We start from the raw sequence: 144,179 nt of genomic DNA, 5'->3' as shown, positions 1-144,179 counted from the left end.
ATTAAGAAACTGCCCTTTAGTACTCTCAGGATCTTTGGGGATAGTTCAGAAATCACTAACCGTTACTAGAAATTTGATTGGGTTTTTTGGGGATAATCCAAAAATCATCAAGTATTGATGGAACTTTATCATTCTAAACTTCTTAGAGACTTAAAATTATTTCTTGGAAACTTAAAATTCACGCTAATGCTGGAATGCCACTAGCATCCATGAACATATCATTTTAAGTAAGAGGTGGTATATTCTACTCTCCACTGTGATATCACAGTTCAGGCCACTGTGATAATGTGCTTATAGATGTGGTAATGCCTCCTCTTGGTACCAAAGCCACATTCATTAGCTTTGTCAAAATAAATGATACCAGTGATACTGATTTCTTGCACTCTCAGTGACATAACAGGATTTCAATGAAACAGTCCTTTTAGTTTTTACTCTTTTATCACAGCCCCCTTAAATTACAACCCGCTTAAATTAGAACTCTGGTGTGAATCTGTATGAGCTATTATGGGTGAGAGGTTACCAGGACAGACCCTCAGAATTATCCTTTCGCTCAGACACTGGTTTAGTCAGAGATCATTCTTCATGGGTTTTGCATTTCTGCACGTCTGGCGAGTGAAGCACTGACTGCCCTTCATTCAGGACGCTCTCTTCAGGGATGTTTGTAGAGCAGACAGTCTTAGAGGCTAGGAATAAGGTTTTCCAGAGCGAAGGGCAAGCAAGTTTATTGCCATTATAAGAGATTCCGGCTCCTGCAGCTGAAGGTTCCTCTTCTATAATGCAGCCCACTGCAAGGGCAGATGCCATCTGGCCTTTTTGCCTCTCCCTGTGGAAATGGGGACTTTGCAAACTAATGCCAAAAACAAACCACAAAACGGATACTCTGGCTATTAGTATCGCTATTGCTGTAAGAAAGTCTTCATTCTGGCTCGGGACTATGATGTCTTCTGCCAGCATCCATGTGCCAGGCGAACTTTTTAGCTTGTAAGTTGGGTGAAATCTGAGATTGTTTACAGTTTTTCACATTGCCTCAAACCAAATGCACAAGCTCTGACTCCCAAAAGGCTATCTTGTCCCTTATGTGAATATATTCTCAGATGGACTAACTCCACCAGTGTTCCAGATGGACGCCCCCATGGCTGAGTCCTAGAGGGAACAGAGCTTAGACTCAAATCAGGACCCCTGCTATACACAACTCTGCCAGTGTAAATTACTGTCATCATCCAAAGGCAGACTTCTCACTGTGCTCATTATGATGCCTATGTCATAAGTAAGGAGGCCCTCCCCCTTGAAATATACTCGGCCTCTATCCTGCAGCTTTATATCCCATGAAGTCTTCTTCAGTTATTCCGCCTGTGTTAGAGCTTTTTCAGTTGCATGGAACAGAAACTCAGCTTATAATTAAAGATTAAACACTGGCTAATGACCAAAAACTAAAGTGATGAACACATTCATTACTTGGTTTGCTTATCCTTTTATTCTCACAGCTAATTTCCTTGATATATATATATACACACACACACACACACACACACACACACACACACACACTGACTGGCTGGGCATGGTGGCTCACACCTGTAATCCAGCACTTTGGGAGGCCGAGGCTGGTGGATCACTTGAGATCAGGAGTTCAAGACCAGCCTGGCCAACTTGGTGAAACCCTGTCTTTACTAGAAATACCAAAAAATGGCTGGGCACGATGTCTCACGCCTGTAATCCCAGCACTTTGGGAGGCCAAGGTGGGCGGATCACAAGGTCAGGAGATCAAGACCATCCTGGCCAACATGGTGAAACCCTGTCTCTACTAAAAATACAAAAATTAACTGGGCATGGTGGCACATGCCTGTAATCCCAGCATTCGGGAGGCTGAGGAAGGAGAATTGCTTGAACCAGGGAGTTGGAGGTTGCAGTGAGCCGAGATCATGCCACTGCACTCCAGCCTGGCGACAGAGCGAGACTGTCTCAAAAAATAAAAATAAAAAAAAGAAATACGGCCTGGTGAGGTGGCTCATACCTGTAATCCCAGCACTTTGGGAGGCCGAGGCGAGCAGATCACCTGAGGTCGGGAGTTCAAGAGCAGCCTGACCGACATGGAGAAACCCCATCTCTACTAAAAGCACAAAATTAGCCAGGCGTGGTGGTGCATACCTGTAATCGCAACTAGTTGGGAGGCTGAGGCAGGAGAATCACTTGAACCTGGGAGGAGGTTGCAGTGAGTTGAAATCACACCACTGCACTCCAGCCTGGGCAACAGAGTGAGATTCTGTCTCAAAAAATAAAAATAAAATAAATAAATAAAAGTGCTGACTGAGTTTATTTCCTGGTTTAAAATGGAAACTTATAAAGTTCAGGCATAAATGTAAAATGAAAATATCTTTTTACTAATAACCCTAATGGCATTCTTGTCATTAGGATTAAGAACGTGAGCCTGTAACAGAAGGAGCCTAAGAGCCTATTTACATTTCTGGAGCTAAAGGCAGTGTACCCCAGAGACCCATTTTATCCCCTTCATTTTCTTCTTACCAGAAGAGCAACTCAGGATTCTTGCTTCTACACATTCCTGGGCATTTTCTTCTCCATATCTTTTTTCCAAAAGATGTCCTTTCCTGCTTACACAGAAAGGTGGAGAAAAAAAAGTCAAAGGATACAATTTCCACTTTCTTTAACCCATGCTATGTGCCCAATTATGTCTCCCCAAAAATTCACATATTGAAATCCGTAAATACCTCAGAATGGGAGTGTATTTGGACATAGGATCTTTAGGGAGGTAATTAGAGTAAAATGAGGTCATTAGAGTGGGCCTCCTTTTTCTTTTTAATAATAGATTCCCTGGCTGGGCACAGGGAATCGCTTGAACCAAGGAGGCAAAGGTTGCAGTGCGCCAAGATCCTGCCATTGCACTCCAGCCTGGGCGACAAGAACAAAACTCCATCTCAAAAATAAAAATAAAAATAAATAATAGATCCCCTCTCCACTCAAAATGATGGGTGGGCACATGGCTTCCTAGCTGGAGACATTTCCCAGCTTCCCTTGCAAATCAGTGTGGCCACTTGAACTAGGTTTTGGTTAATGAAATGTGAGTGGAAGTAATCAGGATTCTTCTGCTTTAATGGCCTCAAGAATGAACTCGCCTACTCTCCACACATTGCCTTACTCAGGGCTGGAATGTGGACAAGGTACTGATGAGCTACTTCAACCCCATGTGGTTGAAGACAACTGCTTGTTACTCAGATACGGAATCTACACACAGAGGCAAGTAGAGACATGGCCAGCTGGGTCCCTGGATGAACTCTTGTCTATCTTCACAACCGTTACAGGGGAGAAATAAACATTTCTTATTTAAAACAATGTTATTACAGCAAGTTAGCCTAAACATTAACTAATACAGCCAGCAGTAAATTAGTACTTTTGTGTCAGGCAGTGTATTCAGCTTCTATGTAGATTATCTGTTTTAACCCTCACAACAGCCCTGTGATCTCGATTCTGCTATTAACCCTGTTCTATCAATGAAGAAATTGAGGCACAAAGTGGCTCAAGTAATTTGACCAAGATCATGCAGCTAGCAGATGGTAGAGCTAGGAAGTATACTTAGGCAGTAGACTTCAAAAACTACTTTTTAGGAAACACTTATACACTGTCGGTGGAAATGTAAATTACCAAAACCTCTATGGGAAACAGTTTGGAGATTTCTCAAAGAACTAAAAATAGAACTTCCATTTGATTGAGCAATCCCATTAGTGGGTATCTACCCAAAGGAAAAGCAATCACTGTATAAAAAAGAAAAAAATGATACCTGCACTCATATGTTTATCACAGCACTATGCACAATAGCAAAGATATGGAATCAACCTGAGTGGTGTCCATCAACAAATGATGGGATACAGAAAATGTGATGTGTGTGTGTACATACATACATACATATACATATATACACACACACACACACACACATATATATATATATATTTTGAGACAAGTTCTGGCTCTATCACCCAGGGTAGAGTGCAGTGGCACGATCTCGGCTCGCTGGAACCTCTGCCTCCTGGACTCAAGCCATCCTCCCACCTCAGTCTTCCGAGTGGCTGAAACTACATGCACAGGCCACCACACCCGGCTAATTTTTGTCTTTTTTGTAGAAACAAGGTTTCAGGCCAAGTGCAGTGGCTCACCACATGTAATCCCAGTGCTTTGGGAGGCCAAGGCAAGCGGATCACCTGAGGTCGGAGTTGGAGACCACCCTGGCCAACATAGTGAAACCCCGTCTCTACTAAAAATACAAAAATTAGCTGGGTGTGCACCTGTAGTCCCAGCTACTTGGGAGGCTGAAGCAGGAGATTCGCTTGAACCCAGGAGGCGGAGGTTGCAGTGAGCCGAGATTGTGCCACTGCATTCCAGCCTGGAGTGACAGTGAGACTTCATGTCAAAAAAAAAAAAAAAATTAGAAAAGAGGTTTTGCCATGTTGTCCAGGCTGTTCTCAAAATCATGAGCTGCAGCAATCTGCCTGCCTCAGCCTCCTAAAGTGATCAGAGTCCTGAGTCACCAAACCTAGCCTGGTGTGTGTGTGTGTGTGTGTGTGTGTGTGTGTGTGTGTATACACGTGTATATATATGTGTATATGTATATATATGTGTACATGTATATGTAGATATGTGTGTGTATATATACACATATATATACGTGTGTGTGTGTGTGTGTGTATATCCTGCCTCAGCCTCCCGAGTACCTGGAATTACAGGCACACGCCATCACTCTCTGCTAATTTTGTATTTTTAGTAGAAACGGGGTTTCTCCATGTTGGCCAGGCTTCTCTCGAACTCCCAACCTCAGGTGATCCACCCACCTCGGCCTCCCAAAGTGTTGGGATTACAGGCATGAGCCACCACACCTGGCCCATACATACATATACATATTACAATGGAATACTATTTAGCCATAAAAAAATGAAATCGTATCTTTTGTAGCAACATGGGTGGAACTGGAGGCCACTGTCTTAAATGAAACAACTCAGAAACAGAAAGTCAAATACCACATGTTCTCACTTATACATGGGAGCTAAATAATGTGTACACATGGACATAGAGTGTGGACCAATAGACACTGGAGACTAGGAAGGGTGGGTGGGTGGGAGGGGTAGAAGAGTGAAAAATTATTTAATGGGTACAATATACATTATTTTGGTGACGGTTACACTAAAAGCCCAGACCTCACCACTACAATATATTCACATCACAAAACTGCACTTGTATCCCTTACATTTATACCAAAAAGCAATCTTTTACTGGTTAGCTTTAGTACATCCCCTGAGAGAATTTGAGATGCTTTGCAGGGGCTAAAAATAGAGGCATTCCTGTTCTACCAACCAATTTTGTTCAGTTTCCTGTCTAGTACCTGCATAAGAAAAATGAATTTTTAAAATTCTTGGAGATTTTAATGTATTTATCTTTTGCATTATAAAACCCTACTCTGGAAGATACTCTTTAGACATTCCAGATATTGGAATTTTATGTACAGTAAAATTTCCAAAATAATTTTGGAGACTAACATGGACTTACTTTCTTCTTTCTTCCCCTTCCTTCCTTCCTTCCTTCCTTCCTTCCTTCCTTCCTTCCTTCCTTCCTTCCTTCCTTCCTTCCTTTCTTTTTTCTTTCCTTCTTTCTTTCTTTCTCTCTCCTTCCTGTCTCTCTCCCTCCTTCCTCTCTCTCTCCTTTTTTCCTCTCTCCTTCCTTCCTCTCTCTCCTTCCTTCCCCTTCCTTCCTTTTCTTTCTTTTCTTTCTTGACAGAGTCTTACTCTGTCATCTAGGTGGAAGTACAGTGGTGAAATCTCGGCTCGCTTCCCAGGCTCAAGTGATTCTCATGCCTCAGCCGCCCGACTACCTGGGACTACAGGCATGCATCACCATGCCTGGATAATTTTTGTATTTTTCAGTAGAGACAGGGTTTCACCATGTTGGTCAGGCTGGTCTCAAACTGCTGATCTCAGGTGCTAGGATTATAGGCATGAGCCACTGTGCCTGGCCTAACATGGAGTTTTTTTTAACTTTTTTTGGTCAAGGTGAGTCCCTTGAAATGTTAAAAACCTATTCATTGGCCGGGCGCGGTGGCTCACGCCTGTAATCCCAGCACTTTGGGAGGCCGAGACGGGCGGATCACGAGGTCAGGAGATCGAGACCATCCTGGCTAACACGGTGAAACCCCGTCTCTACTAAAAAATACAAAAAAAACTAGCCGGGCGAGGTGGCGGGCGCCTATAGTCCCAGCTACTCGGGAAGCTGAGGCAGGAGAATGGCGTGAACCTGGGGGGCGGAGCTTGCAGTGAGCTGAGATCCGGCCACTGCACTCCAGCCTGGGCGACAGAGCGAGACTCCGTCTCAAAAAAACAAAACAAAACAAAACAAAAACCAAAAAACCTATTCATTCCCATCATTCACAAAAAGGACATTTTAACTCCAAGATAGATAGGAGAGTCAAAGACTGGACCAAAAAAGGAATATATTATAATTAAACGGGATAAATTTTTCTTCCACTGTTTGGGGCTTGAAATCTATCACCTTCCATCCAGTGGGAGTGAGCCTCTGATGATGAAAAGGGTATTTTCTCTAAGTTTACTTTAACAACAGTCATCATTGGGCCATTTAAAATTCTTGGCAGGAGTTGGGCACGGTGCCTCATTCCTGTAAATCACGCATTTTGGGAGGCTGAGATGGGTGGATCACGAGGTCAGGAGTTCAAGACCAGCCTGGCCAACATGGTGAAACTCCATCTCTACAAAGACAAAAATTAGCTGGGTGCAGTAGCTGTGCCTGTAGTCCCAGCTACTCAGGAGGCTGAGGCAGGAGAACTACTTGAACCCGGGAAGCAGAGGTTGCAGTGGGCTGAGATCACACCCATTGCACTCCAGCCTGGGTGACAGAGTGAGAATCCGTCTTAAAAAAAAAATTCTTGGCAGGGCCTGGTGTCTACAAATCATACATTTCTTTAGTGTGAAGGCAGCACTACCTGTAGCAGGATATTGCTTCACACATCTAACCTCTTGTAGTTTATTTCACTAAACTGAATTTTACAACATGGAAATAGTATGTACCTTATTTCCTCACATACTTCCATCTCATAAAATTTCTCCTAGAACCTCTTTTGAGTATCAAATAAAAGGTGACTTTTATGGTTTTAAAGTCTCTCTGTTCTCCCTCTCCCTAGCTCCCCACCTAGATAGGCTGCCATTATGATCGCTAACAGGAAAATTGACAGATTTAAAATTACTGTTTATGTTATTGTCTGTGCAGGAACATTCAAAAAATAATTTGTGTCTCATTCTGCTGTAGAGACAAAAATACTTTTTTTTTGTTTTTTGAGATGGAGTTTTGCTTGTTGCCCAGACTGGAGTGCAGTGTTGAGATCTCGGCTCACTGCAACCTCCACCTTGCGGGTTCAAGCGATTCTCCTGCCTCTGCCTCTCGAGTAGCTGGGATTACAGGTGCCCACCACTAAGCCCAGATAATTTTCTTGTAATTTTTAGTAGAGACGGGGTTTCAACATGTTGACCAGGCTAGTCTCAAACTCCTGACCTTGAATGATCTGCCCTCCTCTCGTTCCCAAAGTGCTGTGATTACAGGCATGAGCCACCACACCTGGCTGACAAAAATATTTTTTAAAATTCTCCTAATGGCTGTTTTGTTTTGTTTGTTTTTTGTTTTAGGATCTTGCTCTGTCACCCAGGCTGGAGTACAGCTGCACCATCACTGCTCACGGTAGCCTCAACCTGGTGGGCTCAAGTGATCCTCCCACTTCAGCCTCCTGAGTAACAGGGGACTACAGACATGCACCACCATGACCGGGTAATTTTTAAATTTTTTGTAGAGACTGGGGTTTTATTTATTTATTTATTTTTGAGAAGTCATCCAGGCTGGACTGCAGTGGCGTGATCTCAGCTCACAGAACCTCTGCCTCCCAGATTCAAGAGATTCTACTTCCTCAGTCTCCCAAGTAGCAGGGACTATAGGCGCCCATCACCGGCTAATTTTTCTTTTTTGGTTGTTGTTGTTTTTTGAGACAGAGTTTTGCTCTGTCTCCCAGGCTGGAGTGCAATGGCGCGATCTCCGCTCACTGCAACCCCGGCCTCCCGGGTTCAAGCAATTCTTGTGCCTCAGCCTTCTGAGTAGCTGGGATCACAGGTGCGTGCCACCACGTCCAGCTAAGTTTTGTATTTTTAGTAGAGACAGAGTTTCACCATGTTGGCCAGGCTGGTCTCGAACTCCTGACCTCACATGATCTGTCTACTTTGGCCTCCCAAAGTGCTGGGATCATAGATGTGAGCCACTGCACTCTGTCTTTTTTTTCCCCCCCAGAGTCTCACTCTGTCACCCAGGCTGGAGTGCACTGGTGCAATCTCAGCTCACTGCAACCTCTGCCTCCTGGATTCAAGTGATTCTCCTGCCTCAGCCTCCCAAGTAGCTGGGATTACAGGTGCATGCCACCACACCCAGCTAATTTTTGTATTTTTAGTAGAGACAGGGTTTCACCATGTTGGCCAGGCTGGTCTCAAAGTCCTGACCTCAGGTAATCCACCTGCCTCAGCCTCCCAAAGTGCTGGGATTACAGATGTTAGCACAGCCCCTGATTGCTGTTTGAGATATATGTTAGTTTGGTTAATTTGTGCTGGATATGGAGATGCTCTTCTAGGCCAGAGAAGTATTAAAGAAAATGATCACCTTAAAAAGCTAATACAAAGGCTGGGTGCAGTGGCTCATGCCTATGATCCCAGTATTTGGGAGGCTGTGGTGGGAGGATTACAGGAGCCTAGGAGTTTGAGACCTTCCTGGGCAACAAAGCAAGACCCCATTTCTACAAAAAATAAAAAAATAGTAGCTGGGCACAGTGGTGTGCACCTATAGTCCCAGCTACTTGAGAACCCGAGGTGGGAGGATCACTTGATCCCAGGAGTTGGAGGCTGTAGTGAGTCATGATGTCCCACTGCACTCTGATCTGAATGACAGAGCTAGACCCTGTCTCAAAAAAAGGTCCAGTGCGGTGGCTCACGCCTATAATCCCAGCATTTTGGGAGGCTGAGGTGGGCGGATCACCTGAGGTCAGGAGTTTGAGACCAGCCTGGCCAATATGGTAAAACCCCATTTCTACTAAAAATACAAAAAATTAGCTGGGTGTGGTGGGGTGCGCCTATAATCCCAGATACTCGGGAGACTGAGGCAGGAGAACTGTTTGAACCCAGGAGGCGGAGGTTGCAGTGAGCTGAGATAGTGCCACTGCCCTCCAGCCTAGGAGACAGAGCAAGACTCTATCTCAAAAAAAAAAAAAAAAAGAAAAGTTAATTAAAAAATTGCATTGTACTTGAATTTCCTCAGGTATCACCAGTCTGTGGGTAAAAAAGGAGAGTAACATTAACGATTCAAGGCCGGGTGCGGTGGCTCACGCCTGTAATCCCAACACTTTGGGAGGATGAGGCGGGCGAATCACGAGGTCAGGAGATCGAGACCATACTGGCTAACACGGTGAAACCCCGTCTCCGCTAAAAAATACAAAAAATTAACCAGGCGTGGTGGCGGGCGCCTGTAGTCCCAGCTACTCGGGAGGCTGAGGCAGGAGGATGGTGTGAACTCGGGAGGCGGAGCTTGCAGTGAGACGAGATTGCGCCACTGTACTCCAGCCTGGGCGACCCAGCAAGACGCTGTCTCAAAAAAAAAAATAAATAAATAAACAACGATTCAGATTCCACTGGCTCTTGTTCCCATGGATTCACAGAAGAAGTTCTGCCCAATTTCAAAACTTCACATTTGCTTCTGGGAAGCCCATTCGGGAAAGTTTCCTGTGGCCCCCGCCAGAAGGCAGCGCTACTTCGCCCAGCAACACAAGTCTCTGCAGCACCTGCCCCGGCAGCGCCAGTTGAGCCCCCGAAGCTGGGAAGGCTTAAGCTGACTCCTCTGCTGCACATAGCAAAAAATGGTCATTTCTGTAGTTGCAGCTACAGATCTACGATAATCAATCTATATCCATATTTTATGGGGGTTTTTTGAGGCAAAGTCTGGCTCTGTTGCCCAGGCTGGAGTGCAGTGGCATGATCATCATTCACTTGTAGCCTTGACCTCCCTGGCTCAGGTGATCCTGCCACCTCAGCCTTCCAAGTAGCTGAGACCATAGGCATGTACCACTAAGCATGGCTAATTTTTCAATTTTTATTTTTTGTAGAGACAAGGTCTCCCTGGGTTGCCCAAACTGGTCTTGAATTCCTGGGCTCAAGCAATCCTCCTGTCCTGACATCCTGAAGTGTTGGGACTACATACGTGAGCCACTGCGCCCAGCCCTTTTTGTTTTTGTTTTTATTTTGTAAAGGTAACTTCCCAGTGGAATCCTCAAGATTTCTTCATGTTTTTGGAAAAATGAGCTACATTTGAGATTGTTTTCCTTTTTGGAATTTAATGGTATTCATTACATTACATAGCTATGCTGAGCTCTATTACACTAAAAAGTAGGCTAATTGTCTTAACTTTGACAGTAATGACATTAAATGTGTGAAGATTATATTTGGAATAAAGCACTTGGATTCATTCATTTCTTCAGTAAATATTTATTGAGCACTAGTATGTTCCAGGGAGTGTCTGTCTACATTCTGGGGACAAGTGATAACAAAATCCCTGTCCTCGTGGTGAGTTAACAATCAACAAACTAACAAACATTTAATTTATGTCATCAACTCATTTCCACAAAGATAATAACATCTTGACTTCAAGTTTTCTGAGTTTCTGGTCTAAAGAATTGTGACCTTCAAGAGCTCAAATCATTTGTTGGGGAGAGAGGCCAGTGACACATTTTTTCCTTTACAATGAAAGTACCTGTAAAAAGAGGAAGAGAAACTCGGAGGGTAAAGATAAAAAACGCTGAAATCTTCTTTCTGGATTTCAGATAGAGTCTCTCGCCCTAATTGATGCAATTTACACACCATGCGTCTCCTTCCCTAGGACCTTCTCCAGTTCTTGGGGACTACAGATGAACTTACTTTTAATACATTTTATGGCATTTGGAGGCCCTCCAGTGGACAAATACTATACCTGAAAAAAATCCTTTTGCTATGCTAAAGTGTTCACGTGTGAAGTGTACTCATGTTTGCAACTTACTTTGAAATACATATTTTAAAAGATGGAGTAATGGATGAATAGTGATGCATAGATCATTAGACATGTGATAAAAATAACAATGTTAGTTGTAGAATCTAGATGATGAGTATATTATATGACTCACTGTATAATTCTTTCAACTTTTCTGTTTGAACATTTGATAATAAAATATTGAATAAAAATCTCTTTGCTAAAGATTAATGCCTTTAGTTCACATTATTGAAAATTTTGCTGAGATAACATGTAAATTACCTTCAAAAATCATCTTAAAAATTGTCTTAATAAACATGGATTTTTTTTTTTATTTTTGAGACAAGGGTCTTACTCTGTCACCCAGGCTGGAATGCAGTGGTATGATCATGGCTCACTGCAGCCTTGACCTTCCAAGCTCAAGAGATCCTCCCATCTCAGCCCTCCGAGTAGCTAGGACTACAGACGAATTAAAAAATTAACCCGGCTAATTAAAAAAAAATTTTTTTTTTTTGAGTTGGAGTCTTGCTCTGTTGCCCAGGCTGGAGTGGAGTGCAGTGGTGTGATCTTGGCTCACTGCAACCTCTACCTCCTGGGTTCAAGCAATTCTCCTGCCTCAGCCTCCCTAGTAGCTGGAATTAGAGATGTGTGCCACCACACCTGGCTAACTTTATTTTCTGTAAAGATGGGGTTTTGCCATGTTGGCCAAGCTGCCCTCGAACTCCTGACCTCAAGTGATCCACCTGCGTCAGCCTCCCAGAGTGCTGGGATTCCAGGCATGAGCCACTGCACCAAGCCTTAAAAATGTTTTCGTAGGCCGGGCGCGGTGGCTCAAGCCTGTAATCCCAGCACTTTGGGAGGCCGAGACGGGCGGATCACGAGGTCAGGAGATCGAGACCATACTGGCTAACACGGTGAAACCCCGTCTCTACTAAAAAATACAAAAAACTAGCCGGGCGAGGTGGCGGGCGCCTGTAGTCCCAGCTACTCGGGAGGCTGAGGCAGGAGAATGGCATAAACCCGGGAGGCGGAGCTTGCAGTGAGCTGAGATCGGCCACTGCACTCCAGCCCGGGTGACAGAGCCAGACTCCGTCTCAAAAAAAAAAAAAAAAAAAATGTTTTCGTAGAGACAAGGTATCACTATCTTGCCCAGGCTGGTCTTGAACTCCTGGGCTCAAGCAATCCTCTTGCCCCAGACTCCCAAAGTGCTGGGATTACAGGTATGAGTCACTGCACCCTGCCTGGATTAATTTTTAAATGCCTAAAAAACACTTATTTTTAGAAAGTTTAGACAATGTAAATGTGAAATAGCTCTATGAATTCTTTGTTTGAAAAAAGGCTTATCTTCCTGGAATACCTGTTTTATGAACTCAGGCAATTGTTAACAAGTTAACTGAATTTACTTTGCTTTTTACATTAGAGAGGCAATCGTTTGAGAATTATTGACAATAATTTTTCTTAGGGAGATGCATTGGTCTGGGTTCAATGCAGAGGCAAAATCTACCCTTAGCTGGTGTAAGCCAAAAGGGACTTACTACATGGTATATTATAAAATTTGTCAGGTTAAAGAAACAGCATATAAGGACTTTGGGAGGCCGAGGTGGGCAGATCACAAGGTCAGGAGTTTCAGACCAGCCTGGCCAATATGGTGAAACCCTGTCTCTACTAAAATTACAAAAATTAGGCGGGAGTGGTGGCAGGCACCTGTAGTCCCAGCTACCCAGGAGGCTGAGGCAGGAGAATCACTTGAACACGGGAGGCAGAGGTTGCAGTGAGCCAAGATTGAGACACTGCACTCCTGCCTGGGTGGCAAAGTGAGACTCCATCTCAAAAAAAAAAGGAATAGTGTATAGGCTGAGCTTCAGGAGTGACTCACAAATCTACTCTATAGACCTGGGCTGTCAAAACATGCTGTTGATGCCAGGATCCAGAAGCCAGCCCTACAGCTGCTAGTTCCAGAGCCACATTGCCTTTCCTATAAAACACTCCATCAAGAAGGATGCCTCATAATCTGTCTCTCTGCCACTCAATTATGAATTCTTCACTATATGCAAGTGCTTCTAGCAGAGGTTAGTTGGTTTGAGATAGGGTCTCATTCTGTTGCTCAGGCTGGACTGCATGGCACAATCGTGACTCCCTGCAGCCTTGACCTTCTGGGCTCAAGTGATTATCTTGCCTCAGCCTCCTGATTGGCTGGGGCTACAGGTGCATGCCACCACGTCTCACTAGTGTTTTTTTTTTTTTTTTTCAGAGATGGAATCTCGCTATGTTGCCCAGGCTGGTCTCGAACTCCTGGGTTCAAGTGATTCTCCCACCTCAGCTGCCCAAAGTGTTGCAATTTAAAATTTATGTAACAGCCCGAAAAAGGGTACCTTCTTCACTCTGACTGCCACCTCCATTCAGACAATTTCTTTGTAAGTTATGTGCATCTGGGTCTACCTGTAAGCAGAAAATCGGGTTAGGCCCTCAAGGAGCTTGCAAGCGAATGTGGAAGACATATTTTATAAACAGCCAATTTTAAATGATGTGGAAAAACTGAATAGAATACAAGAGCCAAGGAAGCTTGATGGAGAAAGTAGATAATTCTGCCAGAGATCAAGGGAGTGATACATGGAGAAGTAGAAAGACTTTATAAACAAAGTAAACTTGGTGGACTTTGAAAGGTATGTCACTCTACTTTTGCTTTTGGAGAAAGTGGTCAGGGTGGGGCCAAGGAGCAAAGCATAGAGTTGGAAAATTCCAAGGTTTATTTGGGGGCTAAATTTCTGGTTGAAGGTTAGGGTGGAGGAGGAGTGGGAGTGGCAGATAAGGCTAGAAAGCTTGGAGTCACATAATAGATGTCAAATGCTAAGGCCTCTCTGCTCTCATGGTTACTTTCCCGGGAAGAATTACTTAAATAGGGCTGTGACTTGAATATATAATATCACCTAACTCCAGTCCCGCCTCCTCTCCCACATCTTTCATCTAGTATAGAGGGAACAAACCTTCCCTTCATTGTAACCTAGGACAAGTTACTTAACTTCTCTCCGTAACTTGATATCCAAATATATAAATGGAGACTGAAGATAGTGCCTATATCGTTAGTTAAATAATTTACTTAAAACAGTATGTGGACACAGTGAGCACCATATGAACGCTTGTAAGTTGGAGGCAGTAGATATAGCATTGCCTATCAGAAATTCTCAAATAATTGTTTAGAGACATTTAAATAAAAAGGAGGCTGGGCACAGTGGCTCACGCCTGTAATCCCAGCACTTTGGGATACCGAGGTGGGCAGATTATTTGAGGTCAGGAGTTTGAGACCAGCCTGGCGAACATGGTGAAATCCCATCTCTACTAAAAACAACAACAAAAAAATACAAAATATGACCCGCGCATGGAGGCACGTGCCTGTAATCCCAGCTACTCGGGAGACTGAGACAGGAGAATAGCTTGAACCCAGGAGGCGGAGGTTGCAGTGAGCCGAGATTGGGCCACTGCATGCCAGCCTGGGCGACAGAGTGAGACCCTGTCTCAAAAAAATGAAAAAGAAAAAAAAAGGATTTTTAGACTTGTGCTAACTCCCAGTCATGGGCTTAAGACTTTCACAATAAAAATCACTACGTGTATATATCATTCTAGCCTTAAAAAACATAATTGCTAAAAGGACTATTAGAATGCCTTTCTATTTTACAGTCTGGGTAAATGCTTTCCCAGATTTAGGAGCTTCTTAGAGAGTTTTATCAAACATGCAGGCACATTTCTGATTATTTAAGGCTTAAGACTTAGGAAATTCTTTGGCTTTTAGCTACAGCCTTTTGACGTTTTCACTGTTCATTACCAGTATCGTGCTGTGGAAAGGAAAAGAGAAGGGACACAAGGTGATTTTATACACACAAACAGTGGAAAAGTGATAGTGGATAGGAAAAAAGTAGAATCTACATGAAATATTTGTAGATTTAATTTATATTCTGTTCTCCATTATTGTAATTGTTTGTGTCATACATTGCTGCATAATAAACTACCGTAGACTGGGTGCAGTGGCTCATGCCTGTAATCCTAGCACATTGGGAGGGTGACATGGGAACATTGCTTGAGGCCAGGAGTTCAAGACCGACCTGGGCAACATAGCAAGACCCCATCTCTACATGTGAAAAAATAAAAAATAAATTAGAAAACTACTATAAAACATAACTTTAAAAGAACACTTAATGATTTCTCACCGTTCTGCATGAGGGCACTGCTATATGACTTTCTTCCATGTGATGTGGGCTGGGACTTGTTGGGAATCTCTCCACATGGTCTCTCATCAGTTCATGGCTTAGCCTGAGCTTCTTTACATGCCAGCAGTACCCCAAGAGACTGAAGCAGGAGGTCTCTTAAGGTCTAGACCCAGAATCAGCCCAGAAACACATCTGCTCATTTTATTGGTTAAAGCAAGGCACAAGGCCAGCCCAAATACTAGGGCTGGGAAAACAAACACTACCTTGACGAGAGGAGCTGCAAAATATTGTGGCTACGATTTCCAACATACCTCAGTAGCTGACCAAGTTGACTGTAAAATTAAATTGGACAAAATTGGTAAAAATTCCAGATTCTGACTTCTGCCAGACATTTACCCCATTTTGCATTTACCCCTTTTGCAGATCTGCAGATTAGGAAGTAGACAGAAACAGTAAGAAAAAACACGTGGATAACCTTAATCAGTTTTCGTTTGTGTATGTGTGTGTGTGTGTGTGTGTGCATGTGCGTGTGTAGAAACAGGTTCTTGCTAGGATGTCCAGGTTGGAGTGCGGTGGCTATTCACAGGTGATATCACAGCACACTGTGGCCTCAAATTTCTGGGCTCAAACAATCCTCCCACTTAAGGCCTCCTCAGTAGTGGGGACGATAGGCACATGCCACTGCGCCCAGCTTCAAGACTTTTTTTTTTTTGAGATGGAGTCTCGCTCCGTCACCCAGGCTGAAGTGCAATGGCACGATCTCGTGCAACCTCTGCCTCCTGCAACCTCTGCCTCCTGGGTTCAAGCAATTCTCTTGCCTCAGCCTCCCAAGTAGCTGGGATTACAGGGGCCTGCCACCACACCCAGATAATATTTGTATATTTAGTAGAGACAGAATTTCACCATGTAGGCCAGGCTGATCTTCAGCTTCAACTTCTGATTTCAGGTGATCCACCCACCTCAGCCTGCCAAAGTGCTGGGATTACAGGTGTTAGCCATAATGCCTGGCGAACTCATAGGCTTTAAAACATATGTCTTGGGAGCTGGGTGCGGTGGCTCACGCCTGTAATCCCAGCACTTTGGGAGGCCGAGGCGGGCGGATCACGAGGTTAAGAGATCGAGACCATCCAGGCTAACATGGTGAAACCCCGTCTCTACTAAAAATACAAAAAAAAAAAAAAAAAAAAAAAAAGATTAGCTGGGCCCACTGGTGGTGCGTGCCTGTAGTCCCAGCTACTCAGGAGGCTGAGGCAGGAGAATTGCTTGAACCCGGGAGGCAGAGGTTGCAGTGAGCTGAGATTGCACCACTGCACTCCAGCCTGGCCACAGAGTCTCGTCTTTAAAAAAAAAAAAAAAAATATATATATATATATATATATATAAATATGTGTGTGTGTGTGTGTGTGTGTGTGTGTGTCTTGGGCTCATGCCTGTAATCCTGGCACTTTGGGAGGCTGAGGCAGGTATATCACTGGAGGTGAGGAGTTGGAGACCAGCCTGGCCAACATGATGAAACCCTGTCTCTACTAAAAATACAAAAATTAGCCGGGTGTCGTGTCAGGCGCCTGTACTCCCAGCTACTTGGAGGCTGAGACAGGAAAATCGCTTGAACCTGGGAGGCGGAGGTTGCAGAGACCCCAGATCATGCCACTGCACTCCAGTATGGGCGCCAGAGCAAGACTCTGCCTCAATAAATAAATAAATTAATTAAATTAAATAAATAAAGCCTATCAGTGACCTTTGACTTAACTAGCCCCTTTTTCAACTGAGTTAACTAGTACATACATTTCTTATCCATTAAAGCCTGTATTCCTATCTTCTCTGAAATCTAGAGGCATATAATAGGGTCAGTAGTTAAGAGTGAGGATTTTAGAATAGGAGCTAGATTTAAATTGTGGCTTTGTACTACTTTGTGTGAGTTTATATACATTATCTAAAGTCTGTATTTTTCAGATTTATTCATAAGACAGTCTACCTCACAAGGTTTTTGTGAAGACTGAATAAATATGTGTACAGAGATTAGCAGAGTGTCTGGCACACGGAAAGCATCCAACAAGGTCAATGATTTTTATTTGCTAGGCCTCAGTCTGCAGGAACATATACTGAAGCTTTAAGATTTGCTCAAGCCTCTTGCAAAATGGTCTATGGGGCATCTGGCAGTAGGGCCTTCATATACACTCCCAAACACTGAAGCCACCCAAACAAACTTTTGTACTTAGCTCTCTGAATTTGGAGTGACTTTTCTAAATTTTTAACCCATAAATTTCCTCTTGGTTTGCTTTGCTGCCCCCTTCTGGTGGAATGGCAGAAGAGTTAGATGACATTCCAATCCCTACTGTCACTCAAACTGCTAAAAGCTATCGATATTTTGAATCCTTAGTCAAAGAATCCAACTCGCAAAAATCTCTGGCCTTACATTCAAGTGAATTCAAATGAAAATAAAGTTTAAATGTAAAACTTCTACCCATGAATTTAAATTTATTTCTATTACATGGAAAGTGATACTGGTAGGTAAAATAATTATTAGTTATTAAAATGGATTACTCATTTTAGATTGAAAAGATTTAAGAATATTTTGCTATTCTGAATGGCCACAGAAAATTCCCTATAAACTGCATTTCAATTTTCTGAAACAGTGAAATGTGTACATATAGAGTCTTAATTTTAAAAAACTTTTTTCCTAGGCTGGGCACAGTGGCTCATGGCTGTAATCCCAGCACTCTGGGAGGCCAAGGCGGATGGATCACGAGGTCAGGAGTTTGAGACCAGCCTGTCCAACACAGTGAAATCCCATCTCTACTAAAAATACAAAAATTAGTTGGGTGTGGTGGCATACACTTGTAGTCTCAACTACTCAGGAGGCTGAGGCAGGAGAATCGCTTGAACCCGGGAGGCAGAGGTTGCAGTGAGCCGAGATCATACCACTGCACTCCAGCCTTGGACCAACAGAACAAGACTGCATCTCAAAAAAACAAACAAACAAAAAACCAACCAACCAAACACAAAAAACCCCTTTTTTCCTAACATTAATATCAGCTAATCTCTATATCTTCCAAACTGTAAGACCTATGTATTGTCCTGGTATTCAAAAATTTTAGCATAGAAACTCCATGCAAAATGTTACTGTGTACTTCCTTCAAATACAATGAGAAAGGTAAATACTTAGCCTAATACAGAAAATTATTGAAATCACTTAAACAATTTTCACATTGTTTTAGAAGATATTGTAAATATTCTAGGCCAGGCATGGTGGCACATGCCTGTAATCCCAGCAATTTGGGAAGCCGAGGCAGGAGGATCGCTTCAGCCCAGTAGTTCAGTCTGGGTAACATGGTGAAACCCCATCTCTACTGAAAAATACAAAAATTAGCTGGGTGTGGTGGCATGTGCCTGTGGTCCCAGCTACTTGGGAAGCTGAGGTGGGAGGACTGCTTGAGCTGGAAGGTCAAGGCTGCAGTGAGCCATGACTGCACCACTGCACACACCAGCCTGGGTGACAGAGTGAAACTCTGTCTCGAAAAGAAAAAGAAAAAGAAATATTCTAGGTTTTATATAGACTAAGCTAAAATTTACAAGCAAATGTGCAGAAAATTTGTACATCTGAATTTTCATTAAACTGTTAATCCTACTGTAGAATTTTGTGACCAGAAAAACATTTCCTTGGTCCTTGATTTTCAGAAAAACATATTTTAAGGAGAAATGTACACTGTTTTCTTGTTTACTTCATATTGGCTGTTTGGGTACAAATCTGCAGAAGCTAAAAAATATGTTCTTTTTGAAGTATTGGCAAGAGTTCTAAAGTTACAAATACTATTACATTAAGTCATGATAACAGCACTTATGCCACGTTATCTCTACAAAATGTAAAATGACTGGAATCTCTGGAATTCCCTTCCCCCACTAATTCAACAAAGCTGAGATTTGTACTTTAGAACAGAGAGACCCATCTCCTGCAGCTACCCAACCATTGCTGCTTTTACTGGCCAAATTATTTACAATCTAAATATTGGTCATTTGCATATTTTATAGGAATTATGCACCTTGGAGACAAGGGAACAGGTTGCAGCAAATCTGTTAAAAATACAGTTTATATTCAAAACTAGATCTACTTTCCATGTTTAGCACAATATGTAAGGGCTGCTTATTGAGTGGAAATATGCCAAAATCTGGGTTAAAGCCTTTGCAGTTCTCTACTTGCCAGAATGAAAACATGAATTTCTGGCCTTTAAGGCTGTGTAACGAAGAACCAGAATTGGAGAATAAAGTACTAAAAAATTGAAACTAATTATACAGGTTATTATTTAGAAAGTTATTCATATAATCTGAATTTTTGATACCTAGAATAGCCATTAAAAGTAGGCATTTAGGAGATACCTCTGTAAAAGGCCAAAAGCAACAAGAACTTTACTAAAACCAGCATAAAAATGAGCTAATTCAATTTAGTCTTGTATTTAATATTAAACCAGAATGATTCCATAGATTGCAATAGAGTACCAAATATAGGCTGGGTACAGTGGTTCATGCCTGTAATCCCAGCACTTTGGGAGGTCGAGGCCACCAGATGGCTTGAGTCCAGGAGTTTGAAACCAGCCTGGGCAATATAGTGGAACCCCATCTCTACAAAAAGTACAAAAATTGGCTGGGCATGCTAGTGCGTGCCTGTAGTGCCAGCTACCTGGGAGGCTGAGGTGGGAGGATCGCTTGACCCCGAGGGGTGGAGGTTGCAGAGAACTGAGATGGTGCTACTCCACTCCAGCCTGGGTAACAGAGTGGGATCCTGTCTCAAAAAAATACCAAATGTATATCAACAAAAATATTACAATCAAAAAACGTTTTAAGGCTAAATATAATGAAGATGTCATTCTTCACTGGAATTTCTCTCAAAAGCTTCAGATTGCATTAATTCATTTTATTGCTCCCCTTTAAATTAAGCATAGAATTGTCTCTTTTTAGTTTAACTCTGAAAATTTTTTTCTTTCCCCTTCCTTCCTTCCTTTCCTTTCCTCCCTCCTTCCTTCCCTTTCTACCTTCCCTCCTTTCTTCCTTTTTCTTTCTCTCTTTCCTTTCTGTCTCTCATTTCTTCCTTTCCCTTTCCTTTCCCCTTCCTTCCTTCCTTCCCTCCCTCCCTCCCTTCTTTCTTTCTTTTTCCTTCACTTCTCTTTTCTTTCTTCTTTTCGATCTCACTCTGGCATCTAGGCTGGAGTGCAGTGGTGGGATCACAGCTGACTATAACCTTGAACTCCCAGGCTCACGCAATCTTCCTGCCTTGGCCTCCCAAGTAGCTGGGATTACAGGCATGTATCACCTCACCCAGTTAATTTTTGTATTTTTAGTAAAGACAAGGTTTCACCATGTTGGCCAGGCTGGTCTTGAACTCCTGACCTCAAGTGATCTACCCGCCTAGGCCTCCCAAAGTGCTGGGATTACAGGTGTAAGCCAACGCACCTGGCCTACTTTTCTTATTTTTGGTAGAGATGAGGTCTCTTAACTTCTGGGCTCAAGCAATCCTCCTGCCTTAGCATCCCAAAATGCTGGCATTACAGGCCTGAGCCACCACACTGGCCAAAAAACATAATATGTAATTTTCAGAAAACATGTATAGATGTTTACAGAGAGGAGTCAAATATAAAGTTTGGAGACTATGGGTATATTCTCGGCAAATAACTCACATTAGTAGGCGGTTTTTTTTTTTTTTTTTTTTTTTTGAGACAGAGTTTTGTTCTGTCACCCAGGCTGGAGTGCAGTGGGGTGATCTCGGCTCACTGCAACTTCCGCCTCCTGGGTTCACGCCATTCTCCTGCCTCAGCCTCCTGAGTAGCTGGGACTACAGGCGCCCGCCACCACACCTGGCTAATTTTTTGTATTTTTAGTAGAGACGGGGTTTCACCGTGTTAGCCAGGATGGTCTGGATCTCCTGACCTCGTGATCCGCCCGCCTTGGCCTCCCAAAGTGCTGGGATTACAGGCTTAAGACACCGCACCTGGCCAGTAGATGATCCTTTTAGCCACTCTGCTTATAAACTGGCTCCAGGAGCGGGACAAGAGTGCAAACAACCTACATTAAGCTTTATTCCATGGGTATATTTATGTGTTTTAAATAGGTAAAGAGGCATTAAGTTTGAAAATACAGACTTATTAATAGGAGTCTATTAATAGACTTCTTTTGGGAATATAAATCGAAACCAGATATGGACTAGCTACCTCAACATGTACTATGGTCTTGGATTTAAGTCATCGATTCAGTAGACATTTATTTGTTTGTTTGTCTGTCTGCCAGGCTGGACTGCAGTGGTGCAATCTTGGCTCACTGTAACCTCCGACTCCTGGGTTCAACTGATTCTTGTGCCTCAGCCTCCAGAGTAGCTGGGATTACAGCCACATGCCATCACACCCAGCTAATTTTTGGATTTTTAGTAGACGTGGGGTTTCACCATGTTGGCCAGGATGGTTTTGATCTCCTGACCTCATGATCCGCCCGCCTCGGCCTCCCAAAGTGTTGGGATTATAGGCATGAGCCACCATGAGTGGCCAATACTTTTTCTTTTACAGATGGAGTCTCACTTTGGGAAGTCGGGGCAGGAGGATCACCTGCATCCAGGAGACCAGCCTGGGTGACATAGCAAGACCCCATCTCTATAAAAAATCAAAAATTAGTCATGCACGGCGGCATGCACCTGTAGTCCTAGCTACTCAGAGTCTGAGGTGGGAGGATCGCTTGAGCCTGGGAGGTCAAGGAGGCAGTGAGCTGTGATTGTGCCACTGTACTCTAGCCTGGGTGAAAGAGTAAGACTGCGTCTCACGGAAAAAAAAAAAAAAAAAAAAAAGGCAGGGCACAGTGGCTCACGCCTGTAATCCCAGTACTTTGGGAGGCCAAGGGGGATGGATCACAAGGTCAGGAGTTCAAGACCAGCCTGGTCAAGATGGTGAAACCCCGTCTCTACTAAAAATACAAAAAAATTAGCCAGGCATGATGGCAGATGCCTGTAATCCCAGCGACTTGGGAGGCTGAGGCAGCGAACTGCTTGAACCCAGGAGGCAGAGGTTGCAGTGAGCTGAGATTGTGCCACTGCACTCCAGCCTGGGTGACAGAGCGAGACTCCATCTTAAAAAAAAAAAAAAAAAAAAAAAAAAGGGGATGGAGTCTCATTTTGCCCAGGCTGGAGTGCAGGGATGTGATCATAGCTCACTGCAACCTTTAACTCCTGTCCTCAAGTGATCCTGCCTCAGCCTCCTGAAGCGTTGGGGTTATAGGTATGAGCCACCACACCTGGGATCAGGACCATATTTAAGAAAATACTTATATTCAGGCTATACCTGTAATCCCAGCACTTTGGGAAGCCGAGGTGGGCAGATCGCTTGAGGCCAGGAGTTCAACACAAGCCTGGCCAACATGGCAAAATCCCGTCTCTACTAAAAAATTACAAAAAGTAGCCAGGTGTGGTGTGCATACCTGTAATTCCAGCTACTTGGGAGGCTGAGACACACGAACTGCTTAAATCTGGGAGCCAAAGGTTGCAGTGAGGCAAGATTGCGCCATGGCACTCCAGCCATGTTGGCCAGGATGGTTTTGATCTCCTGACCTCATGGTCTGGGCGACAGAGTGAAACTCTGTCTCAAAAAACAAAAACAAAACAAAACAAAAAAAACGCTGGGCGCAGTGGCTGATGCCTGTAATCCCAACATTTTGGGAGACCGAGGTGGGCAGATCACCTGAGATGGGAGTTCCAGACCAGCCTGGCCAACATGGCGAAACCCAGTGTCTACTAAAAAAAAAAAAAAAATTAGCCAGGTGTGGTGGTGTGTGCCTGTAGTCCCAGCTACTCAGCAGGCTAAGGCAGGAGAATCGCTTGAACCCGGGAGGTGGAGGTTGCAGTGAGCTGAGATCGCACCACTGTACTCCAGCCTGGGTGACAGAGTGAGACTCCGTCTCAAAATAATAATAATAAAAAACGACCCGGCACAGTGGCTCACGCCTGTAATCCCAGCACTTTGGGAGGCAGAGGTGGGCGAATCACAAGGTCAGGACATGGAGACCATCCTGGCCAACATGGTGAAACCCCGTCTCTACTGAAAGAAATAAAAAGAGAAAATTAGCCGGGAGTGGTGGTGGTTACCTGTAGTCCCAGCTACTCAGGAGGCTGAGGCAGGAGAATCGCTTGAACCCAGGAGGCGGAAGTTGCAGTAAGCCGAGATCGCGCCACTGCACTCCAGCCTGGCGACACAGCGAGACTCCGTCTCAAACAACAACAAATAACAAGAAAGAAAATACTTATATTCAAAATTAGTCCTACTTTTCACACTTAGCTACCTGAGTCTACATATGCCAATATTTCCACTAAATTTCACGGTCATTTCTCAAAGAGGCTAGGTTAGTAGAGCAGGAAGTTTAAGTAAATGTACTTAAACAGTACAGAAACAAAGAGGAAATGGTTGATTTGACTTGTTGGGAGACAGGACAAGGTCAGTTTAATACAGGAAATGATACTTGAACTAATTTTGTTAGATGAGTAGGGCTCACCAGAACAGGACAAAGAACGATGTTAAGAGGTAAGGTATAGGATGACTAAGGGGATTGGGCGGCTCTGGAAACTGTAAGTAGTTCGTGGTTGGAGCACAGATGTGACCAGAGAAAAAGCCAGGGAGGACAGCAGCAGTAAGATCAACAGGTCTTGCATGATCTGCTCAGGAGTCTGGACTTGATCCTGTAGGTCGTGTTCTCCAATTTTATTATGCAACAGAATCATCTATGCTGCTTGTCTAAAATATACATTCTTTGGCTCCTCTCTAATTCAGGTCCAGAGTAGGATCATGGAACCTCAATTCTAGTGCAGGAGAACCTGGGCCAGGTTTTGATTTTTTTTTTTTTTTTTTGAGATTAAGTCTTGCTTTGTCTCCCAGGCTGGATTGCAGTGGCGCAATTTTGGCTCACTGCAACCTCTGCCACCTGGGTTCAAGGGATTCTCCTGCCGCAGCCTCCCAGGTAGCTGGGATTACAGGCGCCTGCCACCACGACTGGCTAAGTTTTGTATTTTTAGTAGGCACGGGGTTTCACCATGTTGGCCAGGCTGGTCTCGAACTCCTGACCTTAGGCGATCCACCTACCTCAGCCTCCCAAAGTGTAGGGATTACAGGCATGAGCCACTGCTCCTGGTCGGGTTTTGAATGTTTTGATGAAGCATTACTACAGGCAATAAAGAACCATTAAATATTTTTTAGGGAGAAGTAACAATTACAAAGTCAAGAGCAGATCCAGGTTGGCCTTCTAGCAACATTAGCCTGATGGTAGTGAGGAAGGTAGACTGATTGAAGAGATGAGAACTTAGAGTACAAAATGATTCAGATGACTGGCATGGGGATGTTGACCATGTTGACAAATAGAAATGTAAAGATTTACACCATGTAACTGCAAAAATTCAATTAAATATCAAATAGTTCATTTATTCTCTCTGGGGTTTTGTGCACTCATGGTTTCATTCATGTCTGTATTAATGCCCTAATCTTTTTTTTTTTTTTTTTTTGAGACGGAGTCTCGCTCTGTCACCCAGGCTGGAGTGCAGTGGCCGGATCTCAGCTCACTGCAAGCTCCGCCTCCCGGGTTCACACCATTCTCCTGCCTCAGCCTCCCGAGTAGCTGGGACTACAGGCGCCCACCACCGCGCCCTGCTAGTTTTTTGTATTTTTTAGTAGAGACGGGGTTTCACCGTGTTAGCCAGGCTGGTCTCAAACTCCTGACCTGGTGATCCGCCCGTCTCGGCCTCCCAAAGTGCTGGGATTACAGGCTTGAGCCACCGCGCCCGGCCTAATGCCCTAATCTTGATCTTCAAAGTAGACCTTTCTTCTGAACTTCAAATATATTTCTACCTGTGGACTGGACATCACTTCTTTGATGCTGAAGCTATTGGCTACCTAAAACTCAACATATCCAAAGTTGACAATTTTTCCTTTCCAAGCCAGAATCTTGGGAACTAAGAGACCTGCCCATTCCCTCATATCCATTTAATTATCTAAATAGAAGTAGGAATTCTGAATGTTCTATCTACAGTAAATTAAATTTCAGAATATAAAAAAGCAAACTGATACACAGTAAACTCTTTACATTCAAGAATTTAACATTCATAGTTCCTACTATTTTAAGTGGCCCCAAGGGTTTAGAACATAGAGTCACATAATTTTGCTCTTGCAAAAATCTGAACCACATATTCTATGAGGCTGTTACATGTGAGCAAGTCAGTTACCTAGTGACTGAGTCTAGCTCAGCACTTACATATAATTATGGCTTTATTGCTTTATCAATATATGTAGAAAATGTTCATAAAGTAAAAAATACTCTTTGTGAAAAATGGCTCCCAAAAGAAAGTTAACCGATAGTACTTACGGTGGAGGGATTTTTTTCCTTTTTTTTGTTCTTTTTGAGATGGAGTTTCGCTCTTGTTGCCCAGGCTGGAGTGCAACGGCGAGATCTCAGCTCACTGCAACCTCCGCCTCCCGGGTTCAAGTGATTCTCCCGCCTCAGCCTCCTGAGTAACTGGGATTACAGGCATGCGCCAACATGCCTGGATAATTTTGTATTTTTAGTAGAGACAGGGTTTCTCCATGTTGGTCAGGCTGGTCTTGAACTACAGACCTCAGGTGATCCATTCGCCTCAGCCTCCCAAAGTGCTGGGATTACAGGCGTGTAAGAAAAAAAATAGGTACAAAATTGCTAAACTTAGGATATGCATTATATTTAGTTTTAGTTGATACTACCAAATAGTATCTGCTTCAGACTTGAACAGGTAGTTCACAGAAGAGGATATCCACATGGTCATATGCATGTGAAAAGCTGCTCAACCTCACTAATCATCAAAGAAATAGACATTCAGGTAAGACAAATACCACTATATACCCATTAGAATGGCTAGAATGAAAAGTACTGACCATATCAAGTGTTAGCAAGGATTTGCAACAATTAGAAAAATCAATTTAGAAAACTAGCAGTATGTCCTAAAGCTGAAATAAACATGCAAACTCTGTGATCTCAAAATTCCACTCCTTAATATATATCCAACAGATATATGTACCTGTGTTTGCCAAAAGATACATGCATGGCTGCCACACAGTGGCTCCGATCTGGAATCCTAGCACTTTGGGAGGCCCAGGCTGGAGAATCACTCAAGGCCAGGAGTTTAAGACCAATCTGGGTAACACAGTGAGACTTTTTTTTTTTTTTTTTTGAGACGGAGTCTTGCTCTGTTGCCCAGGCTGGAGTGCAGTGACGCGATCTCAGTTCACTGCAAGCTCCGCCTCCCAGGTTCAAGCAATTCTCCAGCCTCAGCCTCCCGAGTAGCTGGGACTAAAGGTGTCCGCCACCAAGCCCAGCTAATTTTTTGGTATTTTTAGTAGAGACGGAGTTTCACCGTTTTAGCCAGGATGGACTCGGATCTCCTGACCTCATGACCCACCCGCCTTGGCCTCCCAAAGTGATGGGATTACAGGCGTGAGCCACCGTGCCCAGCCCATAGTAAGGCTTTTATTTTCTACAGAAAATAAACAAAATTAGCCAGATGTAGTGGTGTGTGCTTGTAGTCCCGGCTACTTGGGACGCTGACGTGGGAGGATCATTTGAGTCTGGGTGGTCAAGGCTGCAGTAAGCTCACACCACTGAACTGCGGCCTGGGTGACAGAATGAGATCCTGTCTCAAAAAACAAAGAACAAATAACTGCTACACATATGAAAATGAACAAATTTCAGAAGCCTAAGGAGGTGGCTTCTCAGTTGCAGATACTGTTCTATTGCTTGACCTAGGCAGTGGTCACACTCACATAGGTGATATTCTTTACAATGATTAATAGGATTTTTTTTTTTTTTGAGATGGAGTTTCATTCTTGTTGCCTAGGCTGGAGTGCGATGGCACGATCTCGGCTCACTGCAACCTCCGCCTCCCAGGTTCAAGCAATTCTCCTGCCTCAGCCTCCCAAGTAGCTGGGATTACAGGCATGCACCACTACACCCAGATAATTTTGTATTTTTAGTAGAGACGGGGTTTCTCCATGTTGAGGCTGGTCTCGAACTCCTGACCTCAGGTGATCTGCCCACCTTGGCCTCCCAAAGTGCTGGGATTACAGGCATGAGCCACCGCGCCTGGCAATTAATATGATTTTTGCTTACTTCTGAATACATGTATACTTCAGTGAAGGTATTCCAAGAAACTCCATCCCAACCACAAAAATCCTTATGATTTTAGTACTCTACAATAACTCATCAAGTGTGTGAAGGGGCTAAAATTTTTTTCAGTTATGCTTTTATTTCAGTTTACATTGTATTAGGAAAAGATCTATTACAGGAGTGCCTGTGTCTTGAGAATGTCAAGCATCCACTGTATTACCACTTCCTTATTACCAAAGCATACAGAATATTTTCAAATTCTCACGGATTGGCCAGGCGTGGTGGCTCACACCTGTAATCCCAGCACTTTTGGAGGCTGAGGAGGGTACACCTGAGGTCAGGAGTTCAAAATCAGCCTGGCCAACATAGCAAAACACCATCTCTACTAAAAATACAAAAATAATTAGCTGGGCGTGGTGGTGGGCACCTGGAAGCCCGGCTACTAAGGAGGCTGAGGCAGGAGAATTGCTTGAACCCAGGAGGCAGAGGTTGTAGTGAGCCAAGATCACACCATCGTACTCCAGCGTAGGCAACAAGAGCAAAGTTCCGTCTCAAAAAAAAAAAAAATCTAAGGGATCAACATGAAGATGAGTTAGCTTTAAAACAAATTTAACAAGAAATTGTAGTATTACTTTCTCCTCCACAATAATCCCCCTTCTACTCATATAAGGTTTTCCATGTACTTTAGTTTCATAATTTCTTCATTCTTTCATATGCAGAGGGAAAATACAGACATCCAACAACTCCAATCTACAGTTGTCAAAATTCAGACTTAGTACTGAGGAATGGAATCTGTGCTCCAGTCATGGGATAAGAAACCAGTTTTCGTTCCCAACATCCCCTTGGTTTGGTTTTCTTTTTTTTTTTTTTTTTTTTTGAGATGTAGTCTTGCTCTGTTGCCCAGACCAGAGTGCCGTGGTGCAATCTTGGCTCACTGCAACCTCTATCTCCTAGGTTCAAGCAATTCTCCTGCCTCAGCCTCTTTAGTAGCTGGGATTCCAGATATGTGCCACCACACCCAGCTAATTTTTTTGTAATTTTAGTAGAGAAGGGGTTTCACCATGTTGGCCAAGCTGGTCTTGAACTCCTGACCTCAAGTGATCTGCCCTCCTTGGCCTCCCAAAGAGCTGGAATAACAGGCGTGAGCCACCCCATCTGGCCCCCTCTGTTGGGCTTTCTACTAGGACTTTGGTAGGCTAGTAATGATAAGGATGAGGAATGCCTAGGGGCAATAAGTATTTAGAATTGGCACAGCCATGTTTTTGGCAGAAGGTACTCGCTATTCCCTAATTAAGAGATTAGGCCTGGCATGGTGACTCATGCCTGTAATCCCAGCACTTTGGGAGGCCAAGGTGGGCGGATCACCTGAGTTCAGGAGTTTGAGACCAGCCTGGCCAACACAGTGAAACCATCTCTACTGAAAATATAAAAATTAGCTGGGCGTGGTGGCGGGTGCCTGTAATCCCAGCTACTTGGGAGGCTGAGGCAGGAGAATCACTTGAACCTGGGAAGTGGAGGTTGCAGTGAGCCGAGATGGCACCACTGTACTCCAGCCTGGGTGACAGAGTGATACTGTCTAAAAAAAGAAAAAAAAAAGAGATTAAACTCCATTCACATTCATTTCCTACCAAGACTGAGCCAGCAAGAAGGCTGATAGTTAAGTCCAATTTCCTAGGAATGAAAAATGAAAAGCCAAGGCAACAAGTAGGCGCTGTAAAATTGTTTTTTTAATGGCAGGTCAAATATCCTGAAACATACATGTATTTTGATAGTCTTCTAATCCCAGTTGAGTTCAAATATTAAAGAAACACACACAAGCTAAGAGAATTCAATATTGTTCCAAGGCACTTACTGAATCTCTGACTAGATGAAAACAAGAACAATTAGGATGAACAATTAGACCGTATATAATATAAAAATAACTTTGCTTACAATTTACAAAATGTATTATTATTACAATCTTTGATCTCTGATAACCTGCAAAGCTGGCTGCATGAATCCAGCAAGTTTAAAATTCAGAAACTATTTTCTAAAACTCCAGGGCAAATAATTTACAAATAAAGTACACAAAGATTTAGACCATGCAGAAATTTCTTACATCTTCTGTTAATAATATTTCGATTGCAACTTTATCAAATTATATACCTACTTGCCCTGTACATATACAAAATAATGCATACATGATAAAACAGAAAAAGAGTAGTCCTTAAACTCAATATATCATAAAAGTATTACTATATTAACATGTCTACAAGCAGCGTGTAACAGGGTTAAGAGACATTAAGGCAATAATACTTGAAGTTTCAAAATAAACCATATGTAATACTTTTTCCTAAGTATAGTATAAGGCAGGTAGATGGTCCCAGCAAAAAATATTAAGGTAACAATCTACACTGCTGTTAGTCCCACATATTAAAGATGGAATACTATAAATCTGGCTTTCAGTGGCACCTGAATTTTCCAGTATAACTTAAAAGTGTCTTTTAGCTCCCTGAATCATGTCCATTCTGAAGGTGGATCTCTTGGTCCTTTGGGTTTTCCACATCGATTACCAAAACCTACAGTGAAAATACCACAATAACTAGTCAGTGTTCAGAAATACTTTTAAACTACTAAAAACCATGTCCACAGACATTCTGATTTTCTGGAACAAATAAATTTCCACAAGGGAATTTAGAATTTAAGCCAAACAAAACTCTGTAAATGCAAAACGATTGTAAATTTATCTGGGGTAACTGAAAATGATTGCTTCTTTTAAAAATCTTATGCTGAAAATAAACCAATTTTATCACAATGTAAGAAAAACATCCAAGATAATTTAGTCTGTCCAACACAAAAGATTTTTTTAATATACTGCAGTTTTCTATTTTAGTTTTTAATCTCAATGTGAAATAGAATTAAGTGCTTCATTTATTTCATGACTAGTCCAAGCAACTTTGGAAAATCATATACTTTATTCTTGGCAAGTGTCACTTCACAATGGCAAATGAGCTTTTCTCATTCTTGCCAGTGTTAACTACTTACTAAAAATTATTTATTAAAGAAATTACCAATATCTGTGGCTTCTGTTGGACTTTCTGATGTTTGTTCTCTCTTGTCACTGAAAGTAGGTGGACATTCTGTACACATCTCGTAGTGAATACCTCCCGCTGGATGATCTAAATAGCAACACAAAACCTTTGTTAATCACCATGCTTTGTAGCATCATATATATACAACTCTTTAATTTTTTAAATGTTGGCAAGCATGAAAAGAGAAAATTTTCTCTCCTGGGCACCATAATTTTATAGGTCAAGATCAATATAAATACAAACGTAGTGAGCACAGAAAATCATGTCAGGTATTATTGTGGTCACACAGAAATCTGCAGTGAGTACTTCTGCAACGTGAGGATTCTCATTATTTTTATTTCCTAAATCTAGGTCTTGACATATTACATTCCCTTAAGGTAGCTATACTATATGCCTATGTTCTAAGGGAATAATTGCAACTGAAATGCCTTTGTATAGAAATCAACAAGGTCAGTCCAGGAGCGGTGGCTCACACCTGTAATCCCAGCACTTTGGGAGGTTGAGGCGGGTGGATCACGAGGTCAGGAGATTGAGACCATCCTGACTAACACGGTGAAACCCCATCCCTACTAAAAAAATACAAAAAAGTTAGCTGGGCATGGTGGCGAGCGATTGTAGTCCCAGCTATTCGGGAGGCCGAGGCAGGAGAATGGCGTGAACCCAGGAGGCAGAGCTTGCAGTGACCCAAGATCGTGCCATTGCATTCCAGCCGAGGCGACAGAGCGAGACTCCATCTCAAAAAAAAAAAAAAAAAAAAAAGAAATCAACAAGGTCAAGGTTAATTAATGAAATATTTCCACCTGAAATAACAACGCAACTTTTTTTTTAGACAGAGTTTCCCTCTTGTTGCCCAGGTTGGAGTGCAATGGCGCAATCTCAGCTCACTGCAACCTCCGCCTCCTGGGTTCAAGGGATTCTCCTGCCTCAATCTCCCTAGTAACTGGGATTACAGGCGGCAGCCATGATGCCCAGCTACTTTTTTATTTTAAGTTGAGATGGGGTTTAACCATGTTGCTCAAGGCTGGTTTCAAACTCCTGACCTCAGGTCATCGCCCGCCTTGGCCTCCCAAAGTGCTGGGATTATAGGTGTGAGCCACGACGCCAGATCTAACTACTTTTAAAGTTTTATGTTGTTTAGATTGTAGTTCACTCTTTAATTACCAATGTTCAACATTAGTAACAAAAGAAATTAACTACTATAATTCATTCATTCTTTCACAGTCTTGAACATACCCCATACCTCCATGAGGAACCTTTCTGGAAACTTGGAATACAAGTAAAATAACAGACAATCCCCATCCTCAAGATGCTTACAGTCTGGAAGGGAGCCCACAGACTTTTTTTTTTTTTTTTTTTTGAGATGGAGTCTTGCTCTTGTCACCCAGGCTAGAGTGCAATGGCACAATCTCGGCTCAGTGCAACCTCCACCTCCCGGTTCAAGTGATTTTCCTGCCTCAGCCTCCCAAGCAGCTGGGATTACAGGTGCTCGCCACATTTTTGTATTTTTAGTAGAGTTGCGGTTTTGTCATGTTGGCTAGGCTGGTCTTGAACTCCTGATCTTGTGACTGCCTGCCTCGGCCTCCCAAAGTGTTGGGATTACAGGCATGAGTCACCACACCAGGCCCCACAAACTTCTTAAAGAAAATAAAGCTAGAGAACAATAAAATAGAAAATAAGTAGTTTAGGTCTTGCAAATCACTTAAGATCACTGCCACAAACTCTTCTTTGGTTTTGTTAGCTTCATTGTTCTTCTTTTTGAACAACTTTAAAAACATAAAAGCCATTGGTTTAGCTCAAGGGCATAACAAACATTAGGGCTATAGGCCGTGCAATGCCAAACCCTGGTCTAGTAGGAGACACAGAGAGATATATTAATTATTATAGCAGTGTGATAAGCTTTTAAATAAAATTATGCATAATGTGCAATAGAGACAAAGAGGAGAGGCATTTATATGAGACTAGTGGTGGTGAGATATTCAGAGCCATATTCTAGGAGGAAATGATGATCCTAGACTAAACAGCCTCCATTTTCTCTGTGAAGTAAAGGTCATGTAAGAGTTAGATGGATTCCAGTCCAGGCTGGCCTGGCTCTATAGCTTCCGCTATTTTCTTTTTGAGGTGGAGTTTCACTCTGCCACTCAGGCTGGAGTGCAGGGGTACAATCTTGGCTCACTGTAGCCTCCACCTCCCAGGTTCAAGCGATTCTCCTGCCTCAGCCTCCGGAGCAGATGGGATTACAGGCGCACACCACCATGCCCGGCTAATTTTTGTATTTTTAGTAGAAATAGGGTTTCACTCATGTTGGCCGGGCTGGTCTTGAACTCCTAATCTCAAGTGATCCACTTGCCCTGGCCTCCCCAAAGTGCCAGGATTACAGGTGTGAGCCACTGTGTCCAGCCCTGCTATTTTCTTTATAAAAAGGTATAGAAAGTAATATCATTTATAAGATGGAACAGACCCATTAGGCCAAGATCCAGAATATAATCTTGAGAGAAGAGCTGAAGCGAAATGGAGGGTAGGGGCAAAGGCAAGAGGTGAACTGAAGACATTATACAGGCTAGGATGTTTGATGAGTTACTTACATGGTCACTGACTTTAATAATAACTTGATCTATTTTAGTACGATATGACAGTAATAGGAATATGGTAGAAAAAAATTCAAACTGGGCATTGTAACACTGGTTTGAGCTATATAATTTTATTGGTCTTCGCAAATAAACGAAAAAGTACTAAAAGAAAGATTTCTAAAACAATAGGTTTCTACAAAGCCAATTCCATCATGTAGGTAAATTTGGGGCATTTATGTAAGTTGGGATCTAACTTCCAGGTGTTTTTAAAAACAGAAAATAAAAAACAGAAAAATATTTTTAAAAATCTCTTTCCCATGAGCCTGTAGCTATTGATAGTAAATGCTCCCATGATTTTCCAGATCAATACTACTATCTGGTGGTAATAATTAATTTGGAAGAATTATAGTACAATATTAAGCTTCTAGAAGAGCTGTCCTAGACATTTTCACATACAGAAATAACTAAATAGCATGAACTATGAAGCACGATATTTTGTAGAAATTAATCTATAAAATTATAGTAAAAAGGAAAAAAAAATCTAACGACTTACCACATTTCTCATTTTCAGAGGTTATCAAGCCCTAGGAGGAAGACATTTAATATCTATTACAATACATTCATTTTATATACAAATAATAGAAAGCTCGGTCTGTTATGGATATATATCCCAAGAAATCAAGGCCTATCATTTTCAGCATCAGAGGAAAAGCAAACAATTGTGCTTTTAATTAGGCTTAAAATTTTTAAATGTTACACTGTTTCTACTTGGAGTAAATGTTTCTGGATGAGCGCTGAAAAGCACGGGCTACTGCATGAAGGAACATACAGCTAAGTTTTGCCAGCCACTATTACTGATTATATCATTATTGTATTTTATGTGTCAATTAAAATACATCATGTTTTAGAATCAAATATAAGATGTAGCTCAATTCCAGAGATATTAAATATGGGAGAAAATATTAAAAAGTATTAATGTTAATAAAAAATGCTGTCTCCTATGGACAAATTTGTTGTTGTTGAGACAGGGTTTCACTCTGTTACTCAGGCTGCAGTGCAGTGGTGCGATCATGGCTCACTGCAGCCTTGACCTCTGGGGCCCAAGCAATCCTCCCATCTCAGCCTCCCAAAATGCTGGGACCACAGACATGTGCCACCACCTCTGGCTAATTTTTAAAATTTTTGTAGAGATAAGGTCTCCCCATGTTGCCCAGGATGGTCTTGAACTCCTGGGCTCAAGTGATCCTTCTGCTTGGCCTCCCAAGGTGCTGTGATTACAGGCGTGAGCCATCATGGCACGCCCTCAAGATATTTAATTGCCAAAACATTTCTTGAATGTCAAAGAAATGCCAGGTAGCCAGAAAAAAACAAAAGAAGTGACTATGTGCCTAGTGTTATAATGGGAAGCATCTAGAAATGTAAGAAAGAATTAGGACCCTGAAAATAGTAACTCCTATTTCATTCATACCGTCAAAATTATTTGAAACATGACATAATTTACATATTTCAAAAACAGCTTGAGAAAATAATACTTTAAAGTGATAGTTGTACGTAGATCAGGTTACTCTTTTAAAAAATTTCAGATCCTACCTTTTATATGTGCTTTTCATCTGAAATCTTAGCATAAGAAATGCTGATTAAAAATTACAAACTATATTTAACGATCTTAAGATGACAGCTATTTCAACAAGTGCGAGATTAGTTAACAAAAGAGTAAAAATGTTAAGCTATAACCGTTCCAATTCCAAAAGGACTCACTTCAGACTTTTTTTGTTCAGATCGTTCCTGACTTTGAAGTTCACTCCATTCCGATCTTATAGGTGTATCTGAGAAAAATGAAATCTTATCGTTATTAACACCTTGAATTTTTGATATTTCTTTGCATTAAAATAAAAAACAGATCCTAAAGATTTTAGAAACTATCACTTCCACAAAAATTCTGTAGTTTCTGGGTAAGCATATTTCTGAAGTTTCTAAAAAAAAAAATTGTAGTTTCTATTAATTTGAGAACATTCTTTTATGTTTCCTTCCTTCAAAACCTAAGTAAATGAATTCAGTCATCAGTTTATTATAGTCTGTAGATAATGTGACAGACAAGTGAAGTATATTGCTTAATCTAGAGATAATGTGACAGACTTAAACAAGTGAAGTATACTGCTTCATTGTTTTCAACATTCTTTTTAGTTGTTGTTGTTGAGACAGGGTCTCACTCTGTTGACCAGGTGCGATCTTGGCTCAGTGCAGCCTCAACCTCCCAGGCTCAGGCAATCTTCCCATCTCAGCCTCTTGAGTAGCTGGGACTATAGGTGCATACCACCTCACCTGGCTAATTTTTGATTTTATACAGACAGGGTTTTGCCATGTTGCCCAGGCTGGTCTCAAACTCCTAGGGCAACATGGAACAGAGATCCACCTGCCTTGGCTTCCCAGAGTGCTGGGATCACAGGCATAAGCCACTGCCCAGTTCTTCAACATTTATCTTAAAATCAGTCAAAATTCACTTTGGGAGGCTGAGGCAGGCAGATCACTTGAGGTCAGGAGTTCGAGACCAGCCTGGCCAACATGGTGAGACCCTATCTCTACTAAAAAATACAAAAAAACATTAGTTGGGAGTGATGGTACATGCCTCTAATCGCAGCTACTCAGGAGTCTGAGGCAGGAGAACAGCCTGAGCCCAGATCGTGCCACTGCACTCCAGCCTCAGTGACAGAGTGGAACTCCATCTCAAAATAAAACAAAACGAGGCCAGGCGTGGTGGTTCACGCTTGTAATCCCAGCACTTTGGGAGGCCGAAACAGGCGGATCACGAGGTCAGGAGATTGAGGCCATCCTGGCTAACACAGTGAAACTTTGTCTCTACTAAAAAAAATACAAAAAAATTAGCTGGGTGTGGTGGCGGGCGCCTGTAGTCCCAGCTACTCAGGAGGCTGAGGCAGGAGAATGGCGCAAACCTGGGAGGCGGAGCTTGCAGTGAGCCGAGACTGCGCCACTGCACTCCAGCCTGGGCAACAGAGACTCCGTCTAAAAAAATAAAAATAAATAAATAAATAAAATAAAATGAAACAAAACAAAAATCAGTCAAAATTAATATATTGGTAAAATGTACTTAGACTAGTGAGCACCTCCACTGAGCATGAGACACTGTTAAATATAATCAAGCTGTTTCTGCACTTTTTTTTAGAGGATTAATAGGGAGAAGTACATTATCAATGTTTTAAAGTATGATCACTTTCTCCCAGTTCTGATACTCCAGTGGTCTTTCTTTTTTCCTTCCCCAGACGGGGTCTCACTCTGTTACCCAACTAGAGTACAGTGGCACGATCATGGCTTACTGCAGCCTCCAATTCCAGGGATCAAGCAATCCTTCTTCTTCAGTCTCCTGAGTAGCAAGGACTACAGGCACATGTCACCACGCCTGGCTACTCTTTTATTTATTTTATTTTATTTTTTGAGACGGAGTCTTTTGTTCTTGTTGCCCAGGCTGGAATGCAATGGCATGGTCTCAGCTCACTGCAACCTCTGCCTCCTGGGTTCAAGCAATTCTCCTGCCTCAGCCTCCCAAGCAGCTGGGATTACAGGCGCCCACCACAACTGGATAGTTTTTTCATTTTTAGTAGAGAGGAGGTATCACTATGTTGCCCAGGCTGGTCTCAAACTCTTAGGCTCAAGCAATCCTCACGCCTTGAACTCCCAAAGTGCTGCGATTACAGGTGTGAGCCAATGTGCCCAGTCTACTCCAGGGGTCTTATGTGTATTTCAGTTAACATCAATCCAGTGACGCCCACCCAACAGAAATGTTTACTGACCTAAACCTAAGGAAAGCAATTAATGTCTTCATAAATAAGTGCTACTTTTTTTTTTGAGACGGAGTCTTGCTGTCGCCCAGGCTGGGTGCAATGCCATGATCTTGGCTCACTGCAACCTCCGCCTCCCGGGTTCAAGCGATTCTCCTGCCTCAGCCTCCCGAGTAGCTGGAACTACAGGCGTGTGCCACCATGCACAGCTAATTTTATGTATTTTTAGTAGAGACAGAGTTTCACTGTGTTAGCCAGGATGGTCTTGATTTCCTGACCTCGTGATCTGCCCACCTTGGTCTCCCAAAGTGGCAGGATAACAGGCATGAGCCAATAAGTGTTACTTTTACTGAATGAAAATACACCAGACTGCAAATACACTTATAATTGCCTTTTTTTTTTTTTTTTTTTTTTGATACGGAGTTTCGCTTTTGTTGCCCAGGCTGGAGTGCAATGGCACGATCTCGGCTCACTGCAATATCTGCCTCCCAGGTTCAAGTGATTCTCCTGCCTCAGCCTCCCAAGTACCTGGGATTACAGGCATGCGCCACCACGCCTGGCTAATTTTGTATTTTTAGTAGAGACAGGGCTTCTCCATGTTAGTCAGGCTCGTCTCAAACTCCTGATCTCAGGTGATCCGTGCATCTCAGCCTCCCAAAGTGCTGAGATTACAGGTATGTGTCACTGCATCTGGCTTTATAATTGTATTTATTTATTTATTTAATTTTTGAGACGGAGTCTTGCTCTTCGCCCAGGCTGGAATGCAATGGCGCAATCTTGGCTCACTGCAATCTCTGTCTACTGGGTTCAAGTCATTCTCTCCTGCCTCAGTCTCTCAAGTAGCTGAGATTACAGGCGTCGGCCACCATGCCCAGCTAATTTTTATAGTTTTAGTAGAGACGGGTTTCACCATGTTGGCCAGGCTGGTCTCGAACTTCTGACCTCAGGTGATCCACCCACCTAGGCCTTCCAAAGTGCTAGGATTACAGGCTTGAGCCACCACGCCCGGCCTATAATTTCAGTTAAGTGAATTCTGATATCTAACATAAATGCAGTAATTTCTATCAATCTTAACAAGTAAAAAAATCATTTAAAAGCATTTCTCAAAGAATTAAAAGCATGTCAATATCAATTTACTTGTTTTTGAATTTAATTATGCAGCACAATAGCTCATAGATTAAAATCAGGCATGTTTTTCAGAGTTTATTATTAGAATATAAAATAAATGTAAAAGCAAAAGAGACACTCACTATGTTCACTTGCTAACACAAAAGATTCAGGAGTTCTTTCAGGTAGGGGAGGAGGTGAATCTTCACTAACATCAACATCTAAATTAAACACATAAAAATTTAGGCAAATTATTAAAAATTAACATGTCAGCTAAACAAAATCAGAGAGCTTTCTTGACATTCTAAAATTTCCTGTCACAAGTATCTAGATCAGTTTTTAAAAATGCAAAACAAAAATACGCAAGAAACCATTTCCACTCAACTCATTATCAGGAAGAATTATGATGCTTATTGAGCAAAGATACTGCATACAGAAAATGACTCTCTCCCATGACTTTCCTGCCACTCTACAGACATCATTCAGTTCTCCAAGCCTGAAGGGAATCTTCAGTCAGCTGGCAAGTGACTTCTCTACTGATCTTACTGATGATGCTTTGTGTACAAAAAGGAAAGCTTTGGTCATTTGTGTTATGAAACGCCTAAGCCAGTGTTTACCAAACAGGATTCAATTGCTTAACACCTTTCATGATTTTTGCCATATTATGTAACATGTGTCCTATTCACTTTTAAAGTTGGACTCATTTTAAACTTAACTGTGTACCTCAGTCATGTTTTAAACAGCAATAGCTGAAATAACATCAGAAATACTAGTTATTTTTCCAAAACAGGTAAAGATATGGCTATTAAAGTTTTTAAAAAATCTTCATTTATTTATTGCTGAAGATTTTGTGTACAGTGGCACATTGAGAATGCTGACTGAAGCTATATACAGGTTTTTCACTAGTAGAAACAAAATTAGCTCTTGGGAAAAATAGTGCATTAAGTAAGCCTCATTGGTTAGCTTTACTATGGCTTAAGGTAAATGAGTGCATTTGATCTTTGAGTTTTCACTGGAAGCACAGAAAGAAAACATGAGGATACAATTCTGTGTGTGAACTCTCAGGTTGGGGAGGGTGGGATAAAGAAAAAGAAACGTGATGGTCCTATTATTATTTTGTCTTGAGCCTTGCCCATTGTTCTTAAATGAACACACAGTTTTGCCATGATACTCTACTTTTTACCACACCTGATAGGCTATGCATAGGTCTTTTCAATTTTCAACACACATGAGGTGAGTATGATTGCTTTTGCCCCTCCTGCATTTATTTAGCTGGAGACACAAGAAAATACAGCCTCTGGGTCCTGCTGAAAGAAGAGTTCCAGTCCAATACTTGATACACCTACAAAGAGTACCAGAACTCTCCCTTGCCACTAAAGAACTATCTACCTTATCCAGTAGTGGTAGTTTGAGTCATCACCATATGTCTCCTCGCCCTCTTGTTACTAACAGCACACAGTGAAGAGATGGCTGTCGGAAGGAAGGGACACATAATCTTGGCATTCTGGTACCATTTCATAAATTAAATGAACAAAACAAAAGGGCAGTTCAGCCCTTTTTTTTAATCAGTTATCTTTCAGAAACTCTGTTTTTCTCTCATGACAGTTCTCACCCTTAAAAACTTTTATTTTCTAAGTGTGGCCCTTGCTTTGTAAATGCATGTTTCTCCCTGGAACTCTGGATTGCTTTTCCTGTTAAAAACTTTTGTTTTAGAGGTTATCTAACCAGATATTGCATATTTTACATAGGCTTTTGCCAATCATATACTGTATGGGGTCTTCTGTAATTGAATCTGAGAAATCTTTCAGGAGGCCTAAGTCAAGACTGAAATTGGAATTGATAGCCAGGAATTTTTGTCAGGCAGTAACTTATGCAAAAGCTTTTTAGGTATCAATACAAAATTATTCCATTACAGTCATGTACTACATAATGACGTTTTCATCAACAAGATGGCGTAAACAACAGTGGTCCTGTAAGATTATGATACCACATTTTTACTGTACCTTTTCTATGTTTAGATACACAAATACTTACCATTGTGTTACAATTGTTCAGTACAGTAATATGTTATACAGGTTTATAGCCTAGGAGCAAGAGGCTACACTGTATGGCCCAGATGTATAGTATACCATACCATCTAGGTTTGTGTAAATACATTCTATGACATTCACACAATGGCAAAATTGCCTAATGACATATTTTTCTTAGAACATATCCCTGCCATTAAGAAATGTATGACTGTAATTCACTAACAAGTTCTAGGACCAAAAACCCCCCCCAAAACTCTAATTCTGGTGCCAATGGTTCTATAAGATAATGATCTACAAAGGAAATAATAATCTATAAGGTAAATAAACAATCTATAAAGTAAATAATCTATATGGTAAAAATTTGGCAACACATTAAAAGTAAGACTACTTGTAGTTACGCTGCAACAAAGAACATTTACACACAGGAAAATCTTCAGTTAATATCAAACCAGTAACAGTTAACGTTGAGAAAAAAGAAACCAGAAATCACATTTATAGTGATTTTTGCTTTGAAATACAAAACCAAACAAACAGAAATGAGCTGGCACATAGTAGGCTGCTTTTAGCTGTATCTTACTCTTTTTTTTTTTTTTTTGAGACAGGGTCTCCCTCTGTTGCCCAGGCAGAGTACAGTGATACAATTATGGCTCACTGCAGCCTTGAGCTCCTAGGCTCAAGTGATATTCCTACCTCAGCCTCCAGAATAGCTGGGACCACAAGTGTGCACCACCATGCCCAGCTAGTTTTTTATCTTTTGTAGAGATTGGGTGTCACTATGTCACCCACACTGGTTATGAACTCCTAGGCTCAAATGAATTTCCCGCCTCAGCCTCCCAAAGTGCTGGGATTTACAGGCATGAGCCATCAATAGACTTGTCATGTAGTAGTAACTTTTAATGAGCATATCATATCATGTATCTTTTGGCCCTCACCAAATTCTATTTCCAGTAATTTTTTTTTTTTTTAAAAACACAACAACAACAAAAAAACTTCCTAAGTACAATATACCACATGCTTGATATACTAAAAAAGCCCAAAATGAAAATTTCTTATGTACATATTTTCTTACATAGTTATAGCTGAGCAGTTATATTTCAAATTCTGAAGTTGAGGAACAAAAGACATTAGCAATTTAAAATTATGGTAAACTGGTAAAGTAATATCTATTATGCTAATTATGATCTTCTAAAGATCCTTCAAATAAAACAAAGACGAATCAAGAAAAGAGAATTCTGTAATTTAAGCAACTAGTTTAAGACTGTTACCTGGCTGGGCACGGTGGCTCATGCCTGTAATCCCAGCAATTTGGGAGGCTAAGGCGGGTGGATTTTATGAGGTCAAGAGATGGAGACCATGCTGGCTAACATGGTGAAACCCCGTCTCTACTAAAAATACAAAAAATTAGCCAGGCGTGGTGGCGCATGCCTGTAATCCCAGCTACTCGGGAGGCTGGGGCAGGAGAATCGCTTGAACTCGGGAGACAGAGGTTGCAGTGAGCCAAGCTCGTGCCATTGCACTTCAGCCTGGGCAATAAGAGCAAAACTCTGTCTCAAAAAGACTGTCATCTATTCTACCAAATACACTCTCAAGTTAAAAAATACAGTATATGTGAGTTAGAGAAAACAAAAGCACTACAGTATGGGTGGCATATAATGGGTCAGAAATAGAAAATAATCTTTCAAGGCCATGGGTGTTAGCTCACGTCTGTAATCCCAGCACTTTGGGAGGCCTAGGTGGGCAGATCACTTGAGGCCAGGAGTTTGAGATCAGCCTGGCAAACATAACGAAACCCCGTTTCTACTAAAAACACAAAAATTAGCCAAGTGTGGTGGTGCACACCTGTAATCCCAGTTACTGAGGAGGCTGAGGTGGTAGATTGCTTGAGCCCAGGAGGCGGAGGTTTTATGCAGTGAGCCAAGATCATGGCACTGCACTCCAGCCTGGGTGACAGTGAGACTCTGTCTCAAACAAAATAAAAACAACAAGGCAGGGTGCCAGTAACTCACACCTGTAATTCCAGCACTTTGGGAGGCCAATGTGGGCGGATCATGAGGCCAAGATATCAAGACCATCCTGACCAATATTTTGAAATCCTGACTCTACAAAAAAATACAAAAATTTGCTGGGCATGGTGGCAGGCACGTGTAATCTCAGCTGCTTGGGAGGCTGAGGCAGGAGAATTGCTTGAACCCGGGAAGCGGAGGTTGCAGTGAGCTGAGATCACACCACTGCACTCCAGCCTAAGCAACAGTGCAAGACTGTCTCAAAAAAAATATATATATATATGTATATACATATATATATTTCAAGGTCACAGTACTTATTTTGCCTGCACATTTATAAATAGCAGTCTGTATGTGTCACTACCAAAGTTCACTGATAGGTAAGTGACCACTGATAATCAATATATCAATAAATAGCTTTAAAATTTATATGTTTACTCTCCACTTTAGGGTCTGTTTAAGATGGCAGCCATCATTACTTTTAGCAGATCAAAGAGGAGTTTCAAGAAGCAATAATACACTTTGGGAATTGAGTGCATGCATTATCTTGAAATGCTAAGAGTGCTAAAAAAATAGTAATTCTTTAAATAATAGCTTTGATGACTAGGTATGCACATAGCCCACTCACTACTGAATGAATTAAACTGCCCATATTCTACTGAGCAGTTTGCAGTATTGTTCCTGGGTTAAACTCAGGGTTGGAAACAGCCCTATTTGGAAGCATTTGTGAAGATAGTAAAAACAAACAAAAAAAGGTAATCTGTAGTTAAAGGAACAGTAAAAAGATGACTAGATATTTAGGAGAAACATGGGTGACATTATATGGCCAACCAAGACATTCTACAGTATTTTTGCCACTGTTATTTTAAGTGATTCTTCCCTAAATTATTTCTAATTATTCAGTCAGATAAATTTTTTACCAATACAAAAACAGTAAGATCTATAATAAAGAAAAAGAAAATAAATTATCCAGTTATAACTACTAAAATATTTTAGAAACACCCAGTAATATAATGTGATCAAATTGTTAACAATAAATTAAAAGCTTATATTAAAAAATTAGTATCTAAGACAGATTTTGCTATAGGTTCTATGGTATAATATGGAATAAAACATAATAAATCAATAAAGCTAAAGTGCTTAAAACAGTGACTGGCACATAGTAGACATTTAAGTATTTGACACTATATTATTACCTTTTTCAGCACCTGAATGTATTGTTCCTGCTATATTATGTCTAGCAATGGACATTGGCAATACTTTCCTAGTAGAAATGCTTTCAGTACTAGTGGCAGCAGAAACTGTGGCACTTGCTGTTGAAATATTGGTTTTATTCTGGGTCACAGCACCATCAGAGTTTCTTTCATCTGAGTCCGAGTCATCAGAGTGAAGTGGATTAGTAAAACTGAGGGGTGTTCTGAAGAGTGGTGAAGTGTTATCATGATCCACAACATCAGGGGTTTCAACTTGTGTTGAAGGACTTGGTGTTAAACTCACAGTTTTCATAGTTTGACAGTGGATATCTGAGGAATTGCCTTCAGATAAATCAGGTATGGGTATGGCATTTTCAGGTCCATGAAATGACCATGTTACATGTCCTTTCTCATCAAGAGGCAAGCAGTCTGGCCTTGGAGGTGTGTCTGAATTCTGGGATTCTTCTGGTGGAGTAACTGAAACTTTGTTTGATTGTGTTACACTGCAGTCCACACAAGAATTCTGAGAAGTATCACTGACATTTAGATCTGAACTTAATTCCTGTGGCTTAGAGATTTTATCAGTTGTACAAGGTGAAGCAGATTTAATTTTAATTGCATGTCCCCTATTTAAAAGTGTGTTCCCATCAAAACTTTTTGGTCCCTCTTGGAGAGGGACCTTCTTAATTTCGAAACTTAAATTTCGTTCCAATTTTTTATCTATCTGTTCAATTGTTGATTCATTTTTCCCTGGAAGTTCTGTTGGTTTACTATAGTTTCTGTTGAGGTCTGCTGAATGTTGTTCTGATGAAACCATATGTAACACTGGCTTTGGGTGGTATCTATCATTGTCCTGCCACACAGTAGTGACTGTTGGAAAAGCTGAAGGGGGCGAAGGTGTCAAGATGGGTGGCACTGGATGAGGTTCCGGTGGCTGCAGTATTTCTTCTTTAGCATCCCCTTCAACAAGGCAACTGAAAAACAAATATTTAAAAAGGGCATTTTAAGACTGTTAAACAAGTTGATACAGGAGAATTATGTAGCTAAGACTAGTATATTAAGAGCCATTAGAATCTGGTTGTGAAAACTGTAATTTTTCAGACTAAGAAAATTTAATGTTCATCAAGGTAATACATATACTGCTTAAAAAGACTTTTAATGAAAAACATAGTCTCTGCCCTGTAGCCCTCCTGTTAGCCAGAGGCATCCACTTTCAACCTTTTTTTTTTTTTTACAGCTGCTTCTAAAATTTACCTCTGTATTTCAGACTATTTCAAAAGTTATTTCTTGATCTCTATTTCACATATTTTCTACTGACTTCCTACTGTGGAAGTGTCCTTCTCTATCTTTCCAATACTGTTATATTGTAATTTTTCGTTACCTCAGTTATATGACTGCAGATATTATTCACATCTATGACACCATTATTTCATATCTTTTCTTCTACAATGTCTTGTTTTCCCCTAACGACTGCCTTGGGTTTCTGATTGCTTAGCTCTCTATGCACCATCAGTTACTCAGCTTTTCTTCTAACTTTCTTGCAGATTGGTATACCTCCTCTCAATAATGACAAACACACATAGTAACTATCAATACCACAGACATCCTTCTTAGTAACTTTTGGCCTTCTGCTCCAGTGTGAACTACTGGTTCCCTAAGCCACCACAGAGCTAATGTTCTCTCTGGTTTCAGATTCTCCTGTTTCCCAGGTCCCATCTTCCTCTTTCTGGGTATACTCCTTTGTTTGGGTGGGTTACACCCTCTAGTTGCTTTTATTTTTTTCCTTAAAGAAATGGGGGCCAGGCACCGTGGCTCACGCCTGTAATCCCAGCACTTTGGGAGGCCAAGGTGAGTGGATCACTTGAGCTCAGGAGTTTGAGACCAGCCTCAGCAATGTGGTAAAACCCCATCTCTACTAATAATACAAAAATTCACCAGGTGTGGTGGCACACACCTGTAGTCCCAGCTACTTGGGAGGCTGAGGCAGGAGAATTGCTTGAGCCCGGGACGTGGAGATGGCAGTGAATTGAGATCGTGTCACTGCACTACAGTCTGGGCGACGCAGCAAGACTGTCTCAAAAAAAAAAAAAAAAAAAAAAAAGAGAGAGAGAGAGAAAGGCTGCGCACCGTGACTTATTTGGAGTTCACAATCAGCCTGGGCAATATGGCAAAACCCTGTGTCTTCAAGAAATACAAAAAATTAACTGGGTGTGGCAGTGTGTGCTTACAGTCCCAGTTACTAGGAAGGCTGAGGTAGGAGGATCACCTGAGCTTAGGGAGGTCAAGGCTGCAGTGAGCTGTGATGATGCCACTGCACTCTAGCCTGGGTGAAAGAATGAGATCCTGTCTCAAAAAAAAAAAAAGATAGGGTTTACTATGTTGCCCAGGCTTTGTTGCTTTTTAAGAACTTTATATGATGCAAATTTCTTGAGGGCTTGTATATTCAAGTTTTTGTTTTTCTTTCGAGATAGAGTCTCGTTCTGTTACCCAGGCTGGAGTGCAGTGGCACCATCTTGGCTCATTGGAACCTCTACCTCCTGGGTTCAAGCAATTCTTGTGCTTCAATCTCTTGAGCAGCTGTGACTACAGGCACATGCCACCATACCTGGCTAATTTGTGTATTTTTAGTAGAGACGGGGTTTTGCCATGTTGGCCAGGCTGGTCTCGAACTCCTGGCCTCAAGTGATTTGCCTGCCTTGGCCCCCGCAAAGTGCTGGGATTACAGGGGTGAGCCACGGGATCCCACCTCAGAGTTTTTGCTTTTTTTTTTTTCCCCGCAGGTGATCAACCTTTTAATTATCCAACCAGATAATTGGCAGTAATCACATGGTACACCAGGTTTCCCCTTAAAAGAGACTCTGTGGGCTGGACATGGTGGCTCATGCCTGTAATCCCAACACTTTGGGAGGCCAAGCGGGCGGATCACAAGGTCAGGAGTTCGAGACCAGCCTAACCAACATGGTGAAACCCCGTCTCTACTAAAAATACAAAAATTAGCCAGGCATGGTAGCGTGCGCCTGTAATCCCAGCTACTCAGGAAGCTGAGTCAGGAGAATCACTTGAATCCGGGAGGTGGAGGTTGCAGTGAGCTGAGATCATGCCACTGCATTCCAGCCTGGGTGACAGAGCGAGAGTCTGTCTCAAAATAAATAAATTAATTAAATAAATAATTTTATCTGTGAAGTTCAGATTCTCTAGACACATTCCAACATTCCTAGAATAGGACATGACAAGATAAATGAATACCTCCAGAATATTGATCATATTACAACGACAGCAATACTCTCATAAGATATTCCTATATCTGTTGAAGTTTTACAAGTAGATTCTTCTTCTTTATTTTGTTTTGAGACAGAGTCCCACTCTGCCACCTGGGCTGGAGTACAGTTGCACAATCTTGGCTCATTACAACCTCTGCCTCCAGGGCTCAAGCCATCCTCCCAGTTTAGCCTCCCAAGTAGCAGCGACTACAGGTGTGCACTATCACCCTGGCTAAGTTTTGTATGTTTTGTAGAGATGTGATTTTGCCATGTTCTTGTTGCCCAGACTGATCTCAAACTCCTAAACTCAAGCAATTCACCTGCCATGTCCTCCCAAAGAGCTGGGATTACAGGTGTGAGGCACTGCACCTGGCCTGCAAGTAGGTTCTTAATCTGAAAGAGTAGCTATCAAATTTTTGCAATCTAAAATAAAAAATAATTGTAGGCACCTCCTACAATTTATAAAGCATATACAAAGACCAATAGGTTATCCTAAGAACGTATCATAATACAAATAGAAAATACGAGTTTTAAAAGGATGAAATAAAATTTTGATATAAATTGAGGTGTATTATTTTCCCGACATGTACATCAGACCACTTTTCCATAATCAGTATTTTATTTACTTATTTTTTATTGAGACAGAGTCTCATTCTGTCTCCCAGGCTGAAGTGCAGTGGTGCGATCTCGGCTTACTGCAACCTCCGCCTCCCAGGTTCAAGCGAATCTCCTGCCTCAGCCTCAGGCATGCACCATGATGCCCAGCTAATTTTTGTATTTTTGGCAGAGACAGGGTTTCGCCACATTGGCCAGGCTGATCTTCTAACCTCAAGTGATCCGCCCTCCTCGGGCTCCCAAAATGCTGGGATTATAGGTGTGAAACACAATGCCCAGACTCATGACCAGTATTTTAGAGATTTACTTGATTAACAAACCCCATATATCCTCAACAGTGCCTTTTTCACAGGGTAGTTCGGAGAATTAAATGAGTTAACATCTGAACAACAATTAGAACAGAGCTTGACAGATATCGAATATGATATATGGGTTTGTTAATCGAGTATTTTCAAAGTTTTTAATTAAAAAAATCTTACTCCAGATTTCAGCATTATTTTTATCTTACTCTAAAATACATACTTAATTTAAAATATTTATTTTTTAACAATTTTATTTTTATCCTTTATATTTGAAACTTGGGTATATACCCTCTATAAAAAAATTTATGCCCTTTAATTCTAATACATTTTTTTTTTTTTTTGGCTAATTTCTTCTTCCCAACTCTCCTTTTAGACTACTATTAGTTCAGTGACAGATCTTCTAGTTTTGCTTTCTAATTTCCTCATCTTTTCTCTCCTACTTTCTCTTTATCTATTCATTTTCTTGAAATAGTTCCTTGACTATTTCCCAAACTTCTGCTTAATTTTTAAATTTATAGTATTATATTTTTAATTTCTTTCTTTCTTTCTTTCTTTTTTTTTTTTTTTTGAGACAAGAGTCTCATTCTGTTGCCCAGGCTGGAGAGTGGTGGCGTGATCTCGACTCACTATAACCTCCACCTTCCGGGTTCAAGTGATTCTCCTGCCTCAGCCTCCCGAGTAGCTGGAACTACAGGCACACACCACCACACCCAGCTAACTTTTTTTTTTTTTAGTAGAGACAGGGGTTTCACCCTATTGACCAGGCGGGTCTCGAACTCCTGACCTTGTGATCTGCCCGCCTCAGCCTCCCAAAGAGCTGGGATTACAGGCGTGAGCCACCGCGCCTGGCCTATATTCTTAATTTCTAAGAGCTTCTTACTTATTACCCACAGGTCTTATTTCATGGTTTCATTTCCCAATGACTGAGAGAAGTGGACTGTTAAGTTTCTTTTTTCCCCCCATCTTTTTCATTTTACTCTGTATTGTCTCCATTTCCTCTGTTTTTCATATTAGAGGCTTCTGTCAAATGCCCAATCATTCCTAGTTCTGTTCAGTTTTAAGAACTGGAAGAATTGGAATACTGGCAGGGCATGGTGGCTCACACCTGCAATCCCAGCACTTTGGGAGGCCAAAAAAAAAAAAAAAATACAGAAATTAGCCAGGCATGGTGGTGCGTGTCTGTATTTCCAGCTAGTTGGGAGTCCAGGGTGGGAGGTTCAACTGAGGTCGAGGCTGCAGTGAGCCATAATCACACCACTGCCCTCCAGTCTGGGCAACAGAGCAAGGCTCTGTCTGAAAACAAAATGAAAGAAAACGAATTGGAATATTAAAAATGACTGGAAGACACGTACAGTCACGTGATGTTTCAGTCAATGATGGGCCACACATACCATGGTGACCCCACAAAGTTATAATGAAGCTAAAAAATTCCCATGAATTTGTAGCAAAATGCATTATTCACATGTCTGTTGTGATGCTGGTATAAACAAACCTACTGTGCTGTCAGTCATATAAAAGTATAGCACATACAATTACGTACAGGACATAATTCTTGATAATAATAATAAAGAAAACAGTTACCGGCTTATGTACTTTTTTTTGAGATGGAGTCTGGTTCTGTCACACCCAGGCTGGAGTCCAGTGGCGTAATCTTGGCTCACTGCAACCTCCACCTCCCAGGTTCAAGCAATTCTCTTGCCTCAGCCTCCCAGGTAGCTGAGACTACAAGTGCCTGCCAAGAGGCTCGGCTAATTTTTGTATTTTTAGTAGAGACAGGGTTTCGCCATGTTGGCCAGGCTGATCTCGAACTCCCAGCCTCAGGTGATCCACCTGCCTTGGCCTCCCAAAATGCTGGGATTACAGGCGTGAGCCACCGCACCTGGCTTGTACTTACTTTTTGTTGTTAATTTTGAGTGTATTCCTTCTAATTGTTAAAAAATTAGTTAACTGTTAAACAGCTTCAGGCAGGTTCTTCAGGAGGTATTCTAGAAGAGGGCATTGTTATCATAGGGGATGACAGCTCCATGTGTGTTTCTGCCCCTGATAACCTTCCAGAAGGACAAGATGTGGAGGTAGAAGGCAGTGATATTGATGATCCTGACCTTGTGTATGCTTAGGCTAATGTGTGTGTCTTATTTTTAACAAAAATGTTTAAAAAGTAAATAAAAATAAATAAAAATAAAATATACACAAAACACATATATTTTATATATACGTAAATAGGGACTTGAGCAATCTGCCCGCCTTAGCCTCCCAAAATGTTGGGATTACAGGCGTAAGCCACTATGCCCAGCCAACATGTACTTTATTTTTATTTTTTTATTTTTGAGACAGAGTCTCACTTTTTCACCCAGGCTGGAGTGCAGTCGTGCAAACTTGGCTCACTGGTACCTTTGCCTCCTGGGTTCAAGCGATTCTCCTGCCTCAGCCTCCCAAGTAGCTGGGACTACAGGCGCACGCGACCACGCCTGGCTAATTTTTCTATTTTTAGTAGAGACAGGGTTTCACCATATTGGTCAGGCTGGTCTTAAACTTCTGACCTCGTGATCCCCCTGCCTTGGCCTCTCAAAGTGCTGGGATTACAGGTATGAGCCACCATGCCTGACCCCATCGTGTACTTTAAACAATTAATGTGTTTACTGTAGCCATACTGAAAAACAAAATACACTATTTTACTTATCAATCTTATGATTTTGTGATTTTATTTTCAGTTATGTTGGATCAATTTACAATAGTTCTAAAACTCATCCCAACTTAGAAGTCACAAGGTTCTCTTTGTCAAACACGATGACCTTCTGGCATTTGACTCCATTACATGAAGAAGAAAAAAGGTGACCTATGCATGTAATATAAAATCACACACAAAGAATTTCTGGAATGTATGCCTAATAAAAATCTGTCTTGAGTTGAATATTTTTTCTTAATACTCATTTGCTTTTTTCTTCATTATCTTTTTGTTTATTAGAGAGTAACAGAAGTCAAACTTTTGAACAGGTATAGGAAAAAGGCTTTAAATTCAAGTATTCTACTCTTTTTTTTTTTCCTATAAAATTAAGAAGAGATTGCTGCTACATGTAGTTAGAGGTAGAAGAACATACAAATCATAAATATCAGTGTAGACTTTGAAAACCTCTACATTGGCTCAATCTCAAAAACCAAATTCAGAGGGCAGCAAAAATGTTCCATTTTTTAGGGCCAGTAGTTTCTTTTAAGATCCTAGGGCTCCTATGTGGAACAGAGAAGTTAGAGAACTAATATTTTATAGGTTTCAAACTGGCTACCTTCCACAGATGGCTAAAATGCCAACCAATTTTGGTAGATAAAGTGGAAATCAAACAGGAAAGAACTACTAAAAGTTTTGTTAGCACATAGCTAACATCTTGAACATTGAAATGTTAAGACCTGACCTCATCTATACACAGGCTTCCTGAGGTTCCTCAGAGAAGTATGCAAAGGTATTCCAGAGGCTATAACTACCACAACACTTAACTACATGCTTTATATACATTATCACTAATTCTTAACAACGGAGAATACTAGTACTATATCTCACTACAGTGAAGTAAAGAATTTTCAGAGAAGTGGCTTGTTGAAGTTCATTCAGAAGCAAATGTGAAAGTTAAAATTTGGAATGGGACCTATTTATGTAAAAAGCCTCTTTATACCAGAGTATACTTCCTCTTTCTGTACTCAGCAGGTTCCTTCCCAGGCAGTTAGAATCCTGCATGGTCAAAATGAGAGTAAATTGCTCCTGTGGTGTGGAGGGATTCTAACCAAACCTTTAGTTACTGAGGGAAACCGTAGGTTTTTTCTTTTGTTAAGAGGGATTATTTCATTAGAATGATCTCTTGGAATTAGCAACTCAGTGCTAAGACATGACCCTGGCCATTTGACCCAACTTTCACCAAAGTTTTAAGATGGAAACAAGTGGTGTATCCTGTATAAAAGACTTTATTTTGATGGGAAGTCAATAAGTTTTGGCAGATCTATGTGCAAGAAAGACATTATAAAATATTCTAATAGTTTTTTATTTAATCCTTAGGACAATACTTAACTCCTTCTCCCCAGGATTAAATAAATTAATCCTAGATCCCAGAGCTAAATGGCTAAAAAGGAGTTGAAACTATCTTCTTCTAACTCTGTATTCTTTCCATACTACCATGTTACTGACTTAGCAGCTACCCTGAACAAGAAGGAAAGGAAAAGAAAGATAGGAATATATATGATTTTAACTATTATAAATGAGCTTGGTAGAAAAGCAAGAAAAATTAAAGAAATAAACTCATCTTTGCTAGTAACGTTATTAAATATCTTCACACTTCTTCAACATGCATGCAATTTTTGGCAAGCATATTTAGTCATCAGGAGAAAAATGGAAATCTTTAGACATAACTAAAATTTTAGTTATATCACATATCAAAACATAAACTATAGTCAATTCATGGTAGTATCCACATTCTACTACAGTATATTATTGAAATTTTATCCAAAATGAAACCAAATTTTTAATAAACCAGTAACAAATCAGTTGTCATATGTATGCCACATTCTAACAAAACAATGACAATAAAAGTTATAAAAGTAATGTAGAAATATTCAGAATTTGTCATTTTAATTAACAGTGAGTAAAAACAAGTATGCTTTTAAAGAAAATGTTCAAAGACATACAATACCTGCGGGTCCTTGGTGGTTTCGGAGGAGGAGAATCTTGTTTTTCAGGATCTATGGAGCTGACCATGTTTTCAGTATTAATTTCATTCTGCCAAGGGAAAAAATACTTCACTAAGGTTAAAAGAAAAATAATTTTTCCTCCTCATGTTTCAACTAAATTGTTTCTGTGCTTTTCAATCCTTAACACAATGCCAATTGTGCCAAGTTCAAAAAAAAAAGTCTTATATTCTGGCTCTATATTTTAGCCTGAAGGACCAGACTTCAATGAAGAGACTGTATCAAAAAAACAATGCATCACAGTTACTGGAAAGATCAAGGTGTACAGCAGCATTTCAACACATCTCAAATGCTACTGTAAAAAAACAGATTCCCCAAGATAATGTGGATCAAAGAACGTAGTATCTCCCTGCCCCACCATCACTACCACTAGAAACTTAATACATGCAGAGAGAAAAAAGAGCCAACAAATAAGGCTTATACCATTTATGGAGTAATGGAGTATCATTTTATGACTCCCCATTACTACCTAGTACTTTTAAACTGGTGGTCCTAGGATTCATTTTAACCATTTCTTGCCTTACTCTCACTGTCACTATATGGAGTGCGCTAATCCATTAGGGAAAATAGCTCCTATATCACTGGCTACCCAAATGGACCTCAAAAAGGCAGACAGAGCCCATCCCAGGAATATCCTTGGTTCTTGCTGGTCATGAGGACCAATAACATCATTAACATTGATGTTTCACAGTCAATACAGGTATAAGAACCTTAGGTTTAGGACTGTGAATAGGGGAGCGGTAAAATGAAAATACTGCCTTGAATTAGTTTCACTATCAACATATCTCATATTTATCTAGCTAGGGTATTTTAATTCTAGGATATGTTATGTCCAGGAGACATCTCAGATAATTTGCCAACATCTCAGATAAAACAGCCATCTTTACATATACTATCAACTAAGGAACTCTGAAACTGTAGTTGCATTTTGTTTTGTTATCAGTTTTTAATTAAAAGGCACTTCTGCTATGTCCATCATGACAGCTTTGTAACTGTTACTTCAATTATTTCCAATTAAAAAACTAGAGATCTCAACTTCCTAGCAATTTTAAGTGCACCCTATCTCCTTATATGTAATCTGATGAATTAGAAGTTTTATACATCTCACTTCCTGACCAGAACAACAGAGTTACGTCAGAAGACTTAAAGCATTCATCCTTAATTAAAGCCACCCACCAAAATCAGGCATTTGGTGCAGAAATATCTGGCTATAGGTAGGGTGACCATATAATTTATTGTCCAAATCAGGGCTCTTTTGAGAATGAAAAAGGAGCATTATTATTATACCTAGACAACTAGTGTGAACTGGTGTGCCTTAGGCAAATCAGGACTTTTGGCCGCCAAAGTTTCAGATCCTCAGGTACCACCAGAATTTAAAGACTCTGCATCAAAAAGGTACCCTCTAGGCTGGGCGTGGTGGCTCACTTGAGGTCTAGAGTTCAAGACCAGCCTTGGCCAACATGGTGAAAACCTGTCTCTACTACAATACAAAAATTAGCCAGGCGTGGTGGTGCACGTCTGTAATTCCAGCTACTTGGGGGACTGAGGCGGGAGAAACACTTGAACCTGGGAGGCAGAGGTTGCAGTAAGCCGAGATCGTGTCACTGTACTCCAGCATGGGTGATAGAGCAAGACTCTGACTCAAAAAACAAAAAAACAAACAAACAAAAAAACCCCAACATATTATTGATCATCTGCTTATTATTTCCATTAATGATATAACCATAATTCTGAAACACTTGATATTTTGTACCAAAATGTGCATTAAGTAGGTTAAATAAAAATTAAAGGCAAACCATATGAACCTCTATTTTAACTGTTTCTAACCTACAAAACGGCATTTTTTTTTTGTAGCACACATAAACAAACTCATGTCATGTCAATCAAATATTTTGTTGCCAAGTGAGTATAATATTGAATTTACAAAAATAAAACAAAACTATGTTTTCTTTGGATTTTGGAGCTGCAGGTAAGGCAATGTGGATATCTATGTGAAATGCACTGAACAAAGTCGGCAATGCAGAGGAAACTAAAATGTAAGAAGGACATGGTATTATCTTTAACTTCAAAATGTAGTCTGGTAAAATCGCCAGAAAAAAAGTAGAAGGGTAATACTAACAGCCCCAAAGTGGCATAATCAGTACTATGAAGCTATGAAATCAGAAAAAAAGTTATAGTTGAAAATATTAAGAAGATAATTGAGAAAAAATAAGTTGACAATATTAAGGTAAAATGTAGAATGACATTAAGGGATTGGTAAGATTTTGACAAAAAAAGAATGAGGATTGGGAGAGGGAAAACAGGTGGAAGGGTAAAGAGAAGACATAATAAGGACATTTTAGGCAAACACTACATGTGACAAAGTAAAGGTTTCATGAAAGATTCCTCATTCTGGGTGAATAAGAGCATGACGAAGCCATTAACAGGAAGAACCAAAAGAGAACTTCTCGGGGAGATTAGCTTTCAGAACATACTGAGTTTCCTCTGATGAAAGGAATCAATGTGGCAACGCAGAACTGCAACTCAATAAAGAGCCACTAACTAAACAGCATGTACAAAACCTCCTGGTCACTGGACTTCACAATGTTCTTCTTGGATTATGTCTCCTACACACCTACATCTTCTGACTCTCTTGTATTACCCATAATTTTTGAATCCACATTTGTCATGTATACAACTTGCTGAAGCAATCCCAACTTTTGAAATGGAAAAGAATTTTAGGAATTAATCTAATGCAGTGCCACGATGAAACCTCTGCAGCCTTGAACTCCCGGGCTCAAGCAATGCTTCTATCTCAGTCTCCCAAGTAGCTAGGACTACAAGCACATGCTACCATACCCAGGTAATTAAAAAAAAAAATGTTTTGTATAGATGGGGTTTCGCTATGCTGCCCTGGCAGGTCTCAAACTCCTGGTCTCAAGCAATTCTCCTGCCCTGGCATCCCAAAGAGCTGGGATTATAGGCATGAAATGAACCACAGCCCCAGCCTGTGTTCCCTTGTTTTAAACAGAACTTTGTAAAGTTATCTTGTGTACTATTATTTTCCATATAGCAGCTTTTTGAAAGGCTACAAAAACATTAAGAAACAAATCATCTAATATTTAAGAATATTACCAGCTGCAGAAGAAAATAAATAATAAATCAGGGTGCTTTAAAAATAAAAAAATTATATTTTAGGGAAAAAAAAATCCAGAATTCATTATCACATCTAAAATGTACTATACAAACACAATAAAAGGACCATAACACAAATTACGAATGCTATTACTTAATCATTCTAGAATTGAAATACTGGTGTTGACAATTCTTTTTTTTTTTTTTTGAGATGGAGTCTGGCTCTGTCACCCAGGCTGGAGTGCAGTGGCCGGATCTCAGCTCACTGCAAGCTCCGCCTCCTGGGTTTATGCCATTCTCCTGCCTCAGCCTCCCGAGTAGCTGGGACTACAGGTGCCTGCCACCTCGCCCGGCTAGTTTTTTGTATTTTTTAGTAGAGACGGGGTTCCACTGTGTTAGCCAGGATGGTCTTGATCTCCTGACCTCGTGATCCCAGCGTCTCGGCCTCCCAAAGTGCTGGGATTACAGGCTTGAGCCACCGCGCCCGGCCAACAATTCTTGTAATGGTGTCCTTTATATATAAGATAAAAAGGCATGATGCACAACTTAACAGATGTTTGCTTATTAAGGTACTTCTAAATCCTCAGGCAATATGATAGAGGCTTACAGAACAAATTTTCTCTTTAGATCTCTCATTCCAGGAAGTCACTGTAGTTGTAAATATCTCTAAAAAATACTATTTATTTTGAAGTCTTAAATAACCAACTAGTATATCAAACTAAGATTTTTACAAAAATAATTCTGGAACACAGAACATTTAAACAGAACTTTTACCTATTAACTAAACTGTCAGAAAAGTAGTAAGTGGGGACTTATTTTTACTTCTCACAGCATAGCTTCTAAATAGTAAATACACCTTTCAAGTCATTTTATTCCACCACACAGTTCTAAGATGATTTTTCTCAATTTTTCAGATTCCACATTTTCTTTAAGATTAATGGTCTGCAACCACAGATAGCCATCCTATAAAAAGAGTCACCTATATTTACAAGTTGACAGAAAACATGATTTCTTAAGAGGAAAGTATTAAAAAGTTATCTGGAATGATAATCCATCTTCTGTTTTTTTACTATTTATCCATTCATCTATGGAGATATTTCTCTCAAACATTTAGTTTATGTCTACTATGTACCATGCAATGAGCAAGAAAGTAGGTTTGAAGTAACTACTTTGAAATAACTACTTTATCTACTATGGGTATTATTTCATCTCATCTCCTACAAAGTATGACTTTCTTGTTATATTCCTGTAAAGCTCTGACCTGTTAGACAGAAAGAGCCTATGATAGAATTATAATGCTAGTATAGATTTCAGGGTATTAAAAATGATTGATTTAATGGAATAAAACCTTACAAAGATCAGACTTGGATCTAATGAGAAAAAGAAGGTGATGAAATATTTATCACATATTTTCTGGAGATTATTTAAATATAGTTAAAAGCTTTAAAAAAAAAAACAACAATGGCTGGGCACAATGGCTCATGCCTGTAATCTCAGTGCTTTGGGAGGCTGAGGTGTGAGGAGGATTGTTTGAGCCCAGGAGCTCGAGACCACCGTGGCACATAGTGAGACATTTCTACAAAAAATTTTTTTTTTAAATTAGCTAGGTGTGGTGGTACGTGCCTGTAGTCTCAGTTACTTGGGAAGCTGAGGCGGGAGGAAAGCTTGAGCCCAGGAGGTTGAGGGCGCAGTGAGCTGTGATTGTTCCACTGCACTCTGGCCTGGGCAAAACAGTGAGACTTTGTCTCAAACAAAACAAAACAAAATAAAACCTAAATACTGAATACTGCAATAAAAGAACTTTCTCCTATAATTCCTGCACTTTGGGAGGCTGAGGTGGATGGATTGCTTGAGTCTGAGGGTTTGAGACCAGGCTGGGCAACATAGTAAAATCTCGTCTCTATAAAAAAATAAACTCGGCAAGGTGGTGTACCCGTCAGTCTGGGAGGCTAATCTTTTTTGTATTTTTGGTAGAAATGGGGTTTTGCCATGTTGGCCAGGCTGGTCTCAGGTGATCCTGCCTGCTTTGGCCTCCCAAAGTGCTGGGGTTCCAGGCATGAGCCACCGCACCCAGCCTAAAAACCTGTATTTCCAGATACAAAAACTTTAGCTTTGAAATTAATCTTGAATTCATGGAATAAAACAAATACTTTTCAATTAAAGTTTAAAGATGCTGGGTACAGTGGCTCATGCCTGCAATCCCAGCACTTTGGGAGGCTGAGGTGGGTAGATCACTTGAGGTCAGGCGTTCAAGACCAGCCTGGCCAATATAGTGAAACCCCATCACTACTAAAAATACAAAAATCAGCTGAGCATGGTGGTGAGCGCCTGTAATCTCAGCTACTTGGGAGGCTGAGGCAGGAAAATCACATGAACCTGGGAGGCAGAGGTTGCAGTGAGCTGAGACTACGCTACTGCACTCCATCCTGGGCAACAGAGTGAGACTCCACCTCAAAAACAACAACAACAACAACAACAAAAACCCCCCAAATTAAAGAAAAGTGTTTATAGCCTACTCAGTTTTTTGAAATATTAAATATCTCAACTTAGATTAAATTATACAAAATATTATAAATGGCCAGGCGCAGTAGCTGACACCTATAATCCTAGCACTTTGGGAGGCTGAGACAGGTGGATCACCTGAGGTCGGGAGTTTGAGACCAGCCTGGCCAACATGGCAAAACCCAATCTCTACTAAAAATACAAAAATTAGCTGGGTGTGGTGATGCATGCCTGTAATCCCAGCTATTCAGGAGGCTGAGGCAGGAGAATTGCTTGAACCTGGGAGGCAGAGGTTGCTGTTAGCAGAGATTGCGCCACTGCACTCCAGCCTCAGTGACAGAGTGAGACTTCGTCACACACACAAAAAAAACAGGCCGGGCGCGGTGGCTCACGCCTGTAATCCCAGCACTTTGGGAGGCCGAGATGGGCGGATCACAAGGTCAGGAGATCGAGACCATCCTGGCTAACACGGTGAAACCCCGTCTCTACTAAAAAATACAAAAAACTAGCCGGGCGAGGTGGCGGGCGCCTATAGTCCCAGCTACTCGGGAGGCTGAGGCAGGAGAATGGCGTGAACCCGGGAGGCGGAGCTTGCAGTGAGCTGAGATCTGGCCACTGCACTCCAGCCTGGGCGACAGAGCGAGACTCCATCTCAAAAAAACCCAAAACAACAAAAAAACAAAAACCAAAAAAACACACAAAAAACAAAAAAACAAAAAACACATTAGATTCTACATTATAAAATATTTGGCTAGATTCAGAACATGTCATAACAGGATTTAATTAAGCTAAAGGCATTGTAGGAGGTTTCCTTGCACAATAATTCCTATGTTAATGAAGGAATAAGAATGAGGTCACATAAAACTTAAAAACCTGAAATTGTCACTTGGCTAATAAAAGAAATGCATATTTCCTAAAACTCATGGACCAATATTAGACTATCTTAACAAACTGAGATCAGCATTTGGTAATAAATCTCTCATTTGGAAAACCAAGGAAGTTCAAACAAATATTCTGGGAGCTGACAAAACCACTTAAAGGGAGAAAAGGAAAATGAAGGTTATAAATTTTGTAATTTATTTTCTCATACTCGGTTTAACAATGTAATAGTTATAGACTCAATGATAAAGATGTAAAATTCTACAAGAAAAAAAAAAAAAGCTCAGCACCTTCAGGGACAAGGTGGTGATATATAGAAGGGAAACAAGACAATTGGTTAGAAAACAAAGGCAGAAAAGAGAACACTAAAAGAATACAGTATTTTTGTCAGGTCTAGAAGTTGAATATCCAATAAGATGCTATAAAGCTAAAATAACACTGAATTACAACACAACAAAAGGGAGTTAACTGTGGCTCTTTTTAATTCTGCTTAACTGAAAAGCATATACACAAGGCCAGGAATGTTGGCTCATGCCTGTAATCCCAGCACATTGGGAGGTTGAGGCGGGCAGATCACCTGAGGTCTGGAAATCGAGACCAGCCTGGTCAACATGGCGAAACCCCATCTCTAGTAAAAATACAAAAATTAGCTGGGCATGGCAGCGTGCGCCTGTAATCTCGGCTACTGAGGAGGCGGGGGCAGGAGAATCATTTGAATCTGGGAGTTGGAGGTTGCAGTGAGCCAAGATCACGCCATCGCACTCCAGCCTGGGGAACAAGAGTGAAACTCCATCTCAAAAAAAAAAAAAAAGAAAAAAAAGAAAAGAAAAGAAAAGCATAAACACAAATAACGAAAACACTTTATACAAAATAAAATTCAAGTACAATCAATGCAGAATTACTTAGGTGGGGGTGGAAGGGAAGAGTAAAGAGAACAATGCAATTTTTAAAAAAAAGTAAAATGTTAATGAATTATATGATTTTTGACATGAGATCTTTCCTAACTTTATTTCATTTAGAACATAATTTATCTTATATTGGAGTCATTAAATAGCCACCATAATAGAGATACAAATAAGAAAATGTTAAGTGTCCTGAGACAAAACACAAGATGACAAAAAAAAAAAAAAGCTAAATATAACATCTTAACAAAAAGTAAAAGTTTCCTAAAATGTATAGGCCAATAACACCTACCACTCCATCAGCAATTTTCTGAGCTCCATGAATTTCATATAGTTGTAGCTGTTTTTCAAACAGTTGGGCAATAGCTCTATGAACAAGCTCATATTGCTCCTACGAGGGAGAAAAATGATTAAAAAATAAAAAGAAGAAAACATTTTAAAAAAGAAGAAAGCATTTATAAAATAGCAGTTTATAAAGGGAAACAACTTTACCTTTGTTTGTACTGCAGAATGCCTTTGTGTTCTCATTTCTTGTATTAAATTAAAGACATTAAATTCCTCTGGTATTTTCTAAAACAGAAAATTTAATACATAAACTTTGTACATCTATTCAGAAAATAGTAAAATATTCTTCAGCTTATCACATAAAACTTAAATACCTGGTAGTTTACTGCAAACATTTATTGAACACCACTTAATGTATCTCAGACACTGTGCGTGGCACTGTAGAAACAAAACTGTTCTTGACCTTCAGCATTCAAGCTGGGGAGACAGGTATGTCCAGCCAAAGTATGACTGCAGTATACAGGGAATAAAGAGGCTATGGCTAACTGATGAGTGTGTGGAGTTACAACATAGCTGGATATCAAAAGAAGGTTATCCCATAAAAAGTGAAGGAAATATACATAAGCACAGCAGACTGAATGTATACTCTATGTTGGGAATTGAGAAGTTTGATGTAAATAAAGCCTAAGACTAAAAGAAGGAGAAAGTACTCAAAGGAGGAGAGAAAATAAGGACATTTGGGATTAGACTGTGAACATAAAAAAGAGATTGAATTTACTCTATAGGCCAGTATCTCCTGGATTGGCTATATAAGGACCAGCTAAAAGACCTAGGTAAAAATATAGATCCTTTGGCTCCATCTTGGGGAACTAATTATGAAACAACCTAAACAGTTCTTTTGTGCATATGGAATTGGGACTACTGCAATGGGCAACGTTGACATGAGAAGATCTGATATTCACACAATTTTTCCATCAGCGAAGAGGACAGTCTAAAAGAGTGAGAAACTGGTGGTTTACAGAAGCGGAAACATCAGAACGGTTATCAACAAGAATATTTTGGAGTGGTTAAGATGGAAGGGTTAAAAATGGTTTCCAGGTTTGCTGCTTGGAAGTTCTTATATACATCATAAGATTTTTACATGAAGATTTAACCTAGGCCGGGTGCGGTGGCTCATGCCTGTAATTCCAGCACTTTGAGAGGCCAAGGCAGGCAGATCACCTGAGGTCAGGAGTTTGAGACAAGCCTGAAACATGGTGAAACCCCATCTCTACTAAAAATACAAAAATTAGCCAGGCATGGTGCTGAATGCATGTAATCCCAGCTACTTGGGAGACTAAGGCAGGAGAATCACTTGAACCTTAGAGTTGGAGGTTGCAGTGAGCCGAGATCACACCACTGCACTCCAGCCTGGGCGACAGAGGGAGATTCCATCTCAAAAAAAAAAAAAGAGAACTATGTTCAAAATACACAACTTTTATTTTATTTTATTTTTTGAGATGGAGTCTTGTTCTGTCACCCAGGCTGCAGTGCAGTGGCGCAATCTCAGCTCACTGCAACCTCTGCCTCCCAGGTTCAAGCAATTCTCCTGCCTCAGCCTGCCAAGTAACTGGGATTACAGGCACTGGCCACCATGCCTGGCTAATTTTTGTATTTTTAGTAAAGATGGGGTTTCACCATGTTGGCCAGGCTGGTCTCGAACTCCTGACCTCAGGTGATCCGCCCACCTCGGCCTCCAAAAGTGCTGGGATTATGGCATAAGCCATGGCACCTGGCCAAAATACACAACTTTTAAAATGACCAGATATTTGTTTTGTTTGCTAGCATGCATTTACGTGTCCCTTCCCACTCCAATTTTAATCTTTGACTTTTATGTTAAAATGCGATAGAATTTCAGTTAAATTTTGTTCACTTAAGCATTTTCATTTGAGAATTAGATGATTATAGTTTTTGAGGAAAAAATATTTAACCCCAGAGGGCATTTTAAGGAACTGTTTAACATGTAAATATTTCCTTGTAACAATAAAAAATGGAGAGATGGCAGGGAAAAAAGAGAAATAAGGGGAAGAAGGAAGAAAAAGAAAAAAGAAACATTTTATTAATTCTACTTTGTACAAGACAGAGATGAACAATTCATGGAAACTATAAAGCTATATTAAAGGCGTCTCTCTAGAAGTGAACACATTATGGAAACGTGTACATAATGAAGAGACTTGTTTTTCAAATCTATCATGAACGCTGTATCTTATTTATCTCTGTATCATCCACAGTATCAAACACTATTTCTTGGAAAAAGCAGTAGTAAGAAAACAATCACAACAGCAACAGTAATCAACACTAACAATAAACTGAGTACTTACTATTTACCACACATAGTTCTGAAGAACTTCACAAAAGTTAATTTATTTAATTCTTATGCATTACTACTATGACCCCTATTTTCTGATGAAGAAATAGAGACAGTATGGGATTAGTATTTTGACCAAGATCCCACAGCTAGTAAATGAGAAAGCCAGAATTATAATCTGGGCAGTTTGGCTAAAGTCAGCATTCACAGACTACAATACTATAACATCTCCAGAAGGCATAAATACGTACTGAATGAAATACACTTATAACTAGAATAAATATAAAAGGCAATGGGCCGGGCGCAGTGGCTCACGCCTGTAATCCCAGCACTTTGAAAGGCTGAGGTGAGTGGATCACCTAAGGTCAAGAGTTCAAGACCAGCCTGGCCAACATGGTGAAACTCTGTATCAAAAATATAAGACATTAGCTGGGCGTAATGGCAGGCACCTATAATCCCAGCTACTAGGGAGGCTGAAGCAGGAGAATCACTTCAACCCAAGGCGGAGGCTGCAGTGAGCTGAGATCGCGCCATTGCACTCCAGTCTGGGCAATAAGAGTGAAACTCCATCTCAAAAAAAAACAAAAAAAAAAAAAGGAAGAAAAAAAGGCAATGAAAATTCAGTATTGGAAAGGTCAGTAACAGTTTATATCCTAATGCAAGTATTCACTCACCTAGGACACTCTTACACTGTTGACCAATGCATCACATCAAGGCAATATGCAGCAATTATACCTTTTTTCTATCTTTATTTCTTTTTATTAAATCATTTTTATTTTTAAATTATTTTTAGAGATGGAGGTCTCCCTATGTTGCCCAGGCTGGTCTCGAGCTGCTGGGCTCAAGTGATCCTCCCGCCTTGGCCTCCCAAAGTGCTGGGATTACAGGCATAAGCCATCGTGCCCGGCCTTCACTGCCTTTATTTCTTACTTAATAAAATTACTTTGGAAAAAATAACATGTATAATAAAATACGCACTATAATTTACTACAATTAATAATTAAGTTTGAAAATAGTAATAGATAAATTGGACATAATGCTACAAAAAAGTATTCTTACCCCAGCTTTTAGTAAATTCCACGTATAATCTATGGCACAAATGGCACCTGTTCTTCCACAGCCTGCACTAAGGATATAAAGTTTGAAAAAAAATTGATTTTTGTGATAAAACAACTATAAAATAAATGTGGATGGACACGTTAACATTCAGAAACGAAAAGAAATTTGACAAAATTCTACTTAGTAAACAAAATACAACTTACAGTGTGTTCACGGCAACATTGGTAACATAGAATACGTATACATACACACTATGATTTTTCCTATACATACATACCTATGATAAAGTTTAATTTATAAATCAGGCACAACAAGAGATTAACAACAATAACTAATAATACATTAGAACAATTATAACAATCTACCACTACTCACTACCTCACTACTCTTGAGGTTTGGGCCATTATAAGTAAAATAAGGGTTATGTGAACATAAGCACTGGGATACCATGACAGTCCATCTGATAACTGCAGTATTTACTATGTGACTAATGGGCTGGTAGAGTCTACAGTGTGTACACACTGGACCATGGGATGATTTATCTCTCAAGCAGGACATACTTCCCTATGCTTCTCAGAAAGGTACAGCATTTAAAACTTACAAATTGCTTACTTCTGAAATTTTCCATTTGATATTTTTGAACTATGACTAACTGAAACTGAGAACAGTGAAGTCTTGAATAAGGAGGGCCTATTGTCTATCTTTTAAGCATTTCATTTAAGGGATTGGGCGCAGTGGTTCATGCCTGTTGTCCCAGCATTTGGGAGGCCAAGGCAGAAGGATTGCTTGAGCCTGGGAGGTCTAGCCTGCAGTGAGCCATGATGGCACAAATGCACTCCAGCCTGGGTAACAGATTGAGACTCCATCTCAAAAAGAAAAACAAAAATTAATTTATGGAACTTCCAAGAGTAAGTGACTCACAGACTAGCTACTAAGTCGTCACTCTGGAAGTCTAATGCTACATCAGAAAATGTGACTAGCTAACAACGTCTTACAGAGACATATTTATTCTATGCTCGAGACGGTTCTTGTGGCTGGGTGCAGTGGCTCACACCTGTAATCTCAGCACTTTGGGAGGCTGAGGCCGGTGGATCACTTGAGGTCAGGAGTTTGAGACCACCCTGGCCAACATGGTGAAACCCTATCTCTACTAAAAACACATAATTAGCTGGGTGTGGTGGCGGACACATGTAATCCCAGCTACTCGGGAAGCTGAGGCAGGAGAATCACTTAAACTGGGGAAGTGGAGGTTGCAGTGACCCAAGATCGTGCCATTGCACTCCAGCCTGGGCAGCAACAGCAAAACTCCAACTCAAAAAAAAAAAAAAGGCTCTTGTTTTAGAGTACAGGAGGAAACAGTACATCATTTCAATCTATAGAATGTGTAGGAAAGGTGAAGAAGGCTATAAGCCCTAGAAAATGGATTGAGCAACAGCACTGATTTCATCAAAAGAACAAGACAATGATACGCTCTCATATTCCAAAAAACTAATGGAAACTGGGGAATGTACAGTAACATACTATAGGTTTTTTTAATTTTAAAACATGACAGGCTGGGTTCAGTGGCTCACGCCTGTAATCCCAACACATTGGGAGGCCAGGGAGGGCAGATCACCTGAGGTCAGGAGTTCGAGACAAGCCTAGCCAACGTGGTGAAATCCTGTCTCTACTGAAAATACAAAAAAAATTAGCCAGGCGTGGTGGCGGGTGCCTGTAACCACAGCTACTTGGGAGGCTGAGGCAGGAGAATCACTTGAACCTGGGAGGTGGAGGCTGCAGTGAGCTGAGATCATGCCATTGTACTCCAGCTTGGGTGACAGAGCAAGACTCCATCTCAAAAAAAAAAAAAAAAAGAAACAAACACACACGACAAAAGTATTTTAAAGTAACTGCTTCTCAACTAGAGAAAGGCTTATGCATCTTAGAATTGAAAATCACTATAAGTAATTATAAGATGTTACTGACATCACCAGAATAATTTTTGGCAAAACAACCCCACAAAGTTGTGTAGCATTTTAATGCATATTTTGAAATGTATACCTATCAGTGGTTTGTTAAACATGTAACCTAAAATTCCTGATAAAAGTACACTATAAGCAACCTAAAATGATTTTTAAAACCTCAATAATAAACATCATCAATTATATTAATTTTTAGTTGTTGATACTTGTGAATTCTGTGCATCAAAACATTTACAGAATTTTAGTTGAGTTACTGGGATAAATTATATATATCTAAAATTTGATAGTTAAAAGTATAATATAAAGATACAGATAACCAGATCAATGAAACACCACAGAAAGTTCAGGAACAGATCTGAGTACACGTAACATTTCTTACATAACAGTGAATTCTCCAGAGAAGATGAGACCATTCAATAAGTGGCAAAGGAAAAGTTAGCTATCAATGAAGAGCAAAAAATTAAATTCTGATCACATACCTTAACCGTAAAAAAATTCCAGGTGGATAAAAAATATATATATAGGATATAAATATATTGGATATTTATCCAATAATAAATGTTAAAAAGTAAATCTATGAAAGCACTAAAAACATATGCAAAATATATACACTATTGTGTTAGGGAAAGACTTTCTATGTATAATATCTCAATGGACAAAAACCATTCAAAAATCTGACATGACAAAATGAAACTTATGTATGTCAAACAGGCAGAAGACAGGAAAAACCATGGTACTTACAACATGACTAAAAGTTAATGTCCTCAATATATAAAGAATTTGTATAATTATTAAAAGATGAGGCTGGGCAAAGTGGTTCACGCCTGTAATCCCAGCACTTTGGGAGGCCGAGGCGGGTGGATCACCTGAGGTCAGGAGTTCAAGACCAGCCTGACCAACATGGAGAAACCCCAACTCTACTAAAAATACAAAATTAACCGGGCGTGGTAGTGCATGCCTGTAATCCCTGCTACTCGGGAAGCTGAGGCAGGAGATTTGCTTGAACCCGGGAAGCGGAGGTTGCAGTGAGCGAAGATTGCAGTGAGCCGAGATTGCATCATCGCACTCCAGCCTGGGCGATAGTGCAAGACTCTGTCTCAAAAACAAACAAACAAACAAACAAACAAAAAAACCCCACCAAAAACCTTGTCTGTCACACAGGCATTTAAAAAGCAAACAAAGGCCGGGTACAGAGGCTCACGCCTGTAATCCCAGCACTTTGGGAGGTGGAGGCGGGCGGATCATGAGGTCAGGAGTTCGAGACCAGTCTGGCCAACATAGTGAAACCCAGTCTCTACTAAAAATACCAAAAATTAGCCAGGTGTGGTGGTGTGTGCCTGTAATCCCAGTACTCGGGAGGCTGAGGCAGGAGAATCACGTGAACTCGGGAGGAGGAGGTTGCAGTGAGCTGAGATCGCGCCACTGCACTCCAGCCAGGGTGACAATGCAAGACTCCGTCTCAAAAATAAAATAAAAAAATAAAAATGAAAAGAGAACACCCAGTATTGGGAAAGGTATAGGGAAATAGGTACTCTCACATACTGCCAGCGGTAGAATTAAGTAGCATCAATTTTCTGGATAACACATTAAAAAATGCTCATTAAAATATTTTAAAAGTTTATATACTTGACCAAGAAATCTCACTTCTGGATATTTATCCAGTAATAAATTTATCCTAATAATTGCAGATGTGCTCAAAGATTTAACAATAAGATGGCCACTAAAGTAAATTAAAAACAAAAAATAAAGTGGACACTGAGCTTTTACACTGTTGTTTAAAATAGTTGAGGCGGAGGTTGCAGTGAGCCGAAACTGTGCCATTGCACTCCAGCCTGGGCAACAAGAGCGAACTCCATCAAACAAAACAAAACAATACTGTATGTACACACACACACACTGAAAGGACACATTCTCGAGTTTTAACAATGGTTATATCTCCAGTGGAACTAGTGGAAAGCAAAATAATTTTCTTGCTTTTATGGATGTGTTTTCTAAGTCATTACAGTTAACATATTGTTTTCATTGTCTAAAAATATTTAACGGTCAATTTATTTTTTGATAAAAAGCCTTCCTATATAAATGGATTTATGATTGAACAGGAAATTATTTTAACTAACTTGTAAGAAGTCAAGTGAAAGTAATTTCTTTATGTTTTAATTCTATAATTAAACATATTGTTTATTTTTAACTGGTCAATTCTACTTAATTAAATGGTCAACTAACCACTGAACTAACCACAGAAAAAATTTGTTTTAATGAACCAAGTTGTTAACTGATTCCCACATCTCCACCAGCAAGTTACTTTCCTGGCCCATGAATAAAAGTAGCCCTTTTACTTCATTAATTATAAGCATTACAATCAAACCAAGTGAATAAGAAAACTATCTTCGGTGCTTTGACTCCACTGAAAAAATATTTTAATTATGTAAATAATAATAAATAAATCTCTAAGTTTGAAAAATCTCATTTCCTTTTTATAACAAATGTGAATGCAGATAACAAGTCCCTTAGAGGAATAAATTGATAGTTGTCTTATGAAATAAGTACTATGACTATAAGGCCTTTAGAAGAATCTAATGTAAACCAAAAATTCAGAGTAGAAAAACTGCCTAAGGATTCAAAAGTAGCTTCTACTATGTAGAAACCCATACCTATATAATGAAATTCCAAAAATTAGGTTTCAAAATATCCTGTATCACCCATATTAAAATGATACCTATATTCCTTTTTTTTAAAAGAGATAGGGTCTACTATGTCACCCAGGCTGGAGTGCAGTAGAGCAATCATTGCTTACTAAAGCCTCAAGCTTCTGGGCTCAAGCAATCATCCTGCCTCAGCCTCCCAAAGCACTAAGCCACTACACCCGGCCATGACACTTATTGCAAACATTTAGTATTTTCTTGACTAATTCAGTTTTGTGCTTTTCCTTTTAAAAGGGTATTTTCCATTACACTCCTAAATCCATAACACAAATTTAGCTTTGTTTTATGTATTATATATAATGTATACATATATGTGCATACATATTATGTATATTTAGCTTTGTATTACATATTAATGTGTTACCTATGTATTATGTATTTAGCTTTGTATATTTGTATCATGAGAATGACCAGATGACAGAAATAAGCCAAAATGTTAGATTAAGAAAAGCTGGTTATCTTACACTGATTTCTCTTAGCTAAAATATATTACACAATTAACCCCCCTTCTAGAATACAAAATTAACTGTCCCCCAAGAATAAACAAATCTCATGTTCATTCCCCCAAAGTCAAAGGCAGAATTTACATGATTTCTTAACACATCCAAATGAGTAATTTTGCAAAACCTAACTGAACTTCAAATATTATTTGAATAAATGAAAATATTTCTATCACATAATTTAAAGTAGGTACACCTATACTCGTACTTTCACATTCAGAGGTAGCTTAACTAGGTCAGTAATCACTGAATTTTATGTAATGCTTATAATGAGGTAATCTACTATAAAACATAACTTAATAAAAAATGTCTAGTAAATGTGTATCAATCGTTCATATTATTTTACTCTAAGAATGCTGGCTTCCTGCTTTAAATTTTTCAGTAGCTATAAATTATAAAATTTCATGATATGATAGGCAGTGGTGCAAACGTGGAAACTGATGTTCCCCAAGAATAAAAACAGCATTTAGTTTTTCATCAAATCTAAAACACACTTTTTAAACTCAATGTGACAGCTCTGAGATTGGTATGTATCTTACCACCAATGGCTTTTTACAAATGACATTTTCCCCTTATAATTGGCAGTGATTTTTTTACTGTTAATATACATTAATAATTGTGTGTCTTAGAATTGATGATATCTTAGATCAATAAGACCTATGTATATACATCTTACATACATTAAAAAAAGAAAGTCATGTTGCCAGGTGTAGTGGTTCATGCCTGTAAGCCCAAGACTCTGGGAGGGCAAAGCGGGACAATCACTTGAGGACAGTTCGGATCAGCCTGGGCAACAGAGCAAGACCTGGTCTCTTTAAAAAAAATTTTTAATTAAAAAAAAACTAATTCAGTGTGGTAGCACATGTCTGTAGTCCTAGCTACTTGGGAAGCTGAGGCAGAAGGATCACTTCAGGCCAGGAGATCGAGTTTACAGTAAGCTATGATTGTGCCACTGCACTCCAGACTTGGCATCAGAGTGATATCCTGTTTTTAAAAATCTCATGTCAATGTTTATCAGGAATGAAAATTGCTTGGTCATTGTTTCAGGGAAATTGATTAAAAGAAAATACTACTATATTGACTTTAAAAAGTAGAGTAAGATGAGGATCTGAGATTATATGCTCTAATCAGAGCATATAAGAAGAGTATGTTCTACAGCTTTCCACCATGTGAATACTATTTTCAAATAGATGATTTTGTGTTTTAATGCAACAATACTCTAAGCGGTCTGTCAACCAAATGAGACCATATCAATTTACAAGGTCCCAAACATTATATCATGGCTAGGAGAAATTCAAGATTACTATCATATTAATGCAGAAATAAAACCTTGTGTAACATCAAACTTAAATAAAACTTGAATAAAAATATTGTATTTATAAACTTGGGACATTCTTTCGTACCTGCAATGAATACAAATAGGAACATCTTCATGTTCTTGATATTTCCTCATTAAGCTTATCATGTCCAGAATAGAATCAAATGATGAAGGAACATCATGGTCTGGCCAGTTCACATAATGAAACTGATACAGCCTACGAGATTCCTTCAAGAAAAACAGAAAGTCAACAATTATGAAAATACTTTACAAAGTTTAAAGCTGCACAGCTCATTTAAACTGCCATTTCTAAGAGATTTGTGTGGCATTTAGCACTGCTTTTAAAAAAGACCCAAATAAATAATAGCTGACACTTACTGTTTACCACATGCCAAATATCTAAGGGCTTCACATGTAACACTTTAATTTCCATGAGGAAAGTACTGTTAATACCATCCTCATTTTATAACTGAGATATACAGATAAAATAACTTGCCCAAACTTTCATAAGAAGTGACAAATGTGGGCTCTAAACCAGGCAGGTTCTACTTCCAGAGCATGTACTTTAAACACTACACTATATATACTGTTTAACTAATCCACACTATTAAATGGATGAGCAATATACCATAAGCACCATGTTAGAGTAGGTTAGAGTAGTAGCCATTGTAATCAGAAGACTAATAGAACATTAAACTGAAAAAGAATGGAGACATGAATTTGTCCAGTCCCAAACTCACTTGTCTTCTTACAGATTAGTGGTTCTCAATACATGGTCTGGGCACTTCCTCCCCTCAACCCTTTTGAGGGGTCTATGAGTTTTAAATAATTCTCAGAATAATACTACAATTTACTTGCCTTATTCTTTAACAGCCAATACAATATATGCTTATATATTCATGGTTTTAAAAAATTTCTCAGTTTTAATTTCAAATATAGTATATACTGAAAGATATAACTCACAGAAACAAAAACTCTTTGGGATTCTCAACAGCTTTGAAGAATGTAAAGGAGTACTGATGTTAAATGTTTTGAGAATGGTTACTGTAGGCGTTTAACAGAAAGAGCAACACTCGAAATCTAAGCAAACCATACTCCAATTCTACTTTTGCCATTTCCTAAATAACTTCAGGTAAGCTATTTAACTTCTTAAAGCTTCTGTATCTTCATCTATGTGCAACGGACATAACAGTATCTGGATATTATGCAGTTAGGAGAATTCAGATGCCTGATCTACTACAGAAATTCATTAAGGTACTTATTATTATTACTGTAGATTAAAAAATTAGCAACTAGTCCAGACTCAGTGGATCACACCTGTAATCCCAACACTTTGGGTGGTCAACGCAAAAGGCAAGAAGATCAGTTGAGGCCAGGAATTTGACAGCAGCCTGAGCAACACGGCAAGACACCATCTCTATAAACTATAAAAAATTTAGCTGGGTTTGGTGTCTCATACCTGTAGTCTCAGATACTAGGAAGGCGGAGATGGGAGGACTGCGTGAGCTCAGGAGTTTGAGTACAGCCTGGGCAATATATAGTGAGACCCTGTTGCCAAAGAAAAAAAAAGTCAGGGCGCTGTGGGGGCCTCAACTGAAAACAATATATATCTCAATGAAGACTTAGCTTTGATAGTGACGTTTCTTTAACAAATTGTAAACTAGTAAAACAGGGTAATAATTATATAAACAATGCAATAATCTGCTTACTGCAATAGAGGAAAAATATTTGCAGCAAAGAAGGCATAACTATTCCAAATTTAATAAATTTAGGGTGTGTTACAATTAATATTACTTTATTATGTAATGTGATAAGCATAAATGTCAAGATACTAAATATCACACTATCATTTTCATCTTCAAAACTAAAATATTAGCAAATTTCATTAACTATGTTAAATAACATAGTATACTATTTATATAGCTTGTTTTTTTAGTAGCTAAAAGTTGATTAGTTTGCAAAGACTTAAAAATTAGCTTCACACGCTTTAAAAATAAAAATTGCTGATACTTTTTTTACTTATAAAAAAACTATAAAGCAGATATAAAGCAAAATAATAATATATATAATATATATTATTTATATTTTGCAGATATAAAGCAAAATAATTTTCTAGCAAACTCATTTTACCAAATAAAACATTTAGGTGCTAGTAAGTATTATATTTTCTATCTTAAAAAAATTTTATTTTATTTTTAGTTTTTAAATTTATTTTATTTTTTTGAGACAGAGTCCTGCTCTGTTGCCCAGGCTGGAGTGCAGTGGCGCCATCTCGGCTCATGGCAACCTCTGTCTCCCAGGCTCAAGCAATTCTCATGCCCCAGCCTCCCGAATAACTGGGATTATAGGTGTGCACCACCATGCCCAGCTAATTTTAGTGTTTTTTAGTAGAGATGGGGCTTCACCGTGTTGGCCAGGCTGGTCTTAAACTACTGGCCTCAAGCAATCTACCCGCCTCAGCCCCCTAAAGTGTTGGGGATTACACACGTGAGCCACCACACCTGGCCTCAACTTTTATTTTGGATAAAGGGGTACATGTGCAGGTTACATGGGTATATTGTATGACACTGAGGTCTGGAATACAAATGATCCTATTACCCAGGGAGTGGGCATACTACCCAATAGGTGGCTTTTCAGCCCATGCTCCCCTCCCTCTCTATATCTTCTCTTTGAAAACTATTCTCTATTCTCAAAACCATTTTTGAGAGTCTCGCTCTGTTGCCCAGGCTGGAGTCCAGTGGCACAATCATGGCTCACTGCAGCCTCAACCTCCCAGGCTCAGCCTTCTGAGTGAGTGGGACTACAGGCACATGCCACCATGCCCAGCTGACTTTTTTCTTTTTGTAGAGACAAGATCTCACTATGTTGTCCAGGCTAGTCTTGAACCCCTGGACTCAAGTCACCCTCCCACTTCAGCCTCCCAAAGTGTTGGGATTACAGGCATGAGTCACTGTACCTGACCTGAAAACTATTCTTAGAGACAGTCTATAAATGGTAAATACCTACATTTTGAAATTCAAGTAAGAGTGTCCTAATGAAGTAGTCTGTTCTCGCTTGTTCATCCTCCTAAATAAAGAGAAACATTTGTAAGTCAGTGAAAACGTTAAAACAAAAAGACACATCAAAACAAAATACTTGTGTCAAAGTCCACAATATAAAATTAACCTTTAAAATTCCAGATATACCTGATAATTATTTTAGAACTCTAAAAGTCATCAATTTGTAAATGTCTGAAGTGATAGACACACTAATTATCCTGATTTGATCACTCCACATTTTAAATTATACATACATGTACCAAAATCACGTGTACCCCATTAATAAGTATAGATAATATGTGTCAATTAAAAATAACGGCAAGAGGGAAAAAAAAGCTAGTAAGCCATTAAAAGACATGGATGAACCCTAAATGCACATTACTAAGTGAAATAAGCCAACCTGAAAAGGCTACATACTGTATGATTCAAACTATATGACTTCTGGGCCAGGCGCGGTGGCTCATGCCTACCTATAATTCCAGCATTTTGAGAGGCCGAGGCAGGTGGATCACTTGAGGTCAGGAGTTTGAGACCAACCTGGCCAACATGGTAAAACCCTATCTCTACGAAAATACAAAACTTAGCTGTGCATGGTGGCGTGCACCTGTAATCCCAGCTACTCAGGAGGTTGGGACAAGAGAATTGCTTGAACCCAGGAGGCAGAGGTTACAGTGAGCTCAGACAGTGCCACTGCACTCCAGCCTGGGCGACAGAGCGAGACTCCGTCTCAAAACAAACAAACAAACAAAAACAAACTATATGACTTCTTGAAAAGGTAAAACTATGGAGACAGTACAAATAATGACTACCTAGGTTTGGGAAGGGAGTGAGAGGAATGAATGAATAGGTGGAGCACAGGACGTTTAGAGTAATGACACTATTCTGTAAGATACTACAATGGTGGAAACACGTCACCATGTATTTCTTCAAACCCACAGAATGTATAACACCAAGAATGAACCCTAATGTAAACTGTGAACTCTTAGTGATAATGACTTGTCAGTGTAGGTTTGTGAATTGTAACAAAGAGACCGCTCTGGAAGGGAATGTTGATAATGAGAGGGCTACATGTGTGGGGACAGGGTGTATATAAGAAATCTTTGTACCTTCCTCTCAATTTTGCTGTGAACCTAAAACTGCTCTAAAAAAAAAAAAAAAAAAGTCTTGAAAAAGTTAGGCAGCGGCTCACACTGTAATGCCAGTAGTTTGGGAGGCTGAGGTGGGTGGATCGCTTTAGGGGTTCAAGACCAGCCTGAACAACATGGCAAAATCCTGTCTCCACAAAAAAAATACAAAAACTAGCTGGGCATTGAGGCATAGGCCTGTGGTCTCAGCCACTTGGGAGGCTGAGGTGGGTGGATCACCAAGCCCAGCAGTGAGGCCAAGGATACAGTGAGCTGCAATCACGTTGCTGCACTCCAGTCTGGGTGACACAGTGAGACCCTGTCTCAAAACAAAAAATGAAAACACTAAAACAAACAAACAAACAAGCCTTAAAACAAAGTCTCCTATTAGATAAAGTCTCCTAACAGATAGACCCAAACAGTATGTAAGAAAAGTGAATTTGGGAATCATATTACTTACTACACTAAGAAACTTGAAAAAGAAAAGTTCATTAAAAAAACTTGTATAGACAGTAAAGAAAAAAACATCAATTTGCTTTTGTAAGTTTTACTTATACCTAAAAAAAGTGAGTAAATGAATTACTTAAGCATCTATCACCCAATAAAGTATCTGCAAAGTAGTAACCACTCCCAGAATCATGTAAATATAAATAGAATGTCATTCCTCAGTACCAACCACCATATCCCATCTTCAACCATTTTACCTTTCCAAAACGCATGATTTTCCCTAACATTCAAGTTTCAATTAACTGGATAGCAACTGAAGAAGGAAAAGGGAAGAACACCCCAAATTATTATTATTATTATTGTGGTTGACGATAACATAACCACTTTAAAAGGTCTCTCGCTGTGATTTAGTCAAAGTATTAATCTACATCAGTCTATCACTAAGCAAATTATTCTTTTTGCCTTATTGGTTAAAACCACAAATAGTTCAGAACAAGGATTATGAAGAACAATGGTGTATGTTGTTTTATTAATAAAAATAATACTACTATACCTGCTTTAATTTTTAAAATCATAGTAATTTACTTTGAACTTTTCAAATAATATTTGAACTTTTTCAAATATTTCTGTAAAGGACCAGATAGTAAATATTTTTGGCTTTTGGGGCCATAAAGTCTTTGTCTACACAACTTTGCTATTGTGATAGAAAAATTCATAAATTAATGGGCACAGATGTGTTGTAACAAAACTTTATTTACAAAACAGGCAGTGGGCTAGATCTGAGCCATGGGTAGTGTGCTGACATCAAGTCTAAGTGGTTACATGTGGCAACATATGATTGAGCTCCTGCTAACCAGTCTTCACCCTTTCACCATGACTTTACCCTTGTCCTCATCCCACATCAAGAGAGAGCTCCAGAAAAGACTGTCATTTCTCAGTCTCAAACTCTGACTGCCAAGTAGTCAAATGACTTACTATGAATATTTTTACCAACATGCTATTTATAAATTTGATTTTTGTTTGCAGTTAAGTCAATGATAACAAATCCTGAGCTGTCTGAATCAATAAGAGACAAACAAATTACCTTCCATTCTTAAATCATCAAAGAAAATGTTTCTTCAGCATGGATCAATCCTGATGCTGACAAATTAAACCAGTCACTACTAACAAAATCAAACCAAATCACTTATCTAGAGACCTTTCAAGTTATCTACTTTTTTCTTTTTAATAAATCTTTCTGTGTTTTTTTTCTTTGAGAACTGTTTATAGAATATATATTTTAGTTTAATTGGAAAACTATCCCCCAAGAACCAATTCATTTTCTACATTATAAAACTATTGCATTCTTCCCTATATCCATTATTGTAAATTGTTTACTATTCCTGACTCCCAAATATTCAAAAATTTCAAGCTGGTTTGTTGTTGAATGTTAAGCACTGTATTTTCTCTTGAACTGCAATATTCACTATAGTTATCTTATTATATCTAAATTTACAAATGTTCGGCCGGGTGTGGTGGCCTGTAGTCCTAGTACTTTGGGAGGCCAAGGTGGGCAAACTGCTTGAGCTCAGGAGTTCAAGACCAGTCTGGGCAACACAGGGAGACCCCGTCTCTACAAAAAGACAAAAATTAGTAGTGGCCCATGCCAGCAGCCCTGGCTACTCAGAAAGCTGAGGTGAGAGAATCACTTGAGCCCGGGGGATTGAGGCTGCAGTGGGCCATGATCAGACCACTGCACTCCAACCTGGGTGACAGGGCAAAATCCTGTCTCAAAAAGATATATACAAATAAATAAAACTTTAAAAATAAATTTACGAATGTCCAAAACAACCACACTACACAGAACTAGGTTTCTATGCTGTCGAGGAATCTAATATTTCAGATTTATTTCTGGATTGGTGAAGGAGTGTTGGTGTTTCCTCACTGAAGTAGACAGTGTGGTGTGTATTTGGTATTATTCAAGCCAAATAAAATGAAATGCAGAAGGATTTTTAACATTTTAAAAAATGTTAATAAAGGGCCGGGCGCGGTGGCTCAAGCCTGTAATCCCAGCACTTTGGGAGGCCGAGACGGGCGGATCACGAGGTCAGGAGATCGAGACCATCCTGGTTAACACGGTGAAACCCCGTCTCTACTAAAAAATACAAAAACTAGCCGGGCGAGGTGGCGGGCGCCTGTAGTCCCAGCTACTCGGGAGGCTGAGGCAGGAGAATGGCGTAAACCCGGGAGGCGGAGCTTGCAGTGAGCTGAGATCCGGCCACTGCACTCCAGCCTGGGCAACAGAGCGAGACTCCATCTCAAAAAAAAAAAAAAAAAAAAAAAATGTTAATAATGTCTCACTATTTTGCCCAGGCTTGTCTCAAACTCCTGGGCTCAAGCAATCCTTCCCACCTTAGCCTCCCAAAGTGCTGGGATGACAGGTGAGAGCCACTGCACCTGGCCTAAAATTTTTACACTTACCCCACAAATAGTTAATTCTGATCAGCACCTTAAGAATATTGACTATTATATCCAAAAAGTTCAATAGTGAGTTATAGTTATTATAAAAACAACATTGATTTATAAAGTAGACAGCATGATACAGATTTGGTCCTGTCTGTTTTTATGTCAACCTAGAAAGCACTAAACTTTGGGTATGTATGAGAGGAATTCAGTCATAAGTATAACTAAGTCATAAAATTATGGAGTTCTTGAACTCAGCAATGACAAGTAAAACCACATAAATTATATTTCATTTAATCATGGAAAACAAAGTCAAAAACAAGAAACTCTGAATAGGGAATGTGATACTTAATTTTATCTGTCAACTTGGCGGGGCCACAGTGTGCCCAGAATATTTGGTCAAACATTATTCCAGTTATTTCTGTGAGATGTTTTTGGAGGAGATTAACATTTAAATTGGTAGTCTCTGAGTAAAGCAAACTGTCCTCCATAATGTTTGTGGGCCTCATCCAATCTGTTGAAGGCCTGAATACAACAAAAGGACCAGCCTCATGAAGCAAGACAGAATTCTCCAGCAGGCTGCCTTCATCTGCAACACCGGCTCATCCTGATTCTACAACAGACTTTTCAAACTAGAACTGAACATCAGCTCTCCTGGGTCTCCAGCTTATTAGCATTCAGACTGAAACTGCAGCATTGGCCCTCCAGGATCTCCAGCCTACCCTGCAGATCTTGGACCTGCCAGTCTCTATAACTGCCTGAGCCAATTCCTCATAATAAATCTCCTTAAATGTATCCACATACACACAGATGCACACACACCCCCTCTTATTCTATTGGTTCTGAAGCTCTGGAGAACCCTGATATAGGCAAATTCATTAATTATTATTTTTTTTTTGAGATGGAGTTTCACTCTTATTGCCCAGACTGGAGTACAATGGTGCAATTTCAGCTCACTGCAACCTCTGCCTCCCAGATTCAAGCAACTCTCATGCCTCAGCCTCCTGAGTAGCTGGGATTACAGGCACCCGTCACCACGCCTAGCTAATTTTTGTATTTTTAGTAGAAAGGGGGTTTTGCCATGTTGGCCAGGCTGGTCTCGAACTCCTGACCTCAAGTGATCCACTCGCCTTGGCCTCTCAAAGTGGTAGGATCATAGGCATAAGCCAGCTTGCCTGGCCTAAATTAATTAATTTTTATGTTATGTTGAATTACAGTCTTTTTATGGCACCTAAAGAAAACTATTGCTTTTATTTTAAAATTCACTTACATTTTCCTTCTTTCTGTCCATGCCTTTCTTTTTCCTACTCTTCTTATTTCCTTCAATGTTTTTGTTTTTTGATTCATTTTCTCAGATTTTTGCTGTGTTAGCTTTTGAGCTTGAATTTAATTCATTTCCAGAGGTCATTACATATTAAGAAAACATTTTAAGTTTCATATCAAATAATCTGCCAGAAAGGACCAATCTTTACTTCTAGTATGGTAGTTCTTAAACTTATCTTTATACATAATTATAACAATTTTTGAGACCACAATTAGATATGAAGGGTAAATATGATACACTATACTCCAGTTATCAAGTCTTTCCCATTTAATCAATTTGAAATGAATACACTATTTCCAAATACTAAAAGTACAGTTACTTCATTTACATGTAAACACTTACTATCAATTGATATACAAAGGTTAACACAAAATTAATATAGTAAGATACAAGGAAAATATACATTTATGAAAAGTCATCCCAAAAGCTTCCAAATTTAAAAGCAGCATATAAACAAATACTTTTTTAAAATGTAAGTATAGGTTTGTGAGTCCTTGGCATCTATAAACCTGGGTTCATACCACATTATAATTTAATTATTCATCAGTTTAGCATGCCAATTTTCTGAAAAAAAGTGTTTATAAAAATGGATACTTACACAAGAGATTTTAAATGGTGCAAATGTTATGGGGTCTTCTCCATACAAAGGCCAATAGCGCTCACATTTTTTCTGTCATCCAAAAAAAAATTAGTAAGTAATTCATATAAATTTTTCTTAAACTGTTATAAATATTTTGTGTCCTGGGGTTCTGCTTACTTCTACTTCCCCAAAACAGAAAAACTCACATTAGTAGGCATGGAGATGAGAGAGCTTAGCTTACCCAATTGTTTTTAAAAATAGGCTACTGTGTCTTCTCCAAGAATAGTCATAAGAACCTTACTGACTTAAGTGCATAACTGTTCATTGCTATCTGCCAGCTCTACATAGTAAACCAAAGATCCTCCTCTAGGTAAGAAAAAGTAATTTTAAAAAAGTGTCTGGTACGAGGAGGTCCATTTGGTATAAAGGTTGCTAAGCAAGTTTTATTGCTTGTAACATGACAATCTCTATAAATATCTGGCTGAATTCTCATTAAATGTAAAATATGTGATGAAGTGGAAAGAGTATTCTACTTGGAATCAGAAGAATTTTGCAAGTACTAATTCTACTTCTTTACTGACCTTCAGTTTCTTTATCTGTAAAAACAGGAATAATAATCCTTATCTTACGGAGTTGTTGCATGTTTGTTAAATAAGAGTGTATTTCAAATGTACCATAGATGGTAAAACCCCTACACAAACATGATGTATTATTTTAACTATCCAATTTTATTTGAGATTACAGAAAGTGTAGTCAAATAATTTCTCCTCTTACCTTCCTATTTTAAACAGGTATAGAAAAAGAATACTAAATTTTCATCAATTTCTAATATCAAGCACCTCATCATTTCAGAAAATCAGGTTAGTGAATGAAAAGCCTAACTTTATGGAAGATAGAATGATTCAGATGTTAAGAAATGACGCATTTTGTATCAAGGCCCAATAAAATCCAAGTCTCTAAGTGACCATCTAGCTTAAATAAACCTTTTCAGCAGTGGGAAAAGCATTGGTTAATGAATTCCTAATTAAATCCTCACAGTTTCAAATATAGTAAATGGAGTTATTACCAATAGGTTGAATGAACTATAAGTTGACAGTAATGCTCACAGAGAAACAAAGTAGAACTGTCTGGTATGTTGGGTTTGCTAATATTTTAGAGGCTTAAAAACACAGGTAACTTCCAAATCTCATTTTCCAAGAGACGTTTACAGAAAAATGATAAAATTAAATTCTTTTTTTGAGATAGGGTCTCGCTTTGTCACCCAGGCTGGAGTGTGCAGGGGTGCAATCATGGCTCACTGCAGCCTCTACTTTCTAGGCTCAAGTGACCTTCCCACCTCAGCCTCCTGAGAAGCTGGGACCACAGGCGTGTGGTACCACACCCAGCTATTTTTTTTTTTTAAATAGATGGAGGCCGGGCGCGGTGGCTCATGCCTATAATCCCAGCACTTTGGGAGGCCAATGTGGATGGATCACTTAAGGCAAGGAGTTCAAGACCAGACTGGCCAACATGGCAAACCCTTGTCTCTACTCAAAAATACAAAAAAATTAGTCAGGCATGGTGGCACATGCCTTTAATCCCAGCTACTCAGGAGGCTGAGACATGAGAATCGTTTGAACCTGGGAGATGGAGGTTGCAAAGAGCTGAGATCACGCCACTGCACTCAAGCCTGAGTGACAGAGCAAGACTGTCTCTCCCCACACACACACACACACAAAAAGATTAAAAAAAAAAGAGAGATGGGGTCTTGCCATGTTGCCGAAGCTGATCTCAAACTCCTGGACTCAAGCAATTCTCCCCCGCTAGCCTCCCAAGTAGCTGGGATTACAGGCGTGAGCCACTACACTTGGACCTTAAATTCTTTCTGAAATGTTTAAAAAAATTCTTTTTAATCTTTTACCTGACAAAATGTTAATACCTTAAAACAGATCAAAAACAAGTTGTAAGAGATTAATTTAGGGAAGAACAGAAAGCAGTGTGACTAACAATGCCCCTCATTCAGACGAGCAGTAATAAGATTATATTGTTACTTATATTCCTGGTATAAAACTAATAATGATATCAAAAACTATGTGTTAAATATCACATACACATAATCTCTAACACTGCAAGGTGGGTATTATTTCCTTTCAAATGTGAGGAAACTGAAGCTCAGAGTGAACTGTACTGCACCATGGTCAAAATGCTTGTAAAAGGTAGGTTTGTCCGATTTATTTATCTATGCTTTTTCTACCAGGTCATATTCAAAGTCAAGATCAAAGTCAAGGTTATCAGATAATTTCATAGGTCCTAACTCACTCATAATCTATTACTAACAAGACACAGTGAATTACAAAAACCTCAGCTTCAAAAAATTTGTACTCAATACTACTTTTTTTTTTTTTAAAATGAGACTGAGTCTCGCTCTGTCACCCAGGTTGGAGTGCAGTGGCACAATGTCGGCTCACTACAAGCTCCGCCTCCTGGGTTCACACCATTCTCCTGCCTCAGCCTCCCGAGTAGCTGGGACTACAGGTGCCTGCCACCGCTCCTGGTTAATTTTTTGTATTTTCAGTAGAGACGGGGTTTCACCATGGTCTCGATCTCCTGACCTCGTGATCCACCCACCTCGGCCTCCCAAAGTGCTGGGATTACAGGTGTGAGCCACCGTACCCGGCCTACTTGATTTTTCATCAATAACTTGATATATACTATGAGCTTACTAATATAATGAAAAGAGAAATACATCCTGAACCTTATCAGTAACTTAAAACATTAGGAGAGTGACATTTAAATTCTCTAAGACAATTGATTAATAATATTAACGTACATATTGACAACACTTAGATAACTTGATTATTTAATAATTTCTCAGTTTTTATATTTTCTCATTTTATTCACTTTCTGTCCAACATTACTTAATACTGACAAAGGAAATAGTTGGGAGTAATGGAATAAATTAAGGTTTCCCTACTGTTTATGCAACATAACTGAAAGATGTATCTTTTGCAATATATTACTTACTGAAAAAAATTAACATATTTACAAATTAAAGATAATTTTAACTGTATTAATTACATTAGTATAAAAAACTTTGAATAAAATCACTATGTAATTTGTAAGTTTGATTTGTATGTCACATTTATAGAAGACCACACTTTATAAGTTTTATGTAAATACAAATTATCTGTAACTCTATCATTACTTCCTACAGTGAGGACAGAATATGATGCTGTAGGACACCATAATAGTTTTGAAATAAATTTTACTTTGACATAGCATAAAAATACCAATGTTAGAAAATCAGGGTAAGAAATTATCTTCTCTCAGCTTTGAAGATAGGAAACAAACAAAACATATTGTGGTATTAACAAATAGACTCATCAAAATATTCAGGCCTCGTGCGGTGGATTACATGGGATTACATGCTTGTAATCCCAGCACTTTGCGAGACAGAGGCAGTCAGATCACCTGAGGTCAGGAGTTTGAGACCAGCCTGGCCAACACAGTGAAACCCCACCTCGACTAAAAATACAAACATGAGCTGAGCCTTGATGGTAGGTGCCTGTAGTCCCAGCTACTCAAGAGGCTGACACAGGAAAACCGCCTGAACCCGCGAGATGGAGGTTGCAGTGAGCTGAAATTGTGCCACTGCACTCCAGCCTGACTGACAGAGCAGGACTCTGTCTCACCATCTCAAAACAAACAAACAAATGAACAAAAATTCAAACCATATATTAATAACCAGATTTTTTATAATGTATTTTCACTTGTTCAATTTTATTCCTATTTAAAAATACCTCTCTATTTCAGTCCACAGATGGTATTCTACTTACAACACCACTGAATATTTGAAGATTACTAAGTAACAATACATAATTAATTATTGTTAAGTACAGGAATACCTCATTTTCCTGTGTTTCTCAGATCCTGCATATTTTACAAATTGAAGTTTTGTGGCAACCCTGCACCAAGCAAGTATATTGGTATCATTTTTTCAACAGCAAATGCTCACTTCAGGTCTGTCACATTTTGGAAACTCTTGCAGTATTCAAAACTTTTTCATTATGATGATATCTGTTATTGTAATCTGATCAGTGATGTTTGAAGTTACTACTCTGTTTTTGGGTGCTACAAACTGCTCCCATATAAAATGGCAAACTTCATCAACAGATGTTGTGAGCGTTCTTACTGTTCCATTGACAAGCTTTTGTACCCTCTCTCTTCCTCTCCTCAGGCTTTCCCATTTCCTGAGACACAGTATTGAAATTAGACTAACTAATAACCCTACAATGGCCTCAAAGTGTTCAAGTGAAAAGGGTCACATACTTTTCACTTTAAATAAAAAAGCTAAAAACGATTAAGCTTAGTGAAGAAGGCATGTTGAAAACTGAGATAGGCAGAAAGTAGGCCTCTTGTACTAAACAGCCAAGTTTAGAACGCAAAGGAAAAGCTCTAGAAGGACATTAAAAGAACTACTCCAGGAAACACACAAACAATTAAATAGGTCAAACAGCTTTATTGCTTACAGGGAGAAAGTTTTAGTGGTCTAAAAGATCAAACCAGCTACAACATTTCTACAAGCCAAAGCCTAATACAGAGCAAGGAGCTAACTTCCTTCATTTCTATAAAGTGTGAGAAAGCTGCAGAAGGAAAGTTAGAAGCTAGCAAAGGCTGGTTCATGAAGTTTAAGAAAAGAAGCTGTCCCCATAATATAAAAGTGCAAGATGAAGCACCAAATTCTGATGTAGAAGCTGCAGCAAGTTACCCAAAGATCTGAGCTAAGAGCACTGATGAAACAAGCTATACTAAATGACGTATTTTCAGTATGGATGAAACAGCCTTATACTGAAAGAAGATGCCATCTAGGACTTTCAGAGCTAGAGAAAATAAGTCAATGCCTAGTTTCAAAGCTTCAAAGGACATGCTGACTCTCTTGTTAGGGGTTAAGCCAGCTGGTGACACTAAGTTGAAGCTAATGCTCATTTACCATTCTGAAAATCCTAAGGGCTCTAAAAATCATGCTAAATGAACTCTGTCTGTGCTCTATAAATGGAATAAGGCCTGGATGTCAGCACATCTGTTTACAGATCTGTTTTTGCTTTTTCAACCCCACCCCCAGCCCATCCCTATTGCATGGTTTAAGGAATATTTTAAGCTCATTACTGGGGACTACTGGTTGGAAAAAAAAAATTCCTTTCAAAATATTTCTGTTTACAATGCACCTGGTCACCCAAAAGCTCTGATGGACATGTACAAGGAGATTAATACGTTTTCATGCCTGCTAACACAACATCCATTCTAGAGCCCATGGATCAAGGAGTAATTTCGAGTTTCAAGTCTTATTATTTAAGAAACATATTTTGTAAAGCTAAAGCTGCCATAAATAATGATTACTCTGATAGGTCTAGGGAATGTGAACTGAAAACCTTCTGGAAAGGATTCAGCATTCTAGATGCTATTAATTACATTCATGATTCGTGGGAGGTCAAAATATCAACATTAATACGAGTTTGGAAAAAGTTAATTCCAACCCTCGTGATAACTTTGAGGGGTTCAAGACTTCAGTAGAGGAAGTAACTGCAAATGTGGTGGAAACAACAAGAGAATCAGAAGTGGAGCCTGAAGATGGAACTGAATTGCCACAATCTCATGATAAAACCTGGAATGGATGAGGAGTTGCCTCTTATGGATGAGAAAAGAAAGTGGTTTCTTGAGATGGAATCTACTTCCTTGAGATGGAATATACTTTTGGTGAAGATGCTGTGAACACTGCTGAAATGACAACAAAGGATTTAGGACATTACATCAACTTAGTTGATAAAGCAGTGGAAGGGGTTGAAAGGACTGACTCCAATTTTCAAAGTAGTTCCACTGTGGGTAGAACCGCAATTGCTGTTGGTATCAATCAGCATGACACGCCACAGAGTATTCTTTCATGAAAGGAAGAGACAATCAATGTGGCGAACTTCACTGTTTTCTTATTTTACGTATTTAGAGGTGGAGACTCCCTCTGCCCAGGCTGGAGTACAGTGGCATAATCATAGCTCACTGCAGCCTCAACCTTCTGGGCTCAAGTGATCCTCCCACCTCCGCTTCCCAAAGTGCTGGGATTACAAATGTGAGCTACCATTCCTGGTCCTGTCTTTTACCAAAAATTTCCACAGCTACCCCAACCTTCAGCAAATGCCACCTTGATGAGTCAGCAGCCATCGACGTCAACAAAACCCTTGACCAGCATAAAGATTACAACCAGCTGAAGGCTCAGATGATCATTAATGTTTTTTAGCAATAAATTATTTTTAAATTAAGGCATGGAAGGCCGGTCACAGTGGCTCACACCTGTAATCCTAGCAATTTGGGAGGCCGAGGTCAGCAGAACACCTGAGGTCAGGAATTCGAGACCAGCCTGGCCAATGTGGTGAAATCCCGTCTCTACTAAAACTATAAAAATTAGCCGGGTGTGGTGGGACATGCCTAAAATCCCAGCTACTCAGGAGGCTGAGGCAGGAGAATCGCTTGAACCTGGGAGACAGAGGTTGCAGTGAGCCAAGATCGTACCACTGCACTCCAGCCTAGACAACAGAGTGAGACCCTGTCTAGGAAAAAAAAAAAAAAAAAATTAAGGCATGAAGTGTTTTATAGGTATAATGCTACTGAACATTTAACAGACTATAATACAGTATAAATGTAACTTTTATATGTACTAAAAAAACAAAAAATTTGTTTGAATTTCTTTATTGTGGTGGTCTGGAACTGAACCTATAATATCTCTGAGATATGCCTGTGTGTGATAAAATATACTTACAAAATATAAAAGAAAACAACATGCTTGAGAGATTATTTTGTCCCTTGTATGAAAAAAAAGCAACAGCAGAACCCCAATATAAAACAAGTATTTACATTAACTGCTTATGTTCAGACTATAATAATAAAAGACCAAGAATATTTATCCCCAAAAATGAAATAATAAGAGGAATAGATTGTACGTACCCTTCCCATCTCAAATTCTCGGCAGGCCATTACAATGATCTAAAAAGTGATGGTGGGGAGTGAGATAAAGAATGTATCAGTTAAACACAATTTTACTTTTTAATAAAATACAGATTTCAAGAATTTTGCACCCTGAGAAGTATAATTGGCTTGCCTAAAAAAGTAGTTTCAATATTAAATGTGTAAGTTAAAGAAATTATCAAAATTAAACTTTCCAAACAAAGGCTAACTATATAGCAACAAATTAAATTGGTTCCAGTTAACATGATTTTTTTGGTTTGAATTAAATTATGTGAATCTTACAGATTTACTTTGTGACTTCTGAAATTATATTAAAATACCACTTTTAGGATATTTACCTAATTATAAATAGCACTATTAATTAAAAATACATTTATAATTATTTAAATATTGAATGCATTTAACACAATTTTAAAAGGTGATCACACCTGCTTTGCCCCGTTTTATAATGTAAACTTTCAAACACAGCATAGTTGAGAGAATTTTACAGTAAACATTGTATAGCCATCATCTATATTCTATCATTAACATCTCACCAGTTTCATCACATAGCTATCCCTCTATCAATCCATCTTGTTTCAAAAATGCATTTCAAAGTTAAGTTTTGAACATCAGTACGCTCTCCCCAAAAATACTTCAGCATGCATATTATTATCTAGAACACAATAATTTTTTTTTTTTTTTTGAGACAGAGTCTCGCTCTGTCACCCAGGCTGGAGTGCAGTGGCGCGGTCTCAGCTCACTGCAAGCTCCGCCTCCTGGGGTCACGCCATTCTCCTGCCTTAGCCTCCTGAGTAGCTGGGACTACAGGTGCCCGCCACCACACCGAGCTAATTTTTTGTATTTTTAGTAGAGACAGGGTTTCACTGTGTTAGCCAGGATGGTCTCAATCTCCTGACCTCGTGATCCGCCCACCTCGGCCTCCCAAAGTGCTGGGATTACAGGCATGAGCCACCGCACCCGGCCAATCTAGAATATAATTTTTATATTGTTTCCAGTATTTTTCCCTTGAGGCAAATTTTACATATAATGAGATACACAAATCCTAAAGTGAACATTCTCCGAGTATGGACAAATGCACTCATCTGTGCAACACAAATCTTATCAAGACACAGGATGTTTCCATCATCCAGAAAGTTTCTTCATGCTCTTTCTCAGTCAATCCCCAAGCACATCTAGTTTTTAAAGTGAAGTACAGCAAATACAAATAACTGGAAAAGTGCCCCCCTTTTATTAATCTTTCAAAGACCAGAGGATGTCAATGCTTTAGAATCACTACAATTCCATAAAAAAGCCGTAAGACAAAAATGAAAGTTCCACATTATTGATTTTCCACATCCACACAAAGAAAAGTATCAGTGCACATGGTTAGGTTTCAAGAGTACTACAGAGCAGTATAGGGTAGCTCTTTGCAGTATTCTAACTAATTTCTCTGCTTCCAAATCTAAGGGCACATTATTTCCCTTCATCCAAAAGAGTAAGAGGGCAATGAATGAACTCCAGGGGCAGATGAAATTCTCTTACACTGTATATTTATAGTTTATTTATAGTTATGTGTTTATATATATTTTCTGAGAAGAGGAACTTAAATGAGTATAACTGTACTATCAAGTATTTTACTGACCTATTAGAGCACTAATCCTTTTCTGATTTTTGTAAGTTGTTTGATAGTTGTATCATTACTAACTTAGGACAAAATTTAAATTGTTATCACACCTTCTTCTTCAAATATTTAGCCTAGTTTGTAAAAATTTAATAAGACATCCTAAAAATGTACCCATCTTTTTAGTAAACATCAGCAATAAGTAAACATAATTATGGATTTTTAAAAAATCCCCTCATTCCTTATTCAGTAAAGCATCCTATATCATTACATATGTATTTCTCAAAATTTATTGTGAAAAGTAAATTACTTACCACAACATTATATTCCCATATCATCCTCCAAAAATCTATTACTGTATTTGCTAAAGGTCCTTGAGTTGCTACATATGCTTTTGGCCCATAGACGCCCTAAAAATGGTTAAAAGCAAATTTCACATTTATTTTGATTACCAAAAATATTTCATTACCCAAAATAAAAGGTTTCAAATTGTATTAGTAATACTGTTGTTTTAACTTAAACCATTTCTAAATAATGTGCCTTTCATAGTATATTAAAGCATGGCAAAATATATTCAATCCACTTAAGCTTTTGATGACTGCTATTACTTTTGTGTGTTTACTGGATATGGTGCACAGAATAGGTATTTAAGAACCGCCTTATGCCAATTAAAAATTATTACTTATCTAGGCATTAAAAACAAAAGCCTGATACCTACTTAACAAAGCTAACTGTGGCAGAAATATAGAGCATGCTCTGATTCTAAAACAATACTAAAACGAGTAAAGAGTTCTTTCTTAGTTTCTTCCATAGCTACCTTCCATTATCTATTCAACTCTGAAGTTTATCAGGCATCTACCATACACGTTTTTAATAATGAACATGAGAATATACCAAACAGGGTCACTGACTAAACTACTAAACTGGCACATAACTGACTCATACAATGAATCAGTGTCATTAAGCGTAATTAAAAACTATAACTTTTAACAAACACCCTTATAAAAGAATATGAACACTGACAACATCTGAAATAGCAAACTATCAATTTATTAGTTTTTATTTAAGGTATTAATTTTGGCTTTTAACTTTGTTTAAATAAGAAATTTTTGTTTAAAACCATGACTGCTGAATATTGACACAGATATTAATTTTACCACATAAACTTTTTTTTTTGAGACAGAGTCTCGCTGTGTCACCCAGACTGGAATGCAGTGGCGTGATCTCGGCTCAATGCAACATCCACCTCCCGGGTTCAGGCGATTCTCCTGCCCCAGTCTCCTGAGAAGCTGGTATTACAGGCATGTGCTACCACGACCCGCTAATTTTTGCATTTTTAGTAGAGACTGGGTTTCCCCATGTTGGCCAGGCTGGTCTCAAGCTCCTGACCTCAGGTAATCCACCCGCCTAGTCTCCCAAAGTGCTGGGATTACAGACGTGAGCCACCGTGCCTGGCCTTACATAAACTTTGATCAGTTAACATTTTTATCAACAAAAACATATGAAAATATGTATAGACACCATATATAAAATAACTGAAAATTACATTATCATATCACTTGAAAGATTCAAAAACACAGATTAGCTGATGGAAAAAAAAGCCTTTTATTTAAACTGAATCAAGTGGCAGTTTGCATCTATCTCTATTGATAACATAAAGAACTTGACGCTGGGTGCGGTGGCTTACGCCTGTAATCCTAGCACGTTGGCAGCCAGAGGTGGGCTGATCATAGGTCAGGAGATCGAGACCATCCTGGCTAACACAGTGAAACCCCATCTCTACTAAAAATACAAAAAATTGGCTGGGAGTGGTGGCGGGTGTCTGTAGTTCCAGCTACTCGGGAGGCTAAGGCAAGAGAATGGCGGGAACCCGGGAGGCGGAGCTTGCAGTGAGCTGAGAAAGAGCCACTGCACTCCAGCCTGGGCGACAGAGCGAGGCTCCATCTCGAAAAGAATTCGACTGCTTTTCATCAAAGGGTATCCAAACAAAGGTTATAAAAAAGAGACTATTTAATGTTGGATTTTGGGTTGCCACCCGAAACAGTGACAACTGTCAAAAGTTTTATATTTAAGGCTATGTTCTAGAATTTTAAATCAGTATTATCCAGTAATCCCACCGCTAGTAATTTATGCTAGGAAATTATTCAAAAGAACAAAGATGTTTACTGCAGTATTATTATTTTAAAAATCTGGAACAACCTATATGGGTCAACAACAGGGAATGATCATGTTCATTTGTGCACACAAACCCAAAGGGATAACTGAGAAAATAATTTAGTAATAGGTAAGACTTCCATGGAAAAGAAGAAATAAAAAAGAAAATGTTATCTCTGCTATAACAAAACTAAGTACAAACTATTTATCTATATGAATAAGGAGACTAGAAGGAAAGCATATAAAAACAACGTGCCAGGGCAGTGGTTTTATTTTTATTTTTTTTTTTTTTTTTTTTTTTTTTTTGAGACGGAGTCTCGCTCTGTCGCCCAGGCTGGAGTGCAGTGGCCGCATCTCAGCTCACTGCAAGCTCCGCCTCCCGGGTCTACGCCATTCTCCTGCCTCAGCCTCCCGAGTAGCTGGGACTACAGGCGCCCGCCACCTCACCCGGCTAGTTTTTTGTATTTTTTAGTAGAGACGGGGTTTCACCGTATTAGCCAGGCTGGTCTCGATCTCCTGACCTTGTGATCCACCCGTCTCGGCCTCCCAAAGTGCTGGGATTACAGGCTTGAGCCACCGCGCCCGGCCTATTTTTTCTTTTGCTGCTGGTACCACGTCCGAGCAATTCAAAAAGGTTTTACAAAACTAGTATGTAGAAAGACATTAATATGGCAGAGAAACACCATATGAAGTTAGTACATACCTTTATAAAATTTGCATTGATATAGTCTGAATCTTGTGAAGGAGTCTTTAATGTCAATTTAACTCGGCTGTGATCAACTACAAGAAAAAAATACATAAAATATGTATGGTTGACACACAGGTATTTTCTAATGAAGTGTAAGTAAGGTTAGACAGCTTAAGAACATTTACTTTAAAAAACAATGGATGAAAATGGACTCTAGGTATCAGTAGGGTAATTTCTAACATTACACTGAAAGGAAATAAAATAAATTTTCAGACAACCACCACCTGGCGGGCACCTGTAATCCCAGCTACTCTGGAGGCTGAGGCAGGAGAATCACCTGAACCTGGCTGGGAGGCAGAGGTTGCAGTGAGCCAAGATTGCGCCATTGCACTCCAGCCTGGGCAACAGAGCGAGACTCTGTCTTAAAACAAAACAAAACAACAACAGCAGCAAAAAAAACCACCACCACCAGTGACGTAAAGCAGTGTATTAAAGTTGCAATAGGAATCATCTCTAGAACTCTTTTAAAATGCAAATTCCAGGACATTATCCCTGATTTACTAGGGCAGAGTCTAGGTATTTCAGCCTCTGCAGCCTTTAACAAACATATCAGGTGGCTGATGAATACTAACCAGTGATACAGAAGCCCATATGCTAAAATTCTTATTAAAAAATCTAACTTTCATATTTCACAAGAAACTATAAAAAGTAAATTTTAACAAATTAATGAATTGAGATTATATATAAAAAGTGCTCAACACTGCTCTGGCTAATAATAGTTATTAGGTAATGTAGCTTAGAGTAAAAATCTTTACAAAAAATTTTATGAAGTATATTTTTCTTTTACATTTTTATTGATTTATTTTTTAAAGGAATATGTTTATAATTTTAAAAAATTAGACCTTAAAGAAAGGTATAAAATGAAAAGCCTCCCCTGCCCTTCAATTCCAGGGCTCTCTCCCATCAAGATACTATATTAAAGTTTTTTTTCCCCTTCCAAGTGTACTTATTACACATATAGCTATATACTTTGAAAAACTACTACACAAATGCAAGCATCCTATACATGCTGTTCTGTATCATTACTTTTCAGTTTATAGTATATCCTGGAACTCTTCCCAAAGCACAAAAAGATTTACTTTATTATTTTTACTATTATTTTAAAATACAGAGACAAGGTCTCACTCTGTCACCCAGGCTGGAGTGCAGCGGTGCGATCATAGCTCATTAGAACCGAAAACTGCTGAGCTAGAGATCTTCCTGCTTCAGGCTCCCAGTGTTTGGATTACAGGTGTGAGCCACTGCACTCAGCTTGCACTAGCCTATCTCAGTCTTTTTAGCTTAACAGAGAATTCCATCCTGTGAATGCTTCATTCTTTATTTAGCTACTCTGCTGATGGGCCATTTTTTTTCCTATGAAAAACATTACTACAGTGAACACTAATGTATATATAGCTGTTACCAGCATTGCTGTAGGGTAAATTCCTAACAGAGGAATTGCTACTTGCCTTCTAAAAGGTATGTAACAATTTATACAGGGTTATTTCATAAGGGTGACTGGGTATTACCAAACTTTTCGTCACTGACAAACCAAAAAGTAAAAAGATCTTGATTTAATTTCCATTTCTTGAATTATGCAAAGGATTGTATGTTTTAATATATTTACTGGTTATGTGTATTTCTTTTTCCATAAACCACTTGTTTATATCCTTTGCCCATTTTTCCATGTCTGTTTTGTCCTACTTATTTTTATGAAATCTATGTAAAAAGAAAAATCAGCCCTCTGTCACAGGAAGTGCAAATAGTTTTTTCCAGTTTGTGCTGATGTTTAAAACTTTTTATTTAGAACTAATTTTAGATTTATAGAAGGAATTTCCATATACCTCTCACTGAGCTTCCTCTAATAGTAACATATAACCATAGGACAATGATCAATAATACCACAAAATCAACACTGTTATAAAACTATTAATTAAACAAGACTATACAAATCAGTGTTTTTTAATCTTTTTTCTCTTTCAAGGATCTCATATCAAATTTAACTTTTAGTGGCCGGGCATAGTGGCTCACACCTGTAATCCCAGCCAAGGTGGGAGGATCACCTGAGGTCAGGAGTTTGAGACCAGCCTGGCCAACATGGCGAAACCCCATCTCTACTAAAAATACAAAACAAAAAAAATTGGCAGGGCATCGTGGTACATGCCTGTAATCCCAGCTACTCGGGAGGCTGAGGTGGGAGAATTGCTTGAACCCAGGAAGGGTAGGTTGTGGTAAGCTGAGATCGCGCCACTACACTCCAGCCTGGATGACAGAGTGTGACTCCATCTCAAGATAATAATAATAATAATAATAATTTTTATTTCTCCTTAGTCTCCTTCAACCTAAAAAAAGTTTCTCTATTTTTTTTTTTAAATGACTGGAACGAAGTTATGAATTTTTGGTAATACCACTGAATGATGTTGTGTCCTTCTCAGTACAACACATCAGGGGATACATGATATACATATGTTTCAGTACTTGTGATGTTAACCTTGGTCACTTGGTATTTTATGGTATTGCTTGGTTACCAAGAGGGAAAGTTACTGCCTTTCTCTTTTATAGTTAGTAAGTAGTTGAGGTTAGATGCTTTCAGATTATGAAACCCTAAACAAGTAGAATTGCCTAGTATTCGTTGTTTATGGATTAGAAGGGACCATAACATATAACATATAAAATGCCATTATTATTATCACATTATAATCCCTTCTAATCAATGAATGAATATCAAAGGCAGTTAAAATACAAAAGGAAACACTGAAATGTTAACAGACATGAATAAACTTCTTAGCAAAGTATTAAAGAACAACTAATAGTCACTAATTTATTTTTCACTGGCTCAAATTTTATACATAGCACTAAGGCCCAGTTCTGCTAATTTAATTGATAAATTTACTTTTAAAAAAATATTCTTTAGAAATTTGTAGAAGAGACATATAAGGAGGATATACTTGCTTCTGGCGCAATTATTCATCTCCTCACTGTATTCTAAGAAACAGAATGTTTACAACATGTTTGTCAATGCTCTGTCATTTATTTCATGCCACCTTACATGTCCCATCCCCCTTTTTATATGCCATTTGGGATAGGAAATACACATACAAAAAAAAGCTATGCTTCTGGAAAATGAGAATAGAATATTCAGTGGTTAGGATAATGATGGCTGAATAACTACAGGAAGCTTCCTCTTACCACGTTTGCCAGTAATAGGGGGTCTCAGTTAATTACCCTTATTCACATGGCATATTAGCCTCTATTCAAAGTATCTCAAAGGCAGAATACAATAGTTGGTTTACCACTGGCTCTCAGTAAAGTTTCAGGTGACCCTAAATCCAAATGAGAACAATTGCTCCCAAATGATAGTTAGGACTGGTGCCAGGCTGGCTACATGCAGGCTGGTAATTTCCTTTTTTAAAAAATTTTCGAAGATGGAAAATTTTAAGCATACACTAAAATAGAATAGTATAACGAATCTTTGTATATCCATTACCCAGCTTCAATAATTATCAACATTTTGCCAATCTTATTTCATCTACCCCAATCATTCAACAGCTGGGGAAAGCAAATTAAAATCCAAGATTTCTGGAGTACTACATCTTGCAGTAAGTTTAATTCAGTAAATTAAAAATGGGGCATAGAAATACCTTTTTTAAAACTCCCCATTTAAATTCTATAGGCAAATTTGGTAGTCACTGCTTTCTATTAGGTACTCACAGCATATTAGATTTTAAAATCAACATTATGCTACTTACACAGCATATCATGTGTATTTTGATTTTTTTTGGCATTTTAAATGTGAATTTTAGTATCATTCATCCAACAAATATTTATTGCGTGTAATAAGCACAATAATGTTGTTCATATATCCATAGTAAAGTAATAGCAAGGAAAGAGAGTAAGGAACATCTTGAGGATATCAGCAGTCTTCAGAGCTGTGACAAGCTGGGTCTCAGGGAATGAGAAGTTTGCCAATTGATTAAAAAGAAAACAAAATAGGGCATTATAGATAGCATAATAGGCTCAAAAATATAGAATTAATAAAAAATAGCTACCATGGAATGAACGTTTCCTCTAAGCAAAGAATTTTATCCTCACCACACACCCATGGAGATAGAAGTTATTATCGCTATGCACAGAGGTATGCCCAAATCACAAAACTGAGATGGCAGCGCCACATTTGAAACTGGGGTTGTCTGATTTCAAAGCCAAGGCTCTGGGTCTAAATAAGTACATGTACTGAAGAGGTGTGAAGCAACATGGGACTACTGGAAGAAAGAAGTGGTGAGCAACAAGGCTGAAAATGTAGCCGCCTGTTCTCACTCACCTGACCATAGAGCAAAGAAGGGGTGGCTTGGAATTGGAGTATGGAACAAATGCATGATTTCAAATAAACGAGTGGATATCCATCCCAGTTCTGTCCATTGAAAAGGCCTAGAAGCAATGACACACCAAGCCCTGTTCAATGGTGGGGTCATCCAGGACTTTCAGGATTGCTCCCCGCCCTCCCAGCTGGCTTTTCTGCCACAGCAGACCGGGTGTCCTTCACCTGCCTGCGTCTTCTGTAGTTTGTTAAGCAGCACCCTTAGCTCCTGTGACACTTTAGGGAGAAAGCCACAGCACCCATGATGTTGGGCCAGCATTAACACCCGGCAAAGTGCTGGGAACTAGAAGTAGCGAGAAAGAGCTTGGGTGGCTGTTTTAATATTCTTCACTGGTGCTCTTTTTTTTTTTTTTTTTTTTTGAGACGGTGTCTAGCTCCGTCACCCAGGTTGGAGTGTAGTGGCACCATCTTGGCAACCTCTGCCTCCAGGTTCAAGTGATTCTCCTGCCTCAGTCTCTTGAGTAGCTGGGACTACAGGCATGTGCCATCATGCCCAGCTAATTTTTGTATTTTTAGTAGAGGTGGGGTTTCACCATATTGGCCAGGCTGGTCTTGATCTCCTGACCTCAAGTGATCCGCCCGCTTCAGCCTCCCAAAGTTGTGGGATTACAGACGTGAGCCACTATGCCCGGCCAGACCGGTGCTCTCATTAAGCACATTTAGAAATAATCTAAGTATCAAAAAAATGAAAGCAATTATTTCTCTCCATGGTTTTGCTAGCTATCCATCCAAGAGGAACAAAATCATAGGTCAACAGAGAGAGTTGTATGACACATTCATAACAGCATTATTTAATATGTTCATCATCCATACAATGGAATATTATTCAACAACAAAAAGGAATGAACTATTGATGCATGCTACATCATGAATGAATCTTTAAAATGTGTTAACGAGAGGCTGGGCGTGGTGGCTCATGCCTGTAATCCCAGCACTTTGGGAGGCCGAGTGGGGGCGGATCATGAGGTCAGGAATTCGAGACCAGTCTGGCCAACATAGTGAAACTCTGTCTCTACTAAAAATACAAAAAATTAGCCAGGCATGGTGGTGTGCGCCTGTAATCCCAGCTACTCAGGAGGCTGAGGCAGAAGAATCACGTGAACCTGGGAGGTGGTAATCCGAGATCGTGCCACTGCACTCCAGCCTGGGTGACAGAATGAGACTTCGTTTAAAAAAAAAAAAATGTGTTAAAGAGTTAGACACAAAAGACTATACAGGAAAATCTATACAGACAGAAAGCTGATTAACAGTTGCCCAGGGCTGAAGACTCAGATCTTTTGGGGATGATGGGAATGTCTTAAAACTAGATTTCATTAATTGCTGCAAAACTCTATGAGTTTACTTTTTTAAAAAAATCATTGAATTGCGCAATTAAAATGGATAAATTCAGCATCCTGAGTAGCTGGGACCACAGGTGTGCACCATCATACCCAACAAAGCTGTGTGTGTGTGTATGTGTGTGTGTGTAGACTGAGTTTTGCTATGTTGCCCAGGCTGGTCTTGAACTCTTGAGCTCAAATAATCTGCCCAGCTTGGCCTCCTAAAGCGCTGGGATTACATGCGTGAGCCACTGCACTCAGGCAATGAATTAAATAGTTATCTAGCAGTAAATAAGCACATATCTCTCAGTACAATTACTTCCAATATAAATTTCCAGGCCAGGTGCAGTGGCTCACACCTGTAATCCTAGTACTTTGAGAGGCCGAAGTGGGTGGATTACCTGAGGTCAGGAGTTTGAGACCAGTCTGGCTGACATGGTAAAACCCCGTCTCTAATAAAAATACAAAAACTTAGCTGGGCATGGTTGCGGGCACCTGTAATCCCAGCTACTTAGGAGGCTGAGGCACGAGAATTGCTTGAACCTGGGAGGCAGAGGCTGCAGTACGCCCACTGCACTCCAACCTGGGCGACAAAGTGAGATTCTGTCTTACACACACACACACACACACACACACACACACAAAATCCAAATCAAAATAACTAGAAATTTACTGGAGACCTACTTATCAAACCTTAGATAACTTAAAGGAAAAAAGACACTGTCACTCTGATTATTGCACAGTGATTAAGAAAGAACTCGAGCTCTTGGACAAGGTCTCCCAATGTTGACACTCACACATTTTGGCTTAGAGAAGTCTTTGTTTGGGGAAGGGGGCTGCATCCTGTGCATTGCAGGATGTGTAGTAGTATTCCTAGCCTCTACCTGTTAGATGCCATTAGCAGCCTGTCCACTCCCATACCCCAGTTGTGACAACCAAATCTCTCCAGACATTGTTAAGTGTCCCTTGAGGGGCAAAATCACCCTAGTGAAGGCTTTAAAACTACCTGGGTTTAAATTCTTGCCCCACACTATTTAACTGTGAGACAAGCTTTTTAACCTCTTTGTCTCAGTTTCCTGTTTGCAAAATGGCACATAACAGTATTTACCTCAGAGTTTTGCTGTGATGATTATGGTAAATAATCCATTTATCACAGAAATCAGCAAACCATACAAATCAGAACTTTCATTTTTCAGAGGACCAGTTTAACAGTACACCACTAACCTTTCCCACTACCCCTAGTCAAACTGTAAACTTCCCCTTCTATTCTCTGCTTTCTCCCTACCCCTCATTCCAACTATATTCTCAATAACACCAATTACCATCACATGTCAGACCACATATGTTAATTTGTATTGTCCACCGCCTTGACAAACATATAAGCTCCACAAGGGCAGGGATTTTGCCAGTCTGTTTTTTGTTGCATTCCCAGCATATAGTACACCCTCAGAGTTTTTTGTAAAATGAGTAAATGCCGAGGGAGGCGGATGACTTGACGTTAGGAGTCGGAGACCAGCCTGGCCAACATGGTGAAATCCTGCCTCTATTAAAAATACAAAAATTATCCGGGTGTGGTGGCGGGTGCCTGTAATCCCAGCTACTTGGGAGGCTGAGGCAGGAAAATAGCTTGAACCTGTGAGGCAGAGGTTGTAGTGAGCGGAGATTGCACCACTGCACTCCAGCTTGGGCAACATAGCAAGACACCGTTTCAAAAACAAAAACAAAACAAAAAAAGAAACAGCATATGCAAACAGAAACCTACAGCTAGATGACAGAAAAAGAAAGTGGACTGAATGTGTGCGTTAATAATTCCAGAGCAATCTGGGATCACCTTAAGATTATCTTGCTTAATACAAAGTATCCAGAAAGCCATGTCATCCCCTATTCTGAGGCAGACTGGTGCTATGGTCTGAATATTTGTGTCCGTCCCAAATTCGTAAGTTAAAACATAAATTCCAATGCAATAGTATTAAGTGGTAGGGCCTTTAGGAGACGATTAGGTCATACCTTGTGAATGGGATTACCAGCCTTTACTAAACAAAGAGGCCCAAGGGAGCTTGTTTGCCCCTTCCACCATGTGAGGTGCAGTGAGAAGGTACCATGTATGAACCAGAGTGACCCTTCACCAGACAGCAAATCTGCTGGTGCCTTCATCTTAGACTTCCCAGTCTCTAGAACTTTAAGATACAAATGTCTGTTATTAATAAGCGACCCTGTTCATGGTATTTCTCTAACAGCAGCCTGAACAGACTAAGACAACGGGTAAGAAAAGTGGACTATATTTTGCAAAAGCTTAATGACTGGTTACTACGTGCTAGGTACCCCTTTTTTTTTTTTTTTGAGATGGAGTCTCACTCTGTCGCCCAGGCTGGAGTGCAACAGCGCAATCTCGACTCACAGCAACCTCCGCCTCCTGGGTTCAAGCAATTCTCCTGCCTCAGCCTCCTGAGTAGCTGGAATTACAGACACGCTCCACCACATCTGGCTAATTTTTGTATTTTTAGTAGAGACGGGGTTTTACCATGTTGGTCAGGCTGGTCTCGAACTCCTGACCTCGTGATCCAGCCATCTCGGCCTCCCAAAGTGCTGGGATTATAGGCATGAGCCACCATGCCCGGCCACTAAGTACACTTTTAAGCATTTAATATTAACCTGTCTATTGTGCAGATAATCCTAAAAAGTACTATTATAATCTCCATTTTAAGGATGGCAAAACCAAGGCACAGAGAGGATCAGTCCAAGGTCATATAGCTAGCAAGTGGTGGAGTCAGGATTTCAACTTCCAGAATCAGAACGCTTTACCATTATGCGATGTTGCCACTTGTTAATTCTGCCAACACAGGCTATCCACACATCCCACAGCTGATAATAATATAGAACAACACAAGAATGAAGGATTAAATTGAGGCAAAGAAGTTAGTGGAGAAAAGAGGGAAAGAGATGAGAGGGAAGAGGTGTTTTAAAAGAGTTATCATGGAAGAAGAAAATTTCAAAAATAGGGATTGATCAATGGCATCAAAATAGTTCAACATTCTTGAATAATCAATATCCTTCCTGTTAGAATAAACAAATCTGGCAATTAAAAAGCCACTGGACCCTGGGCAACATGGGGAAACCCTGTCTCTGCTAAAATACAAAAAATTAGCTGGGTGTGGTGGCAGGCACCTGTATTAGAGCTGTCCCAGCTCTCAGGAGGCTGAGGCACAAGAATCGCTTGAACCTGGGAGGTGGAGGTTGCAGTGAGCCGAGATCCCACCACTGCACTCCAGCCTGGGATACAGAGCAAGAGTCTGTCACCAAAAAAAAAAAAAAAAAAAAAAAAAAGTCACCAAGAACTTTAAGAACACTTTAGAGAGAAAAACCTTTAAGACCGAATGAGAATTGAGGAAATGACGTAATGGAATGTAGATATTTCAAACTACTTGAGAAGAAAGACGACTGGAAGCTTTAAAAGATAGCAAGTGTGACGTATAGCTTTTATTGGATAAAGTGATGGCACACTTTAAGTATACTTTCAGAGTTAAAGTTATTTTGCCAGAAAACTATGCTATTTAAGAATACAGACAAGGCGCAGTGGCTCACACCTGTAATCGCAACACTTTGGGAGGCTGAGGTGGGAGGATCACATGAGCTCAGGAGTTTGAGACCAGCCTGGGGAACACAGTGAGAACCCCCACCTCTAAATAAATAAATAAATAAATAAATAAATAATTAAAATATTAGAGTGTAATGCAATCAATCTAAGACATATACTTAGAGACACATACTCAGATTGCTGAGAATAGTACACACACAGATGTTTGAGTCATCCTAGGCTTCATTTTCTCATGCATAATTAATCAATTAGGGTTCTTGTGAATAGATATATGAAAAATCAATATTGTTAGCATTTTATAAAATGTATTCAGTTGTCTTTATTATTTTAATGAAATAACGTCTTTGAACAGAGAGTTCACAAAAGATATTTTCACTTGGATTTACAGTATTTAAAAGTAATTTAGAATTACAGCAACTAAGATACTTAAAGGAAAAAAATTAAACAAAAATTAGGATCAGAAGGAAAAACAAAAAGCAAAATTAAGAATTGTATCTTTTTCGTGTACTTTGAAAGACAGGTTAATTACTACTTCCTTAACAGTGAAAGTCAGGAAGAATAAAACTAGTTAGGTTACAAAAGGCTAATTAGCATTTCTATGTATTTTGTCAAGAGCATTTGAAACTTACATGGCAGTATGTCCTTGTATCTGTTCTTTTTAACATTTTCTTCTTTTTCTCCAGTGGCTGTGGGATATATCTTTTCTGTTCTATATTTGGTAGACAATCTTCTTAACCGCTTAAAATACAAAAAATAAAAATTAAAGTTTAGAGAAACAGTGATATTTTAAAATTTTTAATGAAATCTGGTGACCCCAATTCCTCACAACTCATTTTCCTGTCTCTGAGCTCTTAATTTTCCCATCCCTTAATAATTAACCCCAAGGATAATTTCTTTTATAGCATAAGTGGAAACATAAGATTCATATTTATTTCACATAAGCAGCAAAGAGAGAAAACAGAATAAAAGTAATATAATTTAAAGATATCATTAATAAACTGAGTCAGAATATTTAACTCAGTCTTTAACATATTTGAGAAATTTCAGTGTTTTAACTAAGGGTCACAATAACCAAGTTCTAAAATCATGCCTAAAAGAATTATGTACAGGTTTCTTTATTTCTTCTCTCAATAAACCATGAGCACGCACCCATGATGTGCCAGGCTTTCTCCCAAGGCATAAGCTAATAATTACGTACAAGACATTGCAAAACAAAGTTCTTTCATATTGAATTGGAAATGTCCAACAAAGACCAATTCTGCTTATTCACTGCATTACAGAAGTAGTTTGTGGGTTAGTGACAAATTCTTACCACATATGGCAGTAGGGATGTTCTTTGGGCTGGAATATTTCTGTGTGTCAGTAATACACTTCCTGCTTTCAGAAGCACTGAAAGTCAGTATTGTGAATTGTTTAAATTCTACACAACTACATTGCTGAAATTTAATTTCAAAGGAACTTTCTTTCAGGCCTCAAGACATATTGAAAGCATTTTGGTTTTACCATTCAACAAATTATTAAATACAAATAAAATGAAAAATAAGTCTGGTAAAATTTAACTTTCTCATTACTTTATTTTTGCTACTTGTGATGCTGATATTTAAGGAACTAAAACTGTCTATAAACCTTTTCTTTTTCTTTGAAAAACTACTAAATTTTATCATCACAATACTAGAGACCTACAACAGTTATACATTTTTTTCTTTATGATGAAGATTTACTAGAATCTTACTCTGCACTGGCACAATGTCAAAGTAAAATTCCCCACATTTATGATGCTATTTCTTGTGATTTCCTGTGGTAATAGAGTTCTCTAAATATATACGTGTGTCAGAGGAAAAACTGTATTCAAAAGTAAGTGGGGGCTGAGCATGGTGGCTCACACTTGTAATCCTAGCACTTTGGGAGGCCAAAGTGGGAGGACTGCTTGAAGCCAGGAGTTCAAGACCAGCCTGCTTGACAATGCAAGACCCTGTCTCTATAAAAACTAAAAAAAAAAACAAAAAAAACAAAAAAAAAACACGTAAATTGGTTATTGATGAGAGTACGGGAAATCAGAACTTCAATACAATGTTGGTGGAAAACAACATATTAGCCCAACCAACCCCTAAGGAGAATAATTTGGTAATTACAAATGTACCCCTCAATCCAAGAACTGTACTTCTACAACTTTGTCCTCCAGATAAAAATGGGACACACATGAAATGATTTATCTTCAAAGTTACATGCCACAGCACTTTTTTTGTTTGTTTGTTTGTTTTGAGACAGGATCTTGCTCTGTTGCCCAGGCTGGAGTGCAGTGGTGCGATCTCGGCTCACTGCAACCTCTGCTTCCCGGGTTCAAGCGATTCTTCTGCCTCAGCCTCCTGAGGAGCTGGAATTACAGATGCGTGCCAACAGGCCCAGCTAATTTTTGTATTTTTAGTAGAGACAGGGTTTCACTATGTTGTCCAGGCTGGTCTTGAACTCCTGACCTTAGGTGATCCACCCGCCTCAGTCTTCCAAAGTGCTGAGATTATAGGTGTGAGCCACGCGCCCAACCACTGCGGCACTGTTAGTAATAGCAAAAAATCTACAAACGATCAAAGAAACCTCTTAATAAAAGACTGGCTAAATGTTTTATTCATACCATCAAATATGAGAGAGCTGAAAAACAAACGAGTTAGCTTTTTATAATATATAGTGAGATGACAATATCTGAAAAATACATATTGAGTATAAATGTAAAAAGCAGGAAACATAATAGTGTACATTACATTATATATACAGTGTAGTATTTATATATGTAATAATACTACTATTGGTGTTAAAAAGAAATAAAAACATATTTGTATTTGCTTGTACATATGCATGTATCATCTCTGGAAGAAAAACTATTAACAAAGGATGTGTCTATGAGGAAGAGAAATGGGTACCTAAGGGAAACAGATGGGAATGGGACATTACTATATGTCTTTTCATAGCTTTTGGACTGTATGACTGTATTGCCTGTTCAAAAAATTGAACGTAAATAAAAAAGGAAAGTAGAAAAGATTGTTTATGATGTCGTTACTCCATATTAACAAAGATCCTCATGGTTACTTATATACACATCTTGCATATTTAATTAAAACTTTTGTATTTTCTCTGCTCAAAGATTAAGTATCTGAAAAGATGTATTTTTAGATATTTATAGTATCAGTGCATTTCAAAATATTATATTTGAATCGGACTTAGAGAAGGATATCAACTTAAATAGTTGCAGAAACACAGAGGGAAAAGGAATATATCTTAGGTCAATGTCGGTGAGAAAAAATATAAGTACAAAGAGTGATTATAAAATGTGAACGTATCTCAGGAATGCCTGGTACAATCACTCTAAGCTTTTCTTTTTCATTCATTCATTCATTCATTCATTCACTCATTCACAGACAGGGTCTCACTCTGTTGTCTAAACTGAAATGCAGTGGCATGATCATGGCTCACCACAGCTTCAAACTCCCATGTTCAAATGATCCTCCTGCCTCAGCCTCCAAAGTAGCTGGAACCACAGCTCATGTCACCACGCCCAGCTAATTATTATTATTTTTTTTTGTAGGGTGGGGTCTCCCCATGTATGTTGCAGAGGCTGGTCTCAAACTCCTGGGCTCCAGCAATCCTCCTGCCTCAACATCCCAAAGTGCTGGGGAATACAAGTGTGAGCCACCACGCCCAACCCACTCCAAACTTTTCTTCTTTTACATGACAAATTATGTTTTTGAGAAATGTGCAAAACAAAGCTTTTATGTGAAATGACTTTACATTTCTCAGACAATGAACCTTGAGAACTTCTGTGTCCAAAAACTTATCTAAGCTTGGATTTTCATTTGTCCAGTTTTCTTAAAGCCTAGCACACCATTTCTTAAAATGCTTTCTATATTAAAGTTTAAAATGGAGAATGCTCTATTAAAACAAAAATCTACAAAAGTAGTATTCTTTGCAATTTTCATGCCCATCAGAGATACAAAAGTGGTCCGTTAAACAAGTAAAAACTTTGTTTTGCACTTTAAAAAGGTATCTTCAAGTTGGAACTTATTTCCCACCAAAAAATGTCAGCTTTATAGTAAGCTACATAAATTAAAATTCTGGATCTGGTATTTTCTTAGCTCTGTGACAATTAACATATTTAACTTCTCTGTATCTCATCTATAAAACAGAGATAATAACCTTCACTCAGCAAAAGGTCTGGTACATAAAATGGCTCAATAAATGTTAACTGTTATTATTGAACTAATTACTGGAACTATTTAAATGTTGTTACTTCAGATTTATTTCTCTAAAACCTTTCCTAGATCAAAGATCAGAAAGAGTTGCGTATTCCAGTCAATTTATCTGCCTGAAATTGCAAAGCAGTTTGTCAAATTTGTGTGTGCTTCAGAATCACCTGGAGGACCACATTGCTAGGCCTCACCCCTAAAGTTTCTGATTCAGTAGTCTGACGTGGTAATTGCCTGATAATTTGCCTTTTTAAAAGTTGCTAAGATTCTACTTAAAAAAAAATCCCATGATGATCATCTTTCTGTGTCTTTGTGTATGCTTTCTCTTTGCCTCTTGGTGGTCTCCCCACTTGCACACCTCCAAATCTTACTTATCTTTTAATTTTAAACCCTAGCTCCTACAGAGTTTCTGATGCCCTTCATTCAGACATAATCTTCCCCTCTGAATTCTTTTACCTTAATATGTACTCTTAGAACACTTACATTTCTTACTTTTATGATAAATACATAAAGAGAATACTTCTTATTTACCCTGTTAAACTATAAACTCTGCAGGTACAAAATTACTGCCAGATTAAGATCTGATTCGACCTAGAGCAGTTTTTTTTTTTTTTTTGAGACAGAGTCTCGCTCTGTCGCCCAGGCTGGAGTGCCGTGGCGCGATCTCCGCTCACTGCAAGCTCTGCCTCCTCCCAGGTTCACGCCATTCTCCCACCTCAGACTCCCCAGAAGCTGGGACTAAAAGTGCCCACCCACCTCAGCCTTCCAAAGTGCTGGGATTACAGGCGCGAGCCACCGCGCCCGGCCTTTTTTTTTTTTTTTTTAAACACAACAACATTAATGTCTAAATAGTTCTTGAATAGAAGTTCATTTAAACTCTATGAAACAGAAAGTATCTACACATATAATTTCATTTTAACTTCCTGACCACTATTATATTGTCTCTGACGAAGCCATTACTAGGAAAGAAACAGAAAAAAATTAGGTATTATTGAGAAACATGATATAATATACTAAGAAACCTTATTCATAGACTGTATGAGAATAGCACTAAACACTAATAATTAATTTATTATGTAATATAATTATTTCATATAATCCTAAAGCAAGAAATAATTTTTAATCATTTACTGTATTAACTGGGCAAAAATATAGCTAAATGATATCTGTATTAAGTTATAAGTACCCACCACACCCTTTATCATGTGTGACTTTTTTTAAAAAAAAGCTAAGCAAACAAATCTTTTAAGAAAGACATTTGCAATTAAGTCTACCCTAAAGATCTTTATTGAGACAGGGTCTCACTCTGTTGCCCAGGCTGGAATGCAGTGGTGCAATCACAGCTCACTGCAGCCTTAAACTCCTGGGCTCAGGTGATTGTTCCACCTCAGTGTCCCTCAGCGAGTAGCTGGAACTACAGGCATGCACCACCATGCCTGGTTAATTGTTTGTATTTTTTGTAGAGACAGGGTTTCGCCATGTTGTCCAGCCTGGTCTCGAACTCCTGGACCAAAGCAATCTGCCCACTTTAGCCTTCCAAAGTACTGGGATTACAGCCACAAGCCACTGTGCCAGCCTACCCCAGAGGTCTTTAAAAAGTCACATAAATGAATTCCAAAAATAACTGCATTCCTTTATTACTGTTCTAATAAGTCGAGTCTGACCATTTTAGTTCCACATTTAAAAACTCTCCTATGTGTCTATCACCTCGAACATAAACTACCAAATGTTTAATTATAAGATATGTTGAATGCTGCCTGTCCAATTTTCTAGCCTGTTTTTATAATGCTCTTATTAGAGTTTGATGCTTCAGTCATATAGAATTACTCACCACCACTACTACTAGCAGTAACCCTCCACTTCTTAAACATCAAGGTTGCACAATTTTTGCTCTTACTGGTGAGCAGGGCTCTGGTTAAAGTGTTACTTCCTTTATGAAGGCTTTCTTGAACCTTCCCTCCTTTACTGCTCCTCAGCCCTCTGCAATGAGTCCATACTACATTGTTCTATTGTCATTTAAAAGTATTTCATAAGTATTTCAGTACTTGTCCATCTTGTCCACTAATCTATAAAACTGAAGGCAGAGATTAGACTACCTTATTGGACTTTATAGACCAATAGCTAATGCAAAGCAAAACTCTCATTACAAATTGAAGAATTGTTTATTGAGCCTTCTCAGACACGTCAGAGAAACATTTTTAATATTTAGAATTGTTGATGCAAACAAAATTCAAGTTTAATATTCACTTTGCTTTAAACAGCTTTTATTTTATTTCTTAAAACCCTGAATTTGTATTCCCCTAATCCTAAATCGATAAATGGATTCTCAAAAGCCTCCAATATCACATGCAATGTGACTTTAAGATATCCATTTGCGTGTCAAGATTCAAGTTCTTAAAAGGGTGGAAGAATTCATTGTTCATCTAAGCTCCTGAGAATGTTTGAAGTTTGTTAAATCTCTCCAGAGTCAAAGAGCTGTCTATTGGCCTGTCCACTGGATGTGCAATGGGCATCACAAACATGCTCAAATAGCACCACCACTCAACAGTAGTTCAAGCCAAAAATCTAACATTCATCCTTGATTTGTTCTTTTATCTTGCTCTTCTCCCCATCAGCAAATCTTGTTAGCAAAATATAGCTAATTCTCTTCATATTCACTGAACAGTCTTTGAAGTGAAAATACATTTAGACAGACAAGTGTTAAATTAATTTGTTGGCTGGATTTTAAATCAGGACAATTAAGAAAACAATAAATTAACACAAAAAGAAACAGCACTAAAATGGAAATTAAGCTAACTAAAATTCCTTTTGGAGTAAGATGTGATATATAGAAATTAAATATCAAAGTTGAAGATCTCTCATGCTCTGTTATAAGACCACACACCACTGCCCCAAACACAGTAGAGTTTCAGCTGGGTGCGGTGGCTCATGCCTGTAATCCGAGAACTTTGGGAGGCCAAGGCTGGTAGATCACGAGATCAGGAGTTCGAGACCATCCTGGCCAACATGGTGAAACCCCATCTCTACTAAAAATACAAAAATTAGCTGGGCATGGTGGCATGTTCCTGTAATCCAAGCTACTCGGGAGGCTGAGGTTGCAGTGGGCCGAGATCACGCCACTGCACTCCAGCCTGGTGACAGAATGAGACTTCATCTCAAAAACAACAACAACAACAAAACACAGTATGAGTTTCATAAGACACAACTTTTAGTAAATACGCACATAAGAATATAGAAATATTAAAACTATACCTTGTATAGTAAATAAAAACGGAAATTACTTTAAGCTTAAGAGTTATGTTGTGGCAAAACATTAAGGCTACCTAACCCATAAAATCATACTCCTTTTACCTAATTGCTCCAGAAAATTTCTGAGGCAGTTACTGGAGAATTCATCTGAATTTTAAAAGGTGGCAGGTTTGGGACATAGTTCGCATTCAATAACCACTGTTAAATACATAAATTCATCTGGCTTTATATTTAAAAATTTTAACTGTCCTCAGTCAGAAAAACCACACCATCTTAATAGTGTTAATTTTACCCTACAAGATGCATGATAACCCAACCAAAGTTTCTTAAAACCCCAAATACAAATTAATAGCAGCATACAGTAAAATCAGAGTATAACTTCAGCCAAAGTAACACTACACTGTCTCAAAGTAACACTGTATTATCACTGTTCTCTCTCTAACTTTACAAACACACTTATATAAAAATATGCATATGGGCCAGGCACAGTGGCTCACGCCTGTAATCCCAGCACTTTAGGAGGCCGAGGTGGGCAGATCACTTGAAGTCAGGAGCTCAAGACCAGCCTGGCCAACATGGTGAAACCCAATCTCTACTAAAAAATACAAAAATTAGCCGAGCCTGGTGGCTTGTGCCCATAGTCCCAGCTACTCAGGAGGCTGAGGTTGCAGTGAGTCGAGATCGCACCACGGCACTCCAGCATGGGCAACAGAGCTCTACCTCAAAAAAAAGAAAAAACACACATCACTAACAATAATGGTTATAAGCAGCTAAAATAACCAAAGGGTCTTTCAACTACACAACTGCAATGTCTACCTTTAGTTGCAAAATATGCAACTCTGCCTATCAAAATTCATCTTCCTATCTTTGCTCACTGTTCACCCACTGCTGTATAACAGACTAATTCTCTCCCATTTTTTTTTTCAGAAATGCGTGGCTATGCCTCCTCATTTGAAGCTAACTCAGGATTGATAATAAAGAAAGTAACTTTGAAGTAAACAGGGCCAGTCTTATGAGTCTTGGGGTAATAAAATGATTCTGTGCTTTGCTCATGTCAAAATCTATGCTTTACTTATTCCCCAATTGTCTGCCAAGCAAACTCCCTGCTTTCTACTAGCCCAATACAGAAATCATCTTCATGAAATTTTTCCTGATAGTAGTACTGGCATATAGGCCCACCATCTCTCTATCTACTTTATATATACCTCATCTCTAGCTACTTTATATATACCTCTTATCTAGAACATATCCCAGTGTACAGCAATTATTTAGATATGCACATATGCCATCCCTGATAGAACATGAATTCCCTGATTTAGACCATATCTTCTTCTATTAGTACTAGCTACTATCAACATAACCCCATAACAAATAGTAGAGAGTAAATAAACTGTTTAGGTCTTCTATGTAAATCAAAATTGACCAGTATACTTAAGAATATATTGCTTACACTTCATTTCTACTTCACAATAAGGCAGCTTTAAGTCAGAGAAGCTGGGGTTCAATTCCTAGGTTCCATCAACTACTAGCAAAGGAGATCTCTCCAATATAGCTAGATAATCTTCCCTGAATATGTGTAGCAATAGTCCTTAATTTTGAGAATGTTTTTAAATAAAACCTTGTACTACAGACTTTATGTTTTAAAATAATAAATATGGCAAATCATACACTAAATGAAAAAAATGTAATAAAAAAACAAGGCTGTTCTTTTTCTTTTGCATAGCCTAGACAATAAGCAAATGATTTTTTTTCTTCTCTCCTGTCCCTTGGTGAGAAAATACAAACTTATAATGCAAGTTTACCCTTTCCCTATCCCGAAAGCATATTTTTATGGAAATAAAAGTAGAATCCCACTTGAACTAGGAGGATAGTAAAATTAAAATTTTGTCATATACATTAATTTTATTGAAATGAAGATATCCAATACAATAAATGGAAAATGTTCCAGGTTTGATTATTTTTGTTTTAACTCACAAGGTCCTCACTTTCTTTTACCCATTTCCTCATCATCTGTTATCTAATGTCCCTCTATATATTTAACTTAGCAATTGCTGGTTCCACTGATGTTCCGCCAATCCCAATTTCAAATACTTTGTCCCTACAGTAAATTAGCCTAAAACTCCAAAATCTAGATATTAAAAGTATGACTCCCGACTATGTCTTCCTTCATCTGGTTATGCATCCTGACTCTGATTTAAGAAAACACAATCACTATAGTCCCACTTAGTCTTCATAGGGGCATACTCTGCCAAACCCAGACACCCAAAGTATTACAAAGGAATCCATCACTAATCTCATTATCTCATAATACATAATAAAAACATACAGTAGGCTGGGTGCAGTGGCTCACGCCTGTAATCCCAACACTTTGGGGCCGAGGTGGGCTGATCACCTGAGGTCAGGAGTTTGAGACCAGCTTGGCCAAGGTGGTGAAACCCCATCTCTACTAAAAACAAAATTAGCTGGATGTGGTGACGTGCACCTGTAATCCCAGCTACTCAGGAGGCTGAGGCAGGAGAATCGCTTGAACCCGGGAGGCAGAGGTTGCAGTGAGCCGAGATTGCACCACTGCACTCCAGCCTGGGCAACAGAGTGAGACTCTGTCTCAATAAATAATAAATAAAATAAAATAAAATAAAATAAAAATACAGTAAAATTGAGAATATTAAGTTCCAGTGTTAACATATTAAGCCACAATTACATCAATTCTTTTTACCTCCAATTACAAAAATAAAACAAAGACTCCCAAATTAGTAGCAGAGGTTCAGAATTCACACTTCTCTCTGCAAAAACAAATATAGTACAGGAAAAGAGTCACTTGTGTAGTTTAAGAGAGCTCAATACTTATTTACCAGTATATGGAAAAAAGTTATTTTTTGCAAGGCCAGACTGCCACAATGCTGTGGTCAGCTGACCAAACTTTCTAAAGAGAAACTACACTTCCTGGTGAACCACTAACTCCTGAACCCTCTGAAAATTTCATTTTTTTCCTTTATTACCCTACTAAAATTACTTTTAGCAAGTCACCAATAATCTCCAACACGCATCAAAATCTTAATAGCTTCAGTTCCTATGAAGTATTTCATATAGATGATTCAACAGACACAATTTTACATTCCTATATGACTTAGCAATCCACTCGAATCATTGTGATGGCTACTATCAAAAAACCAAAGTAGGCTGGGCACAGTGGCTCACACCTATAACCCAAACACTTTGGGAGGCCAAGGCAGGAGGATCATTTGTGCCACCTGAGTTCAAGACTAGTCTGGGCAACACAGCAAAACTTCATCTCTATTTAGAAAAAAGAAAAAAGAAAAGGGAGAATAACAGGTATTGGCAAGGATATGGAGAAACTGGAACCCTTGTGCTCTGCTGCGAAATGTAAAATGGTGCAGTTACTATAGGAAACAGTATGGTGGTTCCTCAAAAAGTAAAAGTAGAATTGTCATATGATTCAGCAATTCCACTTTTGAGTATATACCCCAAAGAACGGAAAGCACGGTCTCGAACAGATATTTGTACAACCATGTTCATAGCAGCAGCATTCACAATAGCCAAAAGGTGGAAGCAACTCTAAGTGTCATGCAATGGGCAAATGGATAAACAAAATGTAGTATATACATACAATGCAGTATTATTCAACCCTTTAAAAAGGAAGATTTTGACGCATACTACAACATGGATGAACCTTGGGGACATTATGCTAACTGAAATACACCGGTCACAAAAAGACAGTATTTTATAATCCTAATTATATGAGGCACCTAGAATTGTCAAATCCATACAGACAGAAAGTGTAATAGAATGGTGCTAGGGGTTGGAAGAAGGAGGAGAATGAATTTGGAATAAAGAGGGTGGTTTAATGGAAACAGAGTTTTAGCTTTCCAAGATGAGAAGAGTTCTAGAGATTGGTTATACAACAATGTGAATGTACTCAACACTATTTAACTGTACACTTAAAAAATGGCTTAGATGATAGGTTTTATGTTACACGTATTTTACCACAATTTAAAAAAAAAATTTTAAATGGAAAGAAACCCTCTATAGTTGTTTGTACAGAATTAAAGGTCCTATCCAGTATCAAAAAGAACAGCTAGCTGCAGGCAAGTGCCGTTAAAGTATCTCAGATTACCAGGTCACACAATATTCATATAACATTGGACAGCTCTGACCTATTCATGAATTAACTGTTATGATATTCCCAAAAAATATTTTTAAGTTTGCTGACACACTGGATTCAGATATTTATAATAAAAAGAGCTTCCTCTTCAGACTCAATTATCACTTTTATGATGACGGCTGGCTTCACATTAACTTCACCTAACCTATCCTATGCCCAGGGACTGTTTTAGGTGCTAGTGATACAGAGGTGAACAGGACAAAATCCCTGCTCTAATGAGGCATATATTCCAAAAACATGTCCTAGTCATATAGCACTTATCATTCCTGCCTTTTATATCTATCATGTTTACACGTTTTATCCCATCACTACCAATGCTGCCACCACCCAAGATTATAATTCACTGCCTCACAGACAATAATCTATTTCTTTTTCTTCCTCCACAGAGCCTAGTGTCTTCCAAATACACATTCAATAAAGCAGGGCAAGTCTGCTAGACATAATAGGCATTGATAACCCATTCAGAACATCACACAGTGAATTGGCACCCTATTTTCACATTCAGTTCATTAAGTTTATGTAATGTAATTTATAAAATTAGAGAGCATAAACTTAAAATCCTATTTGAAATTTAACATCTGTTGTTTACCATCCTATTGACATGAAGGTAATGAAAAACTGAAGTGTAATTTAAAATAATTTACCTAAGTAGTATCTCCTCGTCCTAAATAACATACCTAAAGACACTTACTTTTGGATTCACTTCTTCATTATATCACCTACAATGTTACCAAGGAAAGCTGTCAATCTTTCACCATCAAGGGAAAATGGGCACAATAAAGGGGTCAGATAATACACACATGTAAAAAAACTCAACATATCAAGTGATCCAACATATCACCATACTCAGAGCTATCATTTATTACAGCTAAAGGATACAAAGTGAAAGCAGCAAAGAGAAAGGCACAAGAGGCAAAGTCCAGAAGAAACTAGGCACATGCTTTCAAAAATCCTCTTCTAATGAAATTACACAGGACCCTCTCAATTCCTGCAGAAATAAGTTGTGACAACACATGTGAAATGTTGTCCACAAGGGAAGTGCATTAGAAATAAAGTGCCTATGGCTTTTATAGGAGGCTGGTTACACAGGCACACTGCCTAACAATATACCAAAATTCCAGACTCCCAGAAAAAAAATATATGTTCAACATAAACCATATTATCTTTTGTTTTTGTTTTTCAGAGACAGAGTCTTGTTCTGCCACCCATGCTGGAGTGCAGTGGCATGATCATGGCTCACTGCAACTTCAAACTAATGGACTCAAGTTATCTTCCCGCCTTAGCTTCCCAAGTAGCTAAGACTACACAGGTGCACACCATGACATCTGGCTAATTTTAAAACATATTTTGTAGAGAGGAGGTCTTACTATGTGGCCCAGGCTGGCCTCAAGGAATCCTCCTGCCTCAGCCTCCCAAAGGGCTGAGACAACACGATTGAGCCACTGGGCCCAGCCCATAAACCACATTGTTTGTACAATTTGGGCACAGTGAACCACTCTTATCAGGGGATAATGGAAATTCTCCCAAAAGTCTAAGTTCCCAGACACCAGCCAAGGGATAACATCATAAGCAGGCCTTTCTAAGGATAGTAGTCTTAGGCCTGCTATGTCACTCTTTTCTGCATACAGGTATAAAATGAAAAAGCAAAACTTTCTCCCCTCCACATCTATTTCCTTTTAGGTAACCAGTTATGTAACGTCTCCTTACTAATAGCTATTTTAGGTTGTTTCACAAAAATTGTTGCATACTTGGACATACTATTTTATGCACATATGCAAGTATTTTTACGGAAAGATCCCTAAACTTGACATGCTGGGTCAAAGAGTACATACATTTATCAATTCTACTAGAAGTGGCCAAACTGCCTTCCAAAATAGGCTTCACCAGCTTACCCTCCCCTTAATGGACCTAGAAACACTAGTTTTCTATATCCTTACCAATGTTTGCTATTCTCAATTTCTTTCTTTCTTTTTTTTTTGAAATGGGAGTCTTGCTCTGTTGCCCAGGCTGGAGTGCAGTGACATGATCTCGGCTGACTGCAACCTCTACCTCATAGGTTCAAGTGATTCTCCTGCCTCAGCCTCCTGAGTAGCTGGGATTACAGGCGCCCACCACCAGGCCCAGCTAATTATTATATTTTTAGTAGAGATGGGCTTTCGTCATGTTGGCCAGGCTGGTCTCAAACTCCTGAGCTCAGGTGATCTGCCTGCCTCAGCCTCCCAAACTGCTAGAATTACAGGTATGAACCACCACACCCAATCGCTACTCTCAATTTCTGAATTATCATCAATTTTTGAGTTTTCATCAAATTTGGTAGCTACTCCCCCAACAGTTAACAATGATTAACTTCAATTTTTCTGATTATTGGCGAGGTTGATGATTTTTTTCCTGTGTTCAGCACTTAATTGCATTTTTCTTCTGGTAATTATCATACCATATTCTCATGTTTCTACTGAAATGTTCTTTTAATTGATATATAGAAGCTCATCTTAAAAATCCTTTCTATAAAGCCTTGTATGACCCTTTTAACAGTATGTGACTTTTCCCTTTTAAGATTCCTAATTGCACAGTGTGAATATACCTAATGCCACATAACTGTACACTTAAATGATAAATGTTTTGTATTAATACATTTTATCACAATAAAAAAAGATGTAAAAAAAAATCTGTCACTCAATCTTAAGAATAAGTGAAAAGCTAAACAAACTGAAAAATCAACAACTTTTCTCAGATCCTTAAGAGAAGTCACAGGTCAAACAGCTGCCCCCAAACTGGAGAGACAGAAGGTGAATACAGAGAATCACAAGTAATCAGAGCAGAAACACTCACACAGCAAACCTCCAAAAGAAACCTGGCCGGGCGCAGTGGCTCAAGCCTGTAATCCCAGCACTTTGGGAGGCTGAGGTGGGTGGATCACGAGGTCAGGAGATCGAGACCATCCTGGCTAACACGGTGAAACCTCATCTCTACTAAAAAATACAAAAAAATTAGCCGGGCGTGGTGGCAGGCGCCTGTAGTCCCAGCTACTCGGGAGGCTGAGGCAGGAGAATGGCGTGAACCTGGGAGGCAGAGCTTGCAGTGAGCAGAGATCGTGCCACTGCACTCCAGCCTGGGCACCGGCAGAGCGAGACTCCGCCTCAAAAAAAAAAAAAAAAAGAAACCTGAACTGTAATTGATGAATTGCTAGAGGCACAGTGGGAACGACTATGAGGGTTAAAATCTCCAGGGGAGGCTGGGTGCAATGGCTCATACTTGCAATCCAAGTACTTTGGGAGGTGGAAGCGAGAGGACCTCTTTTGCCCAGGGTTTCGAGACCAGCCTAGGCAAGCGCAGTGAGACCCCACCTCTACAAAAAATTTAAAAATAGCTAGGTGTGGTGGCTACATCTGCAGTCCCAGCTACCAGGGAGGCTGAGGTGGGAGGATCACATGAGGCCAGGGGTTGAGGCTGCAGTGTGCCAAGGTTGTGCCGCTGCATTCTAGCCTGGACAACAGCGAGACCGCTCTAAACAAACAAACAAACAAACAAACAAACAAAAACTCCAAGTGTGCCCAATCAGAGGGGGCCCCCACATTTTTGTTTTACCTCCAGGAGCTCTACTAGGTTCTCACAGTAAATATCAAGAGAAAAATCCCCTCATGCTTCCAGCAGCAGGAGAAAGAGGAGCCATTTTGCAACACACCAGAATATTCCATTCTTTTTTTAATTTTTAATTTTTACTTTTGAGACGGAGTCTTGCTCTGTCACCAGGCTGGAGTGCAGTGGCGCGGTCTTGGCTCACTGCAACCTCCACCTCCCGGGTTCAAGCTGCTTCAGCCTCCCGAGTAGCTGGGACTACAGGCACGCGCCACCACGCCCGGCTACTTTTTTGTATTTTTATTAGAGATGGGGTTTCACCATGTTGGCCAGGATGGTCTCTATCTCTTGACCTTGTGATCCGCCAGCCTCAGCCTCCCAAAGTGCTGGGATTACAGGCGTGAGCCACCGTGCCCGGTGGAATATTCCATTCTTCTTAACAAGGTCTGCCCTACGGAGAAATGATTTAACCTGAGCCTAACCTGCTGGGGTTTTAGCAGAGCCTTATTTACATCAGGTAAGGAAAATACCCAACTATAGGTCATTCAAGCCATCCTGGGGGTGAGGTGCTGAGAAACAGGATATAGTTCAAAATCTATAAACAAGCTCTCTAAAAGACTGAGACCTTGGCTCTGGGTGGCTCATGCCTGTAATCCCAGCACTTTGGGAGGCAGAGGTAGGCAGGTATCCAGCCCAGAAGTTCGAGACCAGCCTAGGCAACGTGACAAAACCCCGTATCTACAAAAAAATACGAAAAATTAGCCAGGCATGTTGACACATGCCTGTGGTCCCAGCTACTGGGGAGGGCTGAGGTGGGAGGGCTGCTTGAGCCCAGGAGGCGGAAGTTGCAGTTAGCTATGATTGTATCTCTGCACTCCAGTCTGGGAGACAAAGCAAAACCCTGTTTCAAACAAACAAAGAAACAAACAAACAAAAAAAACACCCTATGATTAATATCCTAAGAACTCTAATGGATAAAGTAGATAGTATGCAAGAATAGATGGGCAATCAATATAAGCAAAGAGATAGAAATTCAAAGAAATAACCAAAAAGAAACACTAGAGATTTTTTAAAAGACTGTAACAAAAATAAAGAATGCCGTTGGTGGGCTTATTAGTAGACTGGACATGGCTGAGGAAAGAATCTCTGAACTTGAGGATATCTCAATAAAAGCTTCCAAAACTAAAAAGCAGACTAAAAAGACTAGAAAAAAACTGAAACAACAGAACAGAATATGCAAAAACTGTGGGGACAACTACAAAAGATGTAAATATGCATAAATATGCATAAGGGTAATAACAGAAAGAGAAGAAGGGAACAGAAGAAATATTTGAAATAATGATTGAAAACTTCCCCAAATTAATGCCAGAAACCAAACCACAGATCCAAGCAGCTCAGAGAACACTGATCAGAATAAATGCCAGAAAAACTGTATGTAGGCATATCATTTTCAAACTACAAAAAAATCAAAGATAAACACAAAGTCGTTTAAAAAGCAAGAGGAAAAAAAATCATCTTACCTACAGGGAAGCAAGTATAATAAGAATTACATCTGACTGTGTTTCAGAAACTAGGCAAGCAAGAAGACAGTGACAAAATATCTTATTAAGAAGAAAAAACCCCACCAACTTAGAATCCTGAACCCTGCAAAATTATCCTTCGAAAACCAAAGAGAAATAAACTTTCTCAACAAACAAAAATTAAGGCTGGGCAAGGTGGTTCATGCCTGTAGTCCTAATGTTTTGGGAGGCTGAGGTGGGTGGGAATTTGTTGCCACAGACCTACCTTGTGAGAAATGTTAAAAGAAATTTTTTAGAGAGAAGAAAAATTATGCTAGTCTGGAATTCATATCTACATAAAGAAAGGAAGAAGAAATGAGAGAAAGAATAAATGAAAGTAAAATTAAAACTTTTATTTTTCTTATTAATTGATCTGATGACCGTTTATTCAAAATACGTATGCTTGTGTGTCTATATTTATTTGTAAATGAGATAATGCCAGCAATGATACAAGGGATAGAATTAGGGTTATTTTGTCATTATAAAGTAATCTCACCATCCATAAAGTGGTACAGTGTTATCTGAAAGTGGACTTGGATTTGCTGGAAACGTACACTGCGAATGCCAGAGCAACCATTTAAAAAAATAAACACACCCAGCTGGGCACAGTGGCTCATGCCTATAATCCCAATACTTTGGGAAGCCAAGGCAGGAGGACTGCTTGAGGCCAGGAGTTTGACAGCTTGGGCAACATGGTAAGACCTGCTCTCTATAAAAAATAAAAAACATTGCTTGAGGGTTGGTGGCACACACTTGGTAGTCCTAGCTACTCAGGAGGCTGAGGCAGGAGCATCACGTGAGCCCGGAAGTTTGAGGTTACAGTGAGCTATGACATGCCACTGCACTCCAGCCTAAGCAACTAAGTGACACCTTGTCTCTTTTGAAAAGAACAACAACAAAAAAAAGAAGTAAAACTGACATGCTAAAAAAGGACAGTCATATGATATTTTGAATTAAAACTGCAAAAGGCAGAAGAAGAGTAGAAGACAAAAAAAAAATAGAACAAAGAACAAGGGCAACAGAAAATAGTAGCAAATATGGTAGACATTAATCCAATGCTATCAGTAATCACTCTGAACGTCAATGGTCTAAATGTACCAATTAAAAGATTGTCAGAGTGGATTAAAAACCAAGACCTAAGTATATGTTGTCTACAAGAGATCCACTTTAAATATACAAACACACATAGATTAAAAGCAAATGGATGGAAAAAAATATATCAGCTAACACAAAAATGAAGTGAGACTAGTTATTAATTTCAGATAAAGCGAATTTCATGGCAAGTAAAGTTACCAGGGATAGGGTGGCTTTACATCATGATAAAGGGGTCAATTCTCCAAGAAGACATTATAATCCTTAATCTGTATGGATCTAACAACTGTGCATAAAAATGTAAGGCAAAACTGACAGAACTGCAAGGAGAAATATCCGAATCCACTATTATAGTTGAAGACTTCCGTACTCCTCTATCAAAAATGGGCAGATGAAGCCAGCAGGAAATGAGTAAGGACACAGTTGAACTTAACAGCACCATCAATCAACTGGATATATAATGCACGTCTACAGACTACATAAGACAACAACCACAGAATACACATTCTTCTCAAGTTTACATGAAACATTCACCAAGACAGAGCAAATTCTGGGCAATAAAATACATCTCAACAAATTTAAAACAGCAATCATACACAATGTCTGCTCTCAGACCATAATGACACTCAAAATATTTTGGACGTAGGGGCATTTTAAACTTCAGATTAGGGATGCTCAACTCTGTATTTTCAGATAATTAAATATACTATACACATTCTTTTTGTCTGTCACCAAAAAGGTCCAAAAGAGAAAAAGAGCAAGGTGTTGCCTTTTTCCCCTCCCATTTATTTAACTTCTCACTTAATGCCCTAATAATGCTTCCTTCTTATCATTTATTTAGAACAACATCTGACACTGTGTCCTTTATTCTTACTAATTCAAACATTAGAAACTACTTCTGTTTTAAAGAAGCTAAGACTGAGAGTGGTTCAAATCATGTACTCAACATTACACAGTAAGTAATGGCCAGGTCTAATACATATATACCTGTTGTAACCCATATAATTGGACTGTCCACTATAATCCTAGACACTCAATTTCCTAAAATCAAACATATGACAAAGATATGTTACTTCCATCAGGTCTTTTCTTCCCTGCCTATTTTTACTTTTGTACATTCCTTCGTTTACACCCTCTTTAAATAATTAAGACTCCTGCCCAGTAGTGTCACCAAATTACCTTTCCCTCTCTTATCTATAACCTGTTTTAAAGGCAAAATAATAATTCATAGATCTAATCCAACCTACATCCTATTTAAAAAAATAATAAAACCTCTATACCTTCTTTAACAACTAGAGAAATAAACGATGAGGTCATTTTAGAACATATTTGAAAATATACATATGATGCTGAGACCTTGTAAACAATACAAAAACAGCATATAATAAAGCAATGACAAGAAATTAAATGGACTGGTTAAATATTCATCCTGTACTTTAAGTTGCATTTTTGGGAAAAAAAAAAATAGTTTAAAAGTAATCTACCAGGGAGCAGTGGCTCATGCCTGTGGTCCTATCTACTTAGGAGGCTAAAGCAGGTGGATCCGTTGAGCCCAGGAGTTTGAGGCTACAATGAGCTGTGATTGTGCCACTGCACTCAAGCTTGGGCAACAGAGACAGACTCTGTTTCTTAAAAATAAATTTTAATAATCTTCTATCTAAATTATAAAGTAATTTTTAAAACTAGACTTTTTACTTTTGTGCACCATCTAATAATGTCAGTGAATGGGTGTGGAGGTAAATATTTGAACATGGTAATTATTTCAGTTGCAAAATCCTATTACTGATATCCACCCACCCTGCGTTTCTCCTTGGCATTCATACAAGGGGTCTTCAAAAAGTTCATGGAAAATATGTACCATGAAAAAAACTATGCATGGATTTCAATGTTTTTTGCACCAAAATAAACTCATACTAACTTCTTATAACATGTTTGATGAACAGGATCTCATTTGAAGCACTAAGAACTGTAAGTTATCAGTTTGAAAAGAACCCCTATCAGAGCAACATGAATTCTGCTAAAAAACTGAAGCAAGAACAAAACATCAAATTTATGGTAAAGCTTGGATGGAAGAATGGTGAAGCAAAGTTCATGGGGACAATGCCCCAAATATCAGCAGTTTACAAATGGATGCCTCTTTTAAAGAAAGAACAAGGTGATGCTGAAGATGAAACCTGTAGTAGCAGACCATCCACATTGATTTTTGAGAAAAAATTCATCTTGTCACGTGCCCTAACTGAAGAGAACCTGCAATTAACAGCATAAACAATAGCCAACACCACAGACATCTTAAGTTGTTCAGCTTACACAATTCTGACTGAAAAATTAAAGCTGAACAAACTTTCCACTCAACTGGTGCCAAAACCATAGCACCCAGATAGCTACAGACAAGAGCAGAGCTTTCAATGGAAATTTTAAACACGCCTGTAATCTCAGCACTTTGGGAGGCCGAGGCAGGTGGATCACCTGAGGTCAGGAGTGCAGCCTGGACAACATGATCAGCCTGGACAACATGGCGAAACCCTGTCTCTACTAAAAATACAAAAATTAGCCGGGTGTGGTGGTGCACACCTGTAATCCCAGCTACTTGGGAGGCTGAGGCTGGAGAATCACTTGAACCAGGGACATGGAGACTGCAGTGAGCAGAGATCGTGCCACTGCACTCTAGACTGGGTGACAAAGCAAGACTCCGTCTCAAAAACAAAATGAAAAATAATAAATAAATAAATAGGTGGGATCAAGATCCTGAAGCATTTCTTAAAAGGATTGTAACAGGAAATGAAACATAGCTTTACCAGTATGATCCTGAAGACAAACTCAATCAAAGCAATGACTACCAAGAGGTGGCAGTGGTCCAGTCAAGGCAAAAGTGGACCAGTCAAGAGCAAAGCTCATGGCAACAGTTTCTGGGGATGCTCAAGGCATTATGCATGTTAATTTTCTGGAGGACCAAGGAAAGATAACATCTGCTCATTATGAGAGTGTTTCGAAAAAGTCAGCCAAAGCTTTAGCAGAAAAACATCTGAGAAAGTGTCACCACAGAGTCCTTTTCTACCCACAAAAATGCCTCTTGCTCATTCCTCTCATCAAACAAGGGCAATTTTGTGAGAGTTCAGATGGGAAACCATTAGGCATCCACCTTACAGTCCTGATTTGGCTCCTTCTGCCTTCTTTTTGTTTCCCAATCTCAAAAAAATCTTTAAAGGGCACTCATTACTCTTCAGTTAATAATGTAAAAAAAAACTGCTTTGAAATGGTTACATTTCTAGGACCCTCAGTTATTAGGGATAAACAAAATGGTTGGTGTATCATCACTTATAAAAGTAAAGTGATGGAGTTTATGTTGAGAAATAAACTTTATATTTTTAATTTTAATCTATTTACAAATTTATTTATAAATAACATTTATTTACTTAATTCCATTTTTCCATGAGCTTTCTGAAGTCCCCTTGTAGAATATATTTACTATATTAGATGAATTACAAACAACTAGGTGTAAGTTACAGGACATTTCTAAACTACAAAGTACCTTCCAGTCTATTTCTGCTATCCATTATTAACACACATTAATAAATCTTGGGCACAGACAACCAACTGACAGAGTAGGTAGAGAAAGGTGACTAGGCAAATAGAATTTCAAAGGGAGGCACAAAGGCAGGCAGGCAGGCAGACACACAGGCGCAAAGACAGACACGCTAATAGACAGGCAAACACAATGAATATAGTAACACATAAATTTTAGATGATTCATGAACTAAAAGAACTATAGTTAGGTTAATTTTAATAATGCAAAATCTACTATGAAGAAAATATGTTAAGTTTTTCAGATAGTGATATATTTCTGACATATGATCACGGAGTAAATCATAGTGACTACTTTGATAAAAATGATCTTTAGGGCCAGGCGCAGTGGCTCACACCTATAATCCCAGCACTTTGGGAGCCAAGATGGAAGGATCACTTTAGGCCAGGAGTCTGAGACCAGCTGAGGCAACATAGTAAGACCTCATCTCTACAAAAAAGTAAAAAAATTAGTAGGGCATGGTGGCATAGGCCTGTAGTCCTAGCGACTCAGGAGGGAGGCGAGTGGATCACTTGAGTCCAGGAAGTCAGGGCTGCAGTGAGCTATGATTACACCACTGCACACCAGTCTGTGCGATAAAGCAGGACCCTATCTCTTAAAACACAAAACAAAAAAACACACACAAAAACAAAAAAACAAAACCCCAAACTTTAAAACAGGATTTCCTTGCAAGAAGGTTCCATATTTTAATATTGGAAAATTATAATTTAAATATTAGGTACCATAAATAAGCAGCTTATAGATAATCTTAATTTTAGTTTGCTACACAGAAACCTTAAAATTTTGCCTGATGTTTAATGTCTAACTGTAAATGTGAAATAATGCTCTGCCAGAGCCAACAAATGGTTCTCTCAAGTCACAAGGACTCTTTGTGCTTCTTTTTCCTTCTCTGAAAGAAGGTGGGTGGAGTTCATATGGAGCTGAAACCTTAAAATAGTAATTTTTTTTTTCAATTTTGCTTCAGGGATTCTCTACTAGACACTCTTTGGGCTGCCTGCCTAGTTATTAAGCCATCCCTTCCTTTCTCTAAAAAAAGTTCCTTCCTTTCATACACATATGAATAAGCTCACCACCTTATGCAACACCCATCTCACTGGCGAGTTGGTTATTTTCTTCAGGAAATTGAAAACAAGATGTAGCAATTCTAGTCATTCTGAGCTCTTCCCATAATCTGAGATAAAAGTGAATGAGACAGGTTAGATTACCATAAGGGATGCCTTTATTCAGCACATGCAGGCCAAAACAGTGAAAGTCAAAATGCAGAGAGAGGTAAGAGAAGAGTAAAGCAAGTGTACAGAGAAGCAAAGAGAAGTATCCAAGCAGCCCCAGAGACATGGAAACTAGAAAACCATAGAAAGACACAGCGGCTGGCATGGAGAGAGGAGTCACCCAGGCTCTCTATTTCTTGGTTCTGATGCTTCAACCTGCTCAAGGATAGTATTCCATTTCAACGAATTCTTTCTTCACTTAAGCTACTTTGAGAGTAGGCTGCAACCAAAAATCTATACTGACAGAAAACTTTTTTGGTAATTTTGAGGATATTTATGCTCTACTTTGGGGGGCAGGGGGCGGGGCTTTATTGACTTCTTCCGTAAGACTGAAAATGTTGGCCTAAGCAGCATCATATCATAGAAAAAGCATCTGCTTTCCTAACTTGGGTCTAATTTCTCCAGTTCTGCCACCTTTCTATGGCAAGACCTGTAATAAGCTCCTTAATTTCTAAACAGTTTTTATATTCCTTATAACACTAAAGAGTTTATGACTTCAGGAGTAAAACCAACATACACAATGGGGAAGAAGGTGTCTAGAAAAGCTATTCTTCATGGTTTTGTAGCATGTGACCTAGAACTCCTTTCCTTTCTCACGTTGGTTCTGGTCACAGATGCATAGTCTTAAAACCTCTTCAGAGTCATCTTAGGGAAAGCTCAATTTGCTGAGGAATCCAAACTAAGCAAGAGACCCACCATTATAAAAAAGCTGCCTTAGTCCTGAAGGCTTTTTAAATGTAATTTCTTTCCACAGGGCACTTTTAACATATCTGATAGATGCCAATGAAAAACACTAATCTAGTCATCTAAGAACTGTGTAAACAGAGAGAGTACAACTTTATATACCTGAAATAAAGTAAAATTACTAGATTTAAGAACATTTACCATGTGACAAGGACTCAATTTTTAAAAGGTCCTACTGTAAGAGCAAACAACTATGCCATAATAATGGAACATCAAAACACTCCTCATCAAAACACTCAGAAACACAGGCCAATTTCAAAATAGCATTTAAGCTGATATTCCTTTGGAAATCCTATATTTGGGTACATTAGATTTGCTTATTTTAGACACACTGACCCTGTTCTTCCCATCTAAAACTCACAGTTCTATCTCTGTTTATCTCCAAGTCTGTGAAAGTATTGTTGCCTTTTATTCACCTAGTTCACCTGACAAACTCTTCCTTCAAAAACCAGCTCAAATGTAGCATCTTTGTGGAAATTGTCCATGATCTATTCAGGCAGATTTAGGCTCTCCTGTCTCTCTAGTTTAAATTCCGAATATACTTCCATTGGAGCAATATGTCATCTCAAATTCCTTCAACTATCTTCTATGTACTACGTTAGAAACTTTACATATATTATCTTGTTCTTTCCAGGTATGTATTACAGCCCCAACTTCTCTAGATAATCTGCTCAGAATCACAGCAGGGCCAGGATAGAAATTAATAACTGTATAGCTCCTAAACTCCTTATCTTCCCACTAGTCTATAAGTTCTAAGGCTTTTGGGACCCAAACCCCTTGAGAAACTAAGAGCTATGAACTTTCTTCCCCCTAAAATGGGCTTACACACAAAAAGTATTACATATAATTTAAAAGGGTTCAAAGATTCCCCTGAAGCCCACCCACTGCCCCCAGGAAAAGTCCTGCTGCTTCTCACAAGTCTCTTCAGTTAGTAAACTTCCTGAAGAGAGTGACTGCCATATTTTCAACTGCCAATTCAAAAACACAGTACCTAGGGCATAGTGGGCACTCTGTTATCTCCATAAATACCTTCTGTATGAATGGATAAATGATAGAGACCATGGATGGATGACAGAGACAAATCTTTGCGTTCCTTCAGAGCCTATCAGGGCAGTCACTCAAATGTTGTTAAAATCTCTTTTTAAATGCCGGTTAGATATAAAAAAAGTTATTACAGGAAATGTAGATATTAGCACACTTCTCAAAGTCTCTGAGATTAACATGGTCCACAATATGACTAGGCTTTGTGTACTCACCAAATGTCATCTTGAATTATAATTCCTGTGTAATTATAATCCCCCATGCTATTCTCCTGATAGTGAGTTCTCACAAGATCTGATGGTTTTATAAATGTTTGGTAGTTCCTCCGACGTTCATTCTCCTTCCTGTCATCTTGTGAAGAAGGTGCCTTGCTTCCCCTTTGCCTTCCACCAGAATTGTAAGTTTCCTTAGGCCTCCCCAGCCAAGCTCAACTGTGAGTCAATTAAACCTCTTTCCTTTATAAATTCTATGAAGAACTGCCAGTCTCGGGCAGTTCTTCATAGCAGTGTGAAAATGGACTAATACAGTCCACATTCCACTTTCTCCAAAAAAAACTTTCAGGAAGCAACTACTGTTTGCTTCTTATATCTGCCATACGCCAGCCACAGACCCTACAATATTGTATAAATGAAAACAAGATTTTTGTGTGATGTCAGAAGGAAGGAGATAATTGTCAAGGTTTGACTGCATGAATCTAAAAAAACTTAAATACTACACGAAATATAAAATGCTGGAAGAGGAGTTCAACTCATATTTGGAAAAGACTAGTGGTTTAGAAATTGCATATCACCTGATTTACCTTATCAAGTTTTCAACTCAAATCTAATGAAAGGCTTTTTTTCTTATGGCATTAAAGATCAAATTTTACAAAGGATTTGAAAAGGTGCTTTAAGATAAACTGTACTAAATTTTTATTCTGGAAAGTGAGAATTAATCACATTTTTGCTTCCAAGTTTTTGGTGAACATGGTGAAGTCATTTTAAATTTTTAGCTTTTTCATCTTCCAAGTACTGGTTTATAAAATAAAAGGGGAGACCATCCTGGCCAACATGGTGAAACCCCATGTCTACTAAAAAAACAAAAATTAGCTGGGTGTGGTGGCAGGCGCCTGTAATCCCAGCTACACGGAGACTGAGGCAGGAGAACTGCTTGAACCCAGGAGGCGGAGGTTGCAGTGAGCTGAGATCGTGCCACTGCACTCTAGCCTGGCAACAGAGCAAGACTTTATCTCAAAAAATAAATAAATAAAATAAATAAATAAAAGGGAAGCTTTCTGAGGGAAAAAGTATGTTCAACAGTACAACCACAGATCAGCAAGATTTCATTCATTTAGTAGGTATGCTCAAGGACCAGGAATAGCTTACTTCAAAGGGAAGAAAGGATACATACCACAGAGTATAGGAGTTTAACACTGGAAAGGTAATGTGACATTATGTTAAGAAGGTTCTGGAATGCCAGGCTAAGCAGTACAGACTTTATCCTATAGACCTGTGATTCTCAACTAGGACCAAAGTTACAAAATTGGGTGAAGCTTCCAGGTGATGTAGAAGCAGCACTTGGATCAGATGTTTTGAATTGACTTTCAAAATATGCATTTAAAATTTCCAATAATTGTAATGGTCATAAAAGGGAACAATGAGTCTTTTAACTTATATTTTTTATAATAAAAATTAAACCATGCTTCCAGTGCAGCCCACATCTCTTGATTGTACAACCAGTATGGTTTCCATTAGCCTACAGATGCCGCCACTTGAAAGTGGTATTTTAGGAAAGTGAATATGATATATTGAATGAACTGGATGAGGAAAGAAACTAGAGGCAAGTAGAGAACAATAGATATCACTTATAATCACTCTCTAAACGTCCACAAATTCACCATTTTTGAAGAGATACTGATGACATGATATCTTGATTTTATTAAGTCCAAAGCCAAAAGTTTAAAAGAAGACATTTTATTAATACTCTAAGACAATATCAACAAAGTATTATCCATGGGGTATAGGATGCACAAGTACAGAAGTTACCTTAAGAAATTGCAGCTAATAAAATCATATTTATTTAAAATATTTGAATTCAATGTAGCTCTTGTATTTTCTTTTTCAGTGGATACTGAAAATACAACTAGAGTTACGTGAATATATCTGTGTAGGAGGGGAAGAAGCAGTTCTCATGGCCGTCTAAAAGACAAACCTTTGGACCACTGAAGAATTCACCTGAAGAATAAATCCGTCTTACAGCATTAAGCTTGTCTACAATGTCTGCACACGCAATGGACATTAGTACCTATTAAATGCCAAGCACTATATTAAGCAATGGGGATACGGCGATAATTAAGTCCCATTCTCTAGCCTGGGAGGTTTTCAGTCTGGGGAAGACAGAAATGTAAATGTTTACGAATCTAACAAACTGAGTGCTATAGAAACACAGAAGTATTTAACATATGAACAAAAAACCTACATCCATCTAAATGTTAATGTCTTACTTTCAATTTCATCCTTTAAAAATCCTTTTTCCAAGTTAAATGTCAAATATTGATGGAAAAAAGTTAATATATTTTGAAAGTAAATACAGTAAAACATTCTTGAGAACGCTTAAATTTTTAGTTTACTGTCTCAGTGAACCATGTCTGGAGAGTTACTTAAAAGTTCACTTCCACTTCTGAAGTTAGTTAAGATATAAATATGTTTAGATGAATACTCATCGAAGGATGGAAAAGAAAACCATATTACTAAACCAGTGGCACTGGGTAAGCACTAAGATTAGCTCAAATGCAAGGACTAGAAAATATTTCACTCTAGTTTTTAAAGACAAATTACGACATACAAAATCTTACAAGCTAACCACAAGAAGATACCAGTTCACACTCAGTAGGATGCCTATAATCAGAAAGACAGCAACAATATCGGTGAAGATGTAGAGAAACTGGAACCCTCGTGTACTCCTTATGTAAAATGTGCAGCAGCTTTGGATAACAGTCTGGCAGTTCCTCAAAATGTTAAACATAGTGTTATCACGTGACTGAGCAATTCCACACTTAGATATATACCCAAGAGAACTGAAAATGTGTCCACACAGAAACTTGTACACAAATGTTCACAGTAGCATTATTCACATTAGTCAAAAAGTGGAAAGAATTCAAATACCCATCAACATGATGAATGGATAAACAAAATGTGGTATCTATATAATAGAATATTATTCAGCCATAAAAAGGCCAAAAGCACTACTGATCAATACTATAACGTGGATGAAACCTGAAATAATGTTAGGTGGAGTCTGTCACAAAACACCACATATTGTATGATTCCATTTATATAAAATGTCCAGAATACTTAAATCTATGGAAACAGAAGGTAGATTTGTGGTTGCTTGGGGCTTGTGGGAAAGCAGGGAGTGACTGCTAATGGGTACAGAAAGCGAAGAAAATGTCCTAAAATTGATTGTGGTGACTGTTGCATAATTTCATCAATGTAATAAAAAACTAGTGAATCATACACTTTAAATGAGTAAATCTTATGGTAGGTACTTATATCTCAATAAAGCTATTATTAATTTTTTTAAACCTGCAAGCCACAACACTGAATAAACAAATGATGAAAATTTTTATGTTTATCAAGACTGCAACATAATATCTTTCCAGGCAAAAGAGGATATACACATAGACAAGAAATAATATGAAAAATATTCTCTAGTTCTCTCTTAAAAAAAAAAAGGCAGTGGGAGGGGCACACTCTCCTTCAACCAGTCTTCCTCTAGCTCCTACTCTCTACTTTCAAAATGTTAAAAAAAAAAAAAGGAAAGACGCTAAACCCACCCTTTACCCTACAATCTGGCTTCTTCCCATACCCCAACCCAAACTGCTTTTTCTAGTCACCAAAGCACTCCTACGTGCCAAATGGAATGGGTACTTTCTCAACCTCACCTTACCGGTCCTCCCAGCATTATTTGACTCTGGTAATAACTCCTTTCTTGAAACTCTCCCTGGCTTTTCTGACATCTCTGGTTCTCCTCCCTCCTTCTTGAACACTCCTTCTCAGGAACAATCACTAGTATATCCTTCTTTTGGCTGTTCTTTTAAGACTGATGTTCTTCAACCTAAAGCTGGTCACTCTATAAGTTTGCTGGAATAAGCTCATTCACTCCCATGATGTCAACTATCTCCTACATGCTTATATGATGATGCCTACATCTTTAACTCCATCCTGTCAGAAATCTTAAGCTCTACATTTTTACTGGATGTCTCAGAGGCAACGCGCAGTTTTCACATGTTGAAAATTAAATGTATCCTCTTCTCTCCTGAAACTTCCTCCTACAATGTTGTTTGGTCTCCTCTACTTGTTTCTCCTCCCTCACTCCTTATTCTACCAAATGGTATTCTCTACCTTGGGTGACAGATACCAAGCTAGACATTTTGCAAGTCATAATACTATACTCTTTTCTTCTTTACTACCCCCATCTAATGAATCATTGAGACTCCTTTCTTAATTCTTATCAGATGTGTTATATACTCTATTTCCCCATCTCAGTTCACTTTAGGCCCTCACATCTCACTTCTTCTATTTCGACAGCTTCCAAAATGCCACTCTTCATACTGCCATCAGACTCAACTTTGTAAAACACAAATGATTGTTTACCTTTCTTAAACGACTCAGCAGTGCTCCAGAAGCCCAGACTAATGATTCTCACCTTTTCTACCAGAACCTATCTGAGTAAGTGAAGGTTCAGAGTACAACTCAAGGAGCAGGCTGGAGAAGGCGAGGATGGGGGAATGACGCTGTAGTGGGCCAGCATGTCTATTTTCTTAACACCTCCCTACTTTCTCCATGACTCTAGGAGTTACAATGCAGACTGTCCAGAATTGCTATTATCGGTCTGTAGAATAAAATCTAAGTATAGCATAGACATAAGATCCTTCACAAAAAGACCTCTAACTTTCCCAGCATCACCTTTATCATTTACCATGTATTAGCTCACTGGTTCTCAAAGTATGGTCCAGGACCACCTCCCCAACCCCCAGTCATCAGAGGGAGTCTGTGTGGAGTAAAACCTAGGTCTGTGAAACATGAATGTGCACCACTCTACTTTATACATTTATCTCTCAGTTTGTAAATACTAAAAGTAGAGATAATTGAGATCAAATTCTGATCAGCCACAAATTAGCTATTTGCTAATTTATTAGCAAAATTAGCATGTTTTCAACATGCAAATAACTATCTAGGAAACAAAGTTCTATACAGTCTGGGTACCTTAGTTGTCTCTTCTTTAACAGTATGGGGCACAACCAAGGCCAGTAATAGACACTCATAGAATAGTTAATGACAGGTGGAAAATTTCTATCCTCAATAGTAATCAAGAAATTCAAGTTAAAACAAGATACCAGTTTTCAACCATCAAATAAAGATCAAGAAAATTATAATATGAACACTCATACATTACTGACAGTTGTATGAACTGACAAAACTTTTTCAAGTTTATGAACATGTATTAAATGTTTATATACTTCTGCCTAGTACTCCCGGGAAGCTATCTTATGCAACAGTGAAAAATGTAAAAGTTTTGCAAAAATTTTAATCACAAAATTATTATATGTAACAGCAGAAAGTAGAATGACCTAAATACTCAACCACAAAGAAATGGAATTAAGATATAAAATAGTCACCAAGTAGTAGGCCAGCTATGGTGGCTCACATCTGTAACCCCAGCACTTTGAGGCTGAGGCAGGAATTAGAAACCAGCCTGGGCAACATGAGGAAACCCTGTCTCTACAAAAAATACAAAAATCAGCAGGGCTTGGTGGGGCGGGCCTGTAGTCCCAGCAACTCTGGAGGTTGAGGTGGGATCCCACGGAGGCTGACGCTGCAGTGAGCCAGGATCGCAACCATACACTTCAGCCTGGGTGACAGAGTGAGACCCCATCTCAAAAACAGAACAAAACAACAAAACAAAACAAAACAAAACAAAACAAAATATTAACAGACGTAGCCTTTAAATGATAGGACTATAGGACGGCTGGATAGAGCAAAAAGAGCATTGTCACCAGAGTCAGGCAAGTGGAGTATTCATTTGAACTGTGGTCTAAGTGTAAAGCATTATTATTATTCTATTAATTTCCAAATTTGGAATAAACATTATTTTATAATGGAACAGAGTTATATCAGCCACATTAACTCTAAGGCTCAGTCATAAAATGTTAAGATTTTAAAATGCATTTTTAATCAACATCAGAATTTAAGAATAATAGTTAGAATCTATAAGCTAATCTTTTTTTTCTCTTTCCATGCCAGGGGAACATAGTTCCTCTCCAGCCTTCCAGTCAGGGGAAAAAGCAACACCAACTACCAGCTGCCTTAATTACAGCTATTGCTTATCAAGTCAGGAAATAAAAAAAAAAAAACCAAGCCCTATAAAAGAATAGCCTTAGTCATCAAATCTCCAGTGTAGAATCACCTAGCTATACCTAGGTATCATGGAAGAAAAAGGAAACTCATTCAGTCCTTGAGAAATGAACTCTCGGTGGCGCATGCCTGTAATTCTAGCACTTTGGGAGACTGAGGCGGCAGATCACAAAGTCAGTCAGATCAAAGTTCAAGACCAGTCTGGCCAATACCATGAAACCCCATCTCTACTAAAAATACAAAAATTAGCCAGGCGTGGTGGCATGCGCCTGTAATCTCAGCTACTCAGGAGGCTGAGGCAGGAGAATCGCTTGAACCTGGGAGGTGGAGGTTGCAGTGAGCGGAGATTGCACCACTGCACTCCAACCTGGGCGACAGAGCGAGACTCCATCTGAAAAAGAAACAAACAAACAAACAAACAAACAAAGGAAGAAAGGAAGGAAGGAAGGAAGGAAGGAAGGAAGGAAGGAAGGAAGGAAGAAAGAAAGAAAGAAAGAAAGAAAGAAAGAAAGGAAAGAAAGGAAGAAAGGAAGAAAGGAAGAAAGGAAGAAAGGAAGAAAGGAAGAAAGGAAGAAAGGAAGAAAAAGAAAGAAAGAAAGAAAGAAAGAAAGAAAGAAAGAAAGAAAGAAAGAAAGAAAGAAAGAAAAGAAAGAAAAGAAAGAAAGAAAAGAGAGAGAGAGAGACACAGAAAGAAAGAAATGAACTCTCCAATAGGAATCCCTGACTCATCCCCAAAGCATGAACCCTAAGGCTACTTCTCCAATACAGGAGTTCAGAGGCTGGGCACCTGTCCTGATGGCCCACATCACCAAACAATGCTCCTCCCTGTCTGTATATGCCTAGGGATAACAAGGTGACTAGCATGCAAACAAGAAATGACCAGGGACCACACCATCTCTTCTTCCATAACCAAAATAAGATGGTAAAAAACTAGTTTTAGGCCCGGCACAGTGGCTCACGCCTGTAATCCCAGCACTTTGGGAGGCCAAGGCAGGTGGATCACTTGAGATGAGGAGTTTGAGACCAGGCTGCAAATATGGCAAAACCCCATCTCTACTAAAAATACAAAAATTAGCTGGGCGTGGTAGCTTGCGCCTGTAGTCCCAGCTACTTGGGAGGCTGAGGCAGGAGAATCGTTTGACTCTGGGAGGCAGAGGTTGCAGTGAGCTGAGATTGCACCACTGCACTCCAGCCTGGGCTACAGAGCGCAGAGCAAGACTCGGCTCAAAAACAAAAACAAAAAAAAGCTAGTTTTAAACGCCTTAAATATTCAAAGTATTTTCTTCTACTTTCGCTAGAAAGTAGTAAAAAGGGGACTGCATCCAGTTGCTGTAAATGACACCATTCAAAAGATACTAAGACAATTAAAGTTCAATAGTAAAAAAGGAAAATACCCTCTTTTCCTTAACCCTTTCAGATCAAAAAGTAATTTTTCAAAAATACATAGGCTAAATATCAAGAGCAAATGTTTAAATATAAGCAATATTTTTATTTTTAATAAGGAATAAGTTAGATTATTTAACTTATATTTTCAATCTTCAAAAGATACTGAGAAAACTTTACTTCCATCCTCAATTATTGGTCTGGGGAGGCGGGAATCACAAAGCTCAACGATACTAGTATAATATTGTGTAAGGTCAAGGACCTATTTTATAAGCAGTTAAAAATTTAACGCTAAGCTTTACTGGACAGGTCTCTTTAAAACGTGAAAAAGTATTCACTACTAAGTCATATCACCTCCACCATAAAAACTACTGTACTTTTTAAATAAAAAATAAAAACTAGCCAATGTCTGCTGCCCATTCATTTTACAGATATTAACTGTGTATCCTTTTCATAATCAGGTTTCAGAGTTAAGTGATTATTCTTGGAGGTGTACCTTACCCAGGATAAAAATTTTCCCTAGCTGATTTCCCCTTCTCAACCCCCGCCAAAACTAAGGAGCAACCACTTCCCAAAGTCCCACTTCCTTTTCCATTCCCCAGACCTACAGGGTTTCCAACGCCCCAGTCTTGCGCAATATCCGTAGGAGCAGCAGCCGCAACCACCGCCTCCTAAGCCGGGAAACAACCCTAGAGGGAACATTGTCCAGCAGAAAAATAAAAGGGGCGGGGGTTGGGGGGGTGGGTAACATAGGAAGTCGACTTCTGGTCCCACGCCTTCGGATCTGACCCCCTCATAGTGAGCTAGAGCAATAGTGTATCTAGAGCAGTTTCATGAACAAGACTTTTAACCTTACCTCCTCTCAAGCCTGCTTGCACAAGCAGAGGGCGGAAAGTGGGGGGTGGCGGAGGCGGGGGGGGGGGGGGCGCTGGGAAGGTTATCTCCCAGTTCAGGGCTTCGGCCCGTAGCGACGCCTCCGCCCCACCAGGACTATTGTTCCCAAGTTCCCCACCCCCACCCCGGATAGGAAGTGATAGTCACATCCCCTTCGCCTTCGGCTATATCCCCTGGGGAGTCCGAAGTCGGTTTCCTTCAGGATAATCCCCCCACCCACACTTATCCCCTGAACCGGACCCCAAGATCACCTTAAACCTGGGTCTCAGGAGAGGAGAAGCGGGACGCGGGTAAATGGAAATTAGGTAAACCCATGAGATTCCTTACGGACAATCCTTTCCCAAGCGTTGGAGATCATGATTGCGACCCCAGAAACGGCAGAAGTCCTACCTTGCCCGCTTTGAGACCAGCTAAAGCAAAGGGATCCCAGGAGTTAGTGCCAACCTCAATTCCCCCGTTCCTCTGTCAGCCACGATCTGCACTCCTCCCGGTCACAGCCAGATACCCTGCCTCGACCCTCCTGGGAGGAGCGGACTGGGCGGGGAGATGTGGAAACGCGAGCACCCCCCGGCCTGCACCTCACTAGTCTCCGGCTCCCGGCCGGGTAAACAATAGGTGGTCGCGAGCCGCGGTGCAGGCTGCAGGCTCGGCCGCGCGGCCGCTCCCTTCGCGCCCCGGGCGCCCGCGCGGGGGTCGCGAACATGGGAGAAGAAAGCAGGCCACGGCGGGAGGCGCTCTCGATTCCCGCCGGCTTCCAAGACCACCCGGCCCACCGGGCTGGTGCGCGCCCCCTCCGCCCCTTTCCTCACAGAGGTACACAAAGCACTGGCGGCCCGGCCGGGAGAGGCGGCGATGGGCTCCGGCGCCGGCGAGACAAGGCGACAGCGAGGGGAGAGACTCACCATGAAGTCCCGAGCGAAGTTGTCCTCCCCATTGTGGTCAGGACTCTTCATGGCCTGGACCCTCTGGATGAATTTCCTCAGGATCTCCACTTGCTCCATCCTCCCGCGTCCCCCCGGCTGCGGTCGCTGGCCCCCCCGCCGCCCGCCCGCCCGGCGCAGAGCCCGCTCCGTCTTCCCCAGCTCGTTTCCCCAGCACGTCCCTCCCTCCCGACCCCCGCCAAGCCCCGCGGCTCCCTCCTCCTCCCCACTGCCCTAGGCGGCGGCTGCGGCGGCACCGGCTGGGCTCCCGACACCACAACTTCCAGGAGCAGCCGCCGCTCTCCCACAGTACCAGGCGAGCCGCTGCGGCTAGCGCCAACCCCAACCCCCAGCTTGCTCCATCCTCCTTCCCCGCCCTCCTCCTCCGTCGGAGACGCCGCCGCCGCCGCCGCCGCCGCCGCCGCCTCAGGAACACAGCTAGCTCTCCGCTCGCCCTGCCCCCCCTTCCCGGTTCTTCCTCCCCCCCACCCCCCGCCAGCAGCCGCAGCCGCCTCTCCCCACGGGCGCGTCCCCGCCGCCACCCAGATGCGCGGCCTCGCGCTGCGGCTCCGCCCCAAGCGCCGCGCCTGCTGATCCATCCCCGCCCGCCTCCCGGCCACGCCCCCAAGCCCGCCCTGCCGGCCCCAGGCCCGCTTGGAGTGGCTGGAAGGCACTTCAGCGGGCGGCCTGGAGACCTGACTCCACTTCCGGGGCGTGGCCCCGTTCAGGGATCTCAGAGGTCGGAGTAGCGTCGCGAGGAGAGTTGGTTCCTCAGAAGGAGGGAATGCGACTCAGAGCGGGGCAAGCAGTAGTGTATCAGAGTAGGATTCTGCTGGAATTTGCGGTCTCACCGCCTACTAGGGAAGAGAAGCAGTTTTCAGGAGTCCCGCACCGCCGCCAGCCGTGGACTGGGCCTACAAGTCACGGCCTGTGGAGTCCAGGAGTGGGGGCGGGCGAGGGCTGGCTGGAGGCAGGCTGGGAACTGTAGTAGTGTCACCGCCACGTTCGCAGCAGGTAGATGCTCATTTTGGTAACGGATTGGTGAGAGTGGATAGCAATTAGGCTTCGGCACCTTGGAGCGTGGCTCAGCTAAGGGAAGTGAAACGCTTCCTGGGTGAGAGGACTTTTATTATTTGCGCATCCTCTTAAACCTGGCGAGTGAGCGCCTGAGGTTCGGAGTGCCTTCTTCCCGGATGACGCGGGTGTGGGATCTTCGTGTTTGCCGAACTGAAGGAAATTTGCCTTCCTGCCTTGAGGTTCGCAGCAGTTCATAACTGAATAAGAGACTTCCCTCAGTAGAATGGACTTTATTTATAAATCTATTAAATCTTTTTTTTTTTTTCCAGAGCTAAGGTCTTGCTCTATCGCCCATAGTGCAGTGCTATGATCACGGCTCGCTGCAGCCTTGAACTCCTGGGCTCAAGGGATCCTCCTACCTCAGTACATCACCAAGCCCAGCTAATACATTTTTAAAATTTATTATTTATTTGTTTAGTTTTGGTAGAGAAGGGGTCTCACTAGGTTGCCCAGGCTGATCTCAAATTTCTGTGCACTGGGGATCCTCACCCCCTCAACTTCCGAAAGCGTTGGGATTCTAGGCGTGAGCCACCGTGCCTGGCCTATAAATCTTTATTCATCTTTGTAAACTTCTATCAGAGAATTTATTCTGGTCTAACTCATCATTTTACAAATAAAGCGACTTCCTGACATCCCCCAGAGTATTCTTAGCAGAGCTGTAACTAGAACACAAGTTATTTTACTTTCACAACAGTGGCCTCTCACAATGTGACAGAACTGAAGGATTTGATCCGTGAACTGAATTTCATCATTTATACCCACAAACGTTTTTGTACAGAGCAGGGAATTTGGTTATAATAGGAAATACCAGTGGTAGAATACTTTCTTAGATGAAAGTTAGGAGCACTATGGAATTTAGTGAAAAACTCATAGAAGAAAACAGGGGTAGGCCGGGCGCGGTGGCTCATGCCTGTAATTCCATCACTTTGGGAGGCCGAGATGGGAAGATCACCTGAACCCAGGAGGCGGAGGTTGCAGTGTGCCGTGATCACACCACTGCACACCAACCTGGGCGACGAGACTGAGGCCCTGTCTCATAAAAAAAGAAAAAGAAAGAAAATAGGTGTAACAGGATACAGTTTATTTACTTCTTCAAAAAAAGGAAAATATTTCTCTTAAAATAATCCAACTAATATATCCACCCCAGAAATAGGCACGTCAGACCGGGTGCAGTGGCTCACGCCTGTAATCCTAGCACTTTGGGAGGCCGAGGTGGGCGGATCACTTGAGGTCAGGAGCTCCAGACCAACCTGGCGGATATGGTGAAACTCTGTCTCTACTAAAAATACAAAGCCGGGTGTGGTGATGCACGCCTGCAGTCCTAGGTACTCCAGAGGCTGAGGCAGGAGAATCGCTTGAACCTGGGAGGTGGAGGTTGCAGTGAGCCGAGATCGTGCCACCACACTGCAGCCTGGGTGAAAGAGCGAGACTCCGTCTCGGGGAGGGAGGAGGGGAAAGCCAGGCGCGATGGCTCATGCCTGTAATCCCAACACTGGGAGGCCGAGGTGGGAGGATCACCTGAGGTCAAGAGTTCGAGACCAGCCTGGCCAACATGCTGAAACCCCGTTTTTACTAAAAATACAAAAAATTAGCTGGGCGTGGTGACGCATGCCTGTAATCCCAGCTAGTCAGGAGGCTGAGGCAGGAGAATCGCTTGAACCCGGGAGGGGGAGGTTGCATTGAACGAGATCGCACCATTGCACTCCAGCCTGGGCAACAAGAGCGAAACTCCGTCTCCAAAAAAAAAAAAAAAAAAAAAAAAAAAAGAAAAGAAAAAAAATGCACTTCAAGTTATGCCCTTCCAAATTTTTTCCTATGCATTTATATACGTGTGTGCATGCAAAGAGATACAGTTGTGCTCTGTATTTCAAAAATTCACTTAGAGGAATAATTTAATTTCTAAGGTAAACTTTATTTGAAAAAAGGGCCTGCAGTATTTTACTTTAACCAGATACTGAGACTCAGTTTCACCAGATGTGAGGAAATGCCAGAATCACGGCTTGATCATGCTCACTGTAAATGGCCCTTTCCCCTCAGAAATGGGAGAGAAATTCGACTGTAAGCAGAGAAATGGAAAGATGATCAGGAGTACCTCCGCTTTTGATGGTTCAAAACAATGTACCAACCAGACAGTGATCGGTAAAGATGATATGCTGGACAAGTTGTGTAACAGTCTACTACCGTGTGGTATAGTGTTGGGTAAGAAGTGTTACTTGTTTAAGGTGTTGAGTCCCATTTTGGCTGGTGTTTTTAGTCTTTTTAAACATGTTTCCTCTTACTGGCAAGCTTCTCTCTCTTTCTTGCAACACTTGAGAGTTTCTTCAGTTCTCAGCGGCTACTTTTGGCATCTACTGCTAGGTTTGGGAAAATTTGTGTAAACTATCTCCAAGGATTTCAATTCTTTTTTTTTTTTTTTTTTTTTTTTGAGACGGAGTCTCCTTTAGTCGCCCAGGCTGGAGTGTAGTGGTGCGATCTTGGCTCACTGCAACCTCCGCCTCCTGGGTTCAAGCGATTCTCCTGCCTCAGCCTCCCAGTAGCTGGGATTACAGGCGCCTGCCACCACGCCCGGGTAATTTTTTTGAATTTTTAGTAGAGATGGTCGGGCTGGTCTTGAACTCCTGACCTCAAATGATTAACCCGCCTCGGCCTCCCAAAGTGCTGGGATTACAGGCGTGAGCCACCAAGCCCAGCCAGGATTGCAGTTCTTTGGAAAGGTTTAGCAGTCTCGCTCTGTCGCCCAGGCTGGAGTGCAGTGGCGCAATCTCAGCTCACTCCAAGCTCCGCCTCCCGGGTTCCACGCCATTCTCCTGCCTCAGCCTCCCGAATAGCTGGGACTACAGGCGCCCGCCACCATGCCCGACTAATTTTTTTGTATTTTTAGTAGAGACAGGGTTTCACCGTGTTTGCCAGGATGGTCTCTATCTCCTGACCTCGTGATCCACCCGCCCCGCCTTCTCAAAGTGGCTTTTTTTCTTTTTAATACATTTAGGTCTTGTTTCAATCTACATATGGCTTTTTAACATATCAACATATGAGGGTTTATGCCGTGTGTGTCAGATACAAAAATGTCTTAGAGACGGCTCCTACTCCTAAGGAATGAACATCTTAGTTCAGGAGACAGGAAAAACAATAAACTCTTAGTTACTTTAAGTTAATAAATGTGAAAGAGTGATACAGATAATGAGTGGTTTAACAGTTCCGAGGAGAGAGAATTGTGGACCGGGCTGTCAGGATGAGGTGGTCACAGAGGTAGACCTTGAAGGGTAAGTTAAATTAGGTTTGAACAGGAAGTAGAACGCCCAGGCAAGAGAAGTGATAAGCATGAAGACGGCAAAGCAGAAGTTTGAAGTAGAACGTTTGTATAGATGTGAAAGCTCCAAAGTAGACTAGGCTCTGGAGAATGTTGATACTGTAGGCATGGGAGCCACAAGAGGTTTCTGAGGATAGAAGCAAAATTATGGAAATGAGGAAAATAGTAATCTGGTACTTTTTTTGATAAATTGTGAATGAGAGAGAAGGGAATGAGAGATATTAGGAGCCAATACATGAAGCAACAAAAATAAAAGTAAGCAGTGGCCGGGCGCGGTGGCTCACGCCTGTAATCCCAGCACTTTGGGAGGCCAAGGCAGGCAGATCACGAGGTCAGCAGATCGAGACCATCCTGGCTAACATGGTGGAACCCCGTCTCCACTTAAAAAAAAAAAAAAAAAAAAAAAAGCCAGATGTGGTGGCGGCCGTCTGTAGTCCCAGCTACTCAGGAGGCTGAGGCAGGAGAATGGCATGAACCCAGGAGGCGGAGCTTGCAGTGAGCCGAGATCGTGCCACTGCACTCCAGCCTGGGTGACAGAGCAAGACTCCGTATCAAAAAAAAAAAGAAAAAGTAAGAAGTGCAGGCTGGGTGCCCTGGTTCACGCCTGTAATCCCAACACTTTGGGAGGCCGAGGCAGGCAGATCACTTGAGGTCAGGAGTTCGAGACCAGCCTGGTCAACATGGTGAAACCCCATCTCTACTAAAAATACGAAAATTACCTGGGCGTGGTGATGGGTGCCTGTAATCCCAGCTACTTGGGAGGCTGAGGCAGGAGAGTCACTTGAACCTAGGAGGCAGAGGTTGCAGTGAGCATAGATTGTGCCACTGCACTCCAGCCTGGGCATCAGAGCGAGACACTATGTCAAAAAAAAAAAAAAAAAAAAGTAACAAGTGCAAAATACAAAGACACAGATGGAGGTGAGAGAGACTTTAAAGAACTCATAGAACTGGGGGGTGACTGATTTACAGAACAGGAAAGAAGGTTGAAGTCCCAACACCGTGGCTCACACCTGTAAACCCAACACTTTGGGAGGTTGAGGCAGGAGGACCACCTTGAACCCAGGAGTTTAAGACCAGCCTGGGCAACACAGTGAGACCTCATCTCTACAAAAATGAAAAATTAGCCAGGCATGGTGGCATGTGCCTGTGGTCCCAGCTGCTTGGGAGGTTGGGGTGGTAGGATCACTTGAGCCCAGGAGGTCAAGGCTGCAATGACCCATGATCGTACCACTACATTTCAGCCTGGGTGACAGAGGGAGACCTTGTCTCAAAAAAAACAAAAAACAAAAAGGCAGTGGTTAAAAAACAAAATTACATATATGCAATGAAGTTCTATGAAGCCATTAAAAAAAAGAAGGAAAAATCTATATGTGCTAACATGGACTAGGACCGAAGATATGCTTATTGTAAATGAGAAAAGCAAGGCACACATTGTGTTTATAGTATTCTTCCAGTTATATAATATTTAAATTGAACATATATAGACTTTTTCTGAAGAATACTTTAAAAACTGTTAGCTATGGTTGCCTCTAGGAGGATCTTGAGAATCCTTGGTAGAAAGGAAACAATTTCCAACCTGTATACTGATTTATATTATGAATATTTTACCATGTGCATGCATTACTTTTCCAACAAAATTAAGTCTATTGAATTTTAAAATTCTTTTAGAATTTCAACCCCAGATTGTGGGAAGAATGGCAATATCTTTAATAGAAACAGGCAAATCAAAGGAAAAGGAGGCTGGGTGCAGTGGCTCTCACCTGTAATCCCAGCACTTTCAAGAGGCCAAGGCTGGAGAATTACTTGAGCCTGGGAGTTCAAGACCAGACTGGGCAACATAGGGAGACCCTGTCACTATGAAATAAAATAATTAGCCAGGTGTGATGGGATGCACCTATAGTCCCAGCTACTCAGGAGGCTGAGGCAGGAGGATTGCTTAAGCCCAGGAGTTCCAAGCTGCAGTGAGCCATGATTGTACCACTGCACTCTAGCTTGGGCAACAGAGCAAGACCCTATCTCAGGAAAAAAAGCTGGTTGGAAGGAGGCAGATCTTGTTTGGGAGATTTTTAAAAATGGCACATGGTAGGTCCAGCTTTAGAAAGCTCACCTACCTACACTATAGTCTCAGGGAAATTTACTGCTCTGTCTATCCTCCGTCACAGCTAAGTGGGCACTTGAGAAGTTAATCAGCCCATAGAGACTGGCCAGCAACTATGTCCTGGTATAAGAAGATGGTCTGGGCCAATCAGTTCTCACTCTTAGGAATCTGAATTTGGAAACCTAGAGTCAGTCATTATGCAGCAAGGGCAGAAGATGAATGTATGCCATGGAGTAGAATTAGCGATCTGAAGCTTTGAGAGAGAGTAGAAAGTATAAAGAATCTGATTAAGACAAGAACATTGGGACGCACTCAGTGGCTGACACCTGTAAGCCCAGCACTTCCGGAGGCCGAGATAGGTGGATCACTTGAGGCCAGGAGTTCGAGACCAGCCTGGCCAACATGGCGAAACCCCATATCTATAAAATTAAAAAAAGAAAAATTAAAGGAAAGAACATTAAGCAGACATGCAGCAATATGTGGGTATGTCACAACATAACCCATATGGCCATGGGGGAGTTGGGGAGAATCTCCAGAGTAATCTGACTTCCAATAAACTTTCAGGGGAAGTTCAGTTGACATTTATTCCATAAGTAAATTTTGCTTTTCTTGAAACAGAGTAGGGCCGTAATAAAGAGCATGGGCTCTGAGGTCAGGGAAATGAAGGTTCAAAAACCTGTTCCATTTCTTGTTCAGGGTAAGTCGCTTAACCTGTCTAAGCATCAGTTTCCTCTTCTAGGAAAGCCACCTGGTGCTGGCTTAATGAGATAATGTTTCAGCGGTGGTGTACTATATACTTACTCATAGAAAACACAAAATAGGCCAGGCGCGATGGCTCACACCTGCAATCCCAGCACTGTGGGAGGCTGAGACAGGAGAATTGCTTGAGCCCAGGAGTTTGAGAACAACCTGGGCAACACAGTGAGACCCAATCTCTACAAAAAAAATTTAAAAATTACCCAGGCATGGTGGTGCATACCTGTAGTCCCAGCTACTCGGGAGGCTGAGGTGGGAGGATTGCTTGAACCTGGAAGGTTCAGGCTGCAGTGAGCTCTGATCCCACTGCATTCCACCCTGGGCAACAAAGCAAGACTGTCTCAAAAAGAAAAGGAAAACAAAACTCAAAATAAGAACTGGTTAAAGACAGTTAATGATTTCTGGGTTTTGTGCTTTTTTACCTCCTGCGTCATCTCTTTAGGCACTTTTCCGACTCAGTAGCTACATCACTCTGGGTAAATACAGGAGGAATGAGAAGAAAGCTACATTTCATATTTTTAAAAAAATCTCTCTTCTTATTACTTTTGTGAAGGTCTGAGTGGGAAGGAATTTAAAACTAATAATCCAAAAGAGGTTTCAGGATGATCTACTTGTCTAATGTTCATAGTACCTTTTTTTCCCGTTAGCTCAGGTAAAATTAATGCTGTAAATGTGTGGAAATTTTAACTTTTGGGGTGTTTTCACATCTATACTCATAAAAGCTACCTTTGTTATGGCTTTCACAGCATTTTATAGCTCTTTGTGAGTTCTGTTTTTTTTTTTTTTTTTTTTTTTTTTTTTTACAACCCTGGGAAGTAATTTCATATCATTTTCTTCATTAATAGATAAAAGCTAAATGAAGCACAGTGAGTGAACATGATTAGCTCACTTGTGGAAAACAAATGTCAGACACATGGCCAAAGCTTACAGGTCCTGAGTTTCCTGATTGTTGCGTAAACCACTGAGTCACAATGATTCTATACCTGGTGTGATTTAAGTGAAACTGCAGGTGAAGGTTGAAACCATTCCTGAGAGTCTCCCATAGTGGCACTTCTAATATTAACCTGTGATTTCATTCTACATTCCTCAGTCCTCTCCATACTCTGAAACTGTATTTAAGATGGACTTTTGGGTGGGAGGTTATGAAAGAGTGAATGAGAAGCTAGGGAAATTCTTGTTTATCCTGGTATCCTTTTTATTCCTTCTTCCTAGCCATAGTCCCAGCAAATGTTGACCATTTTTTAATCTAAGTTTTTTGTTGAAATGTGTCATCTAATAAATAGGAAACTGGCAGTAAGGGAGCATAACTTTTTAGTTTCCTACGGTAACATAAAATTTTCAGAAGAAAGACACATAAAAATGGAGAGAAGTTTAGAAGGGATGAAATTTCTCTAATATTTAATATATATTTCAAAGCTTAATATTTCAGAGCTTTTTCATGTATCACATCCTGTTTATCCTTATGACTCTACCCTCAAGTGGGTAGGTCAGGTATTATTGTATTCTTTTTTTTTTTTTTTGAGAAGGAGTCTGTCTTTTTCCCCAGGCTGGAGTGCAGTGGTATAATCTTGGCTCACTGCAACCGGGGTTCAAGTGATTCTCCAGCCTCAGCCTCCTGAGTAGCTGAGATTACAGGTGTGCACTGCCACGCCTGGCTCTTTTTTTTTTTTTTTTTTTTTTTTTGTAGAGATGGGGTTTCACCATGTTGGCCAGGCTGGTCTCTAACTCCTCACCTTAGGTGATCCACCCACCTCAGCCTCCCAAAGTGTTGGGATTACAGGCATGAGCCACTGCACCCAACCCTATATTCTTTTTATGCATTAGAAAACTAGTAAGGATAATAATGCATAACTTTAGAGAAATTAAATTATTTGCCCAAGATCACATAGATGGCAGAACTAGAACTAAAACCCAGGTAATTCTCCACTCAATGAAAACTTAAGAGTGTTACACAACAAAGGCTACATACAGTAATAATTAATGCTAACTGCAAGAGAATACAGTCATTAAATCCACCCTCTTCTCTAACCTTTCTATTTCATACTTCTTGTGCTGTTTCATTTAACATTCAAAGAAAAATTAAAATTTTATAAATAACTTCGAAGTCAAATACTATCTGACCATCTAATTAGTGGTTTTTCAACATGATGACATTTGGTTTCTGTATTCAGGAACGGATCATTAACAAAGCTTATGAAATATAATTGTGCCATATAAAATTCATTCACTTTATTGATTGAGGTCAAGCCAAACTGCCAGCAAAACAAAACAAGCAAAAAATCCCTTTTCTTCAGTGACCGCTAATATTTTAGATTTAAAAAATGTGCTTCCACTTATTTGAGGTATCTAAAGTAGTTAAATTCATAGAAACAAAATAGAATGGTAGTTACCAGGGGTTGGGGGCAGAAGGGAAAAGGGGAGTTTAATGGGTATAGATTTTCAGATTTACAAGATAAAAACGTTCTGGAGATCTGTTCACAACAATGTGAATACAGGTATACTTAACACTAGTAAACTATACACATAAAAATGGTTAATATGGCAAATCTATGTGTTTTTCACCACAATATAAATAAATAAAATATATAGTTTGAGATGATAAAAAAAATGGTTAGTGGTGATAGTTGCACAACAATGTGAATGTACTTAATGTTACTGAGCTATACGCTTAAAAATGGTTAAAATGATAAATTTTATGTTAGATATATTGTACTGCAGTTAAAAAATTGTATTTAAAGTTCCAATATGATTTTATATTTTTATCATATTCACTATTCTGTGAAAATCTTGCACTTGATGTTTCTGTGTTGCCAACTAGAAAGAAGAGATTTCTTTCAACTCTGTTATTTAGCCTATAGTCAAACAAATAATTGGTGTTGTTAGCAGCTATGCAAGTCTAAACTAAAATCTATAGAGGGAAATTTCATTTCCAAGATTCACTATAATATTATGCAAAAATCTTCTAATGCCCATAGAATTCTACAAGGCACCTAATGTGCATATTATATTTCATCATTTGATGGTTACCTTACCTTGTCAGTGAATATCATATTTCAAGAGGCCCATTTTTTAGTCATGTTCACATTCATTCAATAGTTGAAACTTTGGTTTTTGTTTTGTTTTAAGACAGGGTCTCCCTGTCACCCAGGTTGAAATGCAGTGGCACAGTCATGGCTCACTGCAACCTTGACCTCTGGGACTCAACTGATCCACCCACCTCAGCCTCCCAAGTAGCCAAGACCAAAGGCGCATGCCACCACACCCAGCTAATTTTTGTATTTTTTGTAGAGAGTTTCACCATGTTGCCCAGGCTGGTTTCAAACTCCTGAGCTCAAGCAATCTGTCTGCCTTGGCCTCCCAAAGTGCTGGGATTACAGGCATGAGCCACTGCACCTGGCTCAGTAGTTGAAAAT

At 39.7% G+C, this 144,179-nt stretch overlaps 1 protein-coding gene across 3 annotated transcripts; it reads right to left on the bottom strand.

Moving 5' to 3' along the window:
* Positions 1-29,151: 29,151 nt before the first annotated feature.
* PTPN12 (protein tyrosine phosphatase non-receptor type 12) lies at positions 29,152-133,875 on the bottom strand. 3 transcript variants are annotated; one of them, XM_050782748.1, is made up of 18 exons: positions 133,508-133,875; positions 100,033-100,141; positions 90,088-90,164; positions 87,545-87,640; positions 85,607-85,645; positions 78,653-78,724; positions 72,686-72,745; positions 69,765-69,907; positions 63,199-63,265; positions 60,000-60,077; positions 59,800-59,898; positions 52,056-52,141; positions 43,209-44,179; positions 38,123-38,200; positions 34,837-34,904; positions 33,632-33,662; positions 30,491-30,598; positions 29,152-29,998 (listed from the first exon to the last, which is right to left on the bottom strand). In XM_050782748.1, the coding sequence occupies exons 1-18, from the start codon at positions 133,604-133,606 to the stop codon at positions 29,937-29,939; spliced, it is 2,343 nt and encodes a 780-aa protein (XP_050638705.1). In that variant the 5' UTR covers positions 133,607-133,875; the 3' UTR covers positions 29,152-29,936. The 3 variants fall into 3 exon arrangements, with proteins under 3 accessions (XP_050638705.1, XP_050638707.1, XP_050638706.1); XM_050782750.1 differs by lacking the exon at positions 133,508-133,875 and adding an exon at positions 132,996-133,124; XM_050782749.1 differs by lacking the exon at positions 38,123-38,200.
* Positions 133,876-144,179: the final 10,304 nt, after the last annotated feature.

Source organism: Macaca thibetana, chromosome 3 (genome assembly GCF_024542745.1).
Source record: "Macaca thibetana thibetana isolate TM-01 chromosome 3, ASM2454274v1, whole genome shotgun sequence".
Lineage (NCBI taxonomy): Eukaryota > Metazoa > Chordata > Mammalia > Primates > Cercopithecidae > Macaca > Macaca thibetana.
This window is presented reverse-complemented; position numbering and strand designations above follow the sequence as displayed.

Bases quoted from the DNA above. Each gene is read 5' to 3' on its own strand.
- PTPN12 (XM_050782748.1), bottom strand. From the start codon at position 133,606: ATGGAGCAAGTGGAGATCCTGAGGAAATTCATCCAGAGGGTCCAGGCC. The intron at 63,266-69,764 runs GTACGAAAGAAT...TTATATCCTTAG, and splicing joins CCTATTTGTATTCATTGCAG to TGCAGGCTGTGGAAGAACAG. The intron at 38,201-43,208 runs GTAATAATATAG...TGTTTAATTTAG, and splicing joins ACATTCAGGTGCTGAAAAAG to ATGTTGATGTTAGTGAAGAT.